General features: G+C 40.6%; 5 protein-coding genes and 2 long non-coding RNA genes across 17 annotated transcripts; 4 read left to right on the top strand and 3 right to left on the bottom strand.

Moving 5' to 3' along the window:
* Nucleotides 1–6,409: 6,409 nt before the first annotated feature.
* On the bottom strand, nucleotides 6,410–19,475 carry si:dkeyp-97a10.3 (uncharacterized). 2 transcript variants are annotated; one of them, XM_005455331.4, is made up of 9 exons: nucleotides 19,222–19,475; nucleotides 18,847–18,904; nucleotides 14,161–14,508; nucleotides 12,703–12,969; nucleotides 11,244–11,531; nucleotides 10,781–10,894; nucleotides 10,533–10,591; nucleotides 8,547–10,436; nucleotides 6,410–8,148 (listed from the first exon to the last, which is right to left on the bottom strand). In XM_005455331.4, the coding sequence occupies exons 2-9, from the start codon at nucleotides 18,884–18,886 to the stop codon at nucleotides 8,119–8,121; spliced, it is 3,036 nt and encodes a 1,011-aa protein (XP_005455388.1). In that variant the 5' UTR covers nucleotides 18,887–18,904; nucleotides 19,222–19,475; the 3' UTR covers nucleotides 6,410–8,118. The 2 variants fall into 2 exon arrangements, with proteins under 2 accessions (XP_005455388.1, XP_019220468.1); XM_019364923.2 differs by having other exon boundaries at nucleotides 6,410–8,142.
* An 807-nt stretch (nucleotides 19,476–20,282) lies between these two features.
* On the top strand, nucleotides 20,283–28,210 carry si:dkeyp-97a10.2 (uncharacterized). 5 transcript variants are annotated; one of them, XM_025911620.1, is made up of 6 exons: nucleotides 20,283–21,144; nucleotides 21,533–21,708; nucleotides 22,363–22,728; nucleotides 25,308–25,547; nucleotides 27,268–27,370; nucleotides 27,701–28,210. In XM_025911620.1, exons 2-6 carry the CDS (start codon nucleotides 21,609–21,611, stop codon nucleotides 27,759–27,761), a joined length of 870 nt encoding a protein of 289 aa, XP_025767405.1. In that variant the 5' UTR covers nucleotides 20,283–21,144; nucleotides 21,533–21,608; the 3' UTR covers nucleotides 27,762–28,210. The 5 variants fall into 5 exon arrangements, with proteins under 5 accessions (XP_025767405.1, XP_019220472.1, XP_019220471.1 ...); XM_019364927.2 differs by having other exon boundaries at nucleotides 20,288–21,015; nucleotides 21,652–21,708; XM_019364926.2 differs by having other exon boundaries at nucleotides 20,288–21,015; nucleotides 21,649–21,708.
* A 2,968-nt stretch (nucleotides 28,211–31,178) lies between these two features.
* On the top strand, nucleotides 31,179–36,507 carry LOC112848235 (uncharacterized). The gene is made up of 3 exons (XR_003222245.1): nucleotides 31,179–33,581; nucleotides 33,736–34,004; nucleotides 34,364–36,507. It is a non-coding gene; the product is annotated as an uncharacterized LOC112848235 (long non-coding RNA).
* Nucleotides 36,508–38,125: 1,618 nt separating this feature from the next.
* ago3a (argonaute RISC catalytic component 3a) lies at nucleotides 38,126–77,757 on the bottom strand. 3 transcript variants are annotated; one of them, XR_266609.4, is made up of 20 exons: nucleotides 76,910–77,757; nucleotides 61,907–62,078; nucleotides 61,423–61,543; nucleotides 61,000–61,208; nucleotides 59,655–59,791; nucleotides 56,137–56,271; nucleotides 55,947–56,034; nucleotides 55,228–55,375; nucleotides 54,928–55,047; nucleotides 53,168–53,311; nucleotides 52,225–52,358; nucleotides 51,040–51,224; nucleotides 49,978–50,137; nucleotides 49,717–49,807; nucleotides 48,775–48,969; nucleotides 48,292–48,426; nucleotides 47,612–47,713; nucleotides 46,657–46,856; nucleotides 39,591–46,528; nucleotides 38,126–39,380 (listed from the first exon to the last, which is right to left on the bottom strand). XR_266609.4 is itself a non-coding variant. In XM_005455329.4 (19 exons), exons 1-19 carry the CDS (start codon nucleotides 76,926–76,928, stop codon nucleotides 46,420–46,422), a joined length of 2,604 nt encoding a protein of 867 aa, XP_005455386.1. In that variant the 5' UTR covers nucleotides 76,929–77,757; the 3' UTR covers nucleotides 38,126–46,419. The 3 variants fall into 3 exon arrangements, 2 of the variants coding, with proteins under 2 accessions (XP_005455386.1, XP_005455387.1); XM_005455329.4 differs by having other exon boundaries at nucleotides 38,126–46,528; XM_005455330.4 differs by having other exon boundaries at nucleotides 38,126–46,528; nucleotides 53,189–53,311.
* A 207-nt stretch (nucleotides 77,758–77,964) lies between these two features.
* Nucleotides 77,965–101,478, bottom strand: ago1 (argonaute RISC component 1). The gene is made up of 19 exons (XM_005455328.4): nucleotides 100,964–101,478; nucleotides 96,406–96,592; nucleotides 92,023–92,143; nucleotides 90,921–91,102; nucleotides 90,219–90,355; nucleotides 89,758–89,892; nucleotides 88,837–88,924; nucleotides 88,001–88,148; nucleotides 87,088–87,207; nucleotides 86,853–86,975; nucleotides 86,047–86,180; nucleotides 85,619–85,803; nucleotides 85,277–85,436; nucleotides 84,934–85,024; nucleotides 82,635–82,829; nucleotides 82,403–82,537; nucleotides 82,205–82,306; nucleotides 81,859–82,058; nucleotides 77,965–80,684 (listed from the first exon to the last, which is right to left on the bottom strand). The coding sequence occupies exons 1-19, from the start codon at nucleotides 100,986–100,988 to the stop codon at nucleotides 80,576–80,578; spliced, it is 2,577 nt and encodes an 858-aa protein (XP_005455385.1). The 5' UTR covers nucleotides 100,989–101,478; the 3' UTR covers nucleotides 77,965–80,575.
* A 2,700-nt stretch (nucleotides 101,479–104,178) lies between these two features.
* Nucleotides 104,179–113,544, top strand: dhdds (dehydrodolichyl diphosphate synthase). Of its 4 annotated transcripts, XM_005455327.4 has the most exons (10): nucleotides 104,358–104,613; nucleotides 104,721–104,790; nucleotides 105,947–106,063; nucleotides 106,159–106,301; nucleotides 107,463–107,579; nucleotides 107,674–107,775; nucleotides 107,888–108,002; nucleotides 111,005–111,072; nucleotides 111,171–111,278; nucleotides 112,824–112,948. In XM_005455327.4, the coding sequence occupies exons 1-9, from the start codon at nucleotides 104,510–104,512 to the stop codon at nucleotides 111,259–111,261; spliced, it is 927 nt and encodes a 308-aa protein (XP_005455384.1). In that variant the 5' UTR covers nucleotides 104,358–104,509; the 3' UTR covers nucleotides 111,262–111,278; nucleotides 112,824–112,948. The 4 variants fall into 4 exon arrangements, with proteins under 4 accessions (XP_005455383.1, XP_005455384.1, XP_019220638.1 ...); XM_005455326.3 differs by lacking the exons at nucleotides 104,358–104,613; nucleotides 111,005–111,072 and adding an exon at nucleotides 104,179–104,333 and having other exon boundaries at nucleotides 112,824–113,544; XM_019365093.2 differs by lacking the exon at nucleotides 111,005–111,072 and having other exon boundaries at nucleotides 104,360–104,537; nucleotides 112,824–113,544.
* A 1,365-nt stretch (nucleotides 113,545–114,909) lies between these two features.
* LOC100698600 (uncharacterized) lies at nucleotides 114,910–118,450 on the top strand. The gene is made up of 6 exons (XR_266608.1): nucleotides 114,910–115,136; nucleotides 116,486–116,503; nucleotides 116,840–116,869; nucleotides 117,202–117,249; nucleotides 117,366–117,422; nucleotides 117,802–118,450. It is a non-coding gene; the product is annotated as an uncharacterized LOC100698600 (long non-coding RNA).
* The last annotated feature ends 3,446 nt before the right edge of the window (nucleotides 118,451–121,896 follow it).

Below are 121,896 nucleotides of genomic sequence, written 5' to 3'. Positions count from 1 at the left end.
GAGCTTGCCTGGCTAAGTAAGTATGTGAGTGTTGAGATGCCCAGGAATGCTGACAAAAAATGGTTGAGTCCTAGTCAGTTTTGGGCTCATCGTGGTTCTCCATTGGCAGCCGGTCTACCTGCAGAGAGTGTCTGTTGCCAGATGGAGGCAGTGTCCAAAGTATGTGATAAACCAGTCTGTGGGCCACTCTTGCTGCTGCTGTTGTTAGTTCATCAGCCACCCACAGCAAAAAGCAAACTTATTCAAAGAACTGAAGTGTAACCAAATGTTAAAAACCAAGTGTCTACTGCATCGACTATCTGTGCTTTCATACCATATTTTTCACACTTCTCCGATTCCAGGTGAACTCCAGAACCGGAGAAGCCTGGCTTACTTCTCCGTTCCAGCCCACTAGTTACCCAATCAGCCGACGCACAGTTGGGACACCTTCTGCTGAGGTTCTGGAGAATTGCACAGGAGCACATTTGTGTAGGTTGAAAACCCCTCTCCAGATGCTCTTTATAGTCAAATACCCACGTAAACAGATACAAGCGTGGTACCATAAACAAAGCATTAGAATCTCGGCATGTGAAGGCATTCGCTGCCCTTTGTTCTCTACATTCAATGTGTCACATGTAATATAGGTGGTTAGTAATTTGATTTGCTGTAGTTTCTACTAGGCAGCCATTGAATTCTTGAGAACCCCGGTTACCCTGGCTAGCCTAACAATTTGATTTGGCACTACAAGCTTATGCTTTGTCTTTGTCTTTAAGTAGTAACATGCTGTTTACACTGACTCCTACGTCTGTGTGGCCTAACCTATTTTCTTATTTTCTTGGGTAAGATTAGTAGTGTTCAGGGGTTGAGTTGTATTGAACTAAGAGTAATTGCTACTGGTATCACCCTAGTGTTATGTCCTTTCTTCCGTTGCCAAGCCAACTGTTAAAACACTATTATACTCCTTTCCAGTGCAGTGTGTTTCATCACTGACGTATGCTGTGGTGCATATCAAACAACTGGTAAGATGTAGGCTAATTTAAAAGCACTATTGATTTTTCTCCATTGTAACCTGTAGCCATGTTTTATTACTTTATCTAAATCAACATGTCCCTCTAGAAAAACTGTATCCCTACTTCACTGTCTCATGCTTTTACTATTTTAAAGAAAGGACATATATATATATATACATATATAGATAGATAGATAGATAGATATAGATATATAGAGAGATATATATATGACAAAATAAATTTTCTATCTTACAAAAGTTCTAACATTAATAGTAATTATCTTTATTTATTTGTTGTTCAAATCAATAACGAACATTTTAATAAAATGCTTGAATAATGTTATCATTAATATTTTGTATTTTTCCTTTATTAACTAAAATCCCTTTAAGATTAAAATTGTGACTAAGGTCTTTGCCAACAAATCGCCCTCGACTTTCTGCATATTGCAGTCAGAAATATATTATTAATTACTGGAACACAGATAAATTTATTGCAGCTGACTAATCTGTCACTCAAGACCAGTCTCGGTTGCTGCTGTGGGTGTAAAAGATATATTTAGAGTTTAAAAGTAGTCATTGCTTCTGCCGAGCCCAAATAAGTAGGTCAGTACATCTATATCAAATAACACGCATGCTGTTTTTAAAAAGAAAATATAGACATGTACATAAGAGTCTGATTGTTAGCAGAAACCAAAACATGCTGTAAAACTATACAGGATACAAACACTATGACCTTGAGAAAGGTGGCATCATTAAGCTTGTGTGTTCAGCAGGTTCTTTATTTTATTGTTCGCTGCCAACACGTGAACTGATAAAGCAGCATATCACACAGTGCAGCTGTGAAGTACCTTTCCTTGAGTACATACTGTACATTATAACTGCCGTGAAGACTCTTTGATAAGACGATATGAACAATCCCCATTGCTTTTATACTGGTCAGACATAAATAACCACCTAAAGAAACAAAGTCCAAGACTTCCTGGCATCTGGTTTACAGGGACGGCCTGTTTTTGATTGTGTTTGCAACTCATGCTTTGATGTCGCAAGAAAAGTAGGGCAGTGGCATAAACCAGTCCAGGAGAATGCAGTCCATCCAGCTGGTGGCATGCAAACACAGTAACCAAGTGAAGGCTCTGCTCTGTGGGGTATTTAAAGCTCCACTGACAGCCTTTTGATTAAAGGTATGTGGGACTTTACTTTCCGTGCTTGATGAACACATTCTTACTCCCAAATTGTCACACACAAAGTCATAGTCAGGACCTTTTTTGTGTGTCATTTTAAAGCACTGGGTACTACTTTAACATAGTTTCTGAAAATTACTATAAAGACTCTAAAGTCTCTGGACTTCCACCTAGAAGACAAGAGTTTTCCTACCAAGTGTTGAACCACTATTCTTAGCCTGCGTTAGCTGTGTGACAAGTTGGAAATGAGACCGCTCTGCTGTATTTAATTACGCTGCTATTGCAATACAGGCTTACTGCACCCTACCTCACACTGGTTTTCAAAGGAGTTGGCTAGAGTGATCTGCTAGAAAAACGCAAAGTCTCTGAGTTCTATTTTTACAGCTCATCCCATGATAAACTGTGCAACGTGGAGAACGGCAGAAAGAAAAACAAAACTTCTGTGAACGCTGTGGCTGCAGGTTTACCTCCACATTCATCATCTGGTCCCCATCACCGCCACCTGGTATGCTTGGATGCCTGAATTTGAACTATTTTAAGATCTGTGTTATTTTACTGCATATATTTCCTCATACTTTGAATGACACTTCTTCAGAAAGAAAAAATATCACAACCTTTCTTTTAAAGTTGAACTTGCTCAAAGTTCATGTATTCGAAATCACATGCAAACTTCTGTTCTGACTCTGCTCACTAACTTTATGACTACTTCTGCTTGTGCACACTACATTTTGGCATTTACTTTTTCCTCTGCAAATGTCACTTGTGGCCATTATATATATACAGTCAGCCTTGCTTTACAGTTTTTCTCACTTGCTTTGGCTCAGTTCTCAGATGATCCCCGATGTTGACCACAGTGTGATAGTTTTACTCTGCAGAATAAAGGCAATCACATGCAGAAAACAACATCTAACGGTCAAAATATACTTCATCTAGACACTTTTGTTCCATGCAGTGGTTTGTGCATTTTCTTTTTTCTTTTTTTTTCTGGCATTATCCTGTGTTGTATGAACATTCTCATTAGCCTCCTCATTAGGCAAGTGTGCAGTGTTTACAAAGCAGGAAGTAACACTTTGTCTCCTAAAATCGGCCTCTGAAGAACATTCGTGTAAATCACACTAACATTCTAAAAAAAAAAAAAATTCTCAGAAAAATAATAGTCTGATATCGCAGCTATTCACTGCCAGAGAGAAGTCAGTCTGAAAAAAATATCTGAGAATTATGAACACCATGGTGCACACAGTCTCAAAAAGACTGTTTTTTAGTTTGGTTGCTTATTCAGTAGCATAAGACTCGATTTTGACACATGAATTAAAGGTTGCAGCTTATCTTGTCTAGTATTTTGCTGCACGTAGCCGATGACTTCAAAAATCTTTCAACAAAAGTGCCAAAACAATTGAGAAATACTCTAATTTCTAACATTTCAAGCCACTCTTTGCTGCAATGAAGACTTAATTCCACCTAGAAGTATGTTTTCAGGGAGCGTTTGTTCCTAGAAAAGATTGGAAAGGTTTTTAAATACAAATTATATGGATCAAAAAGCATTGTGTTAAAGAGCTCTCTCTCTCTAGTAAGTATCTGCAGCGCTGCATGTTTCACTGTTCTTGGCTCACAAGTACTTTTACTGAGTTGCGCATCTGCTCAGTTTTGCACAATCATCTTTCTTTTTTTCTGCTGATGTTGGATTTTCATAACTTAATTATGAGAACTATCTGCACAACAACTCGAAGAATCTGCTTTTTCTGAACACCAAAGATGAATGTGCACTTACTTCTGGGTACCTCCCACTCCTGGTTGCAGCTTGCATACAAGGAACCTCCTTTTCATTTGAAAACGTTGTACACGTTAAGTTTGGTGTCATTCTAGCAGATGGTAACATTTATGTTCAGTTTCATAACCCATGCATTATTCTCAGCATCTCTAATGTACATTTAAGGTAAAGCTCTAAACTATAGATCATTTCCACCCCCAAACTTCTGCTTCAAAAAAGGGAAGTGTCCATGAATGTGTCTGTCTTCTCATAGAAGGGTATTTACGACAAATAGATTTTTTTCATTGCTGTCTGTTTATGCCACAGAAGATTTGTTGAATAGGTTTTAAGACACAGAATTTCTACAATGATTCAGTCTTGTTTTGGATTTACTTTACTGTGAAAATATCAATAAAACAGTCTGTCTTTATTTGATAGAAGAAGCATGGCGAAAATATTAAACACAGCATGATATGCTCAATTGATTAAACTGAAGATTACGCTGATACACAAAAGTCTTTGAAGTTATTGTATTTGACATGTATCCCAGAAGGCAGCAGGCACCCTTATACTTCTGTAAACAAGTCTGTGACAATTAAGGATATTCCTAATGCTGCACATTGCTTCTTTTTTTTTTAATTGTGTTTTAATTTTCTTAGCTGGACCACAGACAAAAATTACTTTGCCTTTGGCTTGCATTTAATTTCAGCACACATTGTCACAGTTGCACAGATGGCGAAGGCCTTGAGGAGGAAGAAAAGTGGTAGAAAGCGATCAATAGAAGTGAAAAAAAAAAAAAACTTCTCACATGGCTCCCCCTTGTGGGTTAGGAGGAGGCATGGAGTCTGTAGTTGACACAGTGCAGTTTCGACTTATGATTTACATTTTAGACGCGCCCGTCTAGAGCAATTTACAGCAAGTGAACTGCTGGGGATTCACTGTCCTGGTCAAGGACATTTTCCAAGGATAGATGACTGTGGGACAGTCTAGAGTCATAAATTTAGAGTCATAGCCTTTTTCAGTTATCCTGTGTGCAAAGTTTAATCATAAATTTGTTTCATTTCGTATTCCTCTGACACTCATATTCACATGCTGTTTCACCGAAGGGGTCAGCGCACAGCAGCAGGGGTTCAGTGTTTTGCCCAAGGACACTTTGAGAGGGATGAACAGCATTGATCTCAACGGGCTTTGCAGCTCATCTCAATGATCATACGGTCTTGTGAGGACTGCCGTGCCTGGCCTCTTTCTTTCGCCTTGTGCTGGAATAAATCACCATCAATGCTGTGAACAAAAGAAAGGAGGTATCATCAATTTTTATTCACTCTGAGAGGTTACTTAATTGAACTAAATTTGGTCTGGGCTTTATGGCCATTCCCCTGTTATTTCCAAACTATAAAATGTCATCAAATATACAAAAAATATGCATGCCTGCTGAGCTGCGCTGAATTTAGATTAAGATTGGATTAGGATTATATTGGCCATCTTGTGGCATTAAGGTTTTCTGGGCAAATCTACTGCAGTCTCCTGAGTAAAATCAACACTGGCTCTCTACACACTTGAGTCAGGAAAGCTCGTTGCTGCAATTTGACACACTCCACAACGAGCATTCGTCAATACAGAAAAATGCCCTCTTTGCACACACAGCACTTGAGCTATGTTTTCCTTTAATTTATGCCACCAAAGGGATGCGTAAACAATTACAATTACTTGCGGCAGTCACAGTAAATCACTTTAAATCAGTATACTAAAACAACACGAGCAGATTTACATGCAAATTGGCCCAGGGAAGGTGGCGACATAAGCTTTTGAGGTTTACTGTGCCGCGTGTTCGAAGACTCCACAATGTCTTGCAATTTCCGTCGAGTTGTTTAGGCCATAAACAACACACATCCCTCCAAAGATAGCAGGGGTAGCATAGTATACAAAGTACTTCATTTGTAAAACTGCTCCAAACTTTTCATAAATCACAGCTTTCATCTGGAACCGGTAGGCAATGGTGTAACCTATTCTGGTACCAGGTACTCAAATGCACTCCATCTCCACTCATTACAGTGCTAGACTACCGTGAAGTGTCTCCAATAGTGAGCAGCAGGCCTGTTCATCAGAGGTGACGTACAAGTGGGAGCAGGGGATTGGGAGACTGATGGAGCTGTGATCCAAACACACACTCCGCACCTCCACAGCAAGCCGAAGGAACAGATTTATCTGAGCAGAATCAACAACAGCACTCGGTATACACAGGCGCCATGAATAATTAGCACTATAGACACAGTGAGCAGAAATATGGCTAGACTGCAAACAGCTCTGTGATACAGAGGAACACCAGAATAAATAGGCGCTTATATGGATTGACTTAGTGTCAACATGCATGCATACAGGAGGTATTTTTGCACTGGAAATCCAAAATCCTCATGTGTTTGTGAGGGTGCATTTGGCTGTGAAGAGTCCTTGAAAAGTGTTGTCTAGTGCGATGGCAGTGAGATGACAAACGCAGTAGCAAAATATCTTTATTTTTATTGATAAAATAAAAATACAAATGTGTTCATTAATCCCACATATATACAAATTCTTCTCATGATAAATACTGTACTTTTATCATCTCACTTGGAACATCTGTATGAACTGTTTATAAGCATTCATTTTCCAAAACAAGAACCAAAGGAATTATGGTGCTCCAGATGTCTGGTTGGAGCTTCCATATGCGCTGGGTAGTTTTTCATGTTGGTTTTCAAACGCTGAGCTTATTCATTTCAATATTAAAGAGTTGGGGATATTCTGTGATTTGTATTCTTAATGCGAAAAAAAGTTCCAGGGGAAGAAAAAAGACTTTTCAATTTCTTAACCTGAGGCTTTGATTCCCATGTCCGCTTTTTGTCTGCTAATAATAATAAAAGGTCACAAACACATGCCCTGTTTTTAAAAAAAATCTCGCAACAGATGGATACAAGTGGTAAATGGTTTTGCTGGAGGCTCGGGATGTGACATTTTAAACCCTTTGAACTTTTAGCCAGCACAAAATTTATGTGACACAATTAATTTCAGACTTTTGGTGCAATACAGTGGCCAAGCTGTCAGTTTTGTTAGGAGAAACAGAGAACATTATCAGTATTAAATAAAACATACGAAACAACACCACTGATATCAATTAGTGCAACTTAAACCATCAATATAAAATTATACCCCCTGAGTTTAAAGAAGGAAAAAAAGCACATAAATACATTATAAAGCTAATAATGACATTCTTTCATTTTTAATGAGCCGTCTATGAACCCGTAAATTGTTACACTGCTTTTTCAGCAGAAAGTGCGGCAGCTCTGTTTTTTTGTTTTTTTTGTTGGGCTTTTTTAGTGCTGACCTCATTCGTGCACGGGTATGATTATTTTCCAAGTCATTTAAGTCACATAAAAGCATTTAATTAATAGGCGCCCATCCATTTGGGGGGGATCCCCCTCATAGTAAGCAGAGCATTATTTCCCAGCACCACTGGAGCGAATCCCTTTAATTGAGAAGTGTCATAAGAGGCATCTGTAAACAGAAGGCACAAAATAAATAGCTCCAAGTAAATCAAGACCACCCCTGCTGCTAATTTCATCGTTCATAACTGCTCCCAGGGGCCGAGTCCATCTTGTGCAGGGTCCTTTCTCATTTATTGTTTGTCATTATCGGCTCAGGTAGTCACGGATATTCACGCAGCTGCCTCGTGTGCATTTTATTTGGGCAGTTTAGTTGTTTAGTGCTGCTGATGAATAGATGAGAGGACATGAACTTCTTCAGGTCCCATGGATCACTGCACTTTAAAAGAAAAACAGGCCCTTGGCAAATTGTGATACATGACCTGTGCTTCAGAAGTACAAAGCAGTCCAATAACTGAGTCTGGGACACAGTTATTGTATTTCAAAAGGTTTGTTGATTATGGAGCTTTGGAGTTTGTGTAATCTTTTTCCCCTTAAAAAGGACAGCTCGAACCTCCTTTAAGATAATTTCTAATATCTTTTCAGAAAACATTTCTCATCCCGGTCTTCATCTTTTTTTTTTTTCTATAAAAAAATAACTGACTTCAGGAGTCAGTTATGACAGCGTTTGACAGCTTTTTAAAGTGCTAAACCCCGTGCAGTCAGTCTTGCTTGGTGGTATATTGGATCTCGTCTGTCGGCTGTTTGTTCACAGGACAGTTGCAGAGTGTAGTTTGCTGACATCTGTCATCATCTTGGTCTCCCTCTGTGAGCCTGTTGCTGGAGACACACAACAAGCCCTTCATTGCCAATGTGACACACACATACACACACACCAAAAAAAAGCAGAACACCTGACACACAATGCTACTTTTAAAAACTGCCACAATGTCACAAACACTCAAGACTAAATACAATTTTACGGCACTGACAAACACTGTCAACCCAAAAAATGCAACACTTTTTAAGATACTGTCAAGCATCTTTCAAAAAAGACAGAGGCAGCAACTGTTGAGCAGACAGTGAAAGAAGGAGCAGGCCTCGCATAAATGCAAGTACACAGGAAGCAGGAAAACACAGGCACAAAAGTGCACGTCAGAGACAGAGCTGCATGCTGGAAATCTGCAGTATCAAACATATGGCATCTGTTGGCTGCTATCGTGCTGTCTCACACTCACCTGCCTTTGGTGAGCTAAGTGGGCAGGCTGCCCATGCCCACGAGCATGGGCGTGGCCGTGCCTGTGTGCGGCGACATGCATGTGGCCATTCCGAGGTTGGTGATGATGGTTGGTAGGCATCACGGTGTGATGGCGATGCGCATCGGGTCGCTGAGCCACTGGCATATTAACTGGAGGTCTGGGGGGCTCCGGGCCTCTACCAGGGGATTTATGGTGTTTGCGCTCTTTGGGGAGCGTTTGAAACTCTCTGAGGGGGATAACAGGAGGAGGAGTCGGTGGGTGCTGATCCCCAGCAGCTGGAGCTTGAGTCTGTGGTCCGGGGTGAAGCAGGGCAGCCTGGGTCTGCTGTCTCCGATTTTGAAATGTCTGAGCCCTTGCAGTGTGGACTTTAAGTGCAGCCTGGGTTAGATTACTGGGTTTTGGCTGGGCGGAGGGATATGGGGGTGGAGCAGTGCCCCTTTGGGGAGCTTGACCAGCACCATGTGCGACAGGCTGTGTCTGTGTACCCACGCCTTGTGGTGCTGTTTGAATTGGTGCTGTTCTGTTTTGCTGAACCATGTGTGCCTGTTGAAGATGATTAGGATCAGCCAAAGCTCTTGTGTCCGCACCCTGCGGTGCAGTCAGTCCCTGTTGTATGGTGGGTCCTTGTGAGACAGCAGAGTGGCCTACAGAGGCAGTGGGAGGCAGTGCCTGGGGGTTATTGCTGTGAGTGGCTTCCTGCCTGGGGGCAGACTGGCTACGAGGCGAACCTCTGATGTCTCGCTGAGCACTTTCCCTTTGTGTGTGGGGACTTCTCTGTGTGCGTTGTGAGGACTCATGCTGGGTTAAAATGCCAGAGAGTACCTGCTGAAAATCAGCGGAGTTGTGCCGCGAGCGTCTGTCAGCTAATGATGCATCTTGTCTGGGTGGAGTCCTGCTACGGGAAGCAGTTTGTCTCTGAGTTCGAGGCTGAGATCTGTTTGTTGTTCTTCCTTCGCGTAGGGGAGCATGGCTGGTATAGTCTGTAGTATCACTGGTGTACTCAGATGATGTCTGTCCTCTGTCTTGCGTGCCGTTGGGATACGCTGGTGTCCCTCTGAGGAAATCCCAAGACATCCGTCGACGGGAGGAACTAGGAGTGGCCTCTTGTCTTCCCGAGTTCCTGTCAGACCTCCTGTGAGGCTCTGGTTCCTGGTATGTCTGTGTGTTGGCATTCCTCTGTGAAGTGTTATTACTGTTATGATGTGTGTATCCAGTCGGAATAAGTCCTGGTTGATCTTGCTGATATGCGTTTACCTGAGCATTCTGGGCGTCACTAGGATAGGGTCCGCCACTTTGCATTCTGGGATTAGACTGCCCTGCAGGCATCAGGCTGTGTTGGATTTGTGAAGCATTATTATTGGCTGGATTGGTAAAGGGAAAAGAAATGTCTTGCTGTGTCTGTTGGCCACCAGTTGGATACGAGTTAAGATTGACATGAATGGCGGGCAACTGTGCATTGTTGTTCGGCTGGGTAGTTTGCGGCAGCGCGTTCAGGCTGACATGAACCGCCTGCGGCTGGCCGCCGCCCTGGGCAGGGCCAGTCTGTATGAGAATGTTAGGATTTTGCTGCTGTGTGTTTGGGAGCGTGTTTGTATTCTGAGCATTGGTCTGCACGAAAGCCGGGTTGTCAATGCCATTATGTGGATATGAATTGGTGTTCTGAATAGCATTGTGTAGGAGTCCATTTGTGTGCGTATGGCCATTGTGTTGGCGTGTGTCAGAGTTACGCAGCCCATTTGGCGGCAGTGTCTGCAGGTTGTCAAGGCTTTGGCGTGCGGGTCTGTATAAGCGGTCAGAGTTGTGCTGATAGAGGGGAGGGTTGGGACCTTGATCCAAATCCCTTCTACCATTAGGCTGTGGATCTGGGGGCTTAATGGAAAGACACAGAAAAAGGAAAATAGAATGAGAACAAAAAAAGAATTATTAGTAAATCAGATCTGTAGTTAAAATTTTACAGGGGCTTACCACAGGCCTTTCATTTGGGTTGGTCTTTGGAACCAGCACAGTTTCCCTTTGTCTTAATGCTTTAATAAAACAAATAACAAATTGGTTAAATCATCACTTCATTGCAAGGAAACATTAATGGACTACTTTTAAAGTAAAGATGCTAATAAAGACTGTGACAGGAAGTGTTTTCCTTCACAAAATATACAATCAAATTTTTAAAAGTGGACAAACACAAGGTTTGTGGTCATACACACACACGGACTCACCCCTCTTTCTTCGCAAAAGAAAGAAAATGAGCACGATGAGGAGCACGATGATTAAGGCGCCCAGGAAAGAGCCAATCACAATCCCCGCCACTTCCCCTCCGCTGAAGCATACGTCTGAAATAGAAGGAATGGTGTCACAGGGGGGAGAATTAATAAAGATAATGAGTCTGGAGGCTCAGACAAACAAGAGGAGGCAAAGAAAAAAAATGAGACAAGAGGAGGTGAAGATTCTAAAAAAGGATGATAAAGTAATTGCAAAGAAAGAGGGGGGTGAGGAAACAAGTGAAAATAAAGGGATGAGTCGGGCTGGTTCACTGAATGACTTTGACCGCATTCTCAGCAGATCAATCTCCCAGGATACTTTCTGTCCCTCTCCTGTCGTGAAGACAGATATGAGGACGCAGTCCAAAACCAACTGTCATCATAATCAGTCAGAGAGAGGTCAGCGTTCACCATAACTCACCCACGACGGCAAAGACTGTGCTCTGCGTTGACGTGTTTCCAGTGATGGCGTTTCTGGCCGTGCAGGCGTATCGGCCGCTCTGATTTTTCGAATAGGTCTGAATGGTGAGCACCCCACTGTCCGGCGGGCTATTTGTGATGGCCTGTCCGTCGAGTTGCCAAGAGAAGAGCGCAGGAGGCAGCGAGTTAGATGTACAGGTGAGACGCGCCGTCTGTCCCACCACCACGTCCCCTCCCCCGACACACTGCTTCGGGGTGTCCTTGGTCAGCACAGGGGTGTCAGGGCCATCTAGTTTGTTGATTATTAGAGGGCAAAGTTATCAGCACCAGAAAGATTTACTTCACAAGTACAATGAGGACAATTTTATATCTCAAAAAGCAAAGGCACAGATTATATGTTCAGCTAAAGGGGTTATCATTTTGTCAATTTTATTTTAAAGTCATCAAGATAAATCGCTCTGGTGAACTGTCTTTAATCTTGACTGCAAGTTATTCAGCTAATGGAACTTTGCCATACGGAAAAAATAAGAAAATGTTCTCTCTAAAGGTTATTTTTACATATATTGCATGACTTGCATGCCTCACACTATAATTCACTCACTGAAGTGGCCGCTTTTGTATTTTTCTTCTTAAAACATGATTATAAGCTAGTACGAATCAAGTACGACTCGAATAAACATTGTGTATGTTGTTTATTGGAAATATGGATGGAATTTCTCCCACATGATGCTTGAAAACCAGGTTGTTTCAAACTGCCATGTATTCCCAAGGACACTTTGGCAGGTTCAGTGTCAAAAGGACTGAACCACCAAGGATGCAGTTAGTGGGCAAACATTAACTACTACCCGAAACTCAGCTGATCTGATGTCAGCACAGCTTAACTGAAGAAATGCATTAATTAAAAAAGATGGAAACCATTGTAAATATTTGCTTGTTATAGTTTCCCACATGCAGGATTTGCAGATTTATGGTTGATTTCTGTTTTTTGATTACTGCCCAGTTCACCAAACTGGGAAATTGTGGGTGAAATTAAAAACTGGCCTGACTAATTATTGGAGAAAAAAATTAATCAAGAGATAGGGTCACATTGAAAGTAATCATTAGCTGCACTTTTAGTTTTACCAGCTGTTATCAGTCTACAGTACAGCAGCCCCTGTTGATGAATACGTCTGTGGCTACAGAGGATGGGATTTATTTCGGACACACAAAAAAAATACATGTTAGATATTTGAGGACACCAATCAGAAGCGTAGTAGTTGTAACATGAGAATTACTGAATTACTGATGTGATCGAGACAAAGCCAGAAGCACAACAATAAGCTTTTGGACAATGTTCTGTGCACTCTGAGTGCACTTCAGCATACTGTATGCAGTGCAATGGGGGTAAGCAGATAAGCTGCTGCTATTTGCAGTGGCTACAGCAGATTAGCTTCCTCTTGTCTTAATCACTACAAACTCACAGTAGATAGTGAGGCTCTTTGTGGCAGTTTGGGCACTGACAGGGTTGCTGGCTGTACATGTGTACTCCCCCGCATCAGTCCGTCTGGCTGGGTTAATGATGAGAGAGCCACCGGAGATGGTGATCCTGGAGTCAGGAGTGACTGTTGAGCCTCCTTTGCCCCACTGGACTGTAATCTCCGTCCCAGCAGTCCATGTACAACTCAGAGTCACATTTCCCCCCTCCAATGCTACTGAAGGCACAGAGACACTCACTCCGGCTACGGCATCTATGGGGAGAAAAATAAACTTTACCAAAGAGCCACAAAAGCAGAAATGTCGGGAAAAGGTTTTAAAATTAACGACTACTATAGGTGTGAGCCTGAGTGTTTGAGAGAGAAAGAGAAAGAGAAAGAGAGGGAGCTCACTTCAAAAGTAGGAGTGACAGAACAATAGAGGGCAGCTTTATGTATCTGTTGAGGATAATTTGTTGTAATCAAAGCAAGTGAGAGCTGAGAAGGGACACTGTTCAGATAGAGGCACAGATGGCGAATAAGGGGGCAGACGGTGTGAGTGGTACCCGAAATGCCTCTTGGCGAGCAGCCTAAGTTAAATAATTGGAAAAGGAGAAGAGGGGGCATACGGATGGAGGAGGAGGAGGAAGCGGTGACTAACAGAGAACCGCAGCAGCTACAGCAAACAAACAAAAACATTCGAGCAACTACTAAATAACTCTAATCACTCCTGTTTTTGCAGATCACCTGTGAATCAGCAGCAGGATTTATATTTTAGCATTTTGGCTGCCTTTCATATCAAGAGGAAGCTATGAACGAGTAAGTAGGAGGCTGAGAGTCGTGCTCAAGGACTCGGCTGTTCCATGACATGAACTTGCTATGGTGAGTTTGGAGAATGTGACCTTTCAGCAATAATAGACTAGTGCCTCTAACAATTCGGTCTCTCTGGCACCCTATTAGCGCTGGTGGTAAGAAGGTTGAGAAAATCTGTACATCATCCCTGCAGCGTGGGCTGCTGACTGAAAATAAAGAGAGACACTCAGCTGTTCGGGCTCCATTACAGTATTGAATATAAATGAATGCAAATACAGTATGTACTGTATGCAAATGCAACGCTACATTTAGACCGCTATAATATCAAACATCTAAGAGCATGAATGCTGCATATTGAATGAGTTTTAATTAGCATAAAGCCCTGAGCCACTGGTTTCATCCCCTCCTCTTTTTTCATTAATTTTACCTCGCCTACTATGGGTCACTAATTTCATTATACCTCCCAGACTAATTCTCTTACTTCCCGAATCCTCCCTCTTCTCTTTTTACTCCCTTGTATTCCTCCCTAACATTATCGCTTCCCTCAAAACCTCTCTCCCCCCACACACTCTACGAGCCCTCCACTTTCCCTTCCCACCCCACTCCCCACCCCTCTCTCAAATCAACTCACAGGGGCACTTCTTTATCTCTTACCAAACACTCTCAGCTGTACTGATCCGGTGTTCTCAGACAGGTTTGTGCTAGAAGAGGGAAGCACATCTGCCTGGTAGTTCCCTGCATCCCGGAGCTGGGCACTTCCAATTCGGAGCGTGTTGGCAGTGATGGAGACCCTGCCTTGGAACTGCGGTGGTGGTGCAACCGTTGAGGTCCCTCCAACCCACACGCCCAAAGGGGTTCCCTGATACTTCCATGTGACGGTCAGGACACTTGGTAGGTTCAGCAATGTGAACACTGCATCAGTACCAGTTTGAGACAAGACTGGGTTTGTCTGGAAATTGATCACCACCGGTTTCTGACCCAGTACACTGACGGGGAGGAGAACTAAACAAACAAAAAAAGAGAGATATTAAAGATACAGTGCTTACAATGTTTATCATTTTAATTTAGGGTGGAGGAAATATTTTATATTTCAAACAACGTGCAGCAGAACCTGATAAGAATGTAATCTTTTTTTACGAAAATAAATATACTAGATAGTGAAATTAGCCGTCATCATAATAGCACCTGAGGACACATGACTGTTTATATCAAATTTCAGGGTAATCCAGGCAAAGATAAGCATAAACACCGTGTATTTTTTAAAATTAAATCAGTTCCTCTCAGCGTTTTTGTTTTGTGACCTTCTGCAGAAATTTGAAGAGTCTAGACAAAAGAGTCTTAGAAAAGTCTAAGGAATAAAATCAATGTATGGCCTTTTTATTTCCTCTTTCCTCAATAATAAGTCATCAGTTCATTCAACAAACAACTAGTTAAAACCAACATCAACAGCAAAACGATTCTCATGCTTTGATGGTGACGCATTATGTGTCATTTGAGAAGCTGTGGCTTCGACCAAAACCAGAGACAGATGGAGAAAGTTCAAACAACCGCCTAGCTGAAAATGGAGCGCCAGTTTAACTATTGGGAAGAAAAGTCACCCTCCAAAAAGCCAAGCGAAAGCAAGGCCATCCACTGCAACAGCCCACATTACTTAGATACTCCCACAAGGGAGCGGGTCATGTTCAGGTCATTTTTCACTATGAAAAACTTATGTCCGAGCTGGATTTGGTTTCTGGTCTGTTTACAGCAACAACAAAAAAAGAAAGAAACAAAGAAAGGAAAATAAGCATCTAGTGTTGGTTACAGTAGCAAGTACTGAAAAGAGAGGATTCTCTTGAAAGTTAAAAACAGCCAGTGGACAAATCCACTCTCCATTTAGTAGGTACACCTGTTTAACTGTTCATTAATACAAATGTCTAATCAGCCAATCACATGGAAGTAACACAATGCATTTGGGCATGTAAGCACTGTCAAGACGACCTGCTGAAGCTCAAACTGAACGTCACGGGAGAAAATGTGATTTAAGTGACTTTTAATGTGGCATGGTTGTCAATGTTTGACTCACTGGGATTGATTGATTGATCTGCTGGGATTTTCCCCAACAAAGTTTACAGAGAATATCTGGTGAGCAGCAGTTTTCTGGGCAAAAATATCTTGTTGATGTCAAGAGGTCAGAGGAAAATAGTCAGGCTGCTTCGAGCTGAAAGGAAGACAACAGCGACTCAAATAATCACTCCTTATAACCAAGGTATGCAGAAGAGCATCTCTGAATGCACAACATGTCAAACCTTGAAGACCACAGAGGATGCAACTCCTGTCAGCTGAGAACAGGAAAATGAGGCTGTAATTCACACAGGCTCATCAAACTGGACAACAGAAGATTGGAAACACTGAAGGATGTAATGAGCTACAGTTTCTGAAGCAACACAAAACCAAGGATCCATTCTTCTTTGTAATCGGGTGGTGATGTTTGTGTAGTAATGTGGGGGCTCCTTAGCACCAACTGAGTCAAAGTCTACCTAAGTATTGCTGCTAGTGTACCCATTTTCTGATGAGGTTAATATGCGATGTCGAAAAGCTCAAATCATCTCAAATCGATTTCTGGAATATGAAACTGTATTCACTGTATTCAAATGACCAGATCTCAATTTAACAGAGCACCTTTGCAGCAGATCAGGAAATATGCATCACAGGTGTGCAACCAGCAAATCTGCTGCAACTTTGTGATCATATTAATAGGGACCAAAATCTTTGAGGAATGTTTCCAGCAGCTTGCTGAATCTGAAGAATTGAGGCAAGTACTAGTGTAGTGTCTGGTGTGTGTCTGCGTGTTTGTGTTACCGCGATATCATGATGTAGATTGGTGACTAAGAAGGGGAAAGGTGGAGCACACATCACTGAGCGTTTGTGGTTTTTGTTTTTGGAGCAAGATGGAATAAAACAGTACGTAACATTTCTAAATTAAAATAATAATAATGAAAACTGAAAAAAATGTCATTTACAAAAAAGTTTAGGTTACAGAGATGCACCTACATTTTTTTGAGAATGAAAAGAAGTCATCTGCACTTTCACTTATATGGGGTTTTGGAATACTTCTAATAGCATAGTATTCTTAAATTTGTAGTTTTACTCCAAGGATCAGAGTACATCTTTCACCACTGCAGAGAAGAAAATCTATAGATACACACAGTGGGCTCAGGGGGTAAAAACCCATTAGTAAGGTACACACTCTTTCCTTCCTCATCGATTTCACACCATGTTTTTTGGATTGTAAGTGATCCCAAACTAAACATCTATTTTGTGTTTTTGTTAGCCTGACTTATCGTAAGCCATGTCATAATCATATTTGCTGTCTCTCTTCACAAAATCAGTGGTGCATAAGCGATTTTTTAAGCAACTAAGTTCCAAAGACAAACTGAATTTAAGTTCTTTTGTTGTTTGCATGTTTGTCAATTCGAAATCTGCATGGGAATAAAGAAGGAAATATGTGCTTTTGTCTTTAGCTACCATTCCTCTCTCTGTTTTGTGTTAGTATTGCAGATTGAAGCTGGAAAAGCCCTGCTGAATTTTCAATGCCTTTTTTACTGGCATATAAAGCTTCTATGCGACAACACACCAGCCAATGAATTATAGTGAATAAATCAATATGGTCCTGATCAGTCTCGCTGGACTGCCTTTACACGATTTTCACAGGAAAGCAGAGAATAAAATGACACCAGTGAAATGGCCTGTATTCAGGTTTCCCTGCTGATTTGTTAAAGACAACAAAAGTGTTTTAGGCTTTTAGGTTTGTTGTCTTTTGAAAAAATAAAAAATCAGAATAAAGGGTAATGAGTCAGAAATGAGAAATGCCCACGAGTGAAGCAGCCCAGAGCTGATGCTTTCATGTGCTGTTGGAATTTTTTTACAAGGCCGTTTTTACAAGGGCACCTAAAATAAGATGCATTCATGACATCATTAAGAGTTAGACTTTAATGAGTAAAACCTGGCTAATATATCACTATTAAAGTGATTTAGTTGGATACATGGATCTGAAATGAAGGGCAGCAAAGAGTCCAGAGGCCATGCCAAGTGCAGTAAAAGTGGAGTGATGACAAACTTTCACCTGCAAACTTGTACCAAAAGAGGCTGGGCTTTAAATCTGTGGGTTGCCCCAGTGGGTGTGGCGGTTTCTTTTGACAGTCCTTCTCGTTATTTCAGTTTCAGCTGAACAACATTTCTGGAGATGTAAACTAAACAGCTACTTGTTTACCAAAGAATTTATCAGAAACGCATCCACCAAACCGCAGGCATTAGAACTAGAAAAGTGCTTTCATGAGCAGTGTAGGTTGAATGAGAACTGTGTAGAAGCAGCTGCCGATAGCAGCAAAATGAATATTTAATCATATGAAAATGTTGATGATTATTACTTTAATAATTATCTCTCATGCATGAAGAACAACCCTTAGTTAATGAACAAATTAAAATATAATTTACATTCCTGGCGCTAATTCGCTTTCAGAAGCTTGTTGCCTGATCTTTTTTGTTTTTGAGCAAAAGGTTTTCACAAACAGAAAACACAGGGTACTAAATACGGCTGGCATTATTTTATATTTTTTGCTACTATCAACAAACCCCGTGAAGAAAAATCGTGTTATTCTGCCTCTGAACCTTTTCTGGGCTCACTTGTTCCTGCTGAACTCATAAATCTTTAAAAACATTTCACAAATACATAGCATCACTCATTTCATCTCTTTTTTCTTAAAGTACAGTAGATCTAAAACAAAACAAAAAACAACAATAAAAGAGCAAGGAAATGTAGTTTGTTTTGTTTTTTTAAACAAGAGCAAACTTCGCCTTTCTTGGTGACTTATGCAGGCATTTTCTTTTTATGTCATGTTTTTAAAACAATAGCCAGGTATCGATGCTACTAGTAGCCCTGTGGTTCATATTATTACTGTATTCAAAACCCGCAGACGCGCCCTTCCTATTAAAAGAAAAAACAAAAGCCATACAGCTATTTTAAATACAATGCCGCCCTCCTCGTTCTGAATCACGAGATGAAGGCTCAGATGTTTGAGCCTGTGAGGAGGCCCTGAAGGCATCACGTCACTCAGTCGGAGCAGCGACGGGAATGCAGCCGCGTAGGTTTAAGAGCGGTTAAAGACGAGCTTTCTGCTTGAATTGCAGTTGTTTTAAGACGTGCCTGGAATACCACAGCGTCCTTTCCCCAGCCTTGTTTTTCCCCGCTCTCAGCACAGACTCAGTCGAAACTCTTTAGACTTTACAGACTTTTGTGAGCTGTTTGAACCTTACACGCGGGACATGAGGAGAGGAGACTGTCAGTGGAAATTGTTTTACCTGCCAGCGACAAGCTGATAAGGAACAAAGGTTGTCTCATGTCGTCAGTCAGGCCAGTCTGTTGGGAGATTAAAGCATTAAAAGCTTCAGTATACAAGTTTTATATATACACACACACAATAAATGTATGTATATATATGTGTGTGTGTGTGTGTGTGTGTGTATTTTTAAAAAATCCCTAAAGATATTTTCTCTGGTAGCTAAGATAGGTGCAGATATTTTTTCCAACAAATGCTGTGTGGACATTTTGTTTATTATTGTTACTGTGCTGGCTAGCTATACATTTAGTTACATCTGATTAACAATAATAATAATAAACAAACATAAACATCTTAAATATAATATGTAGTGTAGGTTTTATTATAATAGGCTTACCTCTGTATAGCCCCTCTGTCCACATATTAATTTTGTGCTGAAACAACGAAAACACTTGTCGGCTACTTCCTACATTTCTGTTCATACCTGAGACGGACACGCCTGTTTTCTTAAAGAGGCCGCAGTCAAATTTTTGCAGCAGAACGGTCAGTGGGTGGGAAATAACTTTGAAGTAACAGCCGCTGCATAGAAGCGACAGCATTTGGAGAAAGTCGATTCTTTTCACATTCATCATTCATCGGCATTTTCCTTCTGGTAGGTGATCTCAGGTCAGCACAGTGGTTAAGATGCAAGACTGAGATGATTTAGACATGTGCAGAGGATGGATACCGGGCAAAGGATGCTGAATATGGAGCTGTCAGGCAGGAGGAAAAGAAGAAGCCCACAGGGGAGCTTCGTGAATGTAGTGCAACCGGTTGACAGAGGAGAATGTAAGGGAGAGAGGGTGAGATAGAGGGAGATGATCCGCTGTGGCGACCCCTATAGGGAGCAGTCGAAAGAAGAAGACATGATCCCCTAGAGCAGCAGATAAAATCATATAATTGCACCATCTTTACACATTTGAGTCTTTGATTCAGTTGCTCGCTTGTGCAGTAACACATTAGCAAACTGAAACAACCCCAGCAAGTAATTAATTAGCATATGGAGCCAGAAGCTTATAGATGATGTCTGCTGAGGAAGAAGAAGGAAAAAAGAAAAGTAAAAAAAGCTGATATGAGGGCTAACAGTGTTGATATTTTTCAGCTGTTGTATTAGTGCCACCCACTGGTTAATTCCAACTAACAGCACTTTTCTGTAGACTCAGTGGGGGCCACAGCTGTGATTCCCATGATTATTCGTAAATCCTTTGCAAATACAAATGCTTTTATAATCATTTTTAAATCGCTCATTATATCCGTGCCCCAGGATGTGCTCCCCAAAGTGAGAAACTGTGGAGCTAACCTCTGAATAAGTGATGTCATTATGCTTCAGTGCTCTAGTGGTGTAAGAGACACGTGTGGCAAAACAATCTCATCTCAGAGCTGGTTCGGAGGCTGTTGTGGCGCTTTCGATCATATCAAATCGTCTTGTTTGATGGATTCATTTGTATCCGCTTGCAGTTTTTTGACAACAGCTGGCGATCAGATTTTAACACAAAGCTAAACTTTCCCAGGGAATGAAATCGTTGGCATTCCCCTTAACATGCATGAAGAGGTTTCTCACTTGCAAGCAAGGGACAATTATTGGAAGAAATAAAAATAGAGTAAATCCTGTATTACTTCCACTTTACAATTCAACACCAAAACAATGCATTGTGTCTGCAGGGCAACTAGTGTTCGTGCCGGATAAGAAGCCTGCAGTACAAAACCTATTTTGTAAGAATGCATTTCAACATTGTCAGTGATTTCCTTCCAAAGAAAGCCATTTCTTTTTATCACTGTTAACAAACAGCTCAGAAGCAGCTGTGTGAAAATCTAGAATCGAATATGCTGTATTGTCCAGGGAGGGTATGCTAGAACATAGGTCCAGGAAAGGAGCAGGGTGGTGCTTATAATAAAAAGGGGTGGTTTTACAATAGACAGTTCAACTTATTTAAAGCACAAAGCAGAAAAGAGCATTGACTGTACAGGAAGTGGTGGTGGTGGGGTGGGAGGTAGACTGTTGGAAAAGAAAGTGACGCCTACGTGACACACAAGGGTTGGACATGACGAGAAGGGGGAAAAGGCCAGAGAGAAGAGAAGAAGCTCCAGAAGACATCTGGCTTTACTGCTGTTTCAAACTGGAATATTTCTTACAATGGCAAGCGCTTTAAAGGTATTGCTGTGTTTTGGGCCATAATTCTTCTCACTGAGGTGAACTGCGCTGCACTTTAACCTCTGAGAAAGTCAACACAGAGCAGAAGACCTCTGACTCAACTGTGCTGTCTGTCTCGGGTTTAGAAAGGTAGGTGAGTCCCGCTGCAGAGGGTTTTGATGTGGATAACTTCAAGGTAAACAAAAAGGGGAATTCTAGGTTATATTTAATGCATGCAGGTTGGGTTGTGTTCTTGCACCGTTATCTCTGTTCTCTCTCTCTGTGTTTTGCTGTAGCAGCTGTGCTTGAGGGGCTTCATTTTAGTTTTGGCAGCAGACGTGTCCCGGTTTTGTTCCAACTTCTGATTTTACTGCAGTCTGCAATGCCAATACTGTTGTTCTTTGGATACTTCACAAATAAATTAAGAGGGGAGAAAAAAAAAGAATACCCTAAACATTTGGATTACATTTTTTTAATAGAAGGACATGCTGGCTGTAATTGTTTTTGCTCTCATTTTAATTTCACATTTTCTCTGGAGGTGGTGTTATTATTCTTGCTGCAGTGGCACCCCTGCTGCCTGAGTACAGAGGAAATTGTGTGCCGCTGCTGAGGTCATGGACAAATTCCTCTTTCTCTACTCTCTGTCTACATCAGCAGGTGTTATGGATCTACAGTATTTCCTGTGCTGGAGAGTTGCCCCACTGTTTCTCTTGAGTAAGCCTTTTTTGTTATACCCGCCATACTAATGATTTTGTCATTAGGCAAAAAAAAAGCAAAGAAGAGAAAAAGTATTGCTATGTCGCTTTGCCCTTTTTTCTTTGTTCAAGCTGAGACAATGGCACAGTTTCTGTTTCTCAGCCACACAAAGAATGATCAAAACAACCCTAAGACGTTGCACTGTTACGCAAAAGTGCCTCTTGCGTTAATGACCGCGCTTGCATTATTTACGTTTCCCCCATCCTTTGCCTTTCAAGTTAAGACACATGATTAATAGCTCTCATGGTAAATGCACACAGGCTTACCAGGCTTTGACACAGATTTTAGGATATTGATGTGGTTTGATGGATATCACATTAGGCATGGCTGTCATGCATTATAAATCATAACTTGACATTATTTGACAGCAACTAGCTATAGTATATTCATAAAGCGCATACTCAGAAGGATGGCGATGACATATTATGTTATTGTTTGTTTCATTAGCTTTCCATTTTGTTCATACAATGCAAACACTCCAGAAGCAAAAATCTGATTGAATACTGCAGGTCTTTATGGCCAGCGCAGTAGAAATATGCACTGTATGAGTCATGTAGGCAAAAGAGGCACAGAAGACGATGTAATAAAGAACGGTGCGATCTTTGTTCTCAGTGCCATGTGGGCTCCATTGTATGTCAGTGCACATCCTCAATGAAGAGCCGGTGTACGTAATCCCCGGATCCAGCCTGGTTCTGAAAGCCCAGATCAAGCGTGGACACCTGGAAAACATCTCCACAATAACCTGGGAACACGAGCCTGAGACGGGGTTTAATATTGAGAGAGTGACACTGGCCACGTGCCCTGGCAGGAGTCTCAAGTGTGCTGGTACGAGGCCAAATGTCCATGTGAGCACCGAGCAGCAGGAGACGACGCTCCAGATTAATGGATACACTACAGCGGACAGCGGCGTGTACACTCTGACTGTGACAGATCGCCAAGGAGCCAACACCTCCAGACAATGCATCGTCAGGGAATACGGTACAGTATGACGACCGTCACGTGAGAGGATTTATTGGGACAGCCTTAGATAAATCCCCTTTTGTTAGTAAATTATGTGCACAGTCACTTTAGTATGCTGTCCATTTATCCAGGTCCCCACTCCACAAAGGCTTGTTGTAACAGACGTTATGGAGAAATTTAAAGGCACTGCTGGTACACTGCAGGGATACACAACTGCTTGAGTGTTAAGATGCTCTATATTTACTATAGTTGATCATTTAATTAAAATTATGAGCATTTAAAGGTTGTAGCGTAACCCCTCACTGACTCTGGTTCTGCCCGAAGTTTCTTCCTGTTAGAAGGGAGTTTTTCCTTCCCACTGTCGCCAAGTGCTTGCTGAAAGGGGGTCGTTTAGTTGTTGGGGTTTCCTCTCTATTATTGTTGAGTCTTGACCTTACAATATAAAGCGCTTTAAAGTGTCTGATGTTGTGATTTGGAAGCTTATAAATAAAACTTCCGGTTCAAGTTGACTTCCTACCAATTCCTATCGATTCCACTAGTATTTGATTAGGCAAGTTAAGTAAGTAGTCAAGTCAAAGTTTATTTCTATAGCATATTTTACACAACAGTCACTAAAACAACAATAAATATACACTAAAAATCAAATAAAGCAAAGTAAGTAAGAGTGTGTTTGCATAATAAAAGCCGAGATATCCTGTTCAATTAGACCTAAAGCAAGTTAGAAAAAGTAGGTTTTTAACAGCATTTTAAAATGATTGAGAGGCTGGTCAGCTCTTATGTGGAAAGGTAACTTGATCAAAAGATTAGGAGCCTCCACTGAAAAGGCTCTATCACCTCTGCTATTAAGCTTGAATCTGGAAATATCTTAAAGCAGTTGGTTCGTAGACGTCAGTGCTCTGGCAGGATTGTAGGGTTGCAAAAGTTCAGTTAAGTAAGGTGGTGCTAAATGACTGAGACTCTTAAAAACATGTAATAAAACTTTTATTTGGATCTCGAAGTCTGTGTAAGGAGCAAGTGTAACGAGAATATAGGTGATCACGTCATTTCTGTTCTGTCAAAAGGCAAACTTCCGCATTTTGCACATCCCACAGGCGATGATGAAACGACTGGTCAAAGTCAACATATAAAGAATTACAATAGTTTAAACAAGAGAGGTAATAAAAGTGTGAATTACTCTCTCAAAGTCATGCAGCGGGAGAGGCCTTCACCTTACTGAGATGCCTTAGTTTAACAACAGAGCTCACCTGTTTATCAAATTTTGAAGCACTGTCAAAACGGTAAGAAGCTATAAGACCAATTAGCAGAGAGATACCCATCTAACATGTTGGGTTGCCCAAATAAAATATCTTGCTTTGGTTTTGTTCAGCTTGAGGACAACAATGGTGGGCACAATGAAACATTATAAATAACAGGCAATAAGTTAACTGCAAAAAGAAGTGTATGGATTATCTCATAATAAATATTCATTAACAGCAGTCCTAATTCTAGATGATACACAACCAAAGTTTTTGCACAGTAATGAATGCAGATAAGTAAACACTGATATCTTTGAGGAAAGAATATTACCTGCAAGCTAGTGTACATTTTTTACTGTGTAATCCATTATTTTACCTTTAACAAGAGAAAAGAGACTCATGAGAGGGTATGAATTTTTAAGTATAAATCATTAAGTTAGAAGCGTTTTGATGGTTATATCCACTGATTGTAAAATTATGGTGTAATTACATCCATGCGTCATACCTCCACCTGGTACTCGTTTAAAGGTTCAATACGGCAGCAGTAAATGCTAAAGCGGCAGTAAATTAACAGTGTAAAGACATGGGAACAAAAGGTCCTACTATATAGTGGGGCTGCTGGAGAATATACCAACAGTTAGTCGAAATATGAATATAAATGTTGTTTGCTTTAAATTATTTGAATATGTTGCTGCGGCAGTTTATGTAAAACTCGGCCTCTTTACATGAATCTCTCTGAGTAATTATATGAAAGAAAGAATACATCAAATACTCTCCAGCTGACTCTGTTGTGGCCTTTCAAGTGTTAACTCCAATAATTACCAACAGTATAACGAATGTGCTTTAATTTCACAGTAGAAGGCATTGTTTTCTTCTGTTGGTAGATGTCTCATTTAATAATGTAACACTTGGAATTAAATTTGCCTACAGGCTCCACTTTGCCGGTCTTTCTTTTTGTGTTTGTCCCTCTAGACGAATCCAGTCTCGTCGTAGCTTCTGTGCTTTTACTCTCATTTGTCTGCTCTAACAGTATCAATTCATCAGCTCCACTCTTCTCTACATCTGCTCTCTCGGCTTCCAGGGTTTTCCATCATCCCATTCTCCAACATTATGCCTCTCTCTCTGATCTCATTATTGTCTCTGAAACTGAGCCAGTTTCTCCTGACAGCATTAAATGTCTCTCATGATTCTTTGTCTGAGACCCTCTTGGACAGCCGTGTGCCATTATTCTTATTCTATAACAGATAGATGCCCACGGCTGAGCACTTCATATATCCTCTTGTTTCCATCCAGCGCTGCGTTCTTTACCTACATACTTGTCACATATTTCCATATTTCACCTCTGTTTGTCTGTCTTTCCAGAGGCAGTCCACCATGTCTCCGTCAGCATTAACATGTCCCACTCCTTGCTTGTTTGTACCGAGGCCTGGGGTACTGACCCCAGATTCAGCTGGCGCCACGAGAGTGCCGACATCACCCAGGCGGTGGGCAAAGTCTCCAACAATGGAGCAATATTAATTATTACCATGTCCCCACTCTGTGGCCACTTCACCTGCATTGTTAGCAACAAGCTCGGCCATAGTTCTGCCACCTACACTGCAGGTACTGCTTTACCTTTTTTAATCAACACTTATGACTTTAACAGTGGAAGTGTAAAGTGAAATATCCCCCCTGCAGGGATGAAGCCACTGATAATTATCACGTCTTGGGTCTGTGGGTTATTTTTTAGCTTGGCTTTTGTGGTTCACTGTCACTGTTCTTGACTTAATTTCCAGCTGTTGTTGTCATGAAAAACACTGAACTCTTCCTGTCTGACATCAAAAGACAGACACACAAAGCCAGAGTGAAGCTGATAAATATGAGCCAGCATTTAGCAGCTAAAGAGATAAAGGAGACCATAAGAGGTCTAAAAAGGACTGAATTTTTGAAAATATTCTTATTGCAAACATTTTTTTGTTTTGTTTTTGGAGTTGGCTTTACAATTTTGAGATGGATCTATTTACTTGAACATTTCTCTTAAAAATCCTCTACATTAATTTGATCACTGTCTCGTTATCTTGCAAATTGAGACATGCATAAATTTATCATAAAGCATTTGAAAATCATCTATGGCTAGTACCAAGCTGTGCATACGTGTGAATAAAACATTTTTTAAGACATTACAAATGCTGCATGATCTATAATACATCATGCAATAGACTCACGTTGCAGTAAACCACTTGTGTTTTTTTATGTGTCAACAAAATGCTTGTAATACTCAGATTTTATCAATAATTTCTATACACTTTGCACAAAAAATAAGGATGTTTGGTTGATTTTTTTTTTTGTAACACTGCTTCTTGGCAATAAATCTTTCCTTTAAATGGCGTCACGTTTGTAAGGAAAATGCATTTGTGGGTTGAGCAGTAGAGTTGAGCAGCAGAGTTAAGCAGCAGAGTTGAGTATGTGGGTTGTGGCCATGAAAAACTTGTCAGAGCTGTTTGGGATTGGCAGAGAAGAATTGGAAAATGGACACAGCCCACATATTCAACTCTGCTGCTCAACCTACAAACGCATTTTCCTTACAAATATGCCGTCGTTTAAATAAGCAGGCTTTTCAAAGTGTACGATTTATTGGCAAGAAATAATCTACCAAACACAAATTTCCTTACTTTTTGTGTTTATATATAAAAATATACTCTCATGGACTCAAGTCAGAGTTTTCTTTGACTTGCAATGCAGTATTTTTTCATGGTCATACTGCATTTACTTGGGATCTAAATCCACATTTTTCCACATGAGATTAAAAAACTCAATGCTTGATCCCCATTCGGCTGGAGCAGGCAGTTCGATGTAAAGGTGGCTACGCCTGTTGGCATTTTATTTAAAGCCCATCGTGCTGTGTCATGGATATTCAGGAATCAGACTCCTGTACATAATGCCTTGTGTCTATTGAAGCTGTGTCCTGATTGCGCTTCTGTTCTGTTCTGTGTATTGTATCACCGGTGGTGTTTCAGTGATAAAGGATTTTCCAGAGTCCAATCAATAAATCACTACCAACACTACTGCCACTGCCGCTACCACTGCTGCTAAACAGGCAAGACAAATGCAATTCCTCGTATCTGCCAAGAGGCATGATGATCCAGCGACAGTCAGGGTATTTTAGGATGCCTCCTGTTATCCCTTGGTGTTCCAGTCAGTTTAGTGACTGTGTGGAGTTGTTGCAGGGGACCTCTTTGCCCTCTAAGAACAGCCATGTCAGATGACCTCTATTTTTTTTTGTCTCTTTGGGTTTGTTTTTCTTTGTTCCTCCTCTCATCGGCTGTCTTTTCCTGGTTGACAGCACCTTGTGAGACCAAGAACAGAAGTGCGACGGCAGCTGTAGTCTGTCTCCTGCTCCTGCTCCTGCTGAGTTTAGGAGGAGTGCTCGCATTTCTGCTGTGGAGGTACAGTAAAGCACACAGTCACTGGCAGACACAAGTACAAATCTCATTTCAGGCTATGCTCAGTTGATAAAGCCATATGCAGCCAGAAAATAAGACACTGGTAGTGGATGCTTTAGAAAACGACAAGGTAAAAAAAAAAAGAAAAAAAAGGTGATGGTACAAAATGAAACAGCAAAATGTGACACAGCGTCCTCCCACACAATACTCTGCAAACATGAGGCATGACAGGCCAGCCTGCGTCTGCTGACAAAACAATTGTCATTTTTACTCGGGCCAGTGTACAGTTTGTCACTGTTGCTGCACTAAATTGAACACTTGGTTTCTTTTCAGGAGGTACAGGCACAATAACAGAGGAGAAAGGCTGCACGAGCATTTAGATGACACCATCTAAAAAAAAAGGGCCTGAGCTACATTATGCTGCTCAGGCGTCTCAGAGAGGAGAACAGGAAGAGCACTGGCCTTCCTGTCCTGTGAGCACTATGACCTTTCACTGCACTGAAACAATGTGAAGAGTGAACCGCTTGTGGACAGATAAAAAAATATAAAAAAGTGGATATGTGGATTGAAGGGCCAGCCTTATACTGCCTCCCACTGGGCTTTACCTGAAACTGTTTAATAAGTATTCATTTTGTAACCTTGTATCAACTAAGCACTGGATTGAAATGTACTGTAAAATATTGCGTTTATGCTGAAATCCCTCTACGTAATGTGATGGAAATCAACAGATCACAAATATTCTTTAAATGAATGGTGCTTTTTGTTATTTTATTTCCTTCAAGCATGTATTTTCACAGATATGCGACAAGCTTATCAGTCTTACAATAAAGTTTGAAAGCAGAATTTGGCGTCTTTATGAAAAAACAAACAACTCTGTGAATGAAAACTGTAATCACTGGTCATGTGATTATTAATGTGGGGAAAAATAGTATTTTGTTTGTTCGAAATACTTGGATAAGCAAACATTTGATCCTCTTTGATACTTAGTAAAAACTCTACTTGAATAATACCGAAAGACAAAAATATCTTTTTCAATCCATGTGATGTTCTACGGTGGAATAAGAAAGTAAGCCCTTGGCACCAGAAGCTAGTATTACCCCCTTTAGCTAAAATACATTCTGGCAGGTTTCTTTGCATAATTATCCAGGCTCTGACATCAGCTTACTGAAAATTTTACCAGCCTTCCATGCAAAATTCCTTTAGAGGCAAGATCTTTAAGAGTTTTCATGCAGTTTTTGTGGTTTTCACATCCCTCCATTTCTTCTTTTTGAGTCATTCCCTGGTGGACTTGCTAGTGTGCTTTGGATCATTATCCTTCCAAAATACCTACTTGCTGCTTAATTTTTCAGGCAAATGGGCTAACATTTTATCCAAGTGCAATTTAATATGATGTAGAATTTAGAGCTGAATCAATGACCATGAGCTGCCCAGTCCCCGAGGCAGCAAAGCAACTCCGGACCATACTTCATAGATGCCTCGTGGTTCTTATCCTGAGAGGCTGTCTTTGGTCTGCACCAAACAACTCTTATCTTTGATTTGTCTGTCCAGAGCACATTATTCCAGAAGGCCTGGTCTTTGCTCACTGTCAAACTGCAGTTTATCTCTTGCTTGGCACACCTCCCATACAGGTCAGATTTGTACAATCATTTTCTGATTTTAAACACCTACAGTCATGCCAGCAGTTTCAAGAGTTACCTGCAGATCCTGAGATGAAAATCACATGTTTCTCTTTTTGTTACAACTGATATGGGGGGCTGAAATTGCTCAGGTAGCCGTGACTGGACAAACTGGCTGTGGTTTGAAATCTATGCCAGCTGTAGATGATTTTCCTAAGTTAATTTTTTCAAAAATCACTGCCAAGCTTATAGCCATCTGCAATCTTTTTTAAGAGCCTAAGAGAAGAGCTTTCCATATCATGACATGATGACGCTCTACACATTTTAATAACAAAAAGAACCCCATATCAGTGTGTCAGGTTTAAATTAAACAGATCCCACCTGTCACTACTTAAGGATATTCTAATCAGTAGGACATAATCTGGGGCACTGATTATACCTTTATATGTTTGAAGGTGCGATAAAGGTAGAGGTGTACTTCTTCCATGTGACTCATCCATTTTTGTCAGGTACTCTCACTTTCCACCACAGTTCAAAGATATGATTGGTTAACCAGTAACGTAGTCCCCCTGCAAGCCTACGGGTTAACAGGATAAGTGTTTAAGAGGATGGATGGATGGCCTTTATTAAACCAAACACATATTTATGCGGAAATGTATTATTAAAGTAACCAAGAAGCAAAATTCCCTCAAATTCAGTTTTAATTATATAGCACAATTCTCATCAACAATAACCTCAAAGCGCTTTATAGTGCAAGGTGAAGAACCTGCAACATTAGAGGGAAAAACTCAACAATCAGACAGCCAGCTATAAGCTAGCACTTGGTGACAGTGGAAAGGAAAAACTCCACTTTAACAGGAAGATACCTCGCAGCAGAACCAGCCTCAGGGAGGGGCAACCATCTGCCATGACTGTTTGGGGGTCAGGGGAACGGAAAAGAAGTCATGAAGAAGACGTCATGTAAAGAAACAAATGATAAAAGTGTAAAATAGTAATAACATAAGAGCCTGATGAGTACATATGAGATTCTCTAACAAGAGACAACGTGAAACCTCTGGATTGTTTGTTTTAGGTAGTGAACACAGGTTGAATCAGTGCATTCAGTCCAATGGAGGTCCCAGCCCACTAAGAGTTCAACTTGTGTGATTAGGAGAGTAAATTTATCCTCTGGGATCCCTGTTAGGTTCAGTTTTGTTTTTGTTTTTCTTCCTCTGGCTGAATGAAGTGTTCTTGGTGTTCATCCAGAAAGCTGATTGTGTGTGCAAAATAACACTGTGGACACATAATCACTTTCACGGTACACCCATCACACTAAAATCCTCTAACCTCCAGCAATGTTTTTGCTGTGCAGTACTGTGATTCACATTGGAGGAAAAGGAACCAGAGAGCCAGAGGTGAAGAGGAGGACAAGTTTTATCGGGTGTGGGAGGAAAAAAACCCGCAATAGAACATCAACATGAAAGTTTAGGTGTGCCTCTGGGACTGTTAGCCAAGTTTCTGCTTTCTATGCCCTGAGTATTTCAAAAATATCAAAGAAAAGTCGTTCAGTTTTCTACAAAAGTCCTCTGTATTGCTAAATCCTAAATTTAAACAGGGATATTAGCTATTAGAGCTTCCAGCTCCCTAAAGCCACATCCAGAGGTAGAAAAGATAATGATGACATATTATGAAAATGGAAAGAAAACTGGAGTTACAAGTGTAGAATACAAATCACACTGCTGAAGTCAGACAGTGTGCACCTGCTTTCTTAATATGCTATGCTGCATGAAACAGAAATGCAGGCTTCACAAGAGTCTGCGAAATGCAAATGTACCCAATGTATGAAGTCTACATAAATAGACTGGACTGGCCTGTGTGCACAGAATGCATCTGAGGAGCACTGAGTGTATATAAGTGCAAAAAACGGAGGAATAACATTTCTCAAATAGCTCTCTCACTCAGATTTGTGCTAAAATCCCATCTGTTGCTAACCCATTAGCACTACTTCCATTGTACTGTTAGCCTACCCTGTGCTACCTTGCATTCGTGTCCCTCCTACTAGATTACAGAGAAGACGGAGGTGCAGGAGAGGCACATTCATCATGAAGTAGAGAACCTGAATGTTACAAAGCTGAAGCTGGATGTACAAAAAGTGAATGTGTTACAAGACATCCTCAAGGTTGCATAGATCCAAAGGTAATGGAAAGGTTTAAAAAGGAAGGAAAAAGAAAAGTTACCCTGGGAGATGAATCTTTAGGTATTATACAGTTTAATGTTGTCTAAAACGTGAATTGCAAACTTATCAATTTACTGCTTATAGAGCCATAATCCTCCAAACAACTGGACCCACTTCTTCAGTGACAAAATCTGCTACTGTATTTGTCCATCACACAAGGTCATCTGATAAATGTGGCTGAAAATGGGTCAATGGGTGTTTCTTTTTTTGTTACTGAAGGTATAAATTAGTAATCCATTTTCAGATCTCCTCTTAGTGATGATGAAACTTTTCAGTAAGAGGGAAGAGGCTTGTGGTTGAGAGACAAAAATAGGCACATCTAAAAGGACGCTACAGAAACAGACTCACGGCTTTATGGAATTTATTGAGGAAACAAAAAATATCACCAATGGAAAACTGTAAAATAACTATAATAAAATTGCTTCTGTTCTAACATTTTGGCTGCCGTCATGTCGGCTTTTGCTGTAGCAAGAACTGTCAAAGTTTTCTTCTTATCGAGGCTGCGATACTGCATCAAACAGGCACGCATATCTGCACATTAGTGATGAATAATATAAATATATAAAATAAAATACTAGAATTACACTCACCAAAACCTAAGTGCAGTTCTTTCGATAGTCCGTTAGCTAATTTGTCACATAATCCCTCCAAACTGCACATATTATAGTGAGGTCATAGGAATGGAGGAGTTGAAAGAGGAGAGAAGGAAGGGACATATAAAGAAAAAAGCAAAACCATCCAGCGTGTCCTTTCTTATCCCGTTGAGCTGGCTCTACAGCGTTGGGTGCTGTGCATCTGTGGTGTGGTCCACCTGTCTTCACAGAGCATTCAAACCTCAGTCGCTGTGATGGTTATCACCCACACACCTGGGCTCATGTGACCCTTAATCACTCGTATGATCACATGATCAGTAGTGGGTCAACGAGCCTGGAGGCCACCTCCAACGGGTCAGTAGGGGTGAAGTAGCTGGCACTCTCCAGTTGTTTTAAAGCTGAAGAAGCCTCTTGGGTTAGAGATGAAACAATGTGGATGACTGACAACCTATACGGACCAATGACACATTGCAAATAATCAAATTAGGGTTGCAAAGAAAGTTTAGAGTGGTCATTATTCACAGAATTGATTAAATCGAAGCAACTAATCCTTGACGGCTGTGCTGAGTGCACAGATTCATGACACATGCAAACACCAGTTTCCTCTGTTGATCCCAGTTAATAAACGTCTGTAATTCCAGCTGATTTACTCTTACTTTTTCGCATAATTCTGCACATTCATGTTTATAGATGGGACCAGCCAGTGAAGGACCAATGCCTAGATTTATAATCTGGGCATCCTATGAGCTTCTTAACCTTTTAAACATTAGTTTGACATTTTAGGGAAAGAGGCTTATTTGATGTCTTGCTGAGTATTAGATAAGAAGACTGATACCACTGTCATATCTGCAAAGTAAATATGAAATCAGAGAACAAGGGAAGCTGCGCAGAACTCATTGAAAAGCTTGCACTTCTTAAATATTTTTATAAAGTGATTAAGAAAGATATGAGTTCTTTAGTCAGCTTAATAGGTCCTGGTAGGTGGGTCGGCAGATTTCATTAGGCTTTGCATGTGTCTTTCTGTCAATTTGCCCTTGAAAATGAAGTTAAATTCTACCATAACCTGATTACAGGACAGCGCATTAGATAAAAATGCATTTAAGGTTTTCAGCAGATTATTTTTCCACTGAAGAGAAAATGACATTGGGCCTTGACCGTCACTGCAAGTTAGTGTCAACCAGTCTAATCAGGGAAGGTGAAATGCAGATTCGCAGAGATAGCCTTACTTTTTGTAGGCAGAAATAATTAAAATTTACAAAAAGTAGCGGAAAAAATAACAACTCACACAGCTAAGTACAAAAATAAAAATTGCCTCATTTGAACTGAAAACCACCAGCTGTTGGTTGTAAACAAATAGAAGGGTGGTATAGATCTGTCTTCCAGCTCAGAGCGAATAAATGCATTTTCCCAATTATCATTTTGGCTCCAATTTAAAAAGAGATGTCCACTGAATCAAAGTGCATAAAAATTGATCTGGATTACTTATTCCCTTTCCAAAATCTATTAAGAAAGGTTTCTGGGCAGACAGTCAATTTGCATACTCAACGATAGTAAAGCAGTATTATTAAATCAATATTTGCTGCTGACAGCGCAGATGCCAAATCTCATGCGGGGATGGGCTTCTGCAGTTTGTTGATTCTCTTTCGCAGGTTGACTTCTGATAATTCCCTGCGCTACCAGGTCGTTTGTCATCTGTGAGGCAGGAGATATTGGTGTGTGGCCTGGGAGTCAAGTGGTTTTTCCCTGCACATCGCACACACTCCGAACAGTAGCACTGGGGGAGGTTAGAGGTAAAATGAACACTCAAAATCCAGCGCTGAAAAATAGATGTCAACATGATGTGATATTTTAAGAAAAAAATAAAGAAGAACTTTACAAATCATGGTAAATATGGGTCTTAGCCACATGTCTGCACATCCTTGTGTCCTTCTTTTTTGTTTCTAGTTCAGCCCTCAGCCCGGTTTCCTTCAAGTGTCTGACCTCGAACAAATACAGACACCACCTTCACATCCTTTTGTACACTCTCCATGAGCCCTGGCAGTGAACACATCTCTCCATCGCCAACCAGAATTTTCCTTGGTGAACTGTTCCCACTTCTGGTGAGAAGTGGAACTGCAGGATAGATTCTATTCAAGCTGGTGATGAATGCAAAACAAGAAGATGGACAGACGTGATTAGTAAAGTGCATCTGCAATTGAGACTGGATCCTCAAGGTATTGGATCATATTTCCTCATACAATCGCTGCCCTGAAGAAGACCAACAGTGTGTGTTTTAAATAAAAGAAAAGAAATATTAGTGACACTCATTCCTCAGACAAAAACATTTAAAACATTTATGTTACATTTAAGTGTTACATTTTAGTTAGGCCACGATTCATTTCACTGTTTTTAGACAAAACATCACACTGGAGATGTTTTGTATACTGTGCCCATTTTTTCTTTTCCATGCCCTTTGTGGCACACCATGTTCTACATCATTTTTTACCAAGCAAGCACATCAGCAGGCTTGCTTTTTTTTAAAAAAAGAAAGCAATACACTTCTAACAAAACCTTGTTTTTCTTTCATTTTTAGCTGCTGGGTCAAGGTGTTACAAACAGCATCTAATCACTGATAGGTGATTAAGGAAACCTGGTGTGAAGACAGAAAGACGCAAACTAGAAAAACAAGAATATCAGACGAGCGAAATGCCAGCAAAGGGCAACAAAGAAAAAAAAGATTTATTCCAAAGTTTTTGTCAAAACAATCGTTAATGATAAGAAAGATGAAAGCGATATATTGTAAAAGAAGAGTGTAAATCTTATTCAGTTATTCAGTGAGCATCAGTGCAGCTCCAGGGTGGTTCAGTCAGACTGTTTCTGCATTTAATTTCCCAGTAAACTAATTTATATCAAGGGCTTTATCAAAACTGACACCTGATTTCAGTTGGTATTTCTTTTCATTAGAATCTGTTATGGAGCTTACTTGATAGTTCTCACTTTCTAATCAAGTGCTAAATTGCTGGCGCATCAGGATTTGGCTCTGGACAGTCAAAAATGTAAGAATTATAACCCGTAAGAGTCTAAAATACTGTTTTTGGTCATCCAAAACATCTTTTTGGGTGACAATGCCTGAGTTATCCTATTTTTAGGTTAAAATGGGCAAACTCTATCAAAGAACCTGCAAAAGTAAGCTTTCAAGGAGCTGTTTCTGGTACAAAATTAATCAGTATTTCACTTGATAAAGAGCACGACTGCTGTTTAGTGAAATCTAGATTGCTAAATCTGCAGTTTCTGGATTGTTGGAAGAAAAAGTGACTGCACTACAAGATGTCTAACCCATGTACAAAATTCATACACTGCTATCAGGTTTACAGTATGTTGTTTTCAGAGATAGCTGTAAAATCCCACTACCTGCCCATCATTTATGAGAAATTACAAAGTCAGCAAGAGGCTGGTGAAAAATCGTGGAGCATAAGGAGTTCAGTGCTACACTAACTCAGAGGACAAATTCCATCCCCTCCGCAAACCTCCACAAATCAGTTTATCCCACGCTTTAACTTATTCAACATCCTCCGAGATGTTTCTATTATCTCATGGATGTCAGGTGTGTCATTCTGATCCTCTCTTTTTCTCCTCCTTTTTATTTTTTTACCTTATTTTTTGCTGGACTTGCAAAAGTTCAGGTCTGCGAAGCATTCTGTGGATCGAAGTTACAATCCACTGTTACATAAGGGTAAATAAGGAAAGCTAAGGTAGCCAGAACCATAACTCAAATGATGATCCATTGTAACTATTGGCAAACATGTTCACAATATCCTTTATCTGACTTTTTTTTGTCAATGTTTGGCTTGTTCTGCTGCTTCCATGTGGCCAGAAAACAAACTGTTGTGACCATTTTTTAACACTCAGGTTAAGTTTAACCCTAAATCTAATTTGTCAGATGCCTGACATGGAACACAGGGATCACCGATTGCCTAAAAACAAATACAGCAGGATTTTCTGGCCGACATTTAGTGTCAATTAAGCCTTTAACAGTTGGTTTTGTCACAGTCCTGCTGTAACATCATGAGAGATGAATGTGTTTTCTCTCAGGCAGAGAGAAAGTGTGACAGCTGCATTTAGGCCCGCAGAGGGGTGTCTGTTTGACTAAACGGCGGCTCTGCCTTATTTAAATGATATACGGAAATTAACACCATCATTTTGTCGATTTGATATAGTTGGGCGCACAGGGACTGACAGTTAGGATGTGAGCATAATAAGTGTTTAGTCCCACCCTGCAGAGCGCCTGATTTCTTGCAGAGAATCCATCTCGCCATGTTTTTAATGATGTTGCGGCTCAGAGATGATAATTTTCTGTTTTATTGTTCTTCTGTCATCAGGCTGCTGTAGCTTAATGCATCTCCAGTTTCTTCCAACAATTTTTTTTCATTGTTTTAAATGTGAAGAAACAAAAAATATGATAATACATTTGTTATGTAGTTTAGGATGGGTATAAATGACAACTTCTCAAATACCAATCAAATAAATAAACCAATAAATGAAATTCCTGGTGTCATAAAGGAAAATGTGCGGTAAAAAAAAATCATAGTTAATGTTACAAGAGTTCAGTGTTGCTCTAAATTAAGGCTGACTGTTCTTGTGCCAAAAATGCACAAAGTAAAATGAAACAGTAAAACCTTGATTGGGATTTTTTTTTCCATCAAAACTATTAAACCAACAAGCTCATCGTTTACAGCTAACAGGGAAAATCGCAGGAAATGCAAAGGACATGCATGTGCAGATTACTGAAGTTCCAAGGCTGGTGCCATAAATTCATGCATAAATAAATCAAATAAAACAAAATAAACCGTCTGCATGAAGGAATGCATTTCAGTGAGTTTGGGGGTGCTGCTTTAATTCTCACACAGGTGTTTTCAGTCACTGTGGTTAATTATACCTCTGCTCAGGCAGGACTGCCCTGTTGGGAATTACGTGAGATCAAACGTCATGTACCAACATTAACTTTAAAGACATAATTTGTGTCAGGGGAAGCACACAATCAGATTTTTAGCTTGTTCCCGTCAACGGATATCAGAGAGAGTAAGTGATAGCAGCTACGTTACCATGGCTGCGCAGAGGCATCAGGAAGGCTCGTCAATAATCCTTCCTGTTTACAGTGTTTTTCAGGCACTCACTTTTATCCTCATGAAATTCTCAGCCTGTTAGTGGGAACAGCATTTCAGAGAAAAGTTTATAAGTTTTGCTGTGCAGTGAGTGTGCAGTGAAATTATCTTTAAAGTGATATTATATACCCAGTAGGAACACTGGTGCTTTGTGTTGAAATTCCTGTCGTTGTTTACCAGTGTGTAGTTTTTCATTCCAGGGCAGATTGTTCATTTAGTATTAAATAAAAAACCCTGACTGCCAGCCTTCTGCTAAAATACAGAAAATTTATGAGAAAAGGGAAAGAATTTGGCTTTTGTCGACACATTTAAAAAGTTAACATATTTGGGGAAAAAGGTTTTTAAAAAATTCAATAAAAACAAGTTATTTTGGTGTGGAGACTGTGGCACTGACGGAGAAGAAAAAACGAACTGGAGTGGCAGAGTTGGGGGTGCTATGAATTTCAATCATAGTGACCAGAATAGAAAAGATGAATGAATATGAATATGAATGAAATGAATAAAACAGCTCAGTTGGAAGACAAAGTTGGAGAGGCAAGGTTGAGATGGTCTGAACATGTGCAGAGGAGGGATAGCGACTATATCAAAGGATTTTGAAGATGGTGCTGCAGAGCAGGAGGAAACGAGGAAGACTACAGAGGAGATTCATGGATGTAGTGAAGGACTGGTGTGACAGGAGGAGGCTGTAAGGGGCACGGGGAGATGGAGGCAGATGATCTGCTGTAGCGACCCCTAAAGGGAGCAATGGGAAAGAAGGTGGTGGTGTGTTCGTATTGTTACGTATATTCTACTTTGGTCAAACTAGAAGCAAAGATCTATGAATTTTTCAGTCACTCCACCATCTAATTTCCTCAGATGGTCATGAAAATTTTGTAACCCATATGCTGAGAGGAGGAAAAATGCTGATTCCTCCTCCGAGTTTGACATTTTTGAATGCACTCTCATATGAGCTGGTCCCAAGCAAACTTGGCTGCAGCAGAGGGAGATATGATTCATCCTCGACCTGTGGCTTTCTTCTCTATAAAATATAAAACAATATATAATGTGTAGGCTGTGAGGGACCTACACATTTCGACAGCATCCCGGTGTTTTCTTAAGCACATGGTGGCAATATGTGATTTTTATTACCCACAGCATTTTCTGCAATTCCACTTATTACACATTAAAAAAGTATCCCAGTGAGACGACCAAGATAAAGCAAAGCATTTTTATTGCAAGTATTAGTCAAAGATACACTTCAAACTGAAGCAAAGCAACACTAAAAAGGCCAACAACCTATAAGAGAGAAAGAGTAACAAAAGAAAGACAATTAAAACTGAAAGGAATAGAGCTGTTGGTACAACACAGCCTTTTGCAAAAATACAGAGACTGAGACATGGATGATCCGGTGGTGAAGGTTCAACGTACACGTCAGTTTGCTGGTGCCTCACTCAGAGGTATCAGAGCTCAAGATCTTTAGTTTGAAATAAGACTGACACAAGAGTGACGATGCATCGGAACACAAGTGTTTTGAACAATCAGAGTACCCAAAATGTTTGATATCCTTGGCCACTCTCAAATAATCTGTCTTCAAAACCATTAAGTGTATACAAGGTAAACGGCGTCAGGAGCCTAATCTCTTCTGCAGTTTTTGGTTTGAAGTCATTTTGGAATGCTAATGTAATGAAAACAGGTTCAACATCAGATAGCCATGGGAGTAAACATTACGGTAAACATTGAATAAACCAAAAGCCATTTGGTTTAAAAGGACAGAGGGCGTTTCTTGCTTTGGAAGATTGACAACACTCAAAAGGTCAATGTCTCTGATCCTCCGATGAGGTGAGGGACAACCAACAGATAACAAAAAGAAAAAAAAAAAAATCATCACAACACAATTCATCCTTGGTTCATTGTACAGGCACAGGTCTCTGTAATCCGGCACAGTGGGGAACCGCCTGGTTCTCGTGTAAGGCCTGCGTCAAACTGTTCTTTGGATCCTTCTTTGGATTTGCAATCAGCGACAATAACTGTGTCAACCGACCAACAAGCTTACAAAATACAGGCAAGTGCATAAAGTCTAATGAGCATACGTACATATCCAAACTGCCCTTGGGCTGTAGGCACTGCTCAACAGGTAACACCAAATACCGAAAAGGGTTTCCAAAGGCAGTTTGACCCAGACCTGGCTCCCGTTCTGACATCAGTACATATTAAACAGAGCAATGTTCATTCATCAGAGCGCTCTTCGTTGTGTAGCAATGTTAGTGGTTTACATGCGAGGTGAGAACAGATGAGTATGCCGGTTGGAGATATCAGGGCAGATCAAGTACGTAGGCTAGTTTTCTTGGTAGGCCACCCAACAGCACAGGCATTGCAAAAGTCACACAGATTTCTATTACGTAAGGACGCACTTAAGGCTGAGGCATGTGTTTTTCTGTGGAATGAGACCTGTTCCTGCTGTAAAATATTCTGGCACAAGGAAAAACAAAACAAAACAAAAAACAGGAGACATTTAAAGAGGAAAGAAGCAACGCCTTTGCTGAAACATTTCACTGTAATTCAATTAATTTTGCCTTTCCAACATCCTTTCTTCTTTCCCCCCGCATTTTTTTTTTTAACTTATTTTACACTCTACTACTTGCTCTGTACTGGCTCAGGGAATTTACATGGCTAACGTACCAATTTAGCAGCTTGGGATGAAAAGTCAGCTATTCGACACAAGTCAGTGTGGTTCAGAAATGGTTCCCTTCGTCAGAGATGAGCTGCAACACGTAGGGGGCTGGCGTCTGGCCTTCACGGGTGGTAAAAGAAGATGGGAGGGTTAAGAATATTTGGAAAAGGAAGGAGGAGGAAGTCGACCTGGAACAAGTCAAAATCCGCCGCCGCCGCCGCCCTTCCCTCCACCTCGCACCCCCCTCCATATTGTTGTGCTTGCGTGTCTAGGAGAATAAGGCGTCAACATGGAAGGGGAGGGGCTCAAGGCTTCTCCCTCCTGGCTCCACCCCCGCCACGCTGCAAGATTGACGCGGACACTCCAGCCGCTCGAACGGACTCAATAAATACACCATAAAATATTCCGCATATATATATTTCATATATATATTTAAAGAACAACACATTTAAATAGGACAACAAAATAAAAGTCGGCTCAAGAACAATATTTCAAAATTGGATAAGTGTTAAGACAAAACAGAATATCTTTTACAGTTATACTTATTTCGAATCTAAAATAGTTACCGTATAAGAATATCGCAATCAGGCATTACTCAAGCATTATATGTCATAAAAGCAATTTGCAGTTTTCTTTCATGTAGTATAACATATGCAGCATACCAAGGTAAGTGAGGTGCAGTGTTTTTTGAGATTTCTTGTAATAGAAAGATTTCACCCCCTGGACTGAAAAGGTACCCACAGAACTACAGACCATACTCGGTTTTTCAGTCGAATCCCTACCGGCTCAAGACGAGGATACTGCTGGGCACTCATTCCCTCCGACAGGGACAAGACACATGGCAGGGCATTGCTCTAAGATGAAAGAACGCCATGGGGCTGCTACTAGGGCTGGGCATCTTGAGACAAGTCTCAATACTGACACTGGCTCTGTTCATTTCATTTCTGAACCAAATGTTTTTTAAAAAAGACACCTTTCTGCCTCCTCAAGCATGTTGCTTTCCCTCAGTGCAAAAAAAAAAAAGAAGAAGAAGAAGAAAAAAGTAATTTAAAAAGTTCCAGCCTGCTTCGAAACTCCGATTCCAAAAACCAGGAGGTACAGATGAGTGACGTTTGTGACACCCAGCCCTAGCTGTAACAAAGTGTCAAAAGTGGCAGTCCTGACGAGAACACGCCACCTGAGAGCAGGCAGACTCTACCGAGCCAATAAAGTCACAAGAGCATGAGGCACACTTTTAATGACCGACTGCCTCGTTTGGTAACGCGCATCCCTTCGTCGTCTCCTCGTTTACGCTGAGGTCTGGATCCTCTCCTCCTCCTGGGCGGGAGGAAGAAGGGGACTGGAGGGACAGAGACTGTGGCAGTCTCTAAAGTGCTGTGCTATGTTTGCCATTCGTGGGCTGGGCTGTGTCACACCACGCTAGTGTCAGCTGTGACCCCCAACCACCCCGCTCCACCAACCCACCCAAACACACATTCCACTGTACCAACAACACCATTGGTCCAAGACACTAAAAATGCACTAGAAAGCAAGAGCTCAACCACAACCATTTACTTGGCATAATGTCTTTTACTATGTAGGCTTAATCTTTAAATACATGAAAAACAAGTCTGCACTGCCATCTGAAAAAATAAAAAACAAAAACCATTTACTGTGAGTGTGAGTGTGTATGTGTGAGAGAGAAATGCAGCAACTCCTGCATTGCAATGTGTGTTTCAAAAGGAGATTCTACGTCTTTGATTTTTACATTTTATCTTTCAATTTACAGCACCATCAAGAGGAAAGGCACTTTCTGTGGACTTTTTCTCGCTACCTTCAACTGCAAATATAGAGCAACCAAAATGAGGAATACTGATTGAAGCCTCGAGACAGAATACACCTTTACTTCGGTTAAAAATTGACTGAAGTTAATTTGTTACGTTTCCTTCACCAGGCAGCTAAAGACGCCTATTCACGGCTTTCATAAACAGTCGTCGTAGCGACCCTAAGTGAGAGCTAAAAGGACACAGCCGTGAGATTAGTGTACCTTTAGTTTAAAGTCAAATATAACGAGTCATTTCTAGCAGAACTGGAAGGACAAACGAAACCTTCCCACTTTTGTGTAGCACGGCTGTGTGTTGAAGAAAAATCGGCTGCATGAATAACATCTTTGTATCCCATTAAGCATTCGCTTCCACAGGCCCCAAAAAGGTCTCGCTCATGTTAGGTCATTTCTCTGCTAGCTAATATTTGCAAAGCCGAGCTGATGACATTTCAAATGTAAGCGAGGCAAACACATTTGCTATGTAAACATGTGTTCAACTGCCCTCGAGGGTGTAGTTTATACACCACCTGAACATCTATTACAGACAGCAGAGATATAGTGAGTCAATCAGCCCACCAAACATACACACACGTCCAACTTCCGTATAACCTGCCACACAAAGTTCTTACTGATGAGCTTTGATTCCTTCCAAAAAACACACACACACACACACACACACGACCCACTATATCCCTCAGTATTGTCCTTCAGCTTTAACCTTCCTTACACCTTGCTGGGGGATTGGATGAGATTGTACGGCCGTGGAATGTAGACCGAGGGGAGTAAATGTTTGGAACAAAAAAGAAAGAGCGCTAAAAATAAGATAACAGGCTTTGCCATGTCGCAGACTTACGTCTTTGTATCTGTGTGCACGTGAAGTAGCTCGAATAAGGAAACCAGTCTGAGGAAAGCAACTGTGGTTGCAATCCAACGTAAATCCCCCCCCCAGGGTTCTAACACAAAGGAATGGAGAAGTACTAAACCTTGTTTCTCTATTCTTTGATCACATGTGTCTTTGAAATGGATCACCAAGACTTTAAAGAAAAAAAAACAAAAAAAACCCCAAAACACATGCCCATTCCTTTTCACTCTCCTCTCGATAAGGAGCAGGCATCAGCACCAGTTAAAAGAAACCCGAGAAAATTCAAGAGCAGGAGCTCAACATATCAATCGCCTTTTTTTTCTTCCCCCTCCTAGTCTGTTTGTTGTTACAATAGGGTTGTAATTTCTCACAGTTTTTCTGAATTGCTAAGACATTAAATCCCATTCTCTGAACCAAACAGTGTTTTGAACCCGTTTAGTCACTCGAACGCTCTTAAACCTTAAAACACGTTTCACCGTGTTAGACATCAATTTGGAGATTTCAGCTTTAAATAAGCAGGATCTGGGGCACCACCACAGCTCACCTGGTTAAGCAGGTGACCCATTTTTTCTGCATTAAATATCAGCGCACTAAGATTTCTCCTCACAATGTTGTGTGTCTTGAAAAAATGAACTCCCAGAAATACACATGCAACAGGTTGAGTTGCAAAAATCTCTTTTAAACACAATCTTGTCACTGAGCTCTCTGTAAATACCAACAGTACCGGAACTCTGGCGTGACACAGCTGAACATGTTCACTTTCAGTTACACTTACACTGTACTGTTATGTGCTTGTTTCTTAGCCTTTTGACCTACTTAATCCACAGACCCACAGACACTGTGTAATCCTGTACTGCTTGTACTTAGTAGTATTTAAACTCTATTAGAGTTATGCTTTTTATATGCATTTATTGGAATTTTTTTCCTGGAGCTACACAGCCAGAACGCTGAATTTTTGGATGTAGTGTAATGAATGCTCAGCATTGTTTGACTGAGTCTATGACCTACAAACATTGTTTGGTTTACAGTTGGAGGATATTGTTTGATACTTCCAGAAGAGTCAGAGGTTTTGTGAATGTTGTTCAGTCACAGTATGAGAAAACAGGGGATCCTTTTAAGAAAAGAGTCTTAGCAATTGTGAAAAACTGCGATAACAAAGGCATTCAGGATATAGCATGTTAACACTTTGTCCTCTCTATGAAAAACTTTTGTTTGATCATCTACAAAAGAAGAAGAAGAAAAAAAAGAAGCATTCAACATCTTGCAAGTTTTTTTTTTTCCAAACATCAAAGCAAGAGGCGGTTAGAGTCCACATCCCTATCAATAACAGTATGACAGTCCGAACACACATAACTAGTTTCAACAACCCCAGCACTGTTCACACATACACTATACGTTATACAGTGACACAAGAACAAGTCAACAGTCTATTGCGATAATAAAACTTTGTTATACTTTTTTTTTTTAAACCATTACTTGTCATGATACATTTATTACTAAGATTAATAATTAGACTACATTTTTTTCTGTTAGCAAAAATAAGTGGTGTGCATTACATAATTTAAAATCTACAAATATACTTTCGATCTGGCTTTTTAAAAAGGCTTTCAGATACTAGTGAAATCATGAAGGCTCACACCCACTGGCTTCCACGCTGAAAGGCTAGCCTGTGAAAGGCAGTCGAATGCAACAGCAGAGGCAGGAACATACGTCTGCCGTTGTACCGCTTACAAGTTCTCCGAGTAGATCTAACCCGAATAAAATCATAAATCTATAACTCCCCTCAACAACCGCAGCAGTGGAACCTTCTCGTCCTTCAGTGAGTGAGGTTTACAGTTTTTTTTTTTTCCCCCTCGCCTACATATTCCGCCTGCTCGTTTAAAGTCTCGAAATGAGGTTCAGCTTCAAATTCTAATTCAGAGTAGCACCGCGCCTGTGTTCACTCCTGAAACACATGCTTCTTTTAGTGCAGATAACTTTTAAAAACACGTCCCGAGCAAACTTCAGGTCATCAGCAGAAGAGGAGCTACGTGGTGACCCGTTACCCAGATACACGCTTCACACTAACGGTCGTCCACTTGACTCCTCGGCTTTGTTCTGAAGCCAGTCCCAACTTTGGGCCGGTCACGTGGGCAGGAATTAAACCCAAACTCGGATTTAGGATTCTAATCAATCTAAAACAAAAGAAAAACAGTTTGGGAGAAGGCCAACTCTGTGCCCACGAAGCCGGCCCAATCACCTACAAACACACTGTAGCAGCTGGATCCATGTCTGGTGAATATTAGGCAAAAAGACAACTTGGCCTACTTTGCTTGAATGCTGCTCCAAAGCAAAGCCAACAGCTAACACTGCTGTACAGGCAAATACAATAAATATATTGATCTTAGGTTAATTTGAATGAGATGTATAGAAAAGTCAGTAGACGGTTATTGAGAAGAATAAGAGGCATCGGGTGAAACTTTCTTGCTTCACGCTGTCTGGTTGGTGTAAGCTCTTTGATCATTGTACCCCACTGAAACAAGTCATACAGCTTCTGACGATTACACACTTAACTTCCAACAGGCACTTGAATACTACCTCTTTATGGCCTTTATACTCCACTTTGCTGCTGTCAAGTGAAAAGCTTTGTAATTCTTAGGAATTAAGAAAAATCAATCTCATTAGCAAGCTGACAGGAATTCTAAAATCATGCCCACTGATCCGAAAGTATTCTCAAACCACGGAGACGCACAAAGTCCTTCAGTTCAAGTAAAAACACGAAAAATCACCAAAACTGCAGTTGCACCATTTTTTTTTTTTTCCTTTCTTTTTGCCCAACAGCGAGACCAAACTCATACAACATGCAGGTCATTCAGCTCACAGAGGAGCGACACATGAAAGTGCCTTGCAAGTGGCAAACTTCTCTCCTTTCAAGGACACTCGCTTTCATATGAAATGTGAAAACTGTACTTTTGAGTCGCTTAAGTCCCCTAAAAATCCTCTTCCCTTCGTTCGACTGATTATTGCACAAGAGGAAACCATCGACATCATCTGTATTTAGCCACCGTCTTAGATACAAGGGGGGGAAAGGCAAGATAAAGCACTGAGAGAAATGAATGCAGGGCAATTTAAAAACAAAAGCTAACACGATTAAATCTTCTTTTTTCTTTAAGAATTAGATTCTTAAAATGTTTCACATAATGTAGAAGAAATATAGCAACCAGACTCAAATAACAGTGTTATTAATACTTTAAATACAATCCATGGATGGCTGCAACTCAGCAAATTGATATATAATATAAACTGCCCCCCGTTTAAATGTGACAGCTAACCGTGAGAAATAAATCCGAAACTGATCTGAGACCACCGAAACGACTCCTCTTTGTGACTTTTAAGGGGCAATATCCCTCTTTGCCAATAGGTGGCAGTGTGCTCAAAAGAACATGTAGCTCTGTACAAGCAACTGGTGGTATCGCGGGCACACACTAGTGAAAAGTGACAGAACAAGAAAGGAAACAAGAGGAAAAATAAAAGATCAAACTGGGAGGACCTCTGGTCAATGAATTGATGCTTCAAACTACATCAGACACCTCTTAATAACTCCAGAGTCTGAGTCCTTTTTTTTTTTTCCTTTCTGTCCCCAAATTTAAGAAAAAGAAATAGGAGAAAAATCAAAAACAAATTACACGAAAACTGACAGAATGTAAAAGTGCTGCTGCTCAAACTGACTTGAGGTACTGAAGAAGGCAAACAAGCAGATTTATCAAAGACTATGCCAAAGAAAACGAAAAGGAAAGAAAGAAAAAACAGCCACAAACTAGGCCACAAGTAAAGGAGACAAAACAGGGGACGAACACATAGGAGGGGTAGTGAAAACAGGAGGGGAGAGGGGGCCTAATAAGGGTGAAAATAAACTAGTTGGCTGGTTTAATATTGCATAATAGTGCTGAGATTCTCTCTTGTTTGTTTTTTTAAAGCAGCGTTTGCATCCTCAGTCCAGTGTGGGGGTGCCTCTTCCCCTCCCTCCTCCCTGCTTTCCTCTGCACAGTGTCAGGTCCGTTTTTGATTAGGCATGTGGGGGGGGGGGCTGGGACTTGCACCTATGAGGATCCTTTGACTGGCATGCCAGGTGTGCATGGTTGTGTGTGTGTGTGTGTTAAGAGTGGCAATGGTTGGAGAGAGTTGGTGTAGCTCAGGCGAAGTACATGGTCCTCAGGGTGTCGTGGTGGATCTGAACAGCTTTGGCCAGCGCCTGGGGGTCCCGACCGTTACTCTGACCAGACACATGGCTGCCCTCAGCGCTTCAGAAAGAACAAGAAAGGACCCGTTAAGATGAGTGACAAAAATAGGACAATTCATCCAGCACACGTGAACTCTAGCACCTTCACAGAGCAAGTTTAAATGGGAAGAATGCATTCACTCTCCTTACCTGTCATGTTCTTTGTCAACCAAATGATAGCGGGCACGAAAGGCCACCAGGTGGGCATAGTAGGCTGGCGCAGGGATGGAGACTGAGCGGGTACAGCGCACATAGGTGTGGCACAACTGGTAGGTGAGCAGCTGGAACTCGTCAGCGGTAAAACAGTTGTCGTCCCACAGTACATGGTAGTGGGAGGGCCGACTGGTGCCCTGAGAGGGAGGTAAGCATTAAGTAAGATTCAATACAAAACTGGGACACAGCTGACAGGAAATACAGCCCAGAAAACTCAGGAACATCACCTAACTGTGCTTAGGTATATGAGATATGTGTTTAAAAAAATAGATAAATAAAACATGAATGCTGCAAGTACAAATCAGCTAACTACAGAACTTCAGTCTAATCTTTGTGTTTTGAAATAAGGGACATATGGGATGGCTCCATGCCATCCTAAATATACAGACAGCGAATTTTAGGTACCAAAGCTGTTAATAACACATTTTCCTGGACAAAGCTTCAGCTGCTGCTCTTTTACATGATAGTTTAAGTTAAAGGATTGCACAATTTGCCATGTATGGGGGCTGATAAGCTAATGAGGTACTGGATTAGCGAACCCCTAAACTAAACAGTTCAACTATAGTCAAAACATTCGAGAAGGAACGTTTTATTTGCTTTAACTGTGTACTCTTTGTCCACTCTTTGCTCTGCTATGCTGAGGTGTTTCCAGTGCACAAACCGCACAGCTATAAACTTCATGTTTGCTTAAATTGCATCATGATCTAGAAAAACCTATCTGCTTTAAAAAGAAAACACGTCAACTTTAAAACTGCTTGTGTTTGGTTTATTCCTGAATCCTATTCATTACTTATCTACAAAAGAGCAGATGTTTATGTTTTTTTGAAGGAAAAGGAGATGAAATACTGTAGACATATGGCAACATATGAGATGGAGAAGAGGTTGGACCGACCTGTATTCCAGCGTGACTGCAGAGGTAAAAATCGAACTCGTAGGGATGCGTGATGTCCGTATCCACAGTAGTACCAGCGGGAATGTTTCCACTACGTCCAACCTTGAAAAGCAAAATTAATTTCAGTTACCCTCAATACTAATGCTTTTTGACTTTCAACTTGTTTTCCTCCTTTTTCGCCATTAAAAAAAAAAAAAAGAGGCAGAGATAGCAGGGCTTTTAAAGTACTAAATTATGTCGGGAACTAAAATTTCTGATGATTAAAAAGAAGAACTAGCTGATGGAGAGACCCAGGCAAAGGTTCGCCAAGTGCTTTCCAAACAACCAATTAAAAGCCTAATGCCCCAGGGAGCCTAATGCTCTGTAAGAAGAGTGCGAGCGCTGAAAATAAGGTTGTTACTGGCTGGGTCTCACTCTCGAGGCCTTGAGTGCCACTCCAGAGCTCTTGGTTTGCACTGGGCCCTAATGCTTTAATCGAATGTAATTACAGCAGTCAGGAGGGTGAACAGCCGAAATGACAACAAAAGGTAATTAAAGAGGCCCATTTTCAGTAGTTAATGTTCCAACATAGAACATAAAAAAAACAAACAGATGAACACATGAACACACCATGTTGACTTTAAGAGGAAACATCATACTAAAAGAGCAACAGCATGAGCTGGTGTGCGGTGATGACTCACTCTCTCGTTGCGGTCGGCACAGAAGAGGCGTGTATGGTGGCGTTTTTGCACAACAATGTAGGTGATGCCTGGCTGGTACTCCTTCTCCAGGCTGATACAGGCCTCACGAATGGCCAGCAGCTCATAATACAGCACCTGAAGAAGACGACAATTAAAATAATATGAAATATCATTTTCGGTTGTGTGTGCTGCCATACGACCCAACTTCAAAAAAGTTATACAACTAAGAAATTTGGGAATACTGTTATTGACTTCACTAATTTGTGATTAAAAGTATTTATGGAATACATAAACATGTTCTTTACCAGTATGCCTCAGCTACAAAGATTAAAACGTACCCAAACTCAGTAAAATCCCAAATAACGTCTTGAACAAAAAAAATGACATACTGCAGAATTCTAGCTGGTTTAGTCTTTTTCACATCTTTAGTAAAACCCTGAGTTTAAGATAAAAAAAAAAAAAAGAAAAAAAGTGGGACTATACCTGTCTGAACTGGCCTTCTGAAACTCCATCCCTGTAGAAAATGATCCGTGTGGGCTTGTAGCGGGTTGACTTGTAGAACTGGATCAGCAGTTCCCGCACCATAGAGGCCAGGTCCTGGATGACCTCCTGCCTGGGCCTCTGGACTCGTACGGTGGCACAGTACCTGCTGGGGTGGGCGTCCATACTACCTACCACCTGACAAAGAGAGTTTGGAGCAGAGGAGCCATTGTTAAAGGGGAATGGATTTTATGTGGAAGGGAAAGTGAGACATTATTCATAGAAGTGTCAGTATTTCCTCCTCTCTTTGCATTACTAACTCACTGAATGTTTTTCTGCATGCAAATCGGTACGTTTCAGCCCTGATCCAGGGTCAGTGCTTCCACTAAACCTTTCTGCCACCTCCCCAGTCCTGTCCCCTCACTGTACCTGTGCTTCACTTGTCACTTTCCAGTTGCACAAACTAAATTTTTCTTGTGTCTCTATGAGTTTCTACAGAAGTGTGACCATTAATTTGCTCAATCCATAACTTGATTCATGTCTTTACTAGTTTTCTGTTTGCACTCAGCAGTGTTTACTATTGTATGTTTAGTTTTCTCTCCCAATAGGATTTCACCCCCAACATCACTCGCACTTAGAGAATGTGTCTGCTTATTAACATTTGGGTTGAGGGCTACAGCAAGTCTTCTGTTAAATATTTATTCTTCACAGAGTGGGATCGAAGCCCAAAATAGTGTTTGGATTTATTGTCTGTGAAGACTTTATTTGACTTTCTGAAAGATTATAACTCTTGCCTTCATCCATTACATCTTTTTACTACTTTCGCGTCGCCCCCTAGAGAGAGCTGGGGTTGTAACACCCATCAGGGAAGAGGAATATTATCAAAACAAAAACTACAAGTTTATATATTTAACTACTGGAGGAGGGGGACATAAAGAAACTAACTGCTGCAATAGAAGGCTTCTTCCCATCTCCGGCTGGTGGATGTGTAACATCTGCTCCCAAGAAGATAACTGGCTGCTGAAACACTGATGGTCTGTGGATCGAGACACATTAGGAAAAAAAGATCAAAAACACTGAAGTAGTTACATAATAATACACAAAGTGTCATGTCACCATAACCCTTAACGTGAAACTTTATTTAATAAGACATCTTAATCTAGTATTATAACACTGCCATATAATGAGAGGGAGAACGCGGCTCACCGTTGGTGAGGTACCAGGATGTTGTTGATCCCTCCCAGCTTCACATTGATCTTGAGGCAGAGGTTGGACAGAGTCTGCGGTGACGTCTTCACCACGTTCTTAACCTGAACACACTGAGTCGCCATGCCCAACAGAGTGTCTCCCACACGCTTTACCTCCGCTATGAGTGATGCAAAAAACAGGAAGTCAGAGGCAGACACACGCACACACACCCCACGCAAAGATTTCAAATCTGTATTACAACTGAAAAAAATTTTGATAGACAAAGAAGAGGGCTCATAACTCCCACATTCAATCACAATATTACTAATATTAAGACCAACAAGTGTGGGTTTAGATCATAGTTTACTGTTAAAATTTTATGTTGTTTCTTTTGTTGTCATAAAAAAAAAAAAAAAAAAATCCAGAAGCAACACACCGACATATTTATGCCTATTAGTATAAAATCCTACAGTGCATCAGTGTGCACATGTACCACAGCAAATAAGATTAGAGAGAACACCCTTCACTTCCCAGAATAATTTGCATTACTTTGAATTTTTAGGTGAAAAGGAAAAAACAACACAGTGAGATGCAAACTCTATAAACTTCGGTTGATAATAGGTGCCTGTCAGCTATGAAGGCCTCCCTTTCAGAAGTAAGGAAGCATCTACAAGCCAAGCACAGCACACAAACGATGGAGACACAGCTCTCTGATAGCAAGAGTGATGCTGGAGATAAAGAAGCGGCAATGGCCACCCTCTACTTCGGTTAAGCTGTCAATTTCAGGAAGTGAATGATCTTGTTACCGGAGAAGTAGCGGAAGAGATGAGACTAACGCTACCTCACTATGAAATGAGATCAAAGCAACACAATCAAAAGGTAGCCGGGCAGTAGGCAACACGTGCCCTGATCTATAAAGCCAACATCTACAAGGAATTTAATTGCAGTGTTTATTTCTGGTAATGCAAAAGTAATCTTTTTTTTTTTAAGTAGGCAACACTTGTAACAAATAATTGTTTTCTGGTACCCAACACTGCTCTCGACTCAAATATAATGTCTCATTTTAAGCAGTTTTCTAACCGTAGACAGGAGTTTTTCCCGGCAGGATGACGATTATGAGCTGCAGTCCGGCATAGGTGTTCTTCAGGTGTCTGAACATGGGCTCCACGCTGTCTGCTCCCTGGGCGTATTTACAGAAACACGGCTGGCCTTGGATGGGCATCCCAGCATCCTTTGAGATTTTACGCAGCTGGTCTGTGAAACCCCTGACATGAAGAATGGAAGCAAGCAAAGAGTAAACAATGAAGACAATTGTTTTTGAAGAGCTCCAAGAATGTAGCATCTGAAGATGAGCTCAGGGGGAAAAAGAAAAAAAAAAAAAAAAAAAAAACAGTGCCAAGTTTTCTCTGCAAAACATGAATATTGTATTGAAGGCAGTTAGCTTAGCTTAGTCATTATGTCTTAATGCCCAAAATCAAACTAATGTGCATTTATGTTGATGTTCATCCTAAATTTGTGTCTCAAAACTGCATTTTGAAAGCCTGAACAAATCTGAGTACTTGAAACTCCAGCTGGAATGTTTCCACAGGCATTGTAATTTCTCAAGTAGGTGTTAAAATCCTTTTAGATAATTACAGGAATGGGATTTTAGTGTTTAGAGTTAAACACTGCTTCTGTCTAACAGAACGTGTACTGTTCCACTAGTAAAAACAAAGACATCAAAAGGAAACATAAGGCTCCTTCTACAAACAACATGGCCATCCGCGTTCTGCTCAGATGATCTGATTCTTTTAGTTGGGTTTTGTTTGAACCAGAAATTATGAATTGATTGTGCTCTGCAGTTTGGGAAGGCACCCGTGAACAAATGAGCTCATTTCTAACATCAAAGCAGCTCAACGGTACTTTTTGTAATCACCCTCTTAAAATTTTAACAGATTTTCTTTTCACCACCAGGGGGCACTGTTTTGTCAGTTTGTGTGTTAAAATGTTAACTGCTGTTCTTTTAACTTTTGCCATATATAATTTTTTTTTACCCCATTTCTGATTCTGTTGATGGTTTTAGTTAATTTTGGAAAATTTAAACCATTTTTCAAAAAGAAACTTACTTAAAAAAGACATGATTTAGAAATGTTTATGATGACAAATTATAAATATACTGCACAATGATGTGATTGAGCGTCACCACCATATTCACAGTGAGACAAAAGAACCTACAAAGGAGACCACTGGGATGAGAAAAAAATATATATTAGCACAGGATCTCACTTGAGGATTTCTTCTCGACACTGCCTCTGTGTGGCGAAACAGGCAATGGCCCACATCTTGATCTCTACCCCGGTGTGGAACTGCTTTCCCCTCATGTCCCACACGCCATGGCTGGGCGTGGCTACAGTGCGGTTCTGAAACAACACTACAATCTCAGGCGATGTACTCGCGATTATGCAGAAAAACACTCACATTCACACTCCTCATACACACTCAACCATATACAGGTAAACGCAGTTTCTGAAAATCCACACAATCCAAACGCACCCATGACCCACACCAAATTTGTACATAAATTCACATTTTGACAAACACAGACTCCATAAAAACAAGCTTTTTTTTTGTAAAATTTAACTTTTAAAATCTTAACTTGAAATCTTACTGCAAAGCCATTTGGTTGCACTGTGTGCTGCAGACTGTAGCATTTAAGATGTAATTTGCTGTGTGCATAACATTTAGTACAGTGTGTATTTCTGTGTCAAAGGTTTCATTATTACATTACAGTTGGTGCTTTCCTCCAAGATAAACAGAAAGATGTTAATCAACATTGTAGTTCAAGCTCAATAAGCTGCTTCTACACTTTTCAATGGAAAAACTAGCATTAGCAATGTTTTTTGCTCCGTATCCAATGTACTTGAGGAGCGATCCAATCATGAATTGGGTGATCTTTTGGATTGAAAACAATCTTTGTTACAAATGATTAAAAAGTTAAAGTGTCCAAATAACCGCCTCAACATCGTGAATTTAATAAACGTTTCTAAAAATTGAAATAAAAGGATGCACTACTGAGACTGAACCACAAAGACCAAAAACAGTGACATCATGGAGCACACACAGAAGCCAGTGGGTTAATTCCCCCACAGAGAAAGTGGAGTAAAGGCTGCAGAAGGGGAGAGCGTGTCAGACAAACAGAGAGAATGGGCGTGATTTAAAGGAAGGGTACCATAAAGTGCTCTGTGCTCACCCTGCCGCCGTACTGCAGCATGGGGGCGGGTAGCACTCGCCCCGTCACGTGGGCCATCTCGTCACGCACTTTGAACTGGAACTCCTGCACAAAAGGGTCTGCCTCATAGTTGGCACTGCGCACCTGGAAGCAAAGAGTAGTAAAATTAGGCAGGGTCAGGCTAAGGTAACTTTTGACAGCATGACTAAAAGCCACCGCAGTGGGTGAGGGTGTGCTATAGAGGCAAGCATTCTCCCAAAGTTTCTGCTGCTGTTTGCACACTTATGGGGGGGCTTGGGGGCTAAAAGTAACTTTTGAAAAATCTGCAATTAAAATGACATATTTTTCTCCCGCCTTTAAATGATTAACACATCACCACCACTCTGCTTAAAGATGACTGAAAACAAAGGTGATACACGGATCTGTGTGAAGTAACAAAATCTGATTGCCTTTAAGGCTCAGTATCTAAACCTTATAGTCAATTTGTTAATATAAAAACAAGTGTTAAACACACTAGGCTATCCACAACCAACCTCGAAGAGCTGGTTGTGAGTTAGAGCTGTAACAAAGTAATTGTTAAAGTGTTCATATGACGTTGATGCAAAAGAAAAAAAAGACTAAATGAAAATTACTGACATGCCACAAAATGTCAAATGTCAGCACTTCTGTCCAGAACAGGAGCCATGACCACAATAACCAAAAGTATTACAGGATCCATTATGTAGTTCTGACAAACACAGCTTATCTGCTTGTTTTGTCCTCCTGCAACATTCAATCTGTTATTCCAACCACCGTGTTCCTTCAGTTGTGAGAAATGTTGCGTATAATGAAAATGCGGGCGCAGTGACATGTACAATAATTTCCTGTGGGCAAATCTGGCCATTCTGCTCTACAGTCAACAGATAGCAAGACAGGGTTTAATAAGGTAAGGGCAGGTATTACATGTGTGCTGCTGATCTGACGGTGGCCAGAGGGAGTCACTACATAGTCTGTCATCCTCTCTCTAAACAGTATGCTGCAGACATTATAGTAGCTTCACATTAAAGCTATTAAGATTGCAACATTTTGTTGACCCTGCAGTGACCAAATGTGATATAGAACCGTGTAGACCTGCCTCTGTTCACAATATAAAATGAGAATGTAGTCAAGGAGATTATAAGACCCGTAATTTAACACAAAAGGTGAACAGTACAGCAACCAAGTATCAACAAGCCTAACAATGCACCCAGTCACCCCTGACCCCAAAAAGAGGCTCTTACTTTTGACCTCTAATCTAAACTCAACCACTGGGAATGCATTCTTGAAGCACTACAGAGGGATGAAATGCTCTGCTGGTTTATTTTTAACAGCAGTAAAGATAAATACATCAGCAATACATGCAGCAGTATTATTAATAATACACTACTGAATGAGATTTCAAGCTACCGTTGCCTAATAAACCGATACAAAATGTGTTAAATTATATCACTAAAATATATTAATATTATTATTATTTAATAATAATGTACTAAAAACTAAAAGTTCTAAATCTAGGGCCTCCTTCACATTTTTCCAAGGTTGTCCAGTGGGCCAGATTGGAGCATTTGCCGGGCCAATTCTGGCCCCCGGGCCTTATTTTTGACACCCCTGTTCTATACTGAACAGACAATTCTTAAAACACAGCCTATAAACAAATCCCTTTTATTGTCATTTCCTATATTCAAACCGTGTGCATGTAGAAGACAGGAGAGCCGTATTCAGAGGGCATTTCCAGAACTCACCAGCCTGCTGATCTCCTCCTGTCTGTCAGGTGCAGAGCGAGCTGTGGCTTTGATCATAGTGGAGGTCTGATTATCTGTCAGCTTCTTGATGCACCGTTGACCAGCTACAATATTACACACCTGCAAGGAAACAAAAGCAAATAAGAGGCTTTCCTTTTTTTTCTTTTTTCTCCCCCTGGGCAAACCGGAGCTTTTTCTTCAGCTGCTCTGGGAGCTGCCCACCAGACCATCATGCTTGATTTAATAGTTACTGTCAGACTCCCCCATAACTGAGTGGAAATGCAGCTTCTTTTCTCTCACCTCTAGGGGCAGGTAGGTGTGCTTTTGCTCCTGGCCCACCTGTAGACAGGGTAAATGTGGATATTTGAGCTGCAGGTTGTACTTCTCCCTGAAGTACTGGGCTACAGTACGCTCTACAGTCTGGCCATTCTCCAGCTGCAGAGGGAACCTGCAGAGAGGAGAGTTTTTGTCAAGAGCAATGCAAATGTTAATTGATGTGAGCAATGTCAAGTCCCCCATGCATTATTTTGCTGTTAATTTGGTTAATGTGCAAGTGACAGATAGAAGGTCATTCCTCTGCAAATGCAGAGCTATTCAACTGCTAAAAGTCTTAACATATTTTTTATTTGGTTTTAAATACTTATTTGGTTTATTGTCAGTTTCAGGATGAAAGAAATGGTTTAGGGAAGTGAGCAATGACTACCAAGGTTAGATCCACATGTGTTTTTGTCAGGCTTAAACTGACAAATCACTCTTTCTGTGATAATTTCCCTTTTAAAAAAATAATCAAACTGTAGTCATGGCACACAGAGCAGTTCTGTCCTGACACTGCAGCCACACAGCTGCCTCACGAATGGATGACTAACATCGAGCGCATGGTTGTCGGATGAGTCAGCCATTATCTGGTTTGTTTGGTGGTGATTCGGTGAACACATCCTCTGGTTTCCCCTGCCTTCATCTCACTCGCACACTGTTCGCAGTGGCTCCTATTCCCTTGCCCGCCCCAGAGGCTGACTCACGTTTGATGGCTGGCAGGTCGACGGGTCACGTTGCAGACGCGGTACTTCCTCCGCATGGTTCCACAGTGCGTCACCTCCACCTTTAAACCTGGTGAATAATACAAAGTGTTACCATTAAGTATTTGTTTTTGTATGAAGAGCTGTGATTTGTGGCGTCCCAGTTTAATCCGATTTAAACTCAACTCGTCACCTTTGATTTCTTTGGTGAATTTGACCCTGTGCGAGTCTGTGAGAGGGCGAGGCTGCTCGTCGATGTTGTGAATATCCAGCACTTCACACATGAACTGGATCACTGGCTGGGCTTTGTAGAAGGCTGTGGCAGACACTGCAAAGGCAAAAAAACACAACAAGTGTCATTTAGGAACAACAATAAAAAAACTAAACCGAAAAATGAATAATCACGAGGCACTGCAAACAATATCTAACTGAAAGAGAGAGAAAGAGAAAAAGCAAAAATGTAAAAGTTATATGCAGTCAAAAATCATGATTTTTGACTGCTTTGACTGATTTTTGACTTGTTTATTACTGGACAGGAATCGACATCAGAAAAAAAAATAAAAGGCTGTCCAATCAACAGAAAGAACATTTAGCATTACTTTTTTTTTCTTAGCCAATTTCCCTTTCAAGTTCGTCTTCTGGTGCACCCATGGAAAACATCCAGTACAGCCACCATTTTTACAGCGATTTCCAAAGTTTCATGACGTCAAGAAAAGCTCGTCATCTGCGCCGAATTTCCTCTAAGGTGTCAAAATGACACCAGCCTTCAATTTCACTTTCAATTTGATGAAGAGAAAGAAGTCACAGGAAACCAAATTTCGCGAGAGAACAGGTGGTGACACTTATGCCTTTTCAGTGCACGGTTAGCAGGCAGTGGAGGTATGTGCCAATGGGACACTCGCGGCACTTCCCAAAGAAATTATTTTCAAGTGGAGATAAGCTTTTATTTTTATTTTATTCTTAAGTCAGAACCTGGAGTGGCACTCCAATTTCGTTGTACCCTGTACAATGACAATAAAGGCTATTCTATTCTATTCTATTCTAACCTGGCAGTAAAGGACCAAAGTCACCGTATAAAGACCAGCTGAGCTATAACAGCAGAGAAGAAGACTCTGAAAGGAACAAAGTGTATTCCTGATGTTCATTCAAAATGTGCATGGTAACCACACAGCGCTGCAGTTAATGTGGCAGAAATACTAGTTGAAAACAGGAAGCATGATTCATGCAGAAGGGGATGTGGAGGCTACCTTGCATTAGCACCTTGTGTATAAGCACATAAATGTAGCTGTGAGATGAGAGAGGGGGAAACAAAAAAAGAACAGGTATGACAAAACTAAAAGCCAGATCAAAGGAAACCCAAAAATGGACACGGGGAGATGGAGAAGTGCAGCGGTGAGGATGAGAATCTTGAGAAGTAATCTAGTGATGCGTTGTGATGTAAAACACCTTCTCTAAAAACCCACATCTATGACGCTTAGCTGTCCTTCCCACGCATTCTGTTTTCATTTTCTATGCGCAGAAGTGTCTGAGTCACCGAAGTAAAAGAAACCTTTAAAAACATCTCACTGCTCTGCAATTAAAATAATTTCATTTACACTCCCTGGCTACTTCATTAAATACACTTTGCTAGTATCAGGTTGGACCCTCTTTTTGCCTCAGAACTGACTTAATTCTTCACAGCACTGATTCAACAAGGTGCTGGAATCATTCATCAGTGATTCTGGTCCATTTTTACATGATAGCATCAAACAGTTGCTGGCGATTTGTTGGTTCCACATCCATGACGTCAATCTCCTACTGCTCTATTGGATTGAGATCTACGTGAACTCATCGTCATGTTCAAGAGACCAATTTGAGATGATCTGAGATTTGTGAGATGGCATGCTATTCTGCTGGAAGCAGCCATCAGAAGTATACTGTGGTGATGGACATGGTCGGCATCAATATTCCTGTAGTCCAAGAAAATATCCCCAACACGATTACACCACCTGCAACAGCCTGAACCAAGGATTTGTGGCAGGACAGATCGATTCCTTCATGTTGTTTTCAACAATTTCTGACCCTACCTCCATTCAGGGGGTAGGGTCAGAATTCTGCTGCTGTAGCTCATCTACTTTAATATTCTATGTGTTGTGTCTTCACAGATGCTCTTCTGCATACCGAGTAAATATTTGAGTCATTTGATTTGAAGCCGTTTGTAAATGCTCCACTGATGTCAGACTCTAAACACTAAAGAAGGCTGAACCATGCTACATTCAAAGTTACTTAAATAACATTTGTTTCTTACTCTAATGCTCAGTTTGAACTGCAGCAGGTCGTTTTGACCACGACTACATGCCTAAAGTAGCTGCTGACATGTATTTGGCCAATTAGATTTTTAACGTCAATGACCAGTTGAACAGGTGTACCTAATGAAGTAGCTGTTGAGAGTACTTACACGCACATAACGCAGACTGTGGGAGGTAGTGTTTGTTTCCTTCATGCTTGGCTATTTAAGGCAGGCTTATTAGTTTGCTTTACAAATATACAATGCAACATGTGAATGGTTTGCAAACAGTCGGAGTTCTAGTTTGCTGATGAAGAGCAGACAAGACACTTCAGGTGGCCAAGTGTTCTGTACAAGAGGCCAAAGAAGACAAAGGAAGAATCAGAGAGCAGCAGAGAGGCTCCAAAAGAGACGGCGGCTTCAAGCACTTGGAACTAAACAAAAGCTGTCTCAAGGAAACGCTGCACACAGCTACCCTCCTGACCCCAGAAACACCCACTAGTCTCATATATGTAGGCACAACAGCACAAGCACACACATACATGCTGCTCTCTGTCTCCACAGCAACAAACTAGTCAGTTCCCATCCAGCCAAGAACCCACCTTCCTCCATGTTCCTTAGGCGCTCTCTCGCTCACACTCACACACTCTTTCTTATCAGCAGCCCTGCCAGACACAATCTCCAAAAGCCTCCTGCGGTGTGCATATGGCAGGACACATTCTCTGCCATCCTCTCTGCCACATATTTTTCCACAAATAACAACAGACTGAAATTGTAGTGCATTGTCTCATGTTATGTTTCTCTACAGATAGGAAGCTCAAGCTAGAGCCAATTATTGATTTAGATTTTCAACAGTTCTACTCATTTCCAAACAACCTACATTCAGCCAACAGAATTAACTCAACGCTAACAAATCGAATCGGTTTTCCGGTGACTGAACATAAAACAGCAGGAGTTTCAGTTGATTGCGTGACAACACAGGAACAAAAAGCTAATCTTTAAGTTTCTCTTTAGACTACAGAAGGTGTTCATGAAAACATGTGGCCCCCAGTACAGCATGAAGTGAGCCTGCCAGACCCCATCATTGCTACTGAAACAAATAAAGGTTGACATGTATCTATTAAGAAGCATGTCAAACTTTTGTCCAATAAAGTCATTACATTTCTTCAAATAAAAAGTGGAAAGATCATGTGCAAAAACTCTAAAACTGTAACATGGAGACTTGATATTAAAATCCAGTTTTCCCCAGCTGCAAAAGTGAAACGGCAAAATTGATTTTGTGACTGTAAACAACCAAAAATTGAATCACAAAGAAAAGACTGTGGGTGTTGGGCATTTTTCAATATTTAGTAATTTGAGGAATATGGACTTTACTCTTTTGTTTTTGAGTCAAGAATTTAAAAAAAAAAATGATGGCAAGGAAAACACTGGGTTTTTGTTCTTACCATCAATGTTTAGCATCATCTTCCACATGGCTGGGCGCACAGATTGGTGGAAACCAAACCAAACTTCCCTCCCACCTCCCAGAGGATGGTCATAGCCTTCTGGAGCAGAGAAGAAGGATCGGCCCACTGGAGTGTACCTAGATGCAGAAAACGGGGAATTATAAGTTTGAATATTAAAGGGAACCCAATCATACTCATTTCCACCTCCACAATTTCATTTCTGGGCTCTAGTAGAGTAGCTCTATATATGACTAACAGTATATAAATCTGTGACTTGATGCAGTCTAACCCTGTCTGTAAGGAGGTGTTTTAGCACTTCTCCCTTTAAGCCACCTGTTAATCAAGCCAACTTTCTTCTGATTGGCTGATAGTTGCAAACAAAAGATTAGAGCAGTAAGTGACTGAGGCCATTTCACTCACAGCCAATGCTGTGTACCTGAGATAGCAATATTAAGATATCCCCTCTCAATGACATCATCATCAAGAGTCCTAAAGCAGAGCATTTAGAGCAGTCTGAATTTTTGGCTCATATGGATTAGCCTACCGTGATCTCACGGCTATGCCTGAAAAACAAAAAGGTCAAATAGGAGCAAAAGAAATCGGTGTAGAAGATGACAAAAAAAAAAAAAAAAAAAAAAAAAAGATGGATTGAATTAAGAATGTAGGTTAATATGAATTTATGCGGAGTCACATTCAGCTGCTGTTCAATATGGCCTGAAAGTACATCAGCGAGATGAGAGGGTGGTGACATTGCCCAGACCCATTAACCTCCTATTACTTGTCCAAAAAGACTCATTATGTATTGTATATAGGTCTCATTCTTCTTTGCAAATCCTACATTTGCAATGTGTCAAAATGCCAATGTAATACCGGGCTGCCAGAACCTGTGAGCACAGCTAAATGAAAGGTGTCGATATTACCACTTTTTAATAATCCTTTGAAAAAGGTTTTCATTACAGCTCTGGCAATTTTGTGTTCAACTGTGCTTTTGCTGAGCCTTAGGGAAGCGATACTGAATGAAAGGTGGTAAGGTGCTTGTGAGCGACCGTGTAAGCCGTGTTTGATTTCCGCTGGGATCGGAGTGCTGATATTAGTGCTACTAGGACAAATTAAATACATTGTATTTGCTATGAGTATCTCAGGGATTGGGTTTTACAATGTCTTATGTGTTTGGTGACTGAAGATGAAGCTAAAGACAGTACAGAAAAAAATAAAAGTAAATTAAGGACAAGAAAGTTCCTAATTTAAGTTAATTCCATAACTTTATCTGCCAGTTATCTTACATGGTATTATAAGGAAATCATTCAAGAAAAAAAAAAAAACATGAGAGCAATAAGCAGCTCACTTCATGGAGGGCAAGTTTCGCAGTACTACGTCCACTGCGTGTACAGGGTTGGTGCTGATAGGCTTGTCCAGCTCAAGGGGTTCAGGCATGCTGCGGCCAGTCAGCACCTCATGGAGCATGTGCCAGCTGACGAGAGACACGAACTTAATGGAAACTTTGAAGGGCCGATCTTTCCCTCCCTCTCCTGGGAGAGTGACATCCAGGTCCACCTGTGGGCCAAAACAAAAGGGGTGCAGACAGATTGATGCTCTGAACATCGTCTACGTTCTTTAACAACTGCAGGGACGCATCGTTTCTCACTTAAGGTGATAATGAGCAGCTGAGATTGTGTGCCTGAGTGCAAGTATGCGGTTTACATTCAGTTTGCACTGAAGAAAAAGGAGTGTGCGTTTCCTTTGTGTCTGTGTCTTTTCTGCAGCTCACCCCCGTGGGTGCCACAGGCAGTGGGTTGGCTGTGTACAAACTCTTCTTTCCATCGTAGACTGGCCTGCGATCCCCAAAGATTGTCACCTTGAAGTGCTGCACCATAGAGTCAACCACCTCCCTGCACAAGATGAACACAAAGGATTTTCAGTTGTTCTGTCTCTTGTAAAATTATCAAAGTGCATGCCGACAGAAGTAACAGGCAGAACTTTACACTGTGTGCTGTGAGCTCTGGACAGAAGTGGCAGTTGGCAGCTATAAGCCAGGCTAAAAGAGCTAGCATTAGGTTTTGCTTTTATCCAGTGCCCGTCCTGTACAACACAAACAATATCTTACAAGTACAACAACTACAGGTACACTTTGGCAAGTGCTTGTTCACTTCAGGCTGCTCAATATTTCATGATGGATTAAAACGAGAAATGTAGCTGAAGTAAATATTGCATGTGAGAGGTTTTCCAGAAAGAAGCCAGTGGATCAATCTTACCTGTTGACTCGCCGTGGGCACTTGTCAGGCTTGATGTCCACCTCGTAGAGGTAGACATCCATCTTGGGGATCTCCACCTGGAAGCAGTTGGCCAGCAGCTTGATTGGCTTCCCCATGGTGCCATAGCCAGGCCGCCGAGGCATGGAGAACAGGGACTGGGCCCCAACGGCTCCTGAGGGGGGGATTAAATTAAAAGATGACGTGAGGTTGATAAATATCCTGGAACCTTTAGCATTTTCTGACTTTTAGTTTATCTTCAGTAAAGTCTAAAAGGTGATTAGATTTACCAACATACTCCTTAGAAGATATTACATTATTCGCTTGGAGTTTAATTTTTGACACAAGCAATTATTTATTCATTAAAAAAAGAAAAAAAGATTCACGATGAATTAAAAGGTACTTTTTTCTGTCTTTTAATAAAGGTAGTTTATGGGGAAACAAACATGCAACACTCAGTGAAACCACATCTAACACTTAGAACTTAATCCTGCATACAGAGGAAAGCCTAGAGATGATGCAGATACGCAGGGAAACAAATCTAGTAAAGAAATGAATAGTAATGACTGTGTACTGAATACTGTCATGACTTAAAAAAGAAAAAACCCACAGAAATGTAAGTTCTTTGACATGTGCTTCATGACACATCGACTCACAATGAAACATGTGTTCGCCTCATTTTAACTATATACAGAATCTGAACGAGGAGGTGCGTGAGTCACCAGATTAAATACTCTTAATGATGACCAACCCATTCAATGATGCAAGACAACAGCTTCGATCATAAGAAATCTCCCATCCAAATAACAGCATAAAGCATCAACAGAAACACCGCGAAGAAAAAGAAAATAAACTCAATATTGTGACTTCACACCGGATTTCCACAGAAATGTTTGCTTATTCACATCCCTCTGACATGACTGTCGTCACATTTCAGATGACTTTTAACGGGATCTGCCAACTCAAGGAGGAGCAGGAAAAACAATGATTAAACTTTCTCCTGGAACTGTACTACAACAGCACCGTGCAGTATTAATGAAGGCTAGTTGTGTAGCACTAACAGAATGAAAAACACGCGTTGGGCAGTTAACCTGTGTGCGACACAGTTCACACATTTGGTCTTAAGAGAACATGCGCGCACCAAGACCATGAGATGTCTTTGACATGAGTCACTTTGATCCAGAAACAGAGTGTTCTGTTCAACTTAATGCACCACACTCATGTCAGGGCTATTTCTGGCTCTGCTGAGGCTTGCCTTCACACGGCCCAAACGATTATGCTGATGTGCCAATACACTGTTTGGATTCAACTTATAATGCCACAGTTCATTAGGTTATTGTTATACAAGAGACACTTTTACACAAAAACCCCAGAGAGACTCATCTGTTGACTGTCCGGTGCCGCTTTATGCATGCCTCTTCACAACCACTTTTTTTCCAGTTTTCAATGCCTGGGGCTCTGCCCCCATGTGTCACTGAAACATGAGTCATATTACGTGTGTGATTCATTGCACATTTCTGACATCTGTGGGTGATACTGGGGTTGAGGGCCCAGCTGAAGGGAAGTTCATAAAAACCTCTCCACAACAGAAACAGAAACCTTCTGTGACGAATCAGCAGACAACGTGAGCTTGTTTATTTACAGTCGGGCTTTGGAAGCTGGTGCTCTCTGCCCTGCTCGATTTTTCAGTTACTCCCCTGGTGGGCTCTGGGGTGAAGGCTAAAAGGGTTGATGGAGGGTAAAGGCCACTTGTTTGAAATAGCTGCTGGGATAAAATGCTGAAAAAGAGAAGTCTGGAATTCCTGTCGTGGCCGTCTCTCCCACACAAAACTATGTGCACACGTACTTTGTAATGGTAATTCCCTCGGGCCCCTTAGTGAAACTTGTGAGGTAAGCCTGATTTGACACACAGAGGCGAAACAGAAAAGAGGAGGAAGACATCCTGGTTAGTCTGAACGAAAGCGAGAAAAGGTGTGTGCTAATTCCACAAATTCCAGTCCTTGAAACAAACTTCCAGAAGCTCTTCATTAATAAGAACACTTCTTTTTTGTTACGGCCCCAGTGAGGTTGGGAAGTATTAGAGGGGTGGCAGGGAGTGGCAGGATTATAGTAGGCAGAGTTGGCTTTTTCCAGCTTTCATCTACCTCTGACTTCCATTCAGCGTGAGTCACAGAGCCACCACAGGCACAGAAACACATATTTCAGCATCCTGTTCCTGGATTATGCAGTGAGTGAGTTACAGTAGCAATGATGGGGTCTTGCAGTGAAAAAAAGAAAAGAAAAAAGCAAACGAAGAAACAAAAACAAAAAAAAGGCATACCACAGAGCAACAAGCTGTGGCATTGCACACACAGACACACACCCCCACCACTTACTTTTCTTTCGGTATGAAAACCACACACGGATGTACAGTAATTTGTAGCTGTGGTTTTGCACCAGCACGCTGAAAGACGGGCTTTATATTTCCCACGTTACACATTTAGTTACTATTTCTGGCATTTCGCACAAATGTCACGTATTCCTGAAACAACCGTTTAGTTCTCTGAAGCTAAACCTCCAGATGAGCGCCCCATCAAACAAACTAACCTGCCTCCTGCAGTCATGCCGTCGTGGCATCGAAACAAGTTGTGCCGCTGTAATCAAAACACCGGTCCCATCACTGTGGTATTTGGCTAGACGGCCTCTGCATTCTTTAGCTTCCTGTGAATCGCGATTATGGGCGAGTCTGTCACTTTTGGAAATGTTTTGAGATCTTGTAATGTTGCATGCAAAGTGAAAATACTTCAAGCTCCACCTCAGTTTTTGGTAAGGAAATAGCCACAGAAATATCAACAATTCAAAAGACTTAAGTTTCCTCAGATGAATTAAGCCCCAAACTTCTTGTGCACAAAAAAAAGAAACCAAAAGATTTTTTCCTTTTATATAATCTACTTTGATTTCCTTTTATTTTTGCATGATCTACTTTGATTTCTGCAGATAAATAAAACCTGCCAAAGGATTCATTTGCAGTGATTACTGCTTGCTGTGAACATAGATGGGACCTCACAACATTACGCGCATGGCAGGCACCATGCTGTGATGCTGAAAATTTACCAAGCATGGCACACAGATGTGTTTTTACAGCATTTTCCAAATAGCCACCCTGACCCCGATCATTCAGCAACAGGCCAAATATCTCTCCCTGCATCTTTCTCTTCTGAAAGCTGCATCTCAGTTCCCTCCACAGACAGACATAACAAACGTAGCTATCAACAAAAGCAGGAACGAGAAGGCCTGAGAGGGAAGTTTAACTGGGGACGGAGGTAGAGTGACCGTGAGAGCAGTACAAATCTCACGCTTTGTTATAAAAAAACACTACCAATATAAAAGATTTAGAGGCAACTCTAAGCAAGAAGTTCATGACAACTAAGTACTGATATTTTTATACGATGACTCAGACCTTGACAGTCAAACCTTGGGGACACTTGGGGCTTGCTAGGTTTGTGAGAAGCTGTACAACCCACAACACGCAAGCATGCTGACACTAATTTACGGGAATATCTATGGAGGAAAAACATGAAATGATAATCAAAACATGCAGAGGGCATTAAGGTCTTTGACTGCTAGCGGAGCGCCTGTTACAGTTTGCCTTTACAAACAGTGAAAACTGAACCACAGACGTGTACATCAAAACGATTACCAAGTCTTTGTAGACTCAGCATCTGTAAGCGTTCGAGGAAACCTCGGCAAGTTGAAAAATACCACGCTGCATGTGTATTTGTGCACTGTGCACTTTTAGGTAATTACAGGAAGGACGTCTTAAACAGAAGAGAGTAGATCTTATCTATAAGTATGTTTTCCCCCAGGCTGTAATGTGCAAAGTAAAAGATGGCAAAAAGTCAGAAAAAAAAAAATCTTTGTTCATTCATGTATTTAATTTTTTTGGTTAAAAAAAAAAAAAGAAAAAAAAAAGAGAGAGTTTTTAAGCCCTGGGATCAATTGTTTGTTTTAATTTTAGGGCAGTAATTTAAGACAATGCGTGTGCTAAAAAATGGATTTATTTTTATTTTTTCTCTCTCATAGCTTCGTCTGGGTAACAAACCTGGATTCAAATCAACTGGCCAGCTGGAGCCTTTGTGTGCAGAGTTTCTCCCTGCTTCTGCGAGGGTTCTCTGTGGGTACTATGGCTTCCTCCCACAGTCATGCATGTCAGGTTATTCTTAGCATCACTAAATTGGCCCTAGGTGTGAATGTGAGTGTGACAGATTGGTGACCTGTCCAGGTTATAATCTACCTCTTGCCCTATGACAGGCATAGGCTCCAGCCCAACTGCAACCCTGAATTAGACAAACAGAAGAAAATGGATGGACTGCCGTTTAAGAGGTTTTAAAATGTTGCCAAATCTTACAAAGCTCCATAATTCAATTTTATTTATGTAGCGGCAAATCGCAATAGTCGCCTCAAGGCACTTGTATCGTAAGGTAAAGACGTTACAATAATAAAGCGAAAACTCCAAGAATCAGATGACCTCCTATGAGCAAGCACTTGGCGACAGTGGGAAGAAAAAAAAACTCCCTTTTAGCAGGAAGAAACCTCTGGCTGAACCAGGCTCACGGAGTAGCAGCCATTCGCTGCGACCTGTTTGGGACGAGGGGCCAGAGACAGGGCTGAGATGTTATGCATCTCCATATTTTAGAGAAATACTGGTGGCCACCAGTGCTACCCCTCAGCCTCCTAATAGATATACCCATGGTATCAATTTGAAACTGCCACATCACCTTGTTCAAGTTATCACATTCACAAGTTTTTTTTTAGAAAACGTGACCTCTCACCGCGACCCTGAGGTTAAGTTCACTGAGATTCTAACTCATCCAAGATTTTTAGTAGACATAACTATGGTATCAATTTGAAACTCCTACGTCGCTTTGTTCTCGAGTTATCGTATTCACAAACTTCGGCATCCACGTCACTTGCCCACCCACACGCCCGGCACAGTGACAACAATACCCCATCAGCCTGCAACGGCTGGGAGGGTAAAAAGTAATACAAGGCTTTTCAAAGTGAAAACCAAACACCTAACAAATGACAGTCAGTCCCACATCGAAATAGCATTTTCTGTTAGCAACAGGCTCAATGACGAATGAATGACCATTTCCATTTTTTCTGTGCTTGAAAACTTCAGAACCTGAATTAATCTACCGTAGTTTCACTGATAGCAGATTTCTTTAATGACATAAATGAGTTTTTAAACATTGTTTTGAAAGACTAACATTAACAAATGTGTCATCCACAAATGTTTAAATATAATAAGTTCCAAAGACAGCTGTGAATCTTGACAGTTTATGCTTTCAGAGAACAGGTTGTAGTTTGCTTTATTTTTTTGCTCACCAGACGTTCTGCAACACAATTCATCTCTTGCATATCAAGCACGCGGCATTCATACATCTTTATCGTTTATCATTATCATGTTTTTAAATAGTTTTAATAGTTCCTCATTCATATATCTTTAACATCTTCACTTTAGTACTATGAGGCACTTGTAATGTGTAGTCATGTTGGTCACAGTGACAATTTCCATGTTTGTGTTACATGAGAGTGAAGAAAACAGGACGAAACCGATTCTGCCAACATTATGCGGGGTTCATGTGTGAAAATGGCTTATGTGAAACGTTGCTACAACTTAAGCTAATCTTGCGCTTCCAATTAACACAGATCGACTAATCGAGATTAAACCTGTTTTTTTGGTCCCATTTCCTCTGAATTTGGACCTATTTAAGAGCTTATTAAAGATTACAGTCAGCATTTCTCTGAATGTGTTTAATTTGTTCCCAACTCAGCTCACGCAAAAGCACTTCAGCCTCCTTTTACATCGTCACATCATAATGAACTAAATAAAAATCCACACGCAGTCATTGATATTAAATTAGATGCCTCAGTGGGTTCTTTGTATCACTAGAAAACCTTTGGCAAAGACAAGTGAAGATATTTAGTTTTATTAATTGTAAACAAAGCTACTGAGCCATCAGTGCCACACTGCTCTGCAGTGGTGCACATGGAATAAGACACAAGTAAACATTATATCACAAACCAATAATGGAGATGCCTTTCTTAGAGTATGAATATTTTCAAGAAACATCTCAGCAATGTGAACTCATTTCACTCCGCTGCTTTGCAACACAACACAGTCACACTGTACACAGTGGGCTCAGAGCCAGAATAACTAGCTGGTGAGAAGCTCGGCTGACATCCAGTCCTTGCTAACTCCCTCAGCCACATCCCCCAGTACACAAACGTCCACGCTACTAACGAGTGCACATGTCCACACAAGCCCACACACCAACACACACACACACACACAATACAGCTGTTGTGTTTCTAATCCGGAGAGGCCAGAGCTGTGGGAACAGGGAGAGTGCTCAGTGGCCAGGCACAATGGCGTCAGTCCCAACACCCAGATCCTAGAAACACACATACACACACACACGCTCTCAGACATACGCAGAAAGACTGACAGTAAGCAAGGATTGATGCACATCATACACAGCCAGACTCCTCCCTTCTTTTTCCACCCTCATCAATCTCAAGAGTGTTGCATTTGGCACCCAAGGGAGTCGCTGCCACTCTCTACCACGGATAGACACCGACAAGATGCCACATACTGACAGGCTGACGAGTCCCTGATCAGACACGACAACATTCAAAAATGCTGAAATTCCCACTTGGGATACAACTGAAGCAGAAGGTGAGCTAAAGAGTGGATGTTAAAGTAATTTATTAATTAAAGTAATTAATACAAGAATGCAATGGATTTCAATCATTAGTACCAACTTAAAAGAAAATTTACTGTGGAAATTACTATAGTGGAAATTACTGAATGGGTTAGGAATATTTATGAAAGCCATTGCCAACAAATACAGTTTATCACTCGCAGATCCATCCATCTTCTTCCGCTTATCCAATTCAGGGTCATTGGAGAGCTGGAGCCTATTCAAGCTGTCACAGGTGAAAGGCAAGGTACACCCTCGCATTCACAAATGCAGATTCAAATTCAAACTTGCAAAAAACAAACCATACACAAATATACTCCAGATACATCGCTTCCTCTGCAAGCAGTCAGTAATAAAATCTGAGGGGTTTTTTCTGAAAATCACGGACGTAAAATCTTCCAGGTAAAAGAGGAACGAGACCATCCAGTTCATTATCAGTGCACAGTTTACGAGCCTGACTGTGTGGAGGAATAAAATGAAGGGACTGGTATTTATCCAAAGCTTTTCTAATCTTACCACTCAAAGCAGGTTACACTACAAGCCACATTTTGCCTTTTCACAGAGATTCATACTGCACTTAAGTGCTCAATCCACCTTGCATTCAAGCTGACAACCAATTTAGAATAAGCTACCATGCATGTTTTGGAAGTCGGAGTAAAAGGCTAAATAGACCAGCACTTATATAGCACTTTTCTACTCCAAGCATTCAAGCCATTACATGTTATGTTCAGGTTATGTTCATCAATTTACGCATACATACTGTGCTCTTAAAAAATTTAAAAAATATAAAAATAAAAAATGTAACCATCAAGAACGTGCTCACACTTCAGTGAATGCACTGGGCATTACGTATCTTGCCCAAGGACACTTTGAATTGCAAAGCAGAAGGGCAAGTAAGCCAGGGATTGAACCACCAACCGCCTGATCAGTGAATGACCTGCTCTACCAGATCTCCAGGCATTTCTTTGTGGAGCCTGAATTTTCTCCCTGTGCCTGCAAGCTCAACAAAGAAAGACAAGGAGATCAGGAGGTTCACGTGGGTAACTGTGAATTCACTATTAATGCTGAACAATGTACACCAACCAACCGCGTTTCAGCCACTTCCCTAACATAGAAACAGTTCCTCTTGCATCTTCAAAACAGCTTTGACCTCAAGAGATATTCTGTGGTGTATGGGACATTGTTGGTGGATGTGGCTCAAGTTTGTTCAAGCTAAACTCGGGGAAACTCAATCAAATTGGGATCTCGAGAATTTGAAGGGAGAGCGGGTGCCATTGCCTTGTTGGTAAGAGCGTGTAACAGTGTTTAGTTGGGTGTTATGCGCCAAAGTAACGTCCACGTGAATGCCAAGACTGAAGTTTTTCCCCTCCAGAATATCAAGATGTACAGGCTTTAGGGTAACATATGCTGCCATCTACGCGACTCATTTTTTCCAAGAAAAATCAGCAAGAAAATACCAAACCACATAATTTGCATACTAAGTATGTACAGAGAAAGAGTTTCCGTGCCAAACTGGCCTGGCTGGTGTTCAGAAAGGTCAAAGACTGATAACATTCACCAAATTATGAAACTGAAAGAGAGGGGAAAAAAACCTGAAAAAAAAAATGAATACATAAACACGAAGGCCCAAAATTATTAAGCAACAATTAAAAATTTACCTTCAAAACTGTAACAACTGGTTTTGTACCAAGAAGAGGTCAGGGTAAAGTACTCCCGGCCCCAACTTGTTATAAAACATCTTCTTGTCATCAGTTTTATAGCTTTTAAATTTATGTTCATTAAGTTCCATATTGCATTTAGTTATCTTTGCACCATTTGTGATTAAATACTGGACAAAACTTTGAGAAAGATGCAGGTGAGGGGATTTTTAGGGGGGGTTAGGAATCATTTATTATGAGAAATCTCTTCTGACTCACTGGCATTGGGCCGTCTTACTGACTCAGGTTACGCATATTTTATACATACATTTATTCATATGTAGACAGATGTGTGTACTTACACACAAAAAGTACAAGCTGTGTTAAAATGACCGGGAGAATTTATTCGGGCAGGTTAAATGGGGCTTTCCGTTTTACTAGTCCAGGCTGAGTGGAGGAGTGGATGGAGCCCAAGAGTTGTTGACTTTTCATGTGTTCCTGGGCAGTATGACTGCTCTATCACTCTGAGGGTTTACAAGCAATCTAATAGCTTAACTAGAACCAAAACAGAGCAACGCTTCATGTTGTGTTAAAGTGTTAATAAGAACCGGCTTACATTAAAAGGATCAGTTTGTTCTAAAACTGGACTTTAGCTGTAATTATATTAACTATTATTTATTAAAGGTTTTGAATTATTTACACAGTTAACACCTTTATGCAACCGAGGCAAATGAAATAAGCATCAACATATCGTTTAGCCTCTGGCCATGTACGCTTTTCATTTAATCTAATTTCCCACATTTATACAAAGAGAGTTCAAAATGCCTGTTTAAATTCTTCAGCTTAAAGTTTTTATATCTACTAAATACATGTCTGAGGCCAAAGGCCAACAATCAGAAAGGACTGACTTCTGATCGTACTGAAAAATTGATGTAGTCTTCTGTAGTCCTCTAACATATCAGCAGAAGGTAGAAATGAAGGGAATCACTGGCCTCTTAAATGACTCCCTCTGGTTTTGCTGAATTATTCTGTCATTACATCACCTGAGAAGCATTTAAATCAACCTCCATTTTTCCAAACAAATGCACCTCTACCTTATGCGACTGCCTATTGACAGCTCTCTTGTCAATGCCGAATGGAATAATAATGAAGATAGCCTGCTGGAACTGATTAACCAAGATATTTCTGTTTTTTTCTCCAGTGAGCTCAAAAACAAAACACACACACACACACACATTTCCCTATCTCAGTCACCACCCGCCCCCTTCTTCCTCTCCATATCATCCCCCCCAAAAAATGAGCCCCTTACAGCTTCCCCCCAAAAACAGATCTCAGAAAGGGGGAAAAAGGGGGAAGGTGGAGGTGGAAAAGAGGGCAAGGTGACACATCACAGACCTCTAGCTTTTCACAAAATGCACACCCACCAGCTGCAAGCCCAAAACATGTGTCATCCTGAGTTGCCTCCCAGTGTACTACTGCAACACATGACTAACACTTTTTCAATGAAAATAAGAGGACCACAGGATTTAAGGGATGATGTTAAAATGGTTCTGATAGATTATTTATCAGATTTTATTTTGGGATACGCAACAATAGAAGTCAAGAGTACAGCAACCTTTATTCTCCTCAGTTGAGGAATGAACAGTTTAAAAACACCCAAGACAGTAAAAAAACAGACATAGCTTCTGGGTCACAAAAAGGAAGCAGAAGTGCGTTAAACCCATGTTTTATCTGAATGTCACCAGATGGAAATAGCTATGGCCACAAAAAGACCTTCTGTCCTGTAGTATATGGGAAAACAGTCATTTGCATTGATCTCTAAACATTTTCCTCCTGAGTTTATGGTCTCAGTCAAATTAAGCCCATTTTATTAATCCTTTAACAGTCAGATCTAACCCTCCTCATCGCATCTATTTTTTTGCAACCAAGACAGCAGCGGTGGCGACGCTCAACCCTGTTAAAATATTCCAACAACAGCCAACACTTACCATTTCCATATTACATTAAGAGGTTATATTCTGCTAAAAGTAAAGAAAGATGTTTATAGGAAGCTTTTGTCAGTAAAACAACAACAGAAAAAAAACTCCCTCCAAAACAACTAGAAAAGCAATGCTAAATTGCATTCTCCATAGAAACCAGCAACAATATGCCAATGGTTAACATTATGGGTGGCTGGGGTTTTAGATGGGGACTGCCTATTGTCAGCAGGCTGCTTGAATGAACTGAGCATTATGAGGAGAGACTGCAAATCAAGTACTAAGCCCTCCCTCAAAGCCGACCCCACTGTCTGCTGAAAATCCACAGAGAATCAACGTACAAGGGGAATGACAGGGAAGGCAGAGTTTCCCACTGGGGCACAGAGAAGGATACAGAAGCAGTAACCCGGGAGGGAATGGGGGTGGTAACTGTGTGAACTTAAAGAAAAAAGAAAAGAAAAAGAGCGGGAAACGAAGGCACAAGTGTGAGAAAAACAAGTGGGGAACGAAACGAAGAGAACAAAAGCAAGACGGTGGCGCGACAAACAAACACTAATTTCCCAGAGTCGTTCTTCATTAAACTAGTTCATGTCCTATTAATGTGTTAATGGACAGTAAAACCCACTTCCAAGGCTGCTTTTCATGTGAAGCTGACTCATCTCCAGCCAGCTCAAATCCCACCTGGTTACTCGGTGTAGTGTGACAGCTGGAAGGTGGGGGAGCCCCCCCTGCTGTACTGTACGTGCTGTCTCATTGTCTTCCAGTAAATCTTTCAATATGCCCAGTATGTTTATGTGTACAGTTGTTTCCACTAAAGCTGTTCGAGGAATCAATCTTTAATTTCAAACACTACTTTTGCAGTTATTAAAGTAAGAAAACCGAGTTAAAACCATTACCATGCTCTATTTTGCAGGGCAGTAACTCTCTTGATTTGCTATTCAGCACATCTTTCCCCCCCTGTAGTTTTGACCTTTTCACAAAGTCTAACTGCTATTTTTGTGGCAAGATTGCTTCAATTCTAAGATCTATTTCTTTAGTTTTTCACTTGACTTAAAGGCAATTCATTTATTGAACACAAGTTTCTTCTGGAGATAATTTTTCCCCCATAAGCGAGCAGCCCTATGAGCAACAAGTCTTTAGGATTTTCAGAATGACAGACTTAATCATTTTGCTCTCCTCGAGCTGTAACACCTTCATATGAGGGGTTTTCCTGAATGGGCGTCGTTAATGCACTCCGCTGAGCCTGATCAGCCCCTACACAATAAAGGCCATTACTTTTATAATAATACAAAGGTTAGAAAGATTCTGAGTTTTCTGCATTTCCTCATATAAAATGTTTTACAATCAGTAGCAGGTTATATTTATTTGCAAACAAATGTTTTAATCTCACAGAGAAACTAACGTAGGCTTTGGAGATCTATTTGAGAGCATCAACATTTCCAAGTTTATAGCCAGAGAGATGCTTTGTAAATTTCTGATGCAGCTGGCACCGAATTCCACAAATGATGAGTTTACTGTGCAAATTCTGGCATGTAGCTCAGGAGGTAGAGAAGTCATCCACTAATTGGAAGGTTGGTGGTTCAATCCCTGGCTGCTCCAGTCTGCATGCCTAAGTATCCTTGGACAAGATACTGACCTGATCCCGAGTGTGAATGGGTGAATGAGGTATGTTGTTTTGAGTGCTCCAGTAGAAAAAAAGAAAAAAGGGCTATATAACAATCAATTTACTTTATAAGATTAATTAATATTTCTTTCTCTAGAGAGGGGTCAGAATAAATCTGGGGAACCATCAAGTTGGATCACACTGCCTAATGCAGGTAAACAGAGCAAACAGCTGGACAGCCTGACTGTGATACTTCTTTTTCTCAGCTGTTCACTTTAGGGGTCACCAGAGCGGATCATCTGCCTACATCTCCCCCTCATCCTATTTCACTACATGAACTGTCGCTGTGGTCTTCCTCTTTTCATCTTGACTTTTACCTCAGTCTTCCACACCCTTTTCCCTTCTTTCAGCATCTATCCCTCCTGACTAGGATACTACTACACACTACATAATGTTGTTAAAAATCAGCAACACAGTGGAAATTACCGAGATCAGGTTAATGCTACCTTCATATAAGTTGATTTAGCATTACGCATGAGAAGAAAGATGACGGCTGAAAGTGACAGGTGTCATATTTGAGGGGTTTTGGGTTTTTTTTTTTAAAAAATATATTAATCCTATTTGAAGCGGATTGAGCTGCTATTTTCAATTTGTTGCTGGCAAAATTTGGGTGCAAAGCAATGTGTTTGATGTGATTATTTCCTCCTGTGCCAACAGTTACGTGAGAGATTAATGACTGGAGAACAAACAAGAGGGTGCACAACAAATCACAGCACTAAAGCAACGTATTTCCCAAAATACCCACCGCTTATTTAAAGGCTCTCTTGTATAGCGCCACACAAGAAAAACCTCCATCATACTGATGCATTTTAGTACAAATAATCTGTGAAACATCAGAGCTAGGTATCAACAGCTCCACATGGGTATCATAGTACGGGAAGATGTTGGTGTTGCGGTTTGGTGTCTCGGTTTCAGATGGGTCACACCCCGAGTGCTACTGAAACCTTCAAATCACTGCGTTCTACGTGTCAAAAGAATGCAGATTACTTTAAATACGAGTCCTATATAACTGCGCCCGTGATTTGAACATTATCACTAGTTCTGGCTTAAAAACTCAGCCATAATGTAATATTACTTCAATATCAAGTGAGAAAGTGTTTGGGGACACGCTGTGCGGTTAACGCATCAAAATGGATTTGATTTATTTAAAACTCAAAAGCCTTCTACTCATTACACCCTTGGTGCTAAGCTCTCCAGAGCCATGATTTCCATACCACATGAGCTGCTGCTCAGACCAGTTCTGGAGAGAAGAGTCGCTGTCAGTTTCTAATTCAGCAGGCAATCCATTTGCATTTTCGCACCACTCTCCAAGCCACTGACTGACTGACTGACGGAAGGCCCTCTTTCAATTATTCACCCAGACATAGGGCTGACTGCAGCCGTCAGTGATATGGGATTGTGAACCAGTATGAAGACCAATAAAATTAATACCCTGTAGCTCCAAACCTACACATTAAAACTACCTCTGTTTGTTTGTTTGTATTAATGCATTAATGCCTTCCAAAGTGAAAGCATGAAGCACACTCTTTAATACACTTAATGTGAGGCTGGCTAGCAGTATGCTCTGCATGAAATTGCACTTGCTGTGTTCTCAGAGGGCTCTGAGCAGACACCAGTACACTCATGGCAAGAGTCCAGGTCTGCTGATTGAGCAGCTTGATTGATATGGTTGTAGCACAGAGTGATATGGCGGGACTCATGCTCCAAAAGCTCCTCAAAAGAGGTAAACACTGAATTATACCAATATTCAAAGAATTTCCTGAAACCCAATTACCAAATCGGCTAACTTTTTTTCTTTTTTCGGGGGGCGGGAGGCAGATTAAACATCCTGTATAACTGGGAGATAACAAGCTAGTCATTTGGCCTGTGAGAACACGCCGTTTATTCTAGTTCAAAGGGCACACTGTGCATACACGTTTTACTCTACTGTAGGTGCTTGGTTACTGGGAAAACACCTCGTGGTCCCTTCTACTCGCAATGCTGGGAAGTGTCCCACCTGAGAGGAGCTGAGATGATAATGAGACATTAGGCAGCAGAGAGGGATCTCCTCTGAAGAAGAGGAGGAGGAGGAGGAGGAGGAGGTGGGCAGTGAACCAACTGCTGTATCATGTGTCAGTGGCTGATCAAGAGTACCTAGCATTCAGTTTATGGTCACATAAGTGGAAAGCTTCCGTTACAGATGAGACAAAGGCCAGGTGGTTCAGACAGTTTAACTGCCACTAAGACCAAGAGAAAGAGCCTGGATGCAGCCAGGTGATGGCATGCATCTCCAGTGACATTCAAAAGTGTGCAATGTTACATAAGGTCACAGATAAAAATGTGTTACAAGACAGTTTTTTAGTCTTTAAGGCCAATTTAAACCAATTTTCTCTGGTTTAATTCCCACAACTAAAGTTTGACAACTCCCTCATTAGGAAAGGTTAAAAATGTTTCAGTATACACAAATCTGGGGCATGACAAAGCACATCTTAGATCGTAGATGCAGGAAGAGGATGCGGCTCCTAAAATATACCGAGGTCAGTTTGGGGTCAGTTGTTGACCAAGACCTGAGGGGGGGCTTGGAAGGCCAGAGTTCACCCTCTGCCACAAGCCACACTGGGTTTGAAGCCTTCTCCTAATGCAGAGGCTCATCTTCAGCAGCTGTCCCCACATCTGGCTGATGAGTTTGCGCTGAGATCTCTCCTCAGCACCCGGCAGAGATGTGTTATAGACAGGTCAATATTTAACCTGTGAATGCAGCCTGGTATGACTGGCGATTTTCAATGAAACATTTCAACTGTGACGCATGTTTAGGCAAAATAACTGCAGGGCGGACAAAAAGAAAAACTCCCTGGTTACGGTTAAACGCCTTCTGCTGAAGAAAGCCCCACATCCCGATGTTTCATTTCACCGACGCTAGCTAATAATATTACGTTTCTCAGAAAACGCGACTCCTACGACTACCGTGAAGCACCAAACGAATCAGTAAAGACAGAATAAATTACCTGTAGTTCCGATTTCCATTCATGAGGTCAATGCCCGGTTCACTTCCCGGATCACAGTTGTCAAACGTTTGGGACTCTTCCTCCGTTCAATCCGGTGTCTCCTTCGGCTGTGCACCGCCTCTGCAGCGCTGAGTGGCCGAGGGTCCTGGTCGCTCTGTGTCCTGTCAAAGGAGGAGGAGGGGGGCCTCCGGCACGGTCACTTGGCCGGCCGAGGGTCTTGAGAGTCTCCGCAAACCGCCGTTTGCACTCGGTCAACGTATCCAATCGGATTTCACTGCCACGGCGAAAGCTGCTGGCTGCTCAACGCGGCGCTGTGGCAGTGAAAACCTGCTAGTTAGCCAAGTTAACTCACTAGCCAGGCTGGAGGGGGGGAAAGTGGTTTGAGGAGCTGTCAGGATATCATCACAGCGGGGTCACGGAGTCCAAATGAATCCCTACCGATATCTGATCATTAAAAGAGACGTCATAAATTCGTATCTACAGCAAAGCTAACGTCGGGAAAGCAACCCTAATTAGCTAGCCTACTAGCTAGGCTGTCGGAGAGTTGGAATTCTGTCAGACGACGGCTACTTTTCCTGCGTTAAAAACAGCTGCTGATACCGTCCCTTCTCCCGAGGGCCGTACACCCACGACGTCGTCCTCCGTAGTATGCGTTCAGCTGCCAAAACTAAAGCTGTCAACACCGCGATGTATGTGCCGATAAGTGTCACGATCTCCAGTCCGGTTGACAGATCAACTCTGCAAGGCTTCGGCAAGCCAGCTAAATATGGTGAAGTTGCCTTTCTGACACCGACAGGAAGAGGTGGGCCCGTGTCACCAGACGTCAGACCGCCAGCTCCGCCCCCACCCAAAGGTAACCCCACCTTTTGAATAAATTACAGTTTGAGACTTCGGAGGTGCATTTTTTCTTCATCCACCCATGCATTAATATCTAAGGATTATTAGTTAAGGTGGATTTCAGGGTGTTATGAGAGTAAGCCTTGATAAATCCCATTACTTACTTTCAGACAAAGCTGTATTAAACGCACAGTAAAATCAAACAAAAAAGCAACAAGAGTAATAAAAAACAATTTTATTTTCTTTAAAAAATAACCCTCCCCAACAGAGTTCCCATACTATCACATACAGAGCCAAAATAATATGCTTCCACGTCCTTTCATTCAAATCTATTGGGAAGTGCTATGACAAGGACTGTTCTTGATCAGTGGCTTCAATATTGCTTAGTCAGACCGTGAGGCTGTGTGGAGGGGGAGCGGACTCTCCCGTGTCCACATGATACATTTCCAGGGTGACTGCCATTTCGTCTCCCCCCTTTGCAAGGTGCTTTGTGGCTTCAGTGAGTGAAGAACTGCATCTGGTTTCAGTGGTGTTGGGGAAATGCCCCCCGGGTTGATATTTTTCCTTTCTTTCTTTCTTTTTTTTTTAAACGCAGAATGAGGGGTAGAAGACTGGCCCCGACTGTGAAAAGCCCCTCAACTGCTGGGCCAAAATACATAACAGGTTAATATTATATATTCGTATATACAAATCACCGTGGACACAATGAAGGATCAGTAAAACGGTGTACAAAGGCATTTTGATTATGCAAGTTCATAAACATGATTTAAAAATCAAACTCATCTGATCTCTTATCTTTTGATCCCTTTCGACTCAAAAGGGGGTCTGACCATCAGACAAGATTTGAGGCGCTTAAAGGGCAACTGAGGTGGAATTTTGGGACCGTCTCCACAGTGCCCTCTTGAGGATACACTCTGACACTAGTCACAATATTCATAATAATAATGACAAAGGAAAAAAGCAGTCTTTATAACCATTACACAATCGAGGCAAAACGACTGACAGGCAGTGGTGAGCGCGAGGCTCCTACCTCTAAGAAAACCAAAGTAAGGTGGCTCAGAATATCCAGTCATAAAAAATAATTACATGCATTTTTCTTCCATAAATCCAGAAAGTGACTAGATGTAAAGGCAGGGCATGTTAAATAGTCGTAATAGAGGCCCACCCTGTCAAATGTAGCAATCCCCTATCTGTGCCGCCCACGCACACAGAGCACCAATAGGGATTGGCTAACACAACATAGGGGATTGGGGCAGGGGATGCTGCAGGTGTGTTATGTGACGAGTGAGAACAGACGGCAAGGATAAAAGGTGATGGCGGAAAGGTTGATGAGTTTGGCTTAACGTGGGAATGGGGGGGAACAAGTGCATTTATTTGATCAGCTATGTCTCTGCATGCTGAGAAGGAGACTGAGAGCGCAGGCATGTGTGTGCTTCTGTTGTAAATGCCTGCAGAGGGGAAGAGCTCTGTGTAAAAGCGGGACAGGCGCAGGATAGGTCGGTACAGTTAGGCAAAGAAAAGCACGGGTGGATGTGTGGAGCGCGCCGCTTGGCGTCATTTCCACTGATACACGTTGGAATGTGCAGACTGATCGGAGCAAGGTCAGTTGCTGAAGGCGACTTCAGCTTTGCAGCACTTAAGTGATCATAGACTATATTTGCCTGCTTTCAAATCTACAGAATAGTGTTGACCTTGCCTATTGCCTTTGTTCTGAAAGCTACGCAAGTGTGGGTGTGAAACGTTCAAATGTAGAGTGTAAAGTCTCGCCAACAGCTAGTTTCACCATTTTGAAGTAAAATAAAATAAAAGTAAAATTTAAAAAGTGCCTCGTAAATTCTAAAAGAGCAATGTATAGAGAAATAAAAGATTATCTTCCTGTTTGAGTGCCCCCTTTCCATGGGGTGGCATCACTTTTGGCTGGTTAACAATGCTGGTTTAGGTGCATGGGGTGCAAGTATATTAGATACACACTATGCAAATGGTCCCTCTACTGTTACACTAAGCTTGCCTCTAAAGGCAAAATCTCTAAGGGACTGGCCAACCAGGACAGAGTGTGTGGCAGGACTCCTGTCCTGGATCTACAATATGCTACACCTGCTCTTTCTTTGTCTGCTATAATATAAAGACCAGAGGGCTAGCCTCGCATGTACTAACAAACTCTTTATGTGCAGGACTGGTGGCACCTACATGCTAACACTAAGTGCTAATGTACCATACCCCGGACTCCTCAAGGCTGTTTAAAAAAAAAAAAAACAGTTTTCAAAAACATTAAAAAACATGAATGTAGTTCATGATAACATTAAAATGATACATGTAAGTGTGCGTGCCCAGTACCACCTCTAATGAGGATCCCCTCTAACAAGGGGCTTGCAATACTGGCATCCGGCATTTGGATGGGTAGAGGCAGCATCGTGGTGGCAGTTAAAAAAGTTTTTAGGATTTTTTTTCTCCTTTTTATCGCCTAGTTTTCTATTTTTCTCCCATCCGTATTGCATACTTACATACATAGGAGTGTGAAGGTAGCATACAATACAATTACATAATACCCATGATTTAAAAATTCAACTTAAAAAGATCAATAGTCCCGGTAAAGTAAAAACAACAGTAATATTCATAACCTTTTACGTGCATGAGACTGCAGAGTCTACCTGTGTTTTACAGGAGAGGGGATTTGTGTTTCTTGGATTTGAGTGACTGATTGCTGTGAAGTATGTGTAGTGGGCAATTGTAGGGAGTAAGGGATGGGGATGAGGTGGTGCCGGTGGGCCGTTTGCCCACTCAGGTAGAAATGAGGTGGGAGGGAACGATGGCGGCGATGGTTGGAGACGCTCAGGCGAAGTACATGGTCCTCAGAGTGTCGTGATGAATCTGAACAGCCTTAGCCAACGCCTGGGGATCCCGACCGTTACTCTGACCGGACACATGGCTGCCCTCTCCACTGCAGAGAGACGAGAGGGTGATGAGAGAGCGAGCAAAGATGAGTTACACACTTCATGTCTTCATAAGAATAATGATTGACATTATTCTTGGCTAATGACTTGTGACTGACATGGCAAGTCATTAGCCAATGCACACACCCTGGATAATCCTTATTTCTGCCTCTAAGAATGTCCATAATTTACAAAATTAACTTCAGTTTGACCTGAAACTACCAACTGAGAAAGTCAAGAAAGTGCTTACTGAGGCCACGGAGGGAGCAAGCTTACCAACCCCCCAACAAACTTCAACCAATCAAGAACGCAGATTTAAGGCACTTCGACAACAGCTTGGCTTTTCAGACACAGAAACAGTGTCCAGGTTTTATACTATGTTAGGCTACGTTCACACTGCAGGCGAAAGCGCATCAAATCCAATTTTTTTGACCCTATCCGACCCATATCCGATCATGGTATGACAGTGTGAACGGCACAAATCCGATATTTTCAAATCCGATCTGGGTCACTTTCGTATGTGGTACTGAATCCGATACATATCCGATGTTTTAGAAAGCGACTGCTGTTTGAACGGTCATGTCGCATTAAATCCGTCTTTTACGTCACTGACACAGGACAGACGCCAACTATCAGCGCCGGAGAAGTGCCCGAGAAGACATCGCGAACGCTTCCTGGCCATCCAGTGTGGATGTCAGTGAAACTGTTGGGAACACAACGTTTTTTTGTTTATTTATTTATATTTTATTTATTTTATTTGTACTGTATAATCTGCAGATTCTGACAGAAATCTGCAACTATCCTTTGAAGCACCGCTCCTCTAAAACAGCATTAAGGATAATTATTAGGTTATTTACATTATTATGTAAATAACAAAATAACTTAAAGCAAAAATTGGGAAACGTAAAGTCCGAAGTCTTTATATTAAGGGCCATCAGTCAAACAATACTGTTTGCTCTGGGTCTAAACAGAGCGCGTTGTGTGTGACGTCTTCTTTTGCGCATGCGGGCCGCTTTGAGTGTTCACACTAGAGCGCGTTTGCTGTCGCATTTTATTTGTAGTGTGAACAAGCAGACAAAAAAATCGGATTTGATCAAAAAATCGGAATTGAGCATTAACACCTGCAGTGTGAACGTAGTCTTAGAGACTCATGTGTAGTCTATCTTCCGTAGCCACACTGACCTGTCATGTTCTTTGTCTACCAGATGGTAGCGGGCACGGAAGGCCACGAGACGAGCATAGTAGGCTGGGGCAGGGATGGAGACTGAGCGGGTACAGCGCACATAAGTGTGGCACAACTGGTAAGTTAGAATCTGCAACTCATCAGCTGTGAAGCGATTGTCGTCCCATAAGACGTAATAATGAGACGGCCGGCTGGTACCCTGAGGACAGAGGAGAAAAGGGCAATTAAAATAACAATACATTTTTGTGTAAAATAGCTGCAAGGTTAAAAGAAGTCAAAGAGATTTGTTCTTACTATATTATAATAGAGATTTCTATGGAACAATGAAGTATCTATTATAAATACCTGTATTCCTGCATGACTACACAGGTAGAAGTCAAACTCGAAGGGATGAGTGATGCTGGTGTCCACTGTAGTCCCTGCAGGAATATTCCCACTCTTCCCAATCTGTCCAAAGATAACACAAGGAAAAAAACACAGGTAAGCAAGTATGAAAACTTAGTAGGAAACAGAAAAACTGAAGGGGAAACAAAGAAAGTTTACCCTTTCAGACTTATCAGCACAGAAGAGACGTGTGTGGTGACGTTTCTGCACCACGATGTAGGTGATACCAGGCTGATAGTCCTTCTCCAACTTTATGCACGCATCTCTGATGGCCAACAGCTCGTAGTGGAGAATCTGCGTGTAACAGCGTCAATTGTTAGCACTCAGATGAAAACATATTAAAATGGATTTTGGTGACATTGTGTCATTAAGATCGCAACGTCCCACCTACCTGAGGCAACTGTCCCTCAGGAACACCGTCTCTGTAGAAAATGATCCTGGTGGGCTTGAAGCGGGTCGACTTGTAGAACTGAATCAGCAGTTCCCGCACCATGTAAGATAAATCTTCGATGATCTCCTGCCTGGGCCTCTGGACGCGCACTGTGGCACAGTATCTGCTGGGATGGGCATCCATACTGCCTACCACCTATTAGAGGGAGCAGAAAACATTGAAAAAGGAATTTAACATGATACTGTGTGGATCACTGATTTCACTCTTAATATAACTTGCAATAAGCCAGCATTAGGTTATTGAGCCCCTTGACTAAAGTCATCTCTCAAATAAATACACCTTTTGTTACTGAACGTTCTTCATGACTTTTTACTTTATGAAAATCTGTGCAGTAGTTGTAGTTGTAGTATTGATTCACAGACATGAGTCATTTTTCGTCGTGTGTATATTTGAGCATTAGCATCCCCTAAAGGCTGCAGCTGGGAAGTGTGCGAGGCTCAACGTCAACCTTTTATTTTCCTTCCCTCAAATCCTTACACGATACTACAATCACCATTTTTCACCAGTTTTCACCTCAGCTCGTACTGTTAACACAGACCTGCTTTCCTCTCCTATCCTCGTGACTCAATTATTCGTCATAATTGCTAGGCAACAACACAGCCAACCATAGGCGAGCTGAGGTCAAGGGCGGACGAGAGCTGACGTCATTTCCTTTTGAATGTGAGTCAGTGATGAGCCATTTGTTTCCCTTTATACCTCACTAATTCCTCTCGTACTCCTTTTTTCTCTTCGCTCGGCCTCATGTGCTGTGCGTCAAAGTCCAAACAAAGCGTCATATCGGCGCTATGTGCTTTGCATGAAATGGGCTGTACATGCAGGTGGAGTTTGAAGCAAACGGTACTCTGAGAGAACCATGGAAACCCTAAATCGCCATAGCCCTATCAAATAGCCAAAACATAACAGAATAAACCTATTTGTGTCACAGCCATCTCAAACTGTTCATCTGTTAAAGAGCAAAAACAGCAGTAGGCTGAAATCCAGAAAATAAAAAATGAAATATGAGAACAGAGCACGTGCACGCTTATTTCATTACACCACTTTATAGCACTCACATCGCTCATTATAGAAAAATAGGGTTACTTTAAACACCTTGTTTTGTTACCTAAGCATTGCACCTATGGCAGCTAATGCACCATCTGGACTGCCTTTTTTAACATCGCAAATCCCCGCTGACTGAGTTACACTTCTGACACATCAACCAAACATGAGAAAAAGTACCTCGAAGCCCGCTGCTCACTGTTGCACATTGTTTCAATAAAAACTTTTTTTAAACCCACAAACCGTGAGAAAATGTGCCTTAAAAGACTTAACTTTACTAAAGCCACAATACAAACCTCAGAAGGGTGCTAGTTCCTCCTCAAATTAAATTACAATATAGTGAAAGGTTATTACAGATTTTTTTTGTCCAATGATATAAAAACTAGTTAGCTTTAAGCTCTTCTGTTCTGAACCCACTACCTAATGTTGAGGTAGTCTTCTCTTACCAGCATTAATGAGCACAGTGGCCATCGAGTCCCACTGTCACCAAGCAACCACAGACGTGCGTTTTTTCCCTGTGGCATCTCGGGGTCATTTGCATTATTTACATGCCCTTGCTATTTTTGATTTGCCTAAAAAAAGAGTTTCGTGGCCAACCAAGCAGCTGGACTGCCATCACATCCCACAGAAACATTTTTATGACTTTTAGCTACTAGAGTACTTAACAACTACTGTACATTCAATATTCTGGTACAAGGTAACCAGTGGCTTTAAGAACAATGAAGACCAAGGTATAAATCCATTTGTTATCTAAAGGTCATTGTCCTTAAATGCAGGTATATAGTGTTAATTAATGCCGATTAATTCTGTTTATGACTTTGACTTGTTGCTATATCTACACCAAATGACAACCAATGCTATAGTTTAAACCTAGAACATTTCTTATCTGCTAAATTAGAAAGTCTATTTTTTCCCCAAACAAAAACTAGTGCTTCATTATTCACATTCACATTTTTAAATAACTCACGTCTTTTCATCAAGTAAGCAACTTTAGCCAGTAACAATGAAAAAGGCTGTTCACAAGTTACCGGAGCCAAAAGCGCACCAGTATTGCCCACCCATGGGTTTAACCTGCACGCCCAGATTTGAAAAGTGGCCAGGCTTTGTGACACACCGTAGTTGCACATTCCCTTCCTTTTCCTGAGATTGTGTTTAAAGTGAGCTAGTGTTGTTTAATGAAGGTGTAATCTCCGAGACTTACAGCAGTAATGGAGGGCTTCTTGCCATCTCCAGCCGGAGGATGTGTGACATCTGCTCCCAGGAAGATAACCGGCTGCTGAAACACTGCTGACCTGAGAGAGCAAATGGAGGAGGTGATGCAAATTACACACGCTCATAAAGGCAGTGAAGGGCTGCTGTTGGTGAGTCATATTACCGAAACGTATTCAAACGATCACCATGTCATCCAGCAGGATTTTGATAGAAAACTCAAGTCTACTACCACTGTCAGCGTTTTACACCTGTGTGTCAGGATCACCCATCACCTAAATCAAGATACCATAAATATGTGCAACTAATTAAAAACGGGTCAAACAGAAGCTCACCGTTGGTGAGGCACCAGGATGTTGTTGATCCCTCCCAGCTTCACATTGATTTTGAGGCAAAGGTTAGACAGAGTCTGTGGCGACGTCTTCACCACGTTCTTAACCTGGACACATTGCGTGGCCATGCCGAGGAGTGTGTCACCCACACGCTTTACCTCCGCTAAAGGAAAAAGTTTGGAAATGACTCACATGAAAAAAGAAAACATGATTCTAGTTTATTGGGAGCTTTTTCATACTCCCATTTGACCGAATGCTTTAGGAGTTTTTTGACTACTTTGAACAACAGTATTTAATTTGTTTTGAGAAAATTATGGCAAACCACATGTATCAAATACAAGTTACCATAGACTGGAGTTTTTCCTGGCAGGATGACGATGATGAGCTGAAGTCCGGAGTATGTGTTTTTCAGGTGTCTGAACATGGGCTCCACGCTGTCCGCTCCCTGGGCGTATTTACAGAAGCATGGCTGGCCCTGAATTGGCATCCCAGCATCCTTTGAGATTTTACGAAGCTGGTCTGTGAAGTTCCTGAGATGAACCCAGAGATGAGCGTATAAAGCATCGCCGAGATAAGGTTTTTAACTTATTATTTTATGTCTTTGGGATATTACATATAGGAGGAATAAACAACATAAGAGAAGGATTGTTTTTCTTCTGTGCAAAAGCTCATTTAAAAATAACTAACCTTATGAAAGAAACAGCCATGAGCAGAAATTATTTAATCCCCCTCCCCTTCAACAAAATCATCTGCTTGTGCTCATTAGTACTTACTTGAGCACCTCTTCTCTGCACTGTTTCTGGGGGGCAAAGCAGGCAATAGCCCACACTTTGATCTCAATGCCATTATAAAACTGCTTCCCTCTCATGTCCCACACTCCCTGGTTGGGTGTAGCTATGGCACGGTTCTGTAAAAAAGAAAGGACCAGAATAAAGACAGTTTAAGCCAAATCAGGTCACATTTATAGCAAAAGTACAGAGACGACAAATTAAAGCAAAAACAGAGTTTCCAAGGTCAAGAGCTTAGTGTGTCTACTAACAAACTAACAGTCAGTTACAGAATTTCACTCATTTTCCTCAGTCTCTGGTAGACATGTCAAAACGAGTCTCTTCCTGTGTGAACGCCACTTGAAGCATGACTGGAGATAAAGGATACTATTCTTCCAAAAGTGGAAAGCCCTGTCTCAGAAATTCTCAAAATCCTGCATCGGTATTCAGTTGGGAAATGGGATATAATCCACATAGACTAATAAACATCAAATAATTCAATGACTCCTTGTGCTCTACCCATCTACCCTATAATCATCAAAGAGATGACTCTAATCTGCGCTTCTTTATAGGATAAAAGCGATCACTCTTTGTATTGATTTGCAGTAAACCCTTCATCTAAACCATATAAGCAAATCACCCACAGATCACAAAAGAGCCACCACATGCCCTCACCAAAGGAGTCAAGCTTTCAAACTTGTCCTTTAATTTGTCAACACTCTGCTCTGTGTGAAGCACACACAACTAAATGGCTGCATTCTTGACAACATAAAAGTCGATATGTTCAGGTTGACGAATGAACCGTGCCTTACCCGTCCTCCGTACTGCAGAATAGGGGCTGGCAATACTCTGCCCATCACCTCGGCCATGTCATCTTTCACCTTGATCCCAAACTCCTGAATGTACGGGTCCAGGTTGAAGTTGGCATTTTTCATCTGTAGAGAGTAAAGGACTTGTATTATATCTCACCGTCTCCACCTTGCACTATAAATCACTCATTTCAAAATGACGCACGGCCTCCATCAAACGCTTCCCTCTGCAACTCACCAGTCTGCTGATCTCCTCTTGTCTGTCGGGTGCGGAGCGAGCTGTGGCTTTAATCATAGTTGAGGTCTGATTATCTGTCAGTTTCTTGATGCATCGTTGACCGGCTACAATATTACACACCTGGAATGAATACATTCAGTCATTACTGCGTAAACATTGATTGTCCATCTGAAAGAAAGTTTTTAGTCTGTGTGCATGGTTGTGTTATCATTTAATACCCTCTATGTCAATATATATCGTTACCTCTCAGACGGCCAAGCTATTTGAGGGCCTAAAATGATAGACCATTTAACGTAATGTGAAAGCTTTACATTTTATACAGTAATACTTTTTTATGTCTCCAGTTGCGTTTATGATCCCTCTACTGTTTTCTTTATCGAAGAGATTGTTATACAAAAAGGAGCTCATGTCCATTAATGACCCATGACCTGTTTGCCTTGTTACTCTGGGCATTAAGTAAATGCCTCAAGGCCTCTGCAGCAGTAAATGTTACTACTCCAGCATAACCAGCCAAGGTCTATTGCCAAATGTGACATTTTATTGATTAGAAGTGCAAAATTACAATAAAATCAAGCTTACATTAACAGTAAAAAACACACATCTATTTCAAGAGTCAAAAATGATCCCACTCGGTCACTTGAAGGTTAAATGAAGGTATGTCGGCAGATTTTTGAGGACGTAAACATAACATGTATTCTGATACTGATGTATTTGCCAATATTCTTTACATATGTACACGTGAACAGTTTGTTGGGGTTCTATTAAACCCCAATAAAAAAGTTTTGGAGGAATAACAGTCATTCGTACACATAAATACAGACATAGTCATGATGAGCTAGTGTTGATCAACCAATATACTACAAATGGTAAACTTTTCGCATCATAGTTGAAACATCACTGAACACTTCCTCACCTCCAGAGGCAGGTAGGTGTGCTTCTGCTCCTGCCCCACCTGTAGACAGGGTAGGTGGGGGTATTTGAGCTGCAAGTTGTACTTCTGCTTGAAGTACTGAGCCACTGTACATTCTACTGTCTGCCCACTTTCAAGCTGAAGGGGAAACCTGGTACAGAAAAAACGAGAACATGAGCATCATGTCAGTGTAATCACCCGATCGCTCTTCATTTGCAGGTTTTGTCTGTTTCTGTCTGTTATTTCTGACCAAATCTGAAAACGTGTACTCACTGTCAAAAACAGTAAGAGATTTCCCATTTAAGCTACTTCCTTGGTTAGGTTCATAATAAACAGAGGAAAGAATAGCAGGTTTTTCTCATTCTAAAGAAAACCACTCGTCTTTGAAACATGATCAAAATAATTATTTCAGCATTAAAAAAATGTTTCAACGAAATACTAGATATACATGTTTATGCATTAGGAGAGCATCATAGAGCATTTCTACAACAGAAACTTTACAGATGAACTAGAACCTTCTGTAAACCTGGAAGGAACATTTACCTACATTTAAGCTAAAGAACTAAATATTAATTTAGCTCCTCTGAAACAGTTTTAATTGCTTTCCAAACAAGCAAGGACATATTTTGGTGATTGGTCCAACATGTGGTTGCTGCATTTGTACAACTTCAGTCAAATTAGACAAAAGTACTGTCTTCCAGTGACATCAATATAAGGATGAATACCTAACATATTCTAATGTATTACTCTAATAGGATAAAATAAGATAGGAAGACGCTGTAAAGTTAGGAAGTAAATTTGTGTATTTTCTATGCCAAAAACAAAAAGCAAAATCTTACGTTTGGTGGCTGGCAGGACGTCTGGTAACATTGCATACACGATACTTCCTTTTCATTTGGCCACAATGGGTCACCTCCACCTTCAGGCCTGCCGACAGTAAGCGGGATAACACAAGAATTAAGTTCAAGTCTCGGAAAGGAAGAGCTTAACGTGTGACCTGCTGTGATGTATGGCTTGGAGATGGTGGCACTGACAAAAAAGACAGGAGGCCGAGCCGAAGGTGGCAGAGCTAAAGATGTTAAGATTTTAACTGGGAGTGACCAGGAATGACAGAATTACAAATGAGTATATCAGAAGGACAGCTCATGTTAAGCAGTTTGATGTAAAAAGGCTGAGAGGCAAGACTGAGATGGCTTGGACATGTGCAGAGGAGGGATAGAGGATTTACTGAGACAAGAGTGTTGAAGATGGAGCAGCAGGCAAGGAGGACATTCAGAGGGTTGGTGAGATAGAAAGAAGGGGGGGGTAGAAAGAAGAAGAGGAAGACAACCAAGGTACACAGAAGAGCATCTTTGAATGTCAAACCATGAAGCAGATGGCCCGTAATGGGCTGATATAGCAGATGGGCCTGGTTTCCTGTTCTTAGCTACTCCTGTCAGTTAAGAACAGGAAATTGAGGCGACAGTTCATACAAGGTCACCAACATTGGACAGACAATAGAAGACTGCAAAAACATTGCCTTATCAACAGTTCAGGTGTAATGGTGTGGGGAATATTTTAGCACAATTTGGTCCTTTAGTCCCAAATTGTGCTAAATTTGGTCTCCTTGAGCATTTTACTGACCATGTCCATCTCTGTATGACCACAGTGTACCCATCTTCTTGTGTGTATTCAGCAAGTCTATACTTCAAAGGCATAGAAGTATCAAAGTAATTTCATTATTTTTTCAGAAGGTACTTCCACACTTTTCAGTAGCCCACCTTTAATTTCCTTGGTGAAGCGGACCCTTTGTGAGTCAGTGAGGGTTTTGGGTTGCTCATCAATGTTGCGAATGTCCAAAACCTCACACATGAACTCAATTACAGGCTGGGCTTTGTAGAAAGCCGTGGCAGACACTAGAGGGAGACAGAGAGCAGAAATAAATCAGAAGAAAGTACCAAAAAACAAAGGTTCTTATTAAAATCTGTAACTTTCAGAAGACTTTGCCACTTTTTCTTCACAGCTAAATGAGAGTTACAAACAGCCCATAGAAACAAAAGCAGCAGTGTAGATTTATAACATAACTTTTGTAAGATACTCATGGCTCAGCTTTTCTCACAGAGCAAGTTTTTCTTTTCAAAATAACCCCCGTGTTTCTGCCTAGTCACACAATGTCGGTAAAACCCACTGAGATCACTGGCTGACTACACACTCTCTGGTGAGCCTGTGTTCAGTGACTCACCATCAATGTTAAGCATCATCTTCCACATGGCGGGACGCACCGATTGGTGGAAGCCAAACCAAACTTCCCTTCCCCCACCAAGTGGGTGGTAGTATCCTTCAGGTGGGGAGAAAAATGAACGGCCTACTGGTGTGTACCTAATCAGAAGGGGTGAAGAGGTGGAAATCAATGTTCTGATTCAGGGCATGACCGCAGCATGAGTTCATGTCTAGTGATGTGGATGTTTCAGAATAGGTCACCTCAAGAAAAGCAGAAAACTTGCAACACCCAAACGAGAAGTTTAAGGAAAAAAGGCTATTTTTCTTGGGATACTATATCACTGATCTAATATCTGTGGCTTCATGACTTCCTTTTGAGCACTTTCAGGTTATGTCTTCAAGCCAGTTATCACTATTACTTTGCTTAGCATTGTTCAGTGGACACCTTCACACAGGTGTCAACTAACACGTGTCTTTTATTTAGTAATTCTGATGCCTGGAGCAATGATGATCTGATGCTTGTGGAGGGAAGGACTCAGTAAGCACTGCTAAGCCGTAAAGTTAGAATATCACAAAAAAAAAACCCGTAACTTTAATAAATGTTTTCAGGATGCACAAAACTCTTAGAAATCGCTGATTATCTGTGTGAACAGACTGTTTGACAGACTGTAAATACTGGTGTGTGTTGTTATGAACCTATAAGAGAAACTTTGATATACTTTACCTCATAGAGGCCAGGTGACGCATGGCCACATCCAGGGCTTGAACTGAGTCAAGGGGGACCTGCAGTCGGCCACTGACTAGAGTCTCCTGCAGCAGGCGCCATGACACCTTGGCCAGCCAACGGATGGACACCTTGAAGATTCGATCCTTTCCCTCGCCAGGAATCGTCACCTCAAAATCTACCTGAGGGAGAGAGAGCAAAAGGTAAAGAACAAATGAAATAGAGACACACCTGTAGCAACAAAATTAAATCCTCAGGCTGTGCAGTAAACTGCAACCCTTTTTAGGTACTGCAGAATATATTATTGGAAGCTGACATTTCACTAACCCTGCGCTTGTATGGTTTACATTTTTTTGCATAGTTTTTGCATTTCTCCATAAATGTAGGTGTGACTATATGCCGTGATAAGCATGTGAATGCTTATAGAATTTACTTTCTAGGCAATAGCTGGAGGCACAATTCCTCACACCTGTATGGAAAGTATAAAACTATACAAAGCAGTTTGGTAGCTGGGCTGTCTCTATCCAGAAGTGCAAAATCCTAAATTTCTCTACATAACGCATTACAGTGCTAAAAAGTAAGTGCAAAAAATGCTGGACTATGTTTTGGGCAGGAGCAGTGACTTCCTGTCTTATTACCACAGACGAGATCCAGAGATGCTTTTGGAAAGATGTTTTTCTAATTTCCTGAGTCCGTCAGGGGCAGTCAGGTGATCTGACCCTATTGTTTACACAACAGATATCTTCTAATTCATTTACTTAAGGCAACCAAGCACATTTCCTAATCAAATAGATCATTTAAGTATAGAAAAAAACATAACTAATTACAACAAATACATACATATTAAATGCTTTGCTGTTTTATAGAAACTTTTAACCTCTCAGGTAATCAAGCCAGGGTCATGCCCACGGACAGATGAGGAGGAATCGAACCACTAACCCTGCTATTAGTGGACAACCTATCCTGCTTTACCACGGCATCTTTTTAACGTCATTCAAATATTTGCTTTACTGTTAAGAAACTCAATATATCACAGCCGAACAGGGCTTAGGAGAGACTTCACTGAGTGATTGTGTAACACAAAACCACTGCAAACATTTACCTTCTCACTCCCAATAGGAAGTGCTAGCACCGTGTAGATGTTCTTCTTGCCATCGTACACCGGCTTCCTGTCACCAAAGAGCTGGGGCTTGAAGTGCTGCACCATGTACTCCACCACCTCTCTGTAAGCAGCAACACATGCAAACATGACATGAGATTAATGTGCAATAAAGCCAGAGCAAATCCCCCTCTGCCAGTTAAACCTCTTCCCTCATCAGGATGCTGCTTTTGTCATGAGGAGGTGCAGTTATTGAGATATTGATATAGAGTAGGCAGGATACAGCTGGTGAGTTCAATATCTGGTGGTCACAGGGGGAGAAGCAAGGACAAAGAGCATGGGTGCAGGTGGTGGTGGGGGCTACCTTTGAATGCATGGTGCCTTGACCTTCACTCAAGTGTGGGGGATGAGGAGGTCTTTCTAAAAAGGAAAGGTCGAAGGGCTTGACCCTTGCATGCCTTCTTGGACCCTTTGTGTTTGAGCTCCATTTCCTTCTGATTCTAAAAGATCCTCTCTTAATATCAGAGGAGATGGTACTAGAACACTCAGTGTTCGGGGATCCTAATTCAGTTTCAGATTTTCTGAGGATCTACCACAAATAAAAAAAAATACCAATTTGCTTCATTTATTTCTGTTTATGGCCATGACCTTGTTAAAATGAAGGACAACAAAGCTCAAGGGCTCTCTTTCCGTGTTCCGCAGACAGCCTCTGCTGAGGATTTTAACTAAATTTCATTTGTGTAATCAAACATTTTATGAGGGTACTATTATGTTTTAGCAGACAGAAGTAAAAACTATCAATGTATTTTAGGTTTGAGGTCACCAAAGTTCCTATTAGGAGACATACAAAATTAATTCATATGTATGAGACTGTACTTAGGTGAACCTATGATGCTTTTTCTTATTTTTTGTCAAATGTATTGTTAGTGTAGTGGCTGAGCATAATAATCATGGCTAAAGTTTCAAATAATATATTTGGTGTATGTAATTCCTATGAGTCAAAAGCAAAGATTTAAGGCTGCTCTAAATGTTCAATTCAGTGGGGTTTTTCTACTCTGGTCACCGTGTGACGTCAGTGAGAGGGGATATCTTAATATGGTCATGTCCGGCACACAGCTGTGGCTATCATCAAAGAAGCCCCACCCACCTGCTGTAAGGGGCCTGCCAATCAAAAGTAAGGCAGCTTAAAGGGATGGAGGCCTTAAAAGGAGAGTTGCAAAAAAATCTTTTTCTCAGTCAGATAGATGGAGGCTTATTATGAGGGAAACATGGTGACTCAGTGGTCAGTGTAAACCTGCAGAGGCATTTAGGTTCACCAGGAAAGACTCCTGTATGTGGAGTGTTTCAAGTCTGACAACATAAGTCACCGCTAAATAGTGAACTTCATAAACTGAGTTAGTACCAAATAACTCATAAACCTTTACCAAAATCATTTTTCATGTTTTTTGTAGTTGCTGCGATCTGTGCAGTGGCTCGCTGAGACTCATGGGTAACACCTGGGTTGATTGCTCACCTGTGTATGTTTATCACCCTGAGAAGTCAAGCACTCTTCCTTATCCCAGTCATTTTTTTTTTGGTCAACTTAAAAGGCTGCATATTTAAATATTTGTTCTTTTATATATTTATTTTTCTGTAGGTCATATCTCCTCTCTTTGAGAACAAGGTAAAGATCTAGCAGAAGACAGCTGCAGAGTTTATAGTGAAGCACAATTATCTTAGGAGCCAAAAACTGGATTGGACAGGGGTTTTTTTCCATCATATGCCTGCTGACTCGTAATGCTAGAGGTGCCAGATTTCATATAAATGTTGATGATTCATCTGACTATAAAAAGTGGAAGAACAGCCCTATCTGATTGGAGATGGGAACAATTGGTTTATCCCTGTAGCTTCTGCTTATCTGCCAGTCCTCCCATGATTTCTTGAAACTACTACAAAGCTTTATTGTTGCTGTGAAAGGTGCTAGTTACATGTACAAATGGGCATTTTCAAGCTCTCTGTGCCTTGCATTTCTGTAATGCAGACTTGCATGCACAACCCAGGAAGTCTAGTAATCCATATGTTCATCATTGGTAGGAGAAAGTGAAAGTCCTTTTTATGAAGCTTCTAGCTCTGAACTTTACTCCCTTTTCCTGTCTTTATGTTGCTGAAATGCTTCACTCAAACTTCTCCTAATTCTGTCATTCATTTTAAATGCTTACAGTGATCATAAAGCACTATACTAACTAGACAAGATGAAAGGCGCAAGTGGGAGATGACTTGGTGAAGTCTGCCACGCAGCCATTCTGGTTCAAAGTCCAACACACCTCTGAAAACGACAACAACAATGCTGTCACAGTTTAACCCAACAAACCTTTTATAGAGAGGGGGTGTGTGATGGCTGCATGTGAAGCCACATGACTTCACGCACCAGTAATTGGACAACATATTTTACATGTGATATGCACTGAAATACAAACAGATAAATGATGACACAATCTTTGATTTTGCATAACTTCTGTTTATTTAGACTTTGTTGAAGCTATATTGATTTCCCCTTTGAGGTTATGGTAGGAAGGGCACCTGGTGTAAATTCTGTTAAATCAAACATACCTGAGACTTCAGCACTCCTAAATACAGGAAGTGCAACCTGGAACGTGCAATGTATGGTTCCCCTGTTCTCTAAGTTGGTATAATCAATCAGCATACAAGTTTCCCTTTGTCAAGTCAGTGCAGTTGGGCTTTGCTTTTGTTTAGTTGGTTTGGTGTTATGTAGCTTAGTACTCCACAGGTGACCTCTTTAGAGGCTCAGATGTATGTTTGGATTTATTTGTGAGATTTCCTTTTTTTAAGTATTTTTATTTTTGAGTTAAAATGACACCCAGTTAAAAACTTACCGGTGTTCTTCAAGTCTAACCAACTTGGTCCTTCACAGTGATAAAACCTTATTTTCAGTTATTTGGTACCAACTCAGTCAAAGACGTTTGAACTGTCTTAGTCTGACTTACTAATGGGAGCAGGCTGTTGGTTGACTGCTTATAATCATTTGTGCTGCAAAAACTTTGGATGTAAAAATGGAGTGAATTTGTTTTTCAGTCTAGAAAATGACTCCACATATAAGACATATAAGACAACTGTAGAAAGTGAAGGTCAGTCCCATCTTGTTGACAGCCAGCACAAAGTCAGACGGATGATACCATCTAAGGATGGTATAAAAAGCAGAGATCGCTATGCAACAGGCCTTTGTGAAAAGAATGAATTCACCTGGATCAAACATAATGAAACGTATACTGTGACATTTTTCTTCGCAGAGACAAGACAGACTGTTCACAGGAAGCAGCTCTTTGCTGAGCCATGGAAAGTTTGCAAGGTAGAAAGAGCACACTTCTCTCCTGAACTTTGAAATATATATATTTTTTTAATGTACACTTTATTTCTTGGATTAAAGTAATGAATGTGACAAATCACATTAGTTTTGTTATAACTAAAAACAGGGCCAGTAAAAACATGGACATGGACTACAGGTTTCATGAAAAATACTAAAGCATACAAGTATGTAAACTAAGTTACTCCAATTTAAATAGGTGTAATATGATACAGGTGATATGATACATTTCTTCCAATGTTTGCATCAACCATTAGGCTTTAAGCTGCATCAGGAGGCACAACATTCAGCTCAAGCAAGTTGGTTTCAGTTTTGATTCAACCATCTGTCCAGTCACCAGCAGGTAAAGAAGGTAAAGCTACTGCAGGGAGGAAAATTGTCTTCTGCCTAATATAAAACTGAAACCCATCCAGAGAAGATGGTAAATTATTTATTTTACTCAGTTCTACAAGGATGCATTACTTTTTGCGCTCTTCATGTTCCTCAGAGTTGTAGTTAAAATGACTTTCATAGCAGCACAACCTCCTGTTAATGTATGTGCTGTCAGTTATATAAATATCTGACACATGCAAACAGGTACAATTTTTTTTTAAACTCGATATCTATTTATATGCACCACAACTCCATATTTATTTCTCTCACATAAGGTGATGTTAAAATTAAGAGCATTGCTTTGGCAACACTTTATTATTTTTTCAATACAAGAACCCAAAATTAATCATCATAAATAGATAGCTGTTGCAAAGAAATACATTTTTCATGCTTCAAGTAGCTGTTATCTCTGCCTCTTCAAAGACAACACACAGATTACTGGTTGGTGGCTGTTGGGCTTTTATTATCCAATTACCACACAGGAGGCAATTCAGCTGCTTGATGACTTCTTCAATGCATACCCAACTGTTACAAATTAATAACTTTGTCATTTGCTTATAACAAATGACAACTGACAAGTGCTGATCTTTTCCATTAATGTGGGACATCAAAGAAAAGAAATGCAGAGAAATATTGTGACTGAAATCTGTTACCTGTTGACTCGTCGTGGGCACTTGTCAGGCTTAATGTCCACCTCGTAGTGATAGACATCCATCTTTGGGATCTCCACTTCAAAGTAGTTGGCCAGCAGCCTGATGGGCTTGCCCACGGTACCCATGCCTGGCCGGCGAGGGGCATGGAACACCTGCTGCAGGGGTGGGGGGAAGACCCCCATGGGCACTGGACAGATACAACATAGGCAGCCACAGACAAAGACAGGTAACAGGGGAAAATGTGGTTCAGAGTAAAAAGGGTTTGAAGTTGGAAAAGTGCACAAATACGAAGCAACAGACAGGAAAAACCAAAGGTAGAGCAAAGAATCAACGGTTAAGTGAGGGGGTGGCAAAGGAAGCAGTGGTGAACAGCAGAGGACAGGGCAAGGAGGACAAGAAATGTGGGCATAAGCCAGGAAGGAAGCGTAGGCAGGGGAAAGGAGAACACCACAAGAGTCACTCGCAGGGACAGGAAGGCCAGTAGAGGCAAGATAGTTAAAAAAAATAAGCAAGGAAGATATTAAAAGGCAGATTGTGCATTTGGGGGCAGAAAAGAAAGAGACACAGAAGTATATAGAGTAAAATAAGGGGTGATCGGCACATTAAGAACAGACGGAGCAGCCACATGAGGTCATATATTGGGGGGGGGGGGGGGGGGGGGGGGGGGGGAGAAAAACATGAAGAAATTAGTAAAATATTTCTTTAAGTAAAAAAATATGACTTTAATTTTGCTGTTCATCACACAATCATGATGTCTGATCACATGGTTACTGTGCAAATTATGAACTATGATAATCAATTAAATGGATCAGAATCATCCAGCTTCTTTAACTAAATTCTATTGTAAACATCTGTATTTTGGGGGTTTGGGTTCATCTAAATTTTTCAGAAGCATCACTGTGAACACACATTTGATGTTATATGCATATCATTTAATTAAAGTACTAAATTGGGGGGAAAAAAAGATTAATTATGTGACTAAAATGATTAGTGTAGCAAGGGGGAAATAAACAGCAGCTATTTTGAGAATCAATGATTTTAGACATTCTGCAAGAAAAAAAATAGTGAAAAATGTCAAGTATTCTTAGCTTCCAGTTTTCCAATTGCATATTTTATCTGTTTCTCCTTCTATAATAAGAGAATAAAAGAAATCTCTATAAGCATGCCTGTGTGTTCTTCACTCCCTACATCCATTACACACATAGATCACATTTTGTGGGACAACTGAGTAAGTAGTGTCACCACTACTCACAAGTGAGGCATTTAACGAACACGTGAAAATTGTAGCTACAAATATTAACATGAGTTACACACTACCCAGGAGGGCACTGCACTTATAGTAAGATTTGAACAAATACACCCAGCATCTTAATGGTCGTGGGTTTTACTTTCAAGATAAAACTACTGCCTGTGTGCAAGAGACACTTCACATAACCAACTCTAAAGAAAAATGGACAAGTTTAGCTCCAGCTTGTATATTCTAGGTCTGAAGCAGTCTTTTTAACAGTATACATTATGCCCATACTAGTTTCATGTCCTAAAAGTTAAAGCTTCATCAAGTCAGGAGGTCTAACATAGAGGGGGTCCTAAACTAGGTGCTTGCTGTGACTCCTGCCTAAGAGGGGCCCACTGCCTTAACCTCTGGGTCCCCAGAGAACAGCCCTCCTTCACCAAAACAAAGACCCCAGCTGCCCTGCGCCTCCATCTCGCAGACACAAATTCACGGGTGTACGACAGAGGGAGCGCCCTTGCTACGATGAACACACTCATACACACAAACACAGGGGGCCCCCCCTGTACATTCCCAGCCTCACCATGGAGACACCAAGGCAACACAGTATTGTCATGGATATCAGGGGACCCGTGTATGTGTACGGCTGTTGGAGGAGATGAGAAGAGGCAGGGTGCTGCTGTGGTCATGCTGAAGAGACCTTGGCCTTTGTGGTCCTGAACTGAGCATGTTCCCACATCATGGCAAGGCGTCGGCATCCTCAACTGGAAAAGCTCTGCTTTAAATAGCCACTCCATCACATGTTCACTATTCAGAACATGCTAAACGAATCGGAAGAGTAATGGCCATAAAACACCGTTTTCTCTTCTTAGCGTGAATATGACAGATTAAAGGAAAAATCGAAGTATCTTAGACCATCAGAACAACTTTTATACATCACTGGATTTTTTTTACAAGTTTAGTGAGGGGATTAGACATCTTTCATTCAAAATATATTCCCTTTAATGATTGTGGTGGAGTAATGTCTAACACTTCAGACACAGGTCTGACGTAGGTGTTCAATTTGGTTGAGATCTGGTGACTGCAAGTAAAAATCTCAGGATATGATTCACATCAGTTTTACACTAAACTATCCATTGAGCCCTTGTGCTCTACGGAAGGCAGGTACTGTCATCCTGGAAGAGATCACTGTCGTCAGGACAGTGATCAACAGATTATGATATCTTAGAAGAAATCAATATTGATTTTCAATGTCTCTAACTTTTTGGGACACAAACCATGCCAGCAGCACAACTGTACCACGTAATATCCTCAGTGTAGGGGGTCAAGTATTCAGGTTTTCCCTTTAATCTGTCACCCGTCCATGTGTGTGTGTGTGTGTGTGTGTGTGTGTGTGTGTGTGTGTGTGTGTGTGTGTGTGTGTGTTCATATGAATATCAAAGTGTAGAATCACAAGTCCCTAAAACACATCTGAGAAGCACTGTAAACACAGACACCAGACATGTGGTGCCCGTACGTACTTTATGTGCAAGAAAGCATGTACGTGTGTGAATGCATGAGTGTCTATACCGTGTTTTGATTGTTGCGCATGCACACACAATGACACACACTTCGCCCTCGTGCCAGTGAAGGCAGATGGTGAGAAGCGGAGCCAGCCCTCTCACATATCCCAACACAATAGCAGTCTTTCCCGGGCGGTAAGACTTAAAGCGGAGCTTTGGCGCTGCATCACAACATGAAGACACTCGCTACTTAAATCCTTTACAATGACGTAATAAGCAATAAGATCAAGTCACATGGGAACGACTATTTTAAAGTCGTACCTGGGATAACACGTCTGTTGTTGTTGTGTGTTTTGTTTTGGCTTCCTTTGCAGGACAACAAATAAAACAAATAAAAGACCTCAATGTGCACTTTTTAAACAACTCCACATTAAATTTGCTGGTAATGGAAAAGATGTGTAGTTGGTGATGCTATACAAATACACACAAAAAAAGTTAAAAACTAGAGAACGATTAGCCTCCAAAAATATAAGCTACTGGCTTATAAGCTAAATTATAAGCCAAGTACACAAATTGCAAGGAAGATCCATTTAGGCATCACTTGTGTTGGCCAAATCAGTTGTGTGTCTCCAAGTATTTGGCTGTTGACCGTGAGCCAAATGTGGCAACCAGAAAAATCTTTCAAAATAGAAAACTGAATCATCACACTTGAAACACAAAAGGAGACGTTGAAATAAGGGGCCTCTGAAGCCCCCCCCCATCCTAAGAAATTAAAACAGGCCTATTCAACTAATTTCAAGGTTCAGGATCTGGAATGATGACGTGATTTTACCATCAGGCCTGCTTTGCATAAACACAAGCCTGAAGATATCCAAAGAGGATTCAGGGATTGTTAACGGAGTTCATGTCAAAACATTTTGCATCAATTAAAAATACAAGTCTTTATAAAAGCCATGCATTAGACATATTTAAGACATTCGTGGTTGCATTATTAATGCCGGGCACTCAAGAAGTTCCACCGTAAACAGACTTTAGACCTGGGCATAAAGTCAAGTCCAGTGAGTGCTTTAATTGCAGGTCTCCACACCTCCGTGTCAAACAAGAAAACTGCCAAATGAAGCCCATCTCTGATCTGACTGGCACTGATAAGTCTGCAGATACAGAATCAAACCGCAACACATAAATATAATGCTCTACATGCTTCCCTCAGTTCTAAATGTAGATTATGTCATCTCGAACAGGAAGACGAGATAAGCCTTTTTTTCCTCCTTCTTATTTCACATAGATAAATAATTCAGTTATTGCTGCAGATGGTAGGCCCGAGGTTGTCTTTAATGTGTGCATTTAAGGACACTGTGCTAAACTCTCTCTTGACAACCTTAAGCAAACGTAACCTGTCAGTGAACGGGAGGCTGGTCTGTTCTGTGGGGCGTGCGGGTGCAGCCAGCTGCTGCTGCTGCTGCTTGAAGGCGGGCTTCACCTCGTCCCTCCTCACCAAGATTCCCACGACCTCCCTGCCCCCGCGCATGGCTGAGGATATTGTCAGACTCCAAAAAGGCTCATCTGCAGCTATAAATCTGGACAAATAATAACGCTTTCTATGGAGTGCAGTGCATGCAGACAGCAAGATAGCTCCTCTCCATCTCACACCCTCTCTTCTCTAAACGTTCGATGCAACAGAGAGGCTTGACACCAAGCATCCTCGTACATCCCCCCCCGATGTTAAGGCCAGGCTACGGTGTCTAGTTTTATCAGCTGCAGTTTGGCCCGCAGTATACACCCGGATTGGTTGCATTTAAAACCACTTAAGTAAAAATAAACCTACCAGCGCCAGACGGTCCCGGCTCCATCCCATTCACTTAGCCGCGCGGGTACAAGCTAGCTAGTCCGGGGGGTGCTGTGGCCAAACCGCCGGCCCCTTCAGGCTGGAAGCGTCTCAGACTTCCAGCCCCCTCCTCTCGGCGTGCAGTCTTCTCCTTTCTCGGTGTACCCCCGCCCCTGCCCCTACCAGAACCCCCCAGACCCGCAGAGGAGTTAAGGCTAACGGCGATAGCTGCCAGTTGCTCGTCTGCCCGTTGACCCTAGAGCCAGTAACGGCGCAGCTGCAGGGCGATGCCGTCCTATTTCGAACCACTCTTCCTCGGCGGCGCAGCGGGATCCTTCCCGGTGCTCTGATTTAGCTGATGGTCCGCGGCGCTGTAATTTCTTGCCGTTCTGTTGTGCTCCTGCTCACCGTTCAAGCAGGACTCTCCAGCGGAACAAAAAAGGCCAGCCCCTCGCCCCCCTCAAAAAATCTGAAACTTCTTCTTTGCCATTGGAAAGTGTGAAGGAAGTGTTGACGAACTTGCTGTCACACCCCAGAGGTCGAAGGCGGAACTACACTGCAGATATGCAAATACAGCCAAATTATGTCTCACGTGTCTGATACTGTGTGTTCAAAGCTGAGGTTTAAAACTAATGATCACACGTCTTACTTCTCTCTAAAAATACAACCAACATATTCTGAGTACATTTTAAAGGTGCTACATCAGGGGTTTGATCAGTTTAATCTCAAAGGGGGAAGATCAGTACAATTATCTCTAATAACAACCTAGAGCATAATAACCTATGTATCTGCTGGTGTAAAGAAGTTAAAGAACATTATGAAACACATTTATTCTAACATTCTTTTATGAAACAGATGATCGACAGTCAAAGAGTTCTCAATTTCAAAACCTTTCCATCACATGCATCAACCAAAGCAGAAAGCGGACCATTTGGCTTTGTCATGTTCACATTAAAAGCTATTGCAGTTGTGCAGTTTGCAATCTTGAAATATTGCATTTAACCTTAATTGATGTGAACCTACATCCTTGATATGTGACCACCAAGCCTTTCACATGTCTTTTTTCCTCCTCTTTTAGAAATTGCCGCATATCAGTATTGCCAACTATACATTTGTCTTGGTTTATGTTTTCTTTAGTAAAGGGCTTAATGATTAATTTATTGATCTGTAATTACTCATTTTATTGCTGTTACATATTTGCTTTTTGAGTCATTAATAATCATATTTTAATATAAGTCTTTAATCCAATATTTATATCTAAGTCTTTAATGCTTTCATGGCTTGACTTTGTAAAAAAAGAAAAAAAAAGAAGTAAAAGCACAAGAAAGAATACTTTATTTTTTAATAAATTACCATGCAGTGTTTATTCTTTCAGTCCTACATTGATTATTTTGTACAGGAAACTGAAAAAAGAACCAATGTGCACATATCCAATAAACTTTAGGTGCTAGAAATAAAGGAATGAATGAATGAGCTCCAATTGAACTATTGAATTCTTACAATATTTTTGCAATTGGAACATTCTTTAGGGTTGATATATTTATGAGAATATTTAAAGAATTAAATGGGACAGTGGATATTTATTTAATTTATTGCCATTATGTTTTTTCTCATGTCCCACACATAGTTGGTTACGTATGAAAATCACTTAGGGTAGTTGAAATTCAACAGGCTGACATTTGAAATATATATTTTTTCCACTAATGAGTTAAAACATTATTTTTAACTTGATCAATATAATAATGTAGCTGTATTATTATATCTGTAGTATTGTATGAAAGTCTTGAATCACCGCTCAATTTGTATGTTTTTCTATGAAAATGTGAAATAGGTGCAACAATTTATTGAAATGTGCAAACATGCATGGAAATCCAGCCCTTGAGGCAATGGAAGAGTTTGTACAGGTTTATGTGCTTGATAGTTATAATTTGGTAGGACCACCTTTATTTTCCAACACAGCCTGAACTCTGTTAGGCAAATATTCTTGTAATTTCTTTAGTAGACTTCAGGAATAGTTCTCCAAGCTTCTTAAAGGACAATTTGAAGCTCTTCTTAAGATGTTGGCTGTGTTTTGTTCTGTTCTCTGTCAAAATATTCCCACACTGCATGGTGGCTCAAAAGCAGAGAGTACTTTTCTGCATTCATAATTCCATCAATTTTGACAAGATCCCCAACACCACTGGTTGTAATGCAGCCTAAAACTATAGCCTGCACCAGCAGATAGCTGCAGACTGTTGTATTGCTCTCCTGACCTCCTGACCTACTGGCAGTGATTTGAACCAGACATTTTACATTTGGATTCATCGCTCCATAACATCTGTTTCCATCGATTTCCAGTCCAGTTCTTATATAATATGGCACACCTCCGCCTTTTCTCCGTTTCCATTCCTTAAGAATGGCTTCTTGACAGCCACCCTTCCACTGACACGATTTCTGATGAGGTCTCAGTGAACAGTAGGTGGATCAGCTGAAGGGCAAGGTGCATCTCTCAGGTCCAGTGTCAGGTGTTTGTTGGATTTTTTTCTATTTATTATTGGATTTTTCCCCCTATATCTTCTGTTGTCCTCCACTTGTCCAGTTTCCTCAGATTTTTAAAGGACCCAATGCACACCATGCCAAGATATGCCAAGTTTTCAATGATTCAAGTAAATAAATGGCAACAACACATTGCTAGTATGAAAGTGTCCATATACACTATTTAAAATAGGTTCATTGTTTGAGTGAATGTTGAATGATTCATAGGTCAGTGTTAGGTGTCTTAATACAAAAAAATTAGCCAATGCTAAAAATGTTAAAAAATTATTAAAAAAAAAAAAAAAAGTTGTAAAGAATGATGACTCTTGCATAGCAGCGGACATGTCATATTCACTGCAGCACGTGGAAACACAGTAAACAAACATGTGTTAATGATTGTTTTGTGAATATGATATGAATAAAACAGCTGAAAGGATTAGTAGTGACATTTTTCATCATTATTTATTTACTTAAAACACGTACTGTTTTGTTTACTTTTTTCTCAAGTTATTTTATTTATATTACAAAAAACCCCGTCAAACCCCTGCTGTGTCATTGATGTGTCTTTGGCTTTTTATGTTCGATTTAATATTTTTTAAAAAGACATAAATAATAGATTTGAATTTACTTGTCATCCCTTAGTTCATATTGTGGTGTTTTACTTCAGTAAACGTTGAGAAGATCACTTCCCTTTAGTTAAGGAAATCACAGTCGGTCCTTTCATTGAAGCGTAGCGTGCGTCCATCCTCATGATTCAAAAATCTACTAACTGCTGACAGGAAGTCGTCAGCACGCTCATACGTCACTTCACTCCAATACGGAAGAGGTCGTCATCGTTAAGGCTGTGAGTTGGAAGGTATGTGAAATGTGATAAAACGATCGCAGTTTGTGAGTAGAACAGCTCGTGCTTCAGTAGTTTGAATGAATGAAGCACTGTAAGTGTTTCCTGGGCAACGAGGGCGCCCGTCAGTCCTTTTCCAGTCTCGCGGCGGTTTAGTTCCCTGCAGGTCTCGTGAGCCGGGCTTGCAGTTAATGGTGAAATCCATAAGTGGCTGCAAATGTAATGCAATATCTTCTAAAAATGGGACGTTAATGTGGGAACGAGATGCCTTCCCTTTCGTGAAAGCTAAAACTTGGTGAAGTTTTTTTTTCTATTTCTGGAAGAGGGAGTGTGTGCGGTAGGAGTGCTCTTTGAATCCCCCCCCCCACCTTTTTATAAATAAATCTTTCTGTCTTTCGGCAGCACGGATATGTCGTGGATAAAAGAAGGCGAGTTGTCCCTGCTTGAAAAGATTTCTGCCAATATCCTAAAGGTAAGCTGTACGTTATAAGTTGACTGTCTTTTTCAGCCTCGCTTTTGTCGGTCTTCTGCCTTTCTGCGACTCAAATCAAATCACTTTTATTGTCACATCACATGTGCTGGTACACTGGTACAGCGCATACGAGTGAAATTCTTCTGTGCAAGCTTCACAAGCAACAGAGGTGTGCAAAATATAAGAATGGGAATCTGAGAATAATAAGAATAAATATATGTACAAATATAAGAATGTATGCACATTAATGAATATGTATACCAAATATGTATATATACGTGTGTGTGTGTGTGTGTGTGTGTGTGTGTGTGTGTGCATACATATATGTAAATAAAATAAAACAAAACATACAGAGGTTAGCAGTTGGATATTGTGCAAAAGAAATGGCATTTATGTACAGTATGGAGTGCATAATGTTGAAGTTCCGGTAAGTGAAAGTGAGGTGTCTATGAAGTGTTTAGCAGTCTGATGGCCTGATGGAAAAAGCTAAGTATCTTTGTGGGAAAAATAAAACCCTGTTAAAATATGACATTTCTGGGGATGCCCCAATTATGTGCATTAAAAGAAATCTGGAAATTATGCAGGCTGGTAGATTTTGATTAAATATAATTTTCACTCTATATAATTTCAGAAAAGAGGAAATTATTTTTGAATGTTATATTTTGTATAGTTGAATGAAATGTGTTTAGATTTCTCTTGTGCCTTGACAAAAATCAAAGTATGTCATTTCAGAGTATCTGGATGGAAAATGGAGTGACAAACAGAGCCATTTAGAAAACATCAAACTATTTATATATTTATTTGACAAGGTTAAGATTCAGAAAATACCATAAAGAATAGCTTACAAATAATAATAGTTCTTAATTAAATATCTAGGGGCATGAGCTGTAACCCCTGAGGGGGCCACAGGGAATCACTTTTTAGTTATCGTTCAAAATGCAAGTCCTGGGTTCAAAATGCAAACCTATTAGTTGATGGTGATGAGTTTTATTTTGTTTAAATTTGAAATGTTTAGAAAAAAGTTGTACATGACATTTTTGTGATAAGATATCAGCAGATATTTACATGGAATTAGACAGTGTTGGTCTTTTATAGATTAGATCGCATTAATGCTTCTTCTGCATTTCTTTTGACTCTTTTGACTGTTGTCTTCCAGGCAGGACCCATGCCTAAACATGTGGCCTTCATCATGGATGGTAATCGACGTTTTGCACGTAAGAAAAACATGGAACGGCAGGAAGGACACATGCAGGGCTTCAACAAGCTGGCAGAGGTGAGTTTGGGGTTTTCGGCTACAGGAAATGCATGTCACATGGGCAGAAACAAATTGATGATGTGTGCCAAAATGCCTCGTCTTCTCCACACCAGACACTACGTTGGTGCAAGCATCTGAACATCCCAGAGGTGACGGTGTATGCCTTCAGCATTGAGAACTTCAAGCGCACTAAAGATGAGGTGGATGGTTTGATGGAGCTCGCCAAGCAGAAGTTTGAAAGGCTGCTGGAGGAACAGTGAGTTTTGAGCTGAGTTTTCCACTTTGCTTGTGGTCACAGTTTGTACATCATATGATTCATTGCTTCCTTAAAGTAAAGTTTAGAAAGAGTGACATGCAGCGCTCAAGCATAAATCTGAAGTTAAAGTAAATACGGGTCCGTACATGAGAAATCAATTTTAAACAAGTTTTGACGACCTGTTTCCAACAGAGGCACGAGATCCTTTGAGTTCACCTTTAGGGTGGGCTTGGATGGAAATCTGTTGTTTTTTGTTTGTTTGTTTCTTTTGGTTCACACAACAACGGTGTTGACACAGAAACATTTACTAATGCATCAGACACTGAGTCAGAGACAGTGTGCTGATGGTGGGATGGCCAAGAGGAAGCAAGGGTAAATAGGGAGTCTGTTATTTCCACTGGTCTCTTAAATAGTGCTTACTTTTTCACTGTAGTGCAATATGTCAAGCTCAGACTAGTCAACTAACGTGGATTTTCTTTTCATTTTACTCTGTGGTCATTGTGGCGCATGTACTATTCATTTATTTATTTATTTAAGCAGCTGATTACTGCCGCAGATACATTTTCAAGCTAAAGTGGAGGTCTGTTAATCTGCTAACCATTTCTCCATGTTTCCACACAAGTATGAAATATTTTACAGCTGACTTATTTCTTCACTTTGGAGAAAAAAAACAAAGAGCTTGTTGACTAATCCATTGCTTAATGTTGCCCTTTAGTCTGTATTTGTTGTACACAAAACTGTGGTATAAGTAGCTCACTTGTTCAAATGCCATGTTTTGCTCCTTTTTTTTATCTGAGTAACCTGTCTAAAGAATTTAACAGTGTAAAAAAAAAAAAAAATCCCCTTCTATTGGATGTTGTATTATGTCTATCAAAATTTGGACAAACTTGATTATGAGGCTGCTGGCTGTTTATGATACAAGGTTATTATTTTTCTTACGACTGACATCCTTATGACAAACCACTTTTGCACAGTGCTGGACAGCAGACTATTTCAAGTCCACTGTACACACTGAGTACTCAAAATTCTCTGGAGTCTCCTTTGTGTTTTTTCTGGGTAGAAAATCCAGACAGACAAGTTTCAGGATTCTGACTAGTCTTTCTGTATTTCCTGTTCATCTTCATGCTTTTCCTATAAATATCTTCCTGTTTTGTTTTGCAGTGAAAATCTGGAGAAGCATGGTGTTTGTGTCCGAGTGCTGGGCGACTTGAATATGCTGCCACTTGACCTTCAACAGCTTATTGCCAAAGCCGTGTTCACAACCAGGAATCACAATAAGTATGCTTAGTAGCTTATTTTTTTCATTCATCGCTGTGCTGTCATATCCTGTACATTAGAAGTGACCACAGCACTACAAATTCTTGTTTTGTAGGTGTTTTGTCAATGTGTGTTTTGCCTACACATCAAGATATGAAATCACCAATGCAGTCAGGGAAATGGCATGGGGAGTAGAGCAAGGCCTGATCAAAGGAAGGTAAACGAGACAGCAATGAGTTCATCTTGTCATCCTTTGTTAAATACTCTATAGAAAGGTGTCCTGGAGAGCCATTGTGTTAACAAGCTGTTTGTGTTTCTGTGATGTGCAGTGATGTTTCGGAGGCATTGCTAAGTGAGTGTCTGTACAGCAATAACTCGCCAAATCCTGATTTGCTCATCCGCACCTCTGGAGAGGTGCGCCTCAGTGACTTCCTTCTTTGGCAGGTGAGAGTGAGATAGGTGTCATCAACAGCTAATGAAGTTCATCATATACAGTCCCAATGAAAAGTTTAAGACCATTTGAAAAATGGCAAAAAATCATATTTTGCATGGTCGGATCTTAACAAGTCTCCAAAAGTTGATTCTGTTCATCTGGACGTAGCGTTTTGTGGGAGAAACGTTTCGTCACTCATCCAAGTGACTTCTTCAGTCTCAGCTGACTGCAGGTTTCCCCAATCTTATAAACAGTAAATTTGCATAATGACTGAAACCAGCCCACTGATGGAACAAAGGGCTGTGCGGTCAGTTCCTTAATCGTAATTATGCAAATTCCCATGACCATTGATCAACAACCACTGACCAAAACCCACTGATCAAAGACCGCTGATCAATGGCCATGAGTACCATTCACAGAGAGTTGGGGAATGGCTGCAATCACAGCATTGTAACATGGTGACAGATGTACCCTTAGGCCCCCTCCTTGATTCAGAGATGGTCTTTCCCTTTTCACGTAAATGGCCTCCTTGACTCCGCGCTCAAACCAGCGTTCCTCCCTGTCCAGGATGTTACATCCTCATCATTGAAAGAGTGTCCACTGGCCTGTAGGTGTAAATTGACTGCAGAGTCCTGGCCTGACAAGGTAGCTCTTCTGTGTTGTGCCATCCGCTTCGCCAGAGGTTAAGGAACTGACCTCCCAGCCCTTTGTTCCATCAGTGGGCTGGTTTCAGTCATTATGCAAATGTACTGTTTATAAGATTGGGGAAACCTGCCGTCAGCTGAGACTGAAGAAGTCACTTGGATGAGTGACGAAACGTTTCTCCCACAAAACGCTACGTCCAGATGAACAGAATCAACTTTTGGAGATTTACTTTCCTGGATGATTGAGATTGCATCAAGACGGATCTTAACAAGGTTCCAGGTAGAGCTTCAATATGCAACAAGAAGAAATGGGAGTGAGATGAAACATTTTTTTGAGCATGCAATTGATTAAAAACAACGCTTAAACTGAAACAGGCTGTTTTACAGCTGATCAAAAGTTTAGGACCACATGCCTTTAAAAGGCCAAATATGTGCAAAAATGTGGATTCATTGTCATTTTCTGTCAGGTAGTCACACTGTCGTGACGTTCTGATGGCAAAGGCAAAAACAAAACGAAAACCTTTTTGAACGTAGTCGGGTTGTTGAACTGCATAAGCAGATTCTCTCACATTGCACAACTGCTGCTGGGGTGGGACACAGTAAGATGGTAATTTGGAATTTCTTAAATGATCCTGAGGGTTATGGAACACAAAAGTCAAGCTGAAGACCCAAAAGAAATTTCACCAGCACTGAGCCTGAGGATCCAATTGGCTGTCCGTCAAGACACTGGACGATCCAAGACCCAAATTAAGGCCGTTATTGGTGCCGACTGCAGCCCAGTAACCATCAGACGGCATCTGAGACTGAAGAGCTTCAAAAACGAAAAACGTCTTCAAAGGCCTCATCTCCTTGAATGCCACAGAACTGACTGTTTGGACTTTGCAAGAGAGCACCAAACACGGACATTGAAAGGTGGAAGAAAGTTTTATTCTCTGATGAGAAAAAATGTAACCTTGATGGTGCTGATTCTTAAATTTGGGCATCTGACAAGGATGCCTCATGGGCGCCTCTTGGGTGAGGTGTTCCGGGCATGTCCTACCGGGAGGAGGCCCCGGGGCAGACCCAGGACACGCTGGAGAGATTATATCTCTCGGCTGGCCTGGGAACGCCTGGGTGTTCCCCCGGACAAGATGGAGGAGGTGGCTTAGGAGAGAGGTCTGGGCTTCTCTGCTTGGGCTGCTCCCCCTGCGACCGGCCCCGGATAAGCAGAAGAAAATGGATGGATGGAATAATGGAGCTTCAGGAGGTGCAGGGGTGTCAAACCCTGGCTTTATCCAGATGTTGCAGAGAGCATCCCTCATGACTGGGGCCCTCATCTGTGCGGTAACAACTGAGTTTTTCAACAGGACAACGCTACAGTACACAACAAGGGACTTCTTCCAGGAGAATAACATCACTCTTTTGGAGCATCCTGCGATTCTCTCCTATTGATCTCTCTAAGCAACTCTAACACATACACATAAACTATCCAATCTACCCTCAGCTCTTCAGTGAGGTGTTGTTGTTATAATTAATAAGAATAGTAATCACTTGATCCAAATGTTTTAGCCAACTTGGCCTTTATTTTAAATGCTCAGGTGTTCTTGGAAGTCAGTCATTTGCAATCATTTGCATAGGAATTGTTTGTTTGAACAATTCCAGTCAGGATGTCCCTAATTTGAGAATGTTGCAGTATAAAGCCCATTGAAATGACTGTTGTTGCCAGCTCGTGCTGCATATATAAACTTGAATTGATTTACCCTTGAAGATGACTGTTTTTCTATGAAACTATGAAAACAGCAAAGTAGGATTTAGATTTATGCTTGGTTGAGTGTTTAGGGATCATGATGATTTAGGAGCAGGGTTTTTCCTGGCTCCAAACTACAATCTGAATACTGCTCAAGTATTGAGATGTACTACTTTATTTAAATCTGGTCTTTTAATAAACAAGTGTGTTTTATTCCAACCCCTTTTATCGCAGGAAAGAGATGATGAGTAATTTTTTTTTTGTGTGTGAATTAAGAAGAGTAACGCTGGTGGTTGGACTTGTTTTGCAGGATGTATTGGTCACTCATGACGTTAACCTTTAAACATGAACAAAGCTGTCTGTTTGTGAAAATAATCCAGCAAAACTGTGTGATGCCTAAATAAACAAATCTGTGATGAGTGTTTCATTGTATGGGTACAGTTTATATTTAATTCAGTATCAGTGTTTTTATCTAGTGATCATCAGGGATGGTAAGTACTTGGGTTTTACAAGAAAAAAATGGTCTTGAACAGCTGAAACTGACTCTGAGAGAATTCTTTGTATCTCCTCTGACTTATCTCTCTCTATATATATCTTTAGTGATTTATTTGCATGTAAGATTTTCTTTCTAAATTCCTTAAAGCCTGTGACAAGTCTCCCTTCCAGTTTGGGGGTGCAGTCGCTGAAAGCCAGTATTAACCTAATGACTGGGTAACAGCACAAATTGTAAAAGCTTTATTTTTTTCTTCCAGTTTTTCCTCAGATACCCTGTAAACTTGTATTGGTTTTCGTATGTGCTCTTTCTGCAGACCTCTCACTCCTGCCTCGTATTTCAGTCCGTTCTGTGGCCAGAGTACTCATTCTGGAACCTGTGTGAAGCCATTCTGCAGTATCAATTAAATCACAAATCCATCCAGGTAAGGATAATACTGAGACAGAATTAGGGTTTACTCACAGTGTGTGAGCCATGCAGTGTGTCCAAGCGCATTTGACAAGCGTCATCATTCATGTTAGGTTAAGTAACTAGTTCAGGTTCACTCAGTAACTGTATGCATGTAGCATACATGCATACAACCATGGAATTTCAGTCTTGTCTCAATTAAAGATATCTCCATGAAAATGTGTATTTAGTGATTATTAATAAATCTATAATGTGAGAGAAACCTGAGTCACAGCTTCCAAGAACTGCTCCAGTTAAACAAAAAAAATGTGCACTCCCAGAGGGATTTTCAAAAGCATGTGTGCACGTAAGAAAGAGAGAACGAACATGAGAAAGGAGTTTATTTGTTTAGACCAGGGATGTCAAACTCATTTTACATTGTGGGCCACACACAGCCCACTTTGATCCGAAGTAGGCTAGATCAGTGAAACTCACTATAAGAAAAAAAGAAGTGCAGTCTCAACAGTATGTGTCAGTTTTTCGTGTTTAGTTTGAATACTCCATAGCTTTTTGTCCCCAGAGTTGGAAGGGCTGTGTAGAGTGAGTCAGTCGAAGAATACAGTGTGTTTTTGGGGTCATAATGTTTGTTATTTTTGGCCTCCTTTATTTCCTTGCTGGGGAGTATCTAAATGTGACTAAAGGTCCTGTGTAACTAGAATAATATTATTTAGAAGCAGCACAAAAATGTACTTTCAGATATCTAATATAACTGAACCATACCGCTCTTTTGGTTTTGAACCTAATTGGACTTAGCTGTTCGGATACTACTGTAGTTATGACCCCTGTCACCCACTGTCAGCCATGCTCTGCTTTTCATTAATGTGATGGCAGCTAACTATGTCAGCTCCATGTTGCACCCTGGTCGCTGTTATGACTGACTCAAAGGCCACAGCAAAGAAGAATAAAGAGAGAACAAATATTTATTTAACTTAATAGGAATAAATCTGTAAGCCAGTATCAGTGGCTTAAAGAAGTGTATGGACTTGTTGGCAAATATGTTCAAGTATAAGTGCAAACACAGGGAAGCAGGTGAGACACGGGGCATGGATATGGTGCATGATTATGACTGCATGTCTTTCCTGCATTTTTGTGAGTTCTTTGGAACAGCACTTCCAGCTGCTCCCCCCACCCCAAAGGGATCACTACAATGGAAAGATCCCCATGTTTGATTTGGCAAAGATTTTGCAATTTTTCTGATGAAACCCTCCCATTTATCAGAGCTTTTGGACAAGCACTATGAGTATACTACACTTTGACACGCTGGCACTTGGTTAGTTGTTTTGGAGAGTCCTAAGCAGGAATAAGCAGCAGTGTTATGCATCCCATATCTGAAAAGGGCTTATGTTTTGGCTGTGTCAGTTGCAGGTTCATCACTTGAAAATGTTAACCTTAACAATTAATGTAGATCAGTGTCACTTTGTAAAACAGACTGTTGTTAAACAAGCAGAGAAAGATTAAAGTAACTCCTGTATCTATGTATATATTTAAATGTATATCTAATTTGGTGTGTTTGTTATTACAGAAAGCTAGAGACCTCCATCGAGAGCATCAAGCTCTGCAGCAGCTAGAAGCAGATCGTGCTTGTGTAGTAGAGCTCTTGCAGCATCACGGCAATGGAAAGCCCGTCGATAGCCAGAGAAGACAAGAGGCGCTACTACACTACACTGCCTGCCGGGAAGAACGAGTTCGAGACTTCCTAGAAGCACTGAAGCACAAAAGAGACTCCTTCTTTTCTGACTTATGCAGTGAATCCTTGTTGGCCTAAGAAGACGTAGAAGAACAAATCCTCTGAAGCGGGGACGAAGCCTCTCCTATATCATCTTCCCAAAAGGGCTTCTGTGGAAAAGGGAAGAGCAAGCAGTAACTGGGAGCGGTTTTATTTTGTTGCTGATTCATATAAGAGGGCAGTTTTACCCCTATGGGGCTGTAGAATAATCCTGCTATTTATGATTGTAGATTTAAAAACTCTAATAGGTGGAAATGTCTGGTCAAGATGTAGTTAAATAATCGTATAAACTGTCAGTTAAATGCATGCCGTTGAACGGAAGGTCATTTTATGTGAGTGAAAGCCACGGATCCTGTGTTTCGGTTCCAAAACATTCGTCCACAGAACTTTTAAATTGTTGTTGAAGCATAAAGTGTTGTTTGTTGACTGTGATTTTGACTACATAACTATATTTTGACCAGCTTTCTGGAACAAAATAAAATGATTACTGTATGTCAGATTAAATGATGTGAAATTCTCTGTTTTGTAGTCTAGGTCTAAGTCTAAGCTTTTGTCTCCATCTGGCTTCCAAAATATGGTTATCTATTGTCTTAACTTGTGCAGCAAAAAATATGTGTATGGTCCATGCTGCTGATATATGTGGACTCTCAGGGGGAAAACTAGTGATGGTGTTTTATTGGATTAATGGGTCGTTTTTGCAAGTAGATGACTTCCAGCGCATAAAACTGTACCAATATAATTTCTGCTGCTACCTGTTGGAAGTATTGAGCCTTAAAGCTTATCAACTACTAATATGCTATGTATTGCAAAAATTTTAATAATTTCTTGTAATTGCTATTCTGCGTCTCGGTGGTATAACACAAGCAAAGAACCACTTTTACTTTTTTTCAGCAGGATGTTTGTTGGGTTTTGCTTATTTGGGGGAAAAAATCGAAGAAAAAATGTCCCAATTTTATCCAAGAAGTCCTCAGTCTTTAAATCACAAACTCAAATGCAAGACATCTCTTCATCAAATAATCATATTTGGATCTTGTCCTTCCAGAGGAAACACTACTAGGAACCAATTTTATTTAACTTGCATCATCTATACACTGACAGAAGAATTGATAAACTTTGAGAGAACTAGAAACACCATACTATAAACATACAAAAACATACTGCCCCACAAAAATATGCTTATATACACATACATAGGTATAAGTATGAATATATACTATGAATATATACTACTCATCAGGCATACAGTACTGGAATATTACTACTAATGCACTGACATGTGAGCAGTATTTTAGTGTTGAATAGGTATTCTACTTTTAGCTATTTATTATAGTTTATATAGTTTAGATAGCTTAAAATCCACTAAACAAATACCAGTTACAAATTGTATATGTCTGTATTAGTATTTCTTCACACAAAGCTTGTGAAGCAATCCCTCCAGTAGTAATAATAATAATGACTAAATGTTGATTTTTGGTTTTACACAGGGCTAAAATTACAGTCTTATAGGCCCAAGCCAAACAGATATATTCATCCACCACAAGCTGACAGAAAGCACCATAGTCTAATCTTCACCCGCGACCGTCTTTTGCCTCAAAGCTATGACATCAAACAACGTGATTGGTCAGTTGCAACGCGGGGATATTAGATACACCATAAAATTTGGTTCTTTGTGAACAAAAATTGTTCAGTTTATCCGATAGACGGTGAGCAAAGGTGCAACGACTTTGACGCGCCATTATCTGCGTATTTATTTTTTCGATTACAGCAGAACGAATCAGTCGAAAACGTTCATACAGCGCCACCCCGCGACTATAATCCGTATTCCTTCAAGTTGCCGTCTGCCTTTTTAACAAATGGGAGGCGCCTCCAACCCACGTGACGCCTTTCTATCCAATGGCGAGATTCGAAACACAAAACTGGTTCAAACCGGTTTCGTTCTTATATTTCAGTGTATAAACTACAAGAACATTCGTTTGCATTATACATTCGCCATTTTCCGCTGTGAGCGCTTGGTTGGCGTCTGTTATCGCTTCGAAAAAAGCCATTTTCGCAGCTGTATTTTCCTGACATTTTTCTTCGTTTCCCGCTGAGAACATGGGCAAAGCAAAGGTAAAAAAAAATTGAATTTAAATTGAATTTAAGTCTGTGCACTGGAATCGTTTTCGTATCATTAAGTTAACACAAGACTGCGCCTGATATTTCTGCTTAAGAAGAACGTCATCATCCCTAACAAGCGTTTTAGCAATGGCGGTCTGACAGTGGAGAGGAGCGCAAGCATCCTCCCACTCGTCGAAAACAAAAGTTGAAATTTTTGCTCATGGTTTAAAATTATTCTTATGAGTTAAACGCGTACAGTTGCGTGTATTTTTGTTTATTTTTGCCTTCCAGCGCCCAACTCTGGTTAGTCCAGCCGTTGACATTGCGTTGTGCAAAATTTCTGACACCATCTTTTTCCCCCCCTCTCTTTGGCAGTAGGCAGGGCACAAATCTTGCTGTTGTAAACGCAGTAACAAACTTTCGATATGGACAGTGACTGTTTTTCTTTATTCTTTTTCTCAACCTGCGCGTCGATGCTTGAATGCATAACTTGGGATCCGAATTAATGAAGATAAATATGAACTGCGCCGTTATCAAGCAATCAAAATAAGCTCGAACGCAGGCTGCAAATTTGAGGAAGGAGTTGGGGGAGGGGAGGTGGCGATTATTATTTTTTTTCCGCTCAGGTTTTGAATAATAAGAGCCAGCCTGGTTCTTGTATCGTCGTTTGAAATGGGTTTGTTAACAGTAGTAAATATTTATTAAAAACGTCAAACGCGATTAGATTGCAAGTGCGCAGCAGGAAAAAAAATGTATAAATACAAAAATAAGATTTTTTTTTTGCACATTTGTGTGCATTTTGTCGTATTTTTAATGCATTAATTCATGGTGCAGTGTGTGGCCATACTATTAAAAAAATGCATAATTAACGATTTAAAATTAGATTATCACAAATAGGATTGTTTGGGGTGTTTTTCGATGAAAATCTCAGTCTCATCCGTGATTTTTTTTTTTGTCTTCCTTGAAACCCCTCCAAGCATTCGTTTAGTTGCATTTGTCGTGTAGGTACAGATTAGTAAAGTAGTAATCTTATCAGTTTCCCAACAGCTGTCTGTAGGCGCGCACTGATACAAAACAAAGGAAGCTGTCAGGGCGCCAAGGCGGTGTCATGGTGACAGGACTGCCCAAATTTGAATTCAAATATGCGCGGGAAAGCTCTTTGTGAACTTGAAAAATCAAGAGCAGTGTTAAAAAAATTTAATATGTATTAGATCTTCTGTGAACATTTTTATATTAAAACAATGTAAAATAGTGCACACAGAAAATAAAAAATACGTTTTGTGCTATTTAAATCTGTGTTTTTTATTATTATGTAGTTTTACTTTTCAGTTTGTAATGTTTTCCCCTTCTTTGTCTTACAGGCACCTGCTTCCTCTGAGGTTTGTCTAAAATGAATATATTTTTATATTGTGTTATATTGTGCAGCACTTGCATTTAGAATTTGTGGGTAAATGCTTGTTTTTGATGTATCGTTTGCATATTTTTTTGCCACTGATATAATATATTTTGTGCCCTTATTTAGGATGATGAGTGTTGTACTTAGTTAATATATTTATTCAAACTACTCCCAATTTCATCTCTTTTTTTTTGCTTTTGTTTTAACTTACTTTTTTCAGTTGCATACTCTTTAAAGGTCCTGTATAAACAAAGCTATTAATATTGATGCAAAATAAGACAGTGTTTGTTTTAACTTTCACTTCCTTGTGGCTCTACAGCCTAAGAGAACCTCTGCACGGCTGGCATCAGTAAGTTCTTTTTAAACGCAATTAAGCATTTTTAGATGTACTCAGTATATTTAATGTGCAGTATCCTGCAGTTTTTGTTAAATGTTCACTATTTTTTGTAAGAAGCAACCACTTGAAATTGAAATTGAAGTAGTCTATCATGTGTGTATTAAATTTTCATTTTACATTTTTTAAGAATATATTAAGGGTCTCTTACACTCTTACCTAATGTGGCATGAGGAAGTAGCCATGATCAAGAAGTTTATAAACTTGTAATAAGCTTTTATTACCTAGGATTTCAAGGATCTTCTGTTATCTCTCTCAAACTGATTTAAATATCTTTTGTCTTGTAGAAACCGAAACCTGCAGCAGTGGAGGCTAAGAAAAAGGCTGTTGCAAAGGTATAAAACCAAAATCTTGCACGCTTACTATGGGGGAACAGCTCTGTAAGACGTTTGCCACATGTTTGCTTGATTCATTTCTGTGATTAATTTGTTATTATCATTTTATTTTCTAGAGGGCACCCAAAACAAAGAAAGCCAAACCCGCTGAGAATGGGAGCACCAAGGCTGAGGTTTGTTTCTGTTACACTGCAAATTAATAAATGTTAGATCAAACAGATGTTCTTATATTTTGCAGGTCGTTTCTGCTTTCTTATGTTAACTTATTTGCAAGCTTTTAATTGTTCATGAGTTGAGTGCAAAGGTAAATAAAAAAAGAAGAAGATTAAATGAGTAAAAAAAGAACTAGATATAAAAAAATTGATGTGTATGAGTTCTGGAAACATGTGAGGCAGTTATGGTTTTATGTGTCCTCATAATGGATAAGTGTTGCAAGGAGTCTTTTTAATGTAATCAATAAAATTAAATCTGAGTACAAGAATAAGTTGTCATGTGACTAAAACAATGCAGTTGACATTGCTGTTGGCGTGTTTTTTGTTTTTCTGTCTGCAGGAGCCCAAGGCTGAAGCCACTGAAGCCAAATGAATAGTGGTTGATGTGCTCACTCTGTGTACTTGGTGATTGTACAGTTTTAAATAAGTATTTTTTACCAAGTTTTATATTACAAATGTCATTTATAGTTTTGTTTTTGGCTTGCACTTGATGTAACAAAATTTTGTTTTCACATTCATATCCATTTTATATCAATCTTAAAAACGGATACCGTCCATATCCTGTAGTTGTGGCATTTTTTAGTTTGTCTAATCCAGATTTGTTTTAAACTTCTAAACAACAGATGTAACAGCTTTTCCAACAAGTTGGATTTTGAATCTAATTGTAAACATAAGGCAGCTAAAGCATAAAATTTTGCAGGAGAATATGAATTTGCCGTTTATCTCCTTGTAGTGTAATGTTGAACTAATAAAATTATTGCTTTCCAAATGTTTTAAAAACATTGTATGTTGATGTAAAATGCCACAGACAAAAAAAAGAATACTGTTATTAGGTCAAAAAAATGTTTAAGTTTGATGCGTCCCAAAAACATGGCTGATGTGAACCCAGTCATCTGATAAAAACTTCTGTTAAGTTATGTTTCTGTTTTCTGCTTTTCTGACTCCAATGGTTGATCTTAATGTTCTTGAATAAAAATTTTCAAAATGTCCTTTTTGGGGTCACTGTTGAGATGGAAATCCTCGATGAAGGAACAGAAAAATGGAAATGCTGCGACACAACGTTTGAAAAGGTGATGCGGCGACCTTGAAAAGGTTTCATCATAAACAAACTGCAGGCTCCACCATTTTGGCAGGACATCCATTTTAGATAGTTTACATCCACGGGGTCTCATCCCTACTTGTGACTGCTCGGGTATTGCTGTTAGGCTCGGCTTTCTATTTTCAACAGGCTAGTTAATTTTCACACTTCTCTATGTGGAAATGTTACTGGTATAATTTGTAATTTAATATAACTTGTTACTAAATTATCACCCAAGGATTGGCACTTAAATGTTTTAAACATTTAAGGTTGTCATGTACATGAAATTTTAAGCTGCTACTAGTGTTTTTTGTACCTGTCTTGGGTATGTTTAAACTTGTTAGCACTATAATCTAATGAGAGAAAAAATAAACCTTAAGTCAAGGTGATCTCATTGCATTAACCATTAAAATACAAAAAGTGTGATATGCAAAATGTTTATCGGTAATTTGAGCAATCATTAATGTAGAGCGCTAGAAAAATATTTTATTCAAGTGGAAGTTATCTCACCAAAGCCTACAACACATGGGCCTTAAAGCTATACACTAAATAAACAAATGCCACATTTGATCACCAACTTAAACACAACAGTGTATATTACTGTCACCTAAAAACTATAAATTTAAAGAATTCAAAATTCGCCACTTAAGTCCAATAAAAATAATCAGTGTATAGTCACAGATTCATTTAAGAATTTATTGCATTCACCTTTAAACTTAAAGGTGCCTTTTAATTTTGTATGTTTTTAGCTCGTTCTTTGCTCTTCCACATTTTGTATTGGAGTCCAGGTCTAAAGCATAGGCTGTCTAAAATGCAGTCTAAAATAGTGTTAATTTTCATGTGTGTATTATCTCAGCTAACAGGCTGTTAAAAACCATCAGATCAATGTAATTTTAACTTAATAAATCTTAGTGAGTTTTAGTTTTCACTTCAATTGGAATATTTTACATAACAGTATCCTACTGGATGTTGACGCTCCAGGGGCTTAAACCTCTGGAAATCCTCATCGCTGTCTTTGCTCCACAGCACCAGCAGGAGTCAGTGCCACATCACCACAGAGAGATGAGGTGCATATCGTTGTTCCTGCGGGGGTCTCCCTCTCCTTTGGCCTATACAGCTCGTGAAACTCGGTCAAACATGACGCATTATTGAGGGTGCTGACGTATCTCTGAGGATGTCATCCTTTTTTTTAGGCTAGTGTATTAGTGCTTCTATACAGACAAAGCAGCCAGTGCTAATAATATTCAAATATGGTGCAGGTTTAATCTTTCTTTCTTTTTCTTTCTTTCATTCGTAACAGGCAATACAGAGCAAGGCAAAAGTACAATTGATTTTATTAGTTTAAATTATTCCAAAAATATGTATAACAGGTTTACCACACTTTTCAGAGTAATGCTCAGAATTCATTGTTGAATAATCTGTATAAAATATTGGTTTTTGATCTGAGAGACAGACGTTTTCATGGAAATGGAAGGTTGCTCATCTACGTCCTATGGGGTGTATTAATGTTTATGCCATGCATCAATTTATTATTATTATTTTTGTCATCTTCTCTAAAGAGATATGCTGTGTAACTGGATCGTTTAGGTTAGATATCACAAAAAGACAGCGTGCACTGTAAACCACATGGATCTGCAGGAAGCAGGGCCAACAATAAGAAGTCCATTAGCGACCACAGAAACAGCAGCTCATAAAACAACTCCGCCATGGGATCCATAACTGGCTGCTTGGTTATATCAACTGATCTACTTGCCAATTAACAGGGAGGTGAAATGTTCTAATGTTTTATTTTCCGAGCTTTTTAGGCCCCTAAGAAGAGATGATAAAAAAAGGAGTTTCATCCTCAAAAAGTTATTTCTTAATTACGTCTCCTTTAGTAGTTTGCTTGTTTATCACCAAATATACAAAATTGTTTTCAGCAGATAGAATACAATGAATGTGTTAATGCAGGAAAACACCCTCCATCCTGCTAGTTGGGATCATATGTGGTCATAAATATAATGTCCTCCCTACACTGTTAGGTAACCACATATGTCACATCACTTAACTGTTATGTCACTCCTGTGTTAATGCCTGGACGATGCCTTGAAAACTATGTCAGTGGGCAGCACAGACAGCAGGGTGGACTGCAACAAATCACCTAAGATACGGGGTTAGACAAGAGGGCGACACTTATTAAATTAAACTGCAACTGAAGATAATTAATAACACAATGGAAACCACAGGTATATTTAACCATGCCGCAGCATTTTAAAGTTATAAATCAAATTTAATGAGATAAGCCCACAATTGTTTCTGCTCCAGAGCACATATGACACAAAAAGATGGAGAATGAAGTTTTCCTGCAGCTGAAGTAAATTAATAGCTTACTGATTTAAATTACATGTTAACTCTGTGTGCTTTCTCTCCCAGGTAAGGAATGCTCGTGACCCCAGCCACCTCGCACAGGAAGTCATCTATTCAAATCACTGGTTCAAATCTAAATGCAACTGAATCCTTCTTAACTTTATCACCTTCTACACTGCAAACACTAATATAACAAAAACAAAGTTACAGTTTAATTATGTCCTATAATATGAAATAATGACATTATTGTAAAATAATGTAACATAAAAAATATCCGACTGTGTTAACCAAAATGACTCAATGATTAACTACAGTCAGTAAAAGACGCGCTTAGATTTAAGCATGCTTCACCTCATGAATTGTCAAACAACTGAATATGTTTTCATGTTAAAGCTGATTCAGTTCTGAACTAATTATCTCATCAGACATATTTCCCTTCTCTAACTCAGTGGTTTTCAAAGGTTTCCTGTATGTCCCATTTCAAACATGGAAAAGCATTCAGTCCCCAAAGCCCCAAATTTCTATCCATCATTAACTCAAAAAAAAAAGAAAAAAAAGAATAAATAGGTCGTAGAATCTCTCTGCACAGCAACATTAGCATCCCTCCATCTTTTTTGGTAAAAGTTTCTTCAAAAGTCATATTCATTTGACTTCATATCACTCCATATTAAACCTACAGCGGCTCTGTAGGGCCTGCTCTATAGTTTGAGAAACACTGAGTACCAGACAAAGACAAATCAAGATAACTTATCTCTAAAATGTTTCCAACATTCTTCTAAGGGTTATGCATATTTCATGTGACAAGATATAAGGTCATCAAAATTAGATATGATGACTCTCCTGAATGCCCTCATTTGTAGTGTTTTAGGTCATTTTTCATCCATAATCTCAACAAAGCACCTACATTTTCAGTCCACCTACATGGCAAAAAGTTGCCAGTTTAGAGATCTATTTTTAAGTATTTGACCTGATATCAATGTGATTGTTCAAAGTCAAAAAGAAACTTTTAAT

Source organism: Oreochromis niloticus, linkage group LG11 (genome assembly GCF_001858045.2).
Source record: "Oreochromis niloticus isolate F11D_XX linkage group LG11, O_niloticus_UMD_NMBU, whole genome shotgun sequence".
Taxonomy (NCBI): Eukaryota; Metazoa; Chordata; class Actinopteri; order Cichliformes; family Cichlidae; genus Oreochromis; species Oreochromis niloticus.
The sequence above is the reverse complement of the archived record's forward strand: the minus strand, read 5'-3'. Positions and strand labels throughout refer to the sequence as shown.

Coding starts and splice junctions, on each gene's coding strand:
- si:dkeyp-97a10.3 (XM_005455331.4), bottom strand. CDS start 18,886: ATGAGACAACCTTTGTTCCTTATCAGCTTGTCGCTGGCAG. Junction 10,592..10,780: donor TCTTTTGCGAAGAAAGAGGG/GTGAGTCCGTGT, acceptor GTTTTATTAAAG/CATTAAGACAAAGGGAAACT. Junction 8,149..8,546: donor ACTTAGCTCACCAAAGGCAG/GTGAGTGTGAGA, acceptor GTGTGTCTCCAG/CAACAGGCTCACAGAGGGAG.
- si:dkeyp-97a10.2 (XM_025911620.1), top strand. CDS start 21,609: ATGGACAAATTCCTCTTTCTCTACTCTCTGTCTACATCAGCAGGTGTT. Junction 21,709..22,362: donor TGCCCCACTGTTTCTCTTGA/GTAAGCCTTTTT, acceptor CTTTGTTCTCAG/TGCCATGTGGGCTCCATTGT. Junction 22,729..25,307: donor ATGCATCGTCAGGGAATACG/GTACAGTATGAC, acceptor CTGTCTTTCCAG/AGGCAGTCCACCATGTCTCC.
- ago3a (XM_005455329.4), bottom strand. Junction 48,970..49,716: donor AGAAGCCTTCTATTGCAGCA/GTTAGTTTCTTT, acceptor TCTCTTTGTCAG/GTGGTAGGTAGTATGGACGC. Junction 46,529..46,656: donor GTTGACAAAGAACATGACAG/GTAAGGAGAGTG, acceptor TTCTTTCTGAAG/CGCTGAGGGCAGCCATGTGT.
- ago1 (XM_005455328.4), bottom strand. CDS start 100,988: ATGGAGCCGGGACCGTCTGGCGCTG. Junction 87,208..88,000: donor ACACCTACCTGCCTCTGGAG/GTGAGGAAGTGT, acceptor TATTCATTCCAG/GTGTGTAATATTGTAGCCGG. Junction 85,025..85,276: donor ATCCTGGTGCCTCACCAACG/GTGAGCTTCTGT, acceptor TTGCTCTCTCAG/GTCAGCAGTGTTTCAGCAGC.
- dhdds (XM_005455325.4), top strand. CDS start 104,510: ATGGTGAAATCCATAAGTGGCTGCAAATGTAATGCAATATCTTCTAAA. Junction 106,064..106,158: donor GCTTCAACAAGCTGGCAGAG/GTGAGTTTGGGG, acceptor TCTCCACACCAG/ACACTACGTTGGTGCAAGCA. Junction 107,580..107,673: donor ACAACCAGGAATCACAATAA/GTATGCTTAGTA, acceptor CTTGTTTTGTAG/GTGTTTTGTCAATGTGTGTT.